A 142,949-nucleotide genomic window follows, 5' to 3' on the forward strand; every position below is an offset into this window, starting at 1 on the left:
GTCTGCCAATTCCACTAACTGCGTTAAAAACGTATAATTTGTTTTAATTAAAATTACTTTTAATATTTAAAAACAGACATTTTTAAATTCCAAAGCTCGTAGAAGGTCCCTGTAAGACTGACTTACAGGTAAAATTTGCATTTACTATCATTTGAATGAATGACTGGACGTTTATATTTTTTTGACTGTGAGTGGAATTTGCAGATGGTCTCTTTAGAAAATGCGGCGAATATCAAAACCTAAAACTTGCTTCACTGAGCTCTCGGACCGGTTGCTCTCCCATACACACACAAAGTTAAACGCAACTGCAGAATTTCATGTTAAGATTTTCTTTTTAACAGGCCCAGGAAGGGAAATGCCATTAACATGAAACGCCGCGCGTCGCGTTCATATAGGCTCTTGTCTGTAGGCTATATAGTTTTCCTCCCATAGCGCATATTATAAAGAAAAAGCTTAACGTCAATGCAGTAATGACGTGATATTTAAACTCAGTAGCCAATACAGCTTATTGAACATGCAACGCGCTATTACACGTTAAGCGTTTTATAATGTTTTTCTATGGGTGTTGTTCATAATCTGATTTAATCTGCTTGCCTCTATAAAGTATGCTTTATTAATAAGGTAGGCCAATATTGTGTATTAAATTTGGTGCTTCAATATCACTCACATTAAGCGTCTTAAATGAGGAAGAACGCTTGATTACGCTGCCGTTGTCTGTTTGAGCAGAATACTGCCATCTAGTGGTAGCAGGTTTTCTCAGACATCTGTGTGTGGATCGTGCAAGGTGAAACCGCGAAATGAAAGTCTCAAAATCCAAATGAATCAAATGAGATCGACTCAGAAACGAGTCAATGAATGCACGCGTGTCACCTGATCCACACATGCACATCTTCTGTGTTGCATGCGCAAATGATGATACACTAATACAAAGGAAAACATTTGTATTCACAAAAATGTCTCTATTTGTACAAATTGCTTCACATTCTTTCAATTTTGAATTTTGCACATGCAAGTTGAAAGGCATGGATAAAACATTTCTGCAACATGTATCAAGTTCATTGATAAGTGTGCTTGCACGTGTTAATCATTTTGATACTATAATCATCCCATAGTAATGGACAATTCCGCTTCCAACCTGTAGGGCGACCGAAGAGGAAAAGTTCCTTAGTGTTGCTTTAACAGTTTCGTAGTAGTTCAAATTTAAATGTAGAATCTACTAAGACAGTACATGTCAGACACTGTGGGTCTCATTCAATATTTAAGCGTAGATTATTTTGTAATAATTCCGATAAAGGCAGCATAATTCACAACACGTGCGTATGCACATGACTTTGTACTTAATCGCCTTATAATGTTAGTGAATTTTAAGTATCCTAATTTGTAAGGGGCCACGTCCAGAGGTTAGTCATTTGCATAAAACACGCCCAACAGAGCATCTCCATTGACGGTTTGTTGTGGATATGCTGTTGATTCACAGCAGCGCCGTCTTTTATTTTTAAAGGAAAGGAAAGCGAGGCTGTGAGGGATATACTCTTTCTTATACTGTCTATGGATATACTAAACCGTGTTTTCAATGGCATCCGCTGTAAAATAAATAAATAATAATAATAAAAAAAACAGCTGTATAAAGCTCCTAGATTACTTATTTTCCACAGCTCGTGTTTTTTTTTTTTTTTTTTGTCTACTTAAATTTCTCGAATATATGTTTTTGCAGCGTTTCAGCAGAACAATCCAAAAACATAAATGACAGTACAATCCACTTACGCAATCCAAAGATGGCGCTGCTGTGTACAAGGTCTATTCCTGCAATACCGGATCGAGGCTTCATATTCACGCCCGTATTTCTAATTCTAGGACCCTAGTTTTATGTTATTTTTTATGACAGCGCCACCTAACCAATTTTACTCCAACAGAGGAGACCAGCTGATAATATTAGCCCATTTGTGGCGACGGTAATGCAAACCCACCATGCTATCTCCGAGATCATTTTCACTTTCATCTTCTCTCATCCTGGCGAATGCGATGCATGACTGACCGCTGCCCTCTAGTGGCAGTTTATAGACTTGCAGTCACAACACAGCAAAACCATATGGCAATCAAATTCTCTTAACAAAGCTTAATTTAATACATTTGTTTAGAAATACATTAACACCTGGTTCACAAACCACATTCGTGCATAATCCATTGTTGATGCACCACACTGGAATGTCATAGTTTGAGAGTTGTAGATCATGATGTTTAAAGTCATCAAATGCAATGGCAGCAGTTATACCAGGCATAGCACAAAATAAGCTCTGAACCACTGAGAACAACAAAAACATTATAAGCAATGTTTTAATGCATAGTATGACTTTCATATCAATATATATCCAAATAAAAAAAAGTAGGTTGCTGTGAAAATCTGTGATGTGTGAGCTGGTTATGTGGGCAGTCAGTTTTGTTACTTCTTTATCATTACAAACAAAATTCATTTTCATTTTACAGTGATCAGTATTGTAATCAGTGAAGCATTATAAAGCCTGCGACTCAATAATGAGGAAAAAACATTAGAAGACTTAATATTTTTAAAATAAAATAAAACAGTCTCCAAAAATGGCCAATTCTGTTGAATCACAGATCCAAAATCCCCAGTGAACCAGCAGCCCGTGTCAGGGTAGAACAGGATAAATGGTGTCCTTTCAAAACTATTTGCTGTCTTGGTATCTACCTGCGATTGAAATAGAACTCTACTGAGTACTGATTAAGTTGAACAGTGCAATTTACCAAAGAGACACCAAGCCACTGATATTTCAGTGACCGCATCTATATATAGAGTTATTATTATAAAAGAGTCTGTGTGTCCAACATGGACGATTGCACACCAAACTGCATAATGAAAAAAAAAAGAAGCTTATGTACAAGTAACTAACATACAGTGTAATCCATATGATTATGAATTACATTTGGCACATTAAGGTGCGGTCACGTTGTTCTGCAAACTTTCACGGGGAAAAATCCAGCCATTTCAATAGGAATTTTATGAAGGCGAAAGATTTCTCCAAGCAGATTTTGTAACCATAACCTGCTTGGTTTTGAAAGTGTGTGAACTGTCCTTCATACATCCCTCAAGTATGTGATATTTTGCAGAAATGACGCTAATGTGACCGCACCTTGACCCTGTGAGATTTACATGGTTTCTGTTTAGCAGTTTAACGTCCTCAATACTATATGGCACGAAAGCAGCTGGTTAAAACAACTTATGGGCTTGTTCCCATATTACTTCTCATACAAACATAAAACATTAAGTAACCCTGTAACCAAAACAACAGAAGTCAGTGATATCCAGTCCTGATCCAGTTTAAAGGGTGTCATGAGCATTAGTGTTAGCCTGTAGAATCAGTGACATCTTATGCGAGTCTCATAGTTCAGAGTGTTGTAAGTCAGTAGTAAAGCAGGCAGAGAAGCCTCTATTGGCACATTCTTCACCTGCACATAGACTACAGCCAGATCCCCACTGCAGTCGAGTCCGCACCGGGGCGTATCCTGAGGTCGTCCCTTACACGCATATTCAGTCCTGGCGGATTCAGTCCAGTCAGGCCTGTATAAACGAGGTCTCGTTACCCACGGTATGGGGCGACCATGTGACCTCTCTGTTAATAACAGCTAAATGGCACTTTCTGGAGACTGGAAGTGTGTGTGTGTGTGTGTGTGTGTGTGTGAGGCAGTCAGGCTTTGAGAGCTTCAAGCACCTGTCAACATCTGGATTGTGCCTTAAATCACCGTCTGTCCGTCACAGCTCAGACCTCGGCCTGCCGCCCAGGACTTTTAGTCATAATGACTTGTCAATAACTGACACCCCTGAAACAGACAAGACAGCGGTTTAGTTTAGATTAGTTGTATATGGCGGTTGTGAGAGTGAAACAGACCTGCGTAGCTGCGGCCATTGCTCATGTTGGTGGGGATGAGACTCCATTTATCAGCAGCAGGGTCGTAGTATTCTACAGAGGAAAGGTTGCACGACCCGTCGTCTCCCCCGATCACGTACAGTAAACCGCTTATGGCACACACTCCTAGAGACAAACACACGCAACTCAGAACTGCAGGCCTTTCCTGCTCTTCCTTTTAAAAAAAACAATGATTTCGAAATGTTTTTTTAACATTCACAACAGGAAAAATATAAAACCATTTTTTTTTAAGTTGCTTCAGCCCTTATAAAACAATCGTTGACCCGAGATTTCTGAAAAATTTCTGGTATAGGAACCCAAATTTGAAAATGTGTCAAAATTTAAATTTAAATTTTCGACTAAAACTCCTCATCAAAAGTGCACTTTTTTTCAAAACATTTCAGCATATTTTTAGTTGTTAGTACAATACACAAAATCACAAAGTAACATTTTCACTAAACAAAATAAATGTTTCACCTAAACGTTTTATTCACCATAACTGACTTTCATAATGTTCTTACTATCAAACTTTTATTACTGTAATTATTTCAGTAACAAGGGTGATTTGAAACATGTTTCTAGTTTCATATTAAAAGTACTAAATTGAAAGATGATCATACAGTTGTTTATCGGGGGTTAAACCAAATGTTCTCATCACATATTACAATAATCTTGTGATTGGAGACAATGATAAAGTGGGCTGAAAATGTGTATAACTGTTATGAAAGCATGAGATCAGGTTTTGAAAGAATGACTAACTGTGTTATAAGTGGGGGAGACGATTTAGCCTTGTTCCCAAATCTCACAATTTAGAAGTAAATTTTGTTGATAAACATTAATATGAATGCACAAACTATACACACTATAAACAGACAAATGTAAGTGGCATAACAAAATACCAAATTAACTACAGCCTTGTTAGAGTTGTTAAAAAAAAAGTGCGTGTAGTGATAACTTTTGAAATGTTTGAATATCATGTCCATGTAGCGTGTCAATTTTTCCAACATTTCATATTTGTATATTCAAATAATTCTTTAAAACATCAATCTCATAACATTATTGTAATTTTGCTGTGTAAATGCATTTTAGTGAGCTTCTGTGTAAACACGAGCCCTGCTGTCTCTTTTCCGATTACTCACCTGCGTTTCTTCGGCACATGTTCATGTCACACACCTGGCTCCAGGTGTTAGTGGCAGGGTCATAAACCTCCACACTCTTCCTCACCAGAGGACCATCATGTCCACCTGCAGCATACAGCTGTCCATTGAGCACTCCAACACCTGTACACACAAGCACAGACACAATCACATCACACCCGGTGAATACATAGAGATGCCAACTGTAAGAATGAATAGAAGTGAGCCCAATGTTTTTAAAATCATGTCCAAAGAGGAACTAACCAGCTCCACTGCGTCTAGTGCTCATGTCCGCCACATAGCACCACTTATTACTGACTGGGTTAAACTCCTCTACAGTACTCAAACACTGCCGAGACGCTCCATCATAACCTCCAACAGCATAAAGCTTCCCTGTACAATCATCAGACACATTGTGTGAAATGAACTATCTCAGCCGCACAGTTTAAATATGTGACAACAACACCCTAAAGGTAAATCCTCTTACCTCAAATTCACTATTGCAAAATCATGCCACTTAAAACATGCCTCAATATGATGAGAAGATTGCTCAACACAAAATGCTCACCGTCAACTACGCCCACCCCAACACTGCTACGCCTGGTGTTCATGGGAGCCACAAACATCCATTCATTAGCCTTGGGGTTATACACCTCCACTGACGACAGACCTGCAGAGAGACAGAGATGCATTCATCAGCCATTCAAAGCGTCAGTGAAACAGGGATGCAAATGAGGCTGGTTGTACATGTGCTATGTCATGTTAACGACAACCGCCCAAAATGTAAAAGTAAAAATAATAAAAAAATACACTACCATTCAAAAGAAGTCTCTTATGCTCATCAAGGCTGCATTTATTTGATCAACAATACAGTAAAAATAGTCATATTGTAAAATAATACAATTTATTTAATTTCTATTTTAATATAATGTAATAAAGCTCCAGTTTTCAGTCTCCCATGATCATTCGGAAATTATTCTTATTTGCTGTTCAAACACCAAAAACATTTCTTTTTTTACTACTATCAATGTTGAAAACAGTTGTGCCGCTTAATATTTATATATGGATAATATTTGAAATAGAAATATTTTGTATGGTTATAAATGCCTTTTTCCTCCTTGCTGAATACAATTATTTCTTTCTTTAAAAAAAACTCATACTAATACTAGTAGTGTATGAATAATCCTGAGATAGATTTTTCAAAGATATACCTGTACTCCCATCAAAGCCCCCGACAGCATACAGCAGGTCCCCCAGTACAGCCGCTCCTAAAGTGCTGCGGCGCTCCTGCATGCTGGGGACGGAGCTCCACTGGTCCTTCAGCCCATCATACACATCCACCGTCCGGACACGCAGAGAGCCGTTAAACCCCCCCACAGCATACACCTTACCGGCCATATACACCACACCTAAATGAGACGCACAGACAGAGAGTGAGAACCCAGAGAAGAGCACACATCGAGAGATGAGGAGCAGAACAGAGAGCAACCTGCTCGACAGCGTCTGGAGGGTAAGTCAGCCACCTGGTACCAGCGGTCCTCTTGAAAGTCATAGCACTCCACACTGCGGATGGCTTTAGGTGCCTGACCCCCTACGACCATCATCACCTGCAAGATTCACAACAAAAATCAATCCGTCTACCTCACTATCTTCACAAGAAAGTCACATTCATCAAGGGCTTAAGACTTAGACTGAAATTGTCAAAAATAAAAACGTAAAATGTAGTCTTATCTCTTAATCAACACTTTCATTCTTAAAGTGAAATTTAGTGATGACTTTCATGATGACTTTATCGATTGGCTCTTTTATTTAGAAAGCGGGACCTATTCTGTCATATTGTGTGTTGCACTTTTTTCTCATTCATTGTAATTACGAGTGCAGCATCTTAGAATATATACAGTCTTTAACAGAACTGCCATTGACATTGCTTGTGGTTAGCAGAGATAATAAAGAACTAAGTACATCCAAACTTGCCTGGTACTATATGTTTGAAGTGAATCTGCAATATATTAATACCTTGGGCAGACTGACTGGTGTGCGCGGTCTGGTTCTGTCAGTCTTTATAAGGTGCCGCTGGTCTGCAGGTAAAAGGTGGTACTTCATCGCCTCAATGAGAAAGTCCTTACAAGTGTTGTTGTTTTTTATTAAGGGTTCCTCCTCTACAATCTGTACAAGTACACATTTAAATCCTAAAAATAATGCTTAAAGAAAACCAGAAATGCAGTAGCAACAAATACAGAGAGCTCGCTATGAAAAACTGTGAGCAGTCATACCTGAACCAGGTAATCTCTGGATAGCAAGGGCAGTCGAACATGTTCCATGAGCTTAGGCATGTGCTCCAAACGGGCCTCTTTATCGTGCTTTATCCAGGCGATCATGGCCTCAAAAACCTGGGGGTGTAACAGACCAGAATAAAGTGAACTATATGTTTCTCTGCATATTGTATGATTGCAACTCACAGCCACAGCGGTGACACTGAGGCATCTGACAGATGACAGCTGCCATCAAGTGGGTGTGTGTGAGCGCAGGCTGGAGACGCAAGTTACTCGTAAGCAGAGAGCAGCTAATGCAGTGTGAATGACAGATGGCTCGTCGTCCCTTTCAGCGTCACACACCAGCATACGTGTAAAAACCGACCATCAACTGTCTGCTGTCTACAAATCATGCACAGCTGAGCTAAAAACAGGCTCTGTGATGTGACGAGAAGCACAATATGCAGGTGACAACAGTTAGAAAAGACAACAACAAGGTAAATGAGATGGCTAATGCGTTACCTTCTCTTCAGTGGACACAGTCAGTTTGTCACTGGAGATCAGACTGCACACCTGCTGCAAGGAGAGGGCCATGAACTCCTCACCGACCATGACATCTGTGAAGTGCTGCTCTGTTTGAAACAAGCAAACATGTTTAAAAAATGGATCATATTGGTGGGTTGCTTAATCGACTAGCTGTTAGCCATCCCACGATGACTCAAGAAAGAAGAGAGCTCACCGGCATAAGCGTGGGCCTGGTTGAGCAGTCCTGTGCAGGCGTGAAGGTCAGCGAATGCTCGGATGCCCAGGCAGTTGGTGGGATGGAGCTGCGTCTGCAGGAAGTCACAGCAAAGCTGTCGAACATCCATCAACTGCAGCAGGCTGGCAGCTGGGAGTAACACCTGAACACAGCAGGAATAACACACAGAGATGAAAACACATCACACACACTATACATGAGGTGACCAGCCAGCCTGTGAACCAGATTCATGATGACTAACCAGTATAGGTATGGGAAGGTAATATCATCAACAAACAGTGTGTTTGCACTTATCCCCTCAGAGAGATGCTGCAGATCTCTGTGCACGAGAACATCCAGGCACAAGAACTATTTTTTTAACTACTATCTACCTGTTTTTATTCTTTGGTGTTCATACTACACATGCATTGGGCAATAATAACTCTGATGTATGTACATATATTTATACAGTTGTATATACAGTACATAAAACTGTGGGGGTAATAAATATAAATCGACACGTCAAAAAAAATTGTTGACCAGACATTGGTATTAACTCAAGAAATCTACACAGATAAAGTAAGAAACTTTAGAAATCATTCTAATATACTGATCTGCTGCTCAAGAAACATTTCTTATTCTTATCAACGTCGAAATCAGTTGTGCTGCTTAATAATTTTGTGGAAACTTTGATAAAAAATAATTTTGTGGAAACTTTGATTAAAAAAATCAGGATTCTTTGATTAATAAAAGGTTTTATTAAAAACAACATTTATTAAAATCTATTGTAACTTTATGTCTTTACTATCACCTTTGATCAATTTAATGCATCATTGCTGAAAAAATATATATTAGCTTTAAAAAATCAAATAAAATCTTACTGACCCAAACTTTTGGACAGTAGTGTACATACTACATACTAAATAGAGACACACTAATACCTATAGTTTGTATTTGAACCATTATCTCTCTCTCTCTCTCTCTTTCCAGTAACGATTCATTACGTAAACAACAGCTATTAAAATGGATTACAGTTTATATTGGTCAAAAATGTATTCTAACAGAGATTTAATTATTAGTAGTAATTGCAAAAGAGTTGAAGCTAGTGTCTCCACATCTAATTATATACTGAATGAATTATATGAATTAAAATGGTGGTGAACAATGAAAATAAATTTAACTAACAGAGCATCAGCTATTTAACAAAAGCAAAGGCCACAGGGAAGAACAATGTGCAGATGCTCTTTTCTAATTCAATGGCCACTTTCTTCCTAGAAATGGCTTATAGGGAAATTTAAAATAGGGTGAATCACTGCACTGAATGACATTGTTAAAATCTCAATGGACCAACTAAGCCATAAACAGCCGCTACCCCCACTGGAGCATCTGCCCATCCTCTCCAAAAACTAGGCCACTTCACACTGCTCCAGCACAACTGGCATCAAGCTTCTCAGATCATCTGTTCTCCTCTGCTGTACACTGTACATCTAAACAAAAGGCCCAGACACAAACAACAGAATATACTGGGACAATAGAGCTCCAAGACAAAGGGCAAAGTGCACACCACAGAAAACTTCCTCTCCCTCTCTGCTCATTTCCTCTGCTAATAATGAGAGGAAATGCCCTGCCTCTCACACCAGAGCCACAAGCACTAGAGAGCCAGAGGCAGAGAGTGAAATCAGCCTTTACACAAAGAGCTACAGTACAGTACATTCATGTGCCTTGACTTACCTGAACGTTATCCTCAGACACTTCGATCTCAGCGGTGTATATATAATCCACCAGCTTCAAGAGCGTCTGTCCATCAACATCCCTGATCTCGACATGGTGAGCCTTGCTTTCACTCATGTCACCTGGACACATCAATCACAATACAGAATCAGAGAGCATGAGCATTACACATACAGATCCAGCAAACTCTCCATCAAAGATCTAAAAAAAAAAAATAACTTGAAAATGAGACTTAAATAAGCAAAAATGTACATCATAATGTTTTTATGCAGAATGTTTTTATGTTTTTAAGCAGGGACACTTTATATCACCTAATGTCACTCATATAGCTTCAAATACCTTGTAAACAATGAAGTGTCAGTCTTCAATAAAGGGTTAGTTCACCCAAAAATTAAAATGATCTTTCTTTATTCATCCTCAATGTTATTCCAAACCTGTATGACTTTCTTTTGTCTGTGGAACATAAAAGACATCAAGTATCAAAGTATCTTTTGTGTTTTCCAGTTTTGAAATGACATGAGGGCGAGTAAACGATGACAGAACTTTCTTTTTTTTTTATTCCTAAATCATAATCATAGATCCTACATTGCTAAGTATTAGAGAACATCAGTGTGCAGCGTGGGACATGTTGCTCTCATCAATGTAAGAAAAGCATTAGGATGTGTATATGTAGAGTACCTGTGAACATGGCGCAGAAGTAAGGACTGCAGGACGCTAACACTACTCTGTGTGCTGGTACCTCCACTTCACCCGCCACCAGCAGAACGTCACAAAGCATCCTCCTACTGTGATTAAAAAGAAAAGAAAAGAAAACTGAGGATCTGGACCAGGGCTGTTTCTCGCAAATATATCATAAGCCTACATAGGTTGTAGAAACCATTGGCACCAATGGTCTTTATGATCTACTTAATCTCACGATAGAGATGTCTTGTGGACATGCAACATACGCAATCGATAATTAACTCTTAGTCAGATTTAGCACTTTTCACAATACAAAATGTTTTAAAGCAGTGTTACAGAGTATGTTAATGTAATAATATTTTAATATTGTCATGCCTAGCTGGTCGATAATATAGTTTACATTTTGCAACGATACAAGCAATGAAGCAGTTGAAATATTCCATATAGTAGGCATACGTGTGTATACTGTAAGCCTATGTATGAGGATAAAGTTGGGTATACTTGTAGCCTATATCAAACTTTATATAAAAAGGTGATTGATAATATAGGATAATATAGTTACATTTTGTGACAGTAAAAAAAAAAAAAAACTTCAAGACCATAACCAAATTTTGGATTTTGTGAGGAACCAAACTTGATGTTTAAGAATACATCCATAAAAGTTAAAGGGTTAGTTCACCTAAAAATTATCCCATAATATATTCACCATCAAGCCATCCTATGTCTGTGTGTATATGACTTTCTTCTTTCAGCCAAGCACAATCAGAGTTATATAAAAAAAATGTCCGGGCTCTTTCGAGCTTCATAATGGTACCCTAGATTTTTAAGCCCAAAAAAAGCACATCCATCCTTCATAAAAGTAATCCATACAGCTCCACTGTGTAAATAAAGGTGGTGCGTTTTTGTAAGAAAAATATCCATATTTCTAACTTTATAAACTAGAATCACTGTCTTCAGGTAACGAGTCTAGTTCCGGCAGAAAGCCGGGGTATTTTTTTATACAACTCCAATTGTGTTTGGCTGAAAGAATAAAGTCATATACACCTAGGATGGCTTGAGGGTGAGTAAAATATGGGATAATTGTATTTATTGGGTGGACTAACCCTTTAACCTCTGATTGAAAATCTCCCCATCAATGACTGTGGTGCTTAGCTGAATAACATGAGGGGCTGAGTAGGTTTACCAACCTTCTCAAGTCATTCATTAGACGAAAGGCTTTCCTCATGTGTGTGTGGCTGATGGTGTGCAACCCTGGGTCTTTGGCATCCTCCTGCGAATCCAAACTAGGCAGAGGACAAGGGACTCCATATCTAATAAATGAAACAAAAATATCTCTGCAACTAATATATTTAATTACACTAATGTTCTACCACCATTAAACTCTAAAATAACGGATCATTTGCTCTTAACACAAACTAACTTTTACTATTTTCGTATGACAGCTTCATTGCACCTACCATTTTGATGATACGGGATAAAAGATATTGACCACATCAGTGCATCGATAATCAAGTTACCGCACGAGACGATTAGCACGAGATTACTAGTTTGAATGTCTCGTCAACTGCTAGCACAGCAATAACGTTATTTCACTCGTTTACGAATATGTTTCATTCAATTCTCATATATTAAACTTAAACATGAAGTATCATGTTAAAATGTTCGCTCCTGAATTCGATGTTAAGTGAATGCACAACATAACGCTAGCAATTTAGCTGCTACAAATAGTGGTAAGAGCAAAATAAAACGCGTTCCCCAGTTCGTTTCACGGTACAAATAACAACTTTGTCGGTTACAAATCACGTCGGTTTCCTCTTTACCAAAAACATTTAATTAAATACATCTATTTTTGGCCGTTGCAACACACACTTACCCTTCACAGTCCATATCTGAGCAGTTTCGCGCTAGGCAGTTGGCTAAAGTTAGCTTGCTACATTATTTTCGTGCATGTTTTGTAAGTCTCAGGTATTTTTAATTTACGTTAACGGTAGCTTAAAGCCTCAAGTCGAGTGCTGAATGTCTTCAGTCTGTTTCGTGGTCAGTGCAGTCCCTCATGAGATGGCCGTGGTTGTTTATCTGACTGGATAGCAGCTCACAGCTAACGCTGGGCTCTTTGACTTTACACCCGAGAACGTCGTAATGGTCCTCCATCATCAGCGCGTTGCCTGGCAACAGTGATACAATCTCTCCAGTCTCCAGTCACTCTTCATGGCACTGCACTTACATGCATTTGTGCTTATCAGCTATTTAGAAGTTAATCATTCATACGCTAAGAGTTTAAAGCTAGGTAACGGTTTCTCATTGCTTAGCTGATTTCCAATCTAAATATATATATAGAGAGAGAGAGAGAGAGAGAGAGAGAGAGAGAGAGAGAGAGAGAGAGAGAGAGAGAGAGAGAGAGAGAGAGAGAGAGAGAGAGAGAGAGAGAGAGAGAGAGAGAGAGAGAGAGAGAGAGAGAGAGAGAGAGAGAGAGAGAGAGAGAGAGAGAGAGAGAGAGAGAGAGAGAGAGAGAGAGAGAGAGAGAGGGAGAAACCTTAATAACAGACTCAGAAATGATCCAGTTCATTTTGTTTATTGAATTAATATCAGACATTCAATGCCAGGTTCATTCCTGCTCATATGCACATGTACAATGATTCCAATCACTGTTTTCATTTGATTCAACAGCAGTCAAAGGATCAGACGAATCCACCCTCCAGGTACTATTATCATGGCATCATCTTGGCACCAGGCCTGTAAAGACAACAAGACAAGACATTTCTAAGTTAAGAGAGCATAACAGATTAAACACACAAGAGATAAGGGGGAAAATGCACTACATCAAAGTAGAAACTGTTTATCTGTTAACATCAAGTGCCCCATTATGCCTTTTTTTTTTAAGATGTTACCTTTCATGCAATAATAATAATTCGTTAAATTTGGCCTTAATTTCGGACCCTGATGTAGAATATTTTCCACCCTCCGCATTGCTGCTGCTCTTAAAAAAGAAAAGAAAAAAAAAGGCAGACAATCCGACAAAAAGTCGACACATGGGCCTCGACAGTCGATTTCCCAAATCCCGTGTCGTTCCCATCCCTAATAATTACAACGTAATTGGCTGTTATTTTATTGTAAATAAGCTACATGTAGGATAAAACTATGCGACTGATGTTATTTCTGCGACAGAATACACAAGCGATTTCAGACACAGCAATGGAGTCGAAACGGAAGACTCTCAGAAAGGAGGGGTTTTGAGAGTGAATTTATCGAACCGTTTCAGAACTGAACTGCATAACTGCATAACCAAAACTGCATAATAGGGACACTTTAAGAAAAAAAAAATCTCACTGAAAAGCCTCACAAAAAGATGTTTGACAAATCACAGAAAATTCAAAAGGAGTATGCAATCTGAATACATTTTGAAGTTTGATCTCAAAAGTAAAATCAATGAAACTTAAAAAGCAATATATTACAAAATCTTACCAAAGGCATCTTGCCTAGGCATAGGTATCTTCCACAGGAATCTAGCATATGCGTTCATAAGCAAACTCTGCTAGACTGCAAAAAGAAGAGGGGGATAACAGAATTGTAAACATAATTGGTATGACCATGTATATGTATATGTATATCAGGGTTTCGGTTGTCCAGTAATTGCCGGACATTGACCGAAAGAAAAAAAAAAATGTCAGACAAAATTAAATCTCTCCGGTCAAATTGTCCGATTAAAATTGCCTAATCCCGCCCCCCTAACACAATCTGAATTTGAGAATAAGCCTAAAATGTATGAAGCAAAAATACACCGACCTTTGGCTATGTTATAAAGGAACAGGCTCTACCGTTTGAAAGTTCTTAACCCCTTAAACCCTGAGCCATTTTTGGAGTTTTTTTGTCTGAGTGACACACAAAAAAGTAAAGAATCATAACTTCAAAACTATAACAAGGAGAGTCAAAAGGTAGGTATCGTTTGATAGAACTCTTTTCAAATTTTTTGAAAATATAAATTACATTACATTTGGATATTCTCCTGCCGAGAAACTGCTGATAAATACAAAAAAAAAAACATATTTTTTTTATGATTTTGCATATCTCTCTTATTTGACATGCAATAACTCGGGGAGGAAATATGGTAGCACAAATTTTCTTTTTTGGGGAAGTACCCCTAAATGTGAGCTGCATCTGAATCAAATTTTGTGGTGATCGCATAAAGTACTCAAAAGTTACAGCATTTGGAACAAAGGTAGCCTTTTTTTTTAGTCCTCACACATTAGGAAAGCAATAAAAAAAAAAGAGTTTTCTGAGTGACATACACAAAACTAAAGACTCATAACTTCAAAACTATAGCAAGGAGAGTCAAAAGGTAGGTATCGTTTGAAAGAACACTTTTCACATTTTTTGAAAATATAAATTAAATTACATTTGGACATTCTTCTGCCGAGAAACTGCTGATAAAAGACAAAAAATAAATATAATTTTTATAATGATAATGCATATCTTTCTTATTTGACATGGAATAACTCAGGAAGGAAATAAGGTAGGAGGAAAATTCTTTTTTGGGGAAGTCCCTCTACATATGAGCTGCATCTGGATAAAATTTTGTGGTGATTGGATAAAGTAATCAAACGTTACAGCCTTTGGAACCAAGATAGCATTTTTGTTGAGACCTTGACGCCCCCTCATGGGCATTTTTTATAGTGTTTCACCATGAAGAATATCTTGTCATAAAAGCAATAGATAAAGTTAATTTTGGGCTCATTTTAATTGTATGAATATGCTGTAAAAAATGAAGTGCCATTTTCAACGATTTTTGAATGTTTCGTGAGATGTATGATGTTTTTGGCACATTGCAGTACATAGTACAAAAAAGTATTTTATAGATTATGAATTTTTTTTTATATCTTTATCAGCAAATAACTCAGCAATACTTTGGAGTTTTTCAAATAGGCTACATTCACTGTAAAGTTCAGACTCTAAGGTTTCAAATGACACCAATTTTGTTTGAATCAAGGCAATATTTTTGAAAAATATGATAATGAATATTTTCGCAGCTAGGGGGCGCCATGGGTGGCGCACACGGGCGGTACACTCCGGTTTAGAGAGACTAGTCAGCACTCGTTCAGAGTTGATCGAAGTGGTTAGATTCTTTAAAAAGCTGAGATTCTAAGCTTTAAAATGATACATATTTTGTGTTATTCCACGTTTGAAAACGAGCGCGGACGGTTCCGGGAAAATTGGAAAACACTTTGCTCCCCAGAAGGATGAGAGACTTGTTTTTTAGCCAAGTATGCATTACTTCGTGAGGAATATCTCGTGATCAAAGCAATGGATTCTGTTGTGTGTGGGCTCTTTGTAATCGTGAGAATCTGTTGTCAATAAAGATGTTCGATTTTTCACAATCTATGCATGTTTCATTGAGTTATGAGCTGAAACGTCACATCAAAACAACATAGCATCACTGCTATTGCTACTTCATAGGTGCGCCTCTGGTATTTTTTTGTGTCAGAACGCTATAAGGAAAATCTTTAGACCTGAGTGATGGATTATGGTGTGTTTGGGCTCTTTTTAATCGTAACATTCTGCTGTAAATAATGATGTGCCATTTTCCACAATTGATGCATGCTTCATTGAGTTATGAGTTAGAACGCGACATAAGTGCTACATCTATAATAAAGATCTATGTGCGCATTTGTGTTACAACTCCACGAGGCATAACTTTAGATATGAGTGATGGATTATGCTGAGTTTGGGCTCTTTTTAATCGTGAGAGTCTGCTGAAAATAATGATGTGCATTTTTCTACGATATGTGCATGCTTCGTGAAGTTATAAGTAAAGACCAAACGCGAGTGCTTCATGAGTATATATTTGGCTAGGTACGTCTTTGGTATTTTCTGTGTTAGAACGCCATGAAGAATATCTTTAGATCTGACTGATGAGTTTGGGCTCGTCTTAATCATGAGCTCCTGCTGTAAATAACGATGTGTCATTTTTCATGATCGATGTATGTTTCATGAAGATACGAGTAAAAAGGCCAAGTCTAAGCTACCTCGCTTGGCTACGTGCGTTTGTGTATTTTTTGTGAATTAGAACTCCATGAGGAATATCTTTAGTTCTGAGTGATGGATTACGTTGAGTTTGGACTCATTTTAATTGTAAGCATCTGCTGTAAATAATGATGTGTCATTTTCCACAATCGGAGCATGTTTCATGAAGTTACAAGCGGAAATGTGTCTAAAATTCAGCATCCATATATGGTTTACCCATGGGTCTCTTGAGGGGCTTATTTTACAAAAACCTTGCTCAAGTTTAGTAAAACCCTGAAACAATTATGCTTGTTGTATTCTACTCATTGAGACCTTTCAAATGACATATGACACAAGACTATCTGAGCAGTATGATGTTTTTGACACATTGCAGTACATAATAATTTCCTCTTCCTCATAAATTATGTATTAAAAAAAAATCATTTTATCAGCAAATAACTCAGCACTACTTTGGAGATAATCATAATGGCTACATTCATTGTAAAGTTTAGACTCTAAGCTTTCAAATGATGCCTATTTTGTGTTGATCAATGCAGTAGTTTTGAAAAATATGACAATTAATTTTTTCCATAGCTAGGGGGCGCCCTCCGGCGGTATAATCCGTTCTAAAGGAATAACTCAGCACCTTTTAATAGTTGGATAAAATGTATAGGTGCATTGAAAAGCTGAGATTCTAAGCTTTAAAATGATACCTATTTTGTATCATATCATTCAGTGGTTGCTTAGTAATTTGATTATGAATTTTTTTCATGGGGTGCCGTCCCGCCGGCGGGACGCTTAGGGTTTAAGGGGTTAAACATTATTACATGGCTTGGTTGAATTCCAATGTGGAATGCGGTCTGTTATTTCTTGATATCAGACCGCTGCGAAGCACTAGCGGCACCAGGATTTTGATTGTAGGTGGGCCTCCAGAAAACTGGATAAGCCAAAAAATAAAAAATATATATAAACGGGTTCCCCTTAATCTCTGTTTCAGCGCTTTTCTGGACACCGAGGACTAAAATTATAGGCCTATTATTTTTAGTTTATTAACAGCAACAACAGCTGTAAAGATGAAATTGACGATCGCCATCTCCGTAGTGAACGCGCCTATAGAGAGAAATGCACATCATGGATTAGGCTACATAATCAGAGAGTAGCCTATTTCTTTTCATTTTAAATTGTTAAAAAGACATTTCAAGCTTTAAGATATATTTCATGTCTGTGAGGCCTACGCGCTGAGTTTCATTAAATTAGGATGAGATGCGCTCCCGTTCACGAGCAAGTGACCGCGCGGGCGCCGTCATGTAGGCCTATCGTCTGCTATATTAAAAATTATTATTATATTAAATGTAGGCAATTGGTTGATACATTTTTTTATTAAAATTAAGATACAATTTATACAAAACGAAATTCACTTCAAAAAAAGGCTTTCTACAAAACAGAAAAACTTAAGTGGTCAAGATCATGACTGACCCGCTCCATTTCTCTCGATATTGCGCATACTATCTTACACGTGCGGTTCACTTTTCATAATCCACATAAATTAAAAAATAACATTATAATATATTTAACAAATATTAAACTAAATGAGCTTATTTAATGGCTACAACACGTATAGTAGACATAGACTCTCTATTTGTACAAATTGCTGCACATTCATTTTATTCTGAATTTTGCACACATAGGCTAAGTTGAAAGGCATTTGTTTGTGCATGCATAGCAAAACATATCTGCAACATTTATCAAGTTCACTGATAATTATGCGTGCATTTATTAATTATTATCTTAATGAATAATGAAACAAGGACGAAGCATATAAACTGCGTTGTTTGTTTATAATGGAATTGATCGCAAATAGATCCGAATGAAGAAACGTACACAACCATAGTAGAAAATGGGTCTGGAGTGTTCCTGCAGAGAGGGGGTTCTCGCTGCAGAATCGGATCAAGACGAAGCAGCGAAGTCGCCTTGCGGAGAACAAGGTTACGCGGCTTGCGCATTGCAAGTTGTGGAGAGACACTGGGAAGTTCGCTTGAGTAAAAACAATAGGCTTCAGATAGTTTATGTGGGGAAGGGGGATGGTTTGTTAAACTATGAATGTGAAACCATAGTAAAAACAATTGGCGTTGATTGATGCCAATCGGACGTTCATGTTTTTTTCCGTCTATTTGAAAGTTAGGCTAATAAACATGTTGCATTCTATATGGCCTGATTATGTAATTTTTTTAAGTTACATAGCCTGCCTCCAGATTTCCTCAACTTGACTAATTAAGAGGCGATATTTGACCGGCATATTATCAAAATGTCCGGAAAACGGAACCTCTGCCGGTCACTTTGACGGCACCATTTTTTTCTAGCGGAAACTCTGATGTATATGTATGCATATATATGTATATGTATGCATATATATGTATATGTATGCATATATATGTATATGTATGCATGCATGTATATATATATATTAGTGAGGAAAATAAGTATTTGAACACCCTGTTATTTTGCAAGTTCTCCCACTTGGAAATCATGGAGGTCTGAAATTATCATCGTAGGTGCATGTCCACTGTGAGAAACATAATCTAAAAAAAAAAAAATCCATAAATCACAATATGATTTTTTTAACTATTTATTTGTATGATACAGCTGCAAATAAGTATTTGAACACCTGTCTATCAGCTAGAATTCTGACCCTCAAAGACCTGTTAGTCTGCCTTTTAAATGTCCACCTCCACTCCAACATGGCCAAGACCAAAGAGCTGTCCAAAGACACTAGAGAAAAAATTGTACACCTCCACAAGGCTGGAAAGGGCTACGGGGAAATTGCCAATCAGCTTGGTGAAAAAAGGTCCACTGTTGGAGCAATCATTAGAAAATGGAAGAGGCTAAACATGACGGTCAATCTCCCTCAGACTGGGGCTCCATCTCACCTCGTGGGGTCTCAATGATCCTAAGAAAGGTGAGAAATAAGCCCAGAACTAGACGGGAGGAGCTGGTTAATGACCTGAAAAGAGCTGGGACCACAGTTTCCAAGGTTACTGTTGGTAATACACTAAGACTTCATGGTTTGAAATCATGCATGGCACCGAAGGTTCCCCTGCTTAAACCAGCACATGTCAAGGCCCTTCTTAAGTTTGCCAATGACCATTTGGATGATCCAGAGGAGTCATGGGAGAAAGTCATGTGGTCAGATGAGACCAAAATAGAACTTTTTGGTCATAATTCCACTAAATGTGTTTGGAGGAAGAATGATGAGTACCATCCCAAGAACACCATCCCTACTGTAAAGCATGGGGTTGGAAGCATCATGCTTTGGGGGTGTTTTTCTGCACATGGGACAGGGCGACTGCACTGTATTAAGGAGAGGATGACCGCGGCTATGTATTGCGAGATTTTGGGGAACAACCTCCTTCCCTCAGTTAGAGCATTGAAGATGGGTCGAGGCTGGGTCTTCCAACATGACAATGACCCGAAGCACACAGCCAGGATATCCAAGGAGTGGCTCTGTAAGAAGCATATCAAGGTTCTGGCGTGGCCTAGCCAGTCTCCAGACCTAAACCCAATAGAGAATCTTTGGAGGGAGCTCAAACTCCGTGTTTCTCAGCGACAGCCCAGAAACCTGACTGACCTAGAGAAGATCTGTGTGGAGGAGTGGGCCAAAATTCCTCCTGCAGTGTGTGCAAATCTGGTGAAAAACTACAGGAAGCATTTGACCTCTGTAATTGCAAACAAAGGCTACTGTACCAAATATTAACATTGATTTTCAAATACTTATTATATTATACAAATAAATAGTTAAATCATACATTGTGATTTCTGGATTTTTTTTTTTTTAGATTATGTCTCTCACAGTGGACATGCACCTACCATGACAATTTCAGACACCCCCCCCCCCCCCCATGATTTCTAAGTGGGAGAACTTGCAAAATAGCAGGGTGTTCAAATACTTATTTTCCTCATATATATATATATATATATATATATAAAAGATACATTTTAAAACTTGCTCACCAAACTGACTGGAGTTCTTCCTTTTTTCCAAGCAACTGGATTCACAGCCACAGAAGAGGTTCATCAAGCGGCCGCACTTGGAAGTGAGATTTTATTTAAATCCTTCCATTGCATACCCTCTGTGGGAAAAAAAGACAGATGCAGATGCATGTAAGTGTCAAGTCAACAAAGAGTGTCCTGAAACACGTCTGTCTACTATCAATCTATGACACAACCCCATCAGATTTACACTGTCTTTAAGGAGGGTCTATGTAGGAGCTGTGCTTTAAGAATGAGAGTAGCAGATCTCACTTTTAAAAAAAAAAAAGCCAATGCCAAGAAGTTTTACTGTTGAATCGTCACTAGTCTCACTGAATTATCAATAATATCCACTGTCCTCTTTAAGAGTCCCAGAAATATAGGACAAAACACGAGCAAAACACCGAGATGAGGAGGGGAGGGGGATTGATAAGATGTAAAGTAAATAACTGAAAGCACAAACCTTGCTTAATAAATGCTGATCTCCTTTGCATTTGATGTCATTAATATCTGGAACTAATGCATCAAGTATACAGGAACTATAAGCTCCGTTCTCCGGTTTGACCTTAAACTGGAAATCGGCTAAAATATTGGATTAACACATAACTACATAGACCACAATCACCACAGCGTCACACACATTGAACTACAGAGTATGTTCTAATTGCCACTTTTCCTCTGTTACATGATCACCGCAAGTTAACGCTATTCACAGCTAGTATTTAGGAAATGCTGAAATTTTGCATGCACGCTTTACTTTAACGACTCACAAATACCTGATTTTCTTCCAGGTGGATCCGAAGTATGTTAAAGACACACCTGATGTAATGTCTTGTGTATAAAGTATTTCTACAAACCTGGAAACCTGGTGCGATTATCCTATGGATTTTCAGCTGGGTTTCTACATCTCTGGAGTACCCCTGGAGAATCCAATGACGTAGTAGTGGACACAGCTAAGGTATAGATCCATCTTATTTGATCACTAAAAGTATTGGAACAAAGCTCTAAACATATTTTAAGAATAAAGACAACATAAGGCTGGGAAAATATTAACATCCCCACATGTCTGATGCAAAGAAATGTAATTAATATTGAGCACTAGAGCCAATGGGTGCGCCTCCAATTTTAGTCTTACCTAGTTGGAAAGACAAATCACTAAACGGGCCTCATATACGTCAAAACCACCCAATAAATCTCAGCTCGTCAAGAACCATAATGGCTACGGAGTAATGGTTTTTATTAACAGAAGTACATACAGTTCAGTTGTATCTGAAATAAACAATATTCAATAGGTTATTCCGTTGAAGCAGTAATACAATGAGACAAGAACATTAAAGTCCTTTACTAAATGATTAAACTGTAGAAAAACAACTCAAATCGGTCTTCAGAGTCCGTCAGAAAGGTTCACTGTAACACCAATGACAATATTTTCAGTTGCTTGAACTATTTAACAAAAGACACTAATTGGGAGAGACACGTTAGTCACTATATTAACGAATATTGAGGGGTTTTTAGGTAAGCCTGAACATTTGACTTTTGACTTCCATTTAACTTTGTTTTTACTGAAACGCCACAGAAGTTTGTTTATTCCAACACGTTTCTTATGTTAGGACGAACAACTTCTAGTTGCCATCGAGCCTAATTAAATAAAATTAAATCTTTAATTGGTTGGCAACAGACTCCACAGCGAGTCCTTCAAGTGCATTAGTGAACGCCCACTTTTTCAGTGGCCATATTTCCAGAAATACCCCACCCCAATTTTAAGAAGTCTTCATTTAAATGTTATTAACCATGAGCCAAATCAACCAACTACAAGGTAAATCATATTTTTGAAACCTTTTAAGTAAAAAGGGTATTTGAAAATCAGACAAAAAAGGTACAAGACAGTGTATTTAACTGCTATGAGTGGAAAAAATTTCAATCCAACGAAACATTGCAAATGAAAAAAATTACCTAAAACTATTGATTTAAAGTTGAGTGTATACAGAAACAATATTTTTATATACACACAATATTTAAGTAGTTGGGAGCGACTATCAATCTGTGCTAGTGTTTTTACTATTATTTTACAAGCACAATTTGCTTGTTTCAAATCTTTGTTTTTTTACACAATCATGGTTAGTGTGGTTTATCACTGGGAATTCCAAAAAAAAAATAAAAAAAAATTGAGATTAGCATTTTACGTCGAGTTGCACTATAGATCACGTGATATGCAGAAAATGCCTGTTGCCAACCAATGAAATATTTAATCCTCTACAGGGGTTCACTGCGATTGACTCTACATTTAAACCAGATTTATATAAGTCTTGAATTGAAGAAAACAAAGACACAATAAAGATACAATACATATACTAAAAGGAGAAAAACATGCCAACACTAACAAGCAAAAATACTAATGTTAACTTAATCCCAATGCACCAAAAAAAAAAAACGTGTGAGAAACAGTTTCGCAAACAGGTAGCCTGCCACCACTGGCCAGTCTTATAATAAGTAGAGATCCAGAGTAGTAGTCCTATGTCTTGCTGAAAAAAACTCCCTAGTACTTCAGGGAAGAGAGCAAAAGGATGTGTAGTAGTAGTTGTAACAGCTGTAAGATGTTGAGCAAAGTCGGATAGGTGAGCCCTACCTATGATTTGCTAGGCTGGATAAGTTGTGACCTCCTGAATGGAGCTTGAGTGATTCAGTCAATGCCACGCCATATTAAGGTGGCTAAATCTGGCTACTTAGCTGAAGATAATGTGTGGTCAAAACTGTGATGTGGGCTGGGGAAGGAGCTGCTCTTAATATGAGACCTAATAAACGCTCCTAATACGAGCCTCCGTAACCCCCCCTGCCGTAACCACCACCACCACCACCACCTCGGGAGTAAGGAGCGTTGCTTCTGCCCGAGTAATTACCTTTCATTGGGCCATAGCCAGAGGACTGCTGGCCATAGCCGCTGCCAAAGTCACTGTAGCCGTTACCACCGCCGTAGCCCTCCATTTGGTCCCCGTAGCCTCCCCCATACCCGCCACCGTATCCGCCTCCATAGCCGTCATTGCCCCCGTAGCCGCCGCCGCCATAGTTGCCGTATCCTCCGCCGCGCCCGCCGTAGCCGTTCTGCGGTCTGCCCATCCCCCGTCCACCTCCTCGGCCTCCGCGGCCACCGCGACTACCAGCAGCCTGCATCTCCTGCTTGGTCAGGGCTTTCTTCACCTCCACTTTATGCCCGTTAATAATGTGATACTTGAGCACCACGGCTTTATCGGCCGAGTCGTTGTCCTCAAAATACACAAAGCCGAAGCCGCGCTTCTTGCCGGTCTCTTTGTCTGTGATCACCTCCGCCTTCTCCACCGCGCCGAACTGGGAGAAGCAGTCGCGGAGGTGATCCTCCTCGATATCGTCTTTAAGACCGCCGATGAATATCTTCTTCACTTTCGCGAGAGCCTCGGGCTTGCCCGCATCTTCCCGAGCTACGGCCCTCTTCAGCTCGACGTTGTTGCCGTCCAGAACATGAGGTCGGGCCGCCATGGCCGCGTCTGCCTCCTCCGGGCTCGAGTAGGTCACGAAACCGAAGCAACGCGAGCGCTTCAACTGCTGGTTCTGCACCACCACGCAGTCCGTGAGCTTCCCGTACTGCTCAAAATGCTCTCGCAGCCCATCGTCGGTGGTCTGGACGTTGAGACCGCCGACAAAGAGCTTGCAAAGTTGATTTTCCATTTGAGCCGTCATCTTCGTAATCTAATCTCTTCTGAGTTGATGTAAAATGGCGGTGAGATATAAATGGCGGCGGTGCGGGCGGAAGACGTCATTTAACCGTAACCACGCCCATCGCAGAATGAGATCAATGGTTTTGCGTTGTTTTGGCTTTCAAGTATTATCGTTTGTGTTTCGTTAAAATATTTTGTTAAAATTTCCGAAAAAAAAAATATTGTGGTCAGCTTCCATTTGCTATGACGGAAATCTTTTCATGTAAAGATAAGAACGTATCGTTAATTCAAAAAGGTTCCAATGCGCATGCGCAGTGAAGACAACAACAGCCCACTACAGCAAAACAATGGCGACTGCCGTGGAGAATATCGTTAAAGTGTGAGTACATGTAGTTTTTAAACTCTTTGAGTGAATCTCCATGTGATATTCTTGAATTATTGTTGAATTGGGATGGTTTATATACTAAAGTCAGGCTGAAGTATTGTGGTGGTGTTTGGTTATCTAACGTTAATCTGCTCCTCGTTCATTCATCGTTTTCTGTGACATCAAAGAGCGTTACAGCCATGTGTCTACTTTTTAAATCAGTTACACTAACCAGTCACTGGCTAGTTTGCTTTTTTATTACGTTCTGTTCTCCAACTTTTTAAGAAATGTCTATCAAATTGTCGTTGCTTTTTTTTTTAACACTGGCAAAAATGAATACATTACATTGGGGTCCATTGATGTCTATTGTTTGCATATCAGCACGTTGTGACGCACGAAATGTAAATTAAAATACTCTCCCGTTTACGAAAATTAACCATTGTTTTATTGTATTTATTAATAAGTGTAGTAACCATGTTTTTTTGGGTGGATTGATTGCCATTTTTATAACCACAGTTTTACTACAAATGCCATGGTTAAACTATGGTTAGTGTAGCACAACCATAGTTAATTTGTGGTTGCCATGTTTTTTGTAGTAAAACCATGGTACATTTTCTTAAGGGCCGTTATCTTCCCAAGACTAAGATTTAGCCTAACTAATGTAATGCATCTAAACAGTAAATCTAAATCACATGCTGTGTAGAAACTTATATATGCTCATATTCTCTCTTGCTTGTGTGTGGAATGAAGACTTGGAGAACAGTACTACAAAGATGCTTTGGAACAGTGTCATAGTTATAACGCCCGACTGTGTGCCGAGAGGAGCATCCTCATGCCCTTCCTGGACTCCCAGACTGGAGTTGCTCAAAGCAACTGCTACATTTGGATGGAGAAGAGACACAGGAGCGCAGGTTTGGCATCAGCCCATTTACGCTGATTCTATTCTCAGTCTGTCCTACTGTAACTGACATGCAGACTTTATGATTACTATTTAAGGTACAGCACCAGGACAGCTGTACACATATCCCGCCCGGCGCTGGAGGAAGAAAAGAAGAGCTCACCCACCAGAAGACCCTGCTCTAGTTTTTCCTCCACTCAAATCTGGTATTCTGTTACAACATTAGTAGTAGATTTCTTGTTGTATGCAAATTTCTACGGTCTCTAAACTTCTGATGAATAACTTTGATGGAAAACCTGTTACACACAATCTTCTGCATGTCATCTGAATGATAGTTTATATTTCTTTAGCCAGTGTAAAAGAGTTTTTAGTTGAATTGTAAAAATGCCCCCCTTCAGGTCATGGTACATGTCTTTTTGCTGTGAAATCTATTCTGATTTATATAAAGTAAATATGAGAATAACTTTTATATTGTTAGTAATATTTCAAGGTAAGCATTTATAGGCTGACGCAACTGAGGTTAACTTGATAAATCACACATCATTTTTAGAACAATCATATTAGGATATGAGTATCAATATTAATATCAATATATGAGTACCAGTGAATTGCAGTGCATTATATGTTTTGGCCCCCACAATTAAAACTACAGAGCTTTGGTCATAAAGCTGAGCATTTAAATATCATCTTTCTAAGACATATTTTTGGGAGATGTAGTGAGACAACTGATTATAAAAATCTCATTGATTTACATTACAAACTATCAGAATTTCATCTTACTTTTGGCCATATAAATGACAACAACTGCAGCAATATTTGCATATTTGAATAAAAATGGTGGTATTTTTTTCTCCTTGAGTATGGGCTTCATATTCTCCCATGTCATATGAGCCATAAAAGGCTGATGTATCAAATACCATACTCAACAGAAATGCATAAGCTTCTTCTTTTTTAGATTTTGTCTATAGTTTCAATAAATGATTAAATAAAAAAAAAAAAAAATAGCAGTGTTGTAGTATTCGTGACCGGTCTTGATCTTGAGACCATTTTTTAAAGGTCTTGGTCTTGTCTCGGCCTCGACCGCATTTGTATTTGGTCTTGTCAATTTTAGACAAAATTTAATCAGCTGCTTTAAACAAATCGGTTGAATAAATTATTCCTTGACTCACTCATTGATTTCAGTTTCATATTTAAAAGTAGACATATCATTTTATTTTTCCATCACATTTCTATATTCAAAATGTTATTTTTAAAACATTAATCTCAACATTATTTATGCAGATGTAATTGTACCAATTCAGATGCAACTTGAGCTTCAATTCAATTCAATGAATGTTATCTTTTAGTGATTTGATTGGTATCAGCTCTATAGTGTCAAATTCTAATTGTATTTATTGATTAAATATAAGACATTTCTCAGACATTTGAGGAGTGCTGGTCTTGACAAAATAGATATTTTGGACTAATATTTCATAGGTCAAGCTTTACATGGTTAAAACGTTTAGACAAACAAGATTGAGATATGCTAGTCAGAAAAAAATATTTTAAATTAGATTATAAATCATTACTAAATGATTAAAGAGAGGCATGTTTCCAAAGCTGAGCTGGAGCTGGGCCTGAAAAAAGATGTGTTGGGCCCGTTGGATGGGAGCAGTCTGGAAGCCTTGCTGAAAGGAGAGCCGCTGGATAAAAGAGTGCCCACAGAGCTCAGACCACCTGAGGAAGAAACCAGTCTGTCTGAGATCACTGGAACCAGCACGGCCAGCAGCCACAGTGGATCCACACGCATCAGGAAGGTATATAGCAGGGCTTTTCAATATGGCCTCTTAGGTCTCTGGGCTTTTCATGTATTTTCAGTATAAATGCATGGCCTGATTGTTTCCTGTCATTCTCAGAGGATCCTTGAACCCGAAGAATACTTGGATGATCTGGACGATGAAGATTTTGAGGAGGAAACTCCAAAAAGACGAGGAAAAGGGAAGTCTAAGGTACCGTGCCTATTCTGCTGTTGCTTAATTAATTGAATTTTGATACAGTATTAACCACTGATAATCTCCTCTTGTGATGGTGCCTACTGGTCATACGATGGCCTGAAGGAATAGAGTTAATAAAATATCATTTTAATCTGCCAGGGTCGAGGAGTTGGGAATGGAAAAAAGAAAATGGAAGCTGCTGCAGCTGCCCAGGAAGAACGAGACAAACCGTATGCTTGTGACAGTGAGTTTTGACATGTTATTTTGGACATATATATCTCAAAAGTTTGGGCTTAATAATAATAATAATAATAATGAGAATTATGTGACACTGAAGGAATGGCTGTTGGAAGTTCATGTTTTGGCATCACAGGAATAAGTTACATTTCAAAATAAACGTGATCATTTCTCAGTATTACTTTTTCCACGTTTTTTTAATCAAATAAATGCAGCCGTGGTAAGCATAAGAGATCTCTTACAAAAACTATTTCTTTCAAAAATATTAAAAGATTTTACTGACCCCAAACTTTTGAACAGTAGTCTATGCAAATATGTTTTTGGCTAACCTTGCGTACTGCTTTTGTTCATTAAATTGCTGAAACTTGATGTCAGCTGAATTCTGAGTGGTTCATGTCTGCAGCTTAGTTCCCATAAATCGTTTGGTCATCTGGAGAGGAAGCTTCGATTGTGAAAGTTACATAGTACATTGAAAGCCTTTATGCTAAAAGTTCAATGAAAATCCTGTTTTCCAGAATGCATAACGCTTTTTACATGATGACTGTTTTAATTTTAAACCTTTTCTTTTTAATAGTCTGTGGGAAACGCTATAAGAACAGACCAGGCTTGAGTTACCACTACACTCACTCTCACCTGGCTGATGAGGAGGGAGAAGACAAAGAAGAACCTGAGATTCACACCCCTGCACCACAAGAGGAACCCAAGAGTGAGCGTTCATTCATGATGACTGCATACTTGTGCATTATCACTTTAAAGCAGGGTTCCTCAAACTCGGTCCTGGAGGGCCGCTGTCCTGCAGAGTTTAGCTCCAACACTGATCAAACACACCTGGGCAAGCTAATCAGTGTCTTCAGGATCACTAGAAACTCACAGCTAGGTGTGTTTGATCAGGGTTGGAGCTAAACTGTGCAGGAGAGTGGCCCTCCAGGACCGAGTTTGAGGAACCCTGCTTTAAAGGATTTAACAAGTAGTACAAGATGTTCTGTTCTGTTCTATTCTATACGATTTGGATAGTCCTGCTTGTCAAAACATTAACGGAAGCAGGGAAACAGTTGATCTGATGCTCTGTTTTATTACAGCCCCTAAAAAAGGACCAAATGGCCTTGCATTACCCAATGACTATTGCGACTTCTGCCTGGGTGACTCCAACATGAACCAGAAAACAGGCCAGTCTGAAGAGCTGGTGTCCTGCTCTGACTGTGGACGTTCAGGTATGACACCTAGGCACAGAACGAACTCTAAACCTCTACGCTCAGATGCACGTAATTCATGCATGGCATTTTTCTCTCATCCATCATAAGGACATCCTTCGTGCCTGCAGTTCACTGCCGTGATGATGGCAGCCGTAAAGACTTACCGCTGGCAGTGCATTGAGTGCAAGTGCTGCAATGTTTGTGGCACATCTGAGAATGACGTGAGTCTCCGCACATTATCACTCAAACAAACCCCTTATACAGAAAACCACCTGTTAATGTGTTTAAATCCTCTTTCCCAGGACCAGCTTCTGTTCTGTGATGACTGTGACAGAGGATACCACATGTACTGCCTCAGCCCTCCCATGTCAGACCCTCCAGAAGGTACTAGCAATCATTTGCATGTGCACCAATAATTAAAAATTATAAAAAAAATTACAATAATTGGAGTAATGACTTAATCGCAGTAAGATGTGTTCATGACACAAGCAAACTCCCGTTCTTTACTCCCGTTTCCATGCAATTTTCATTAATCCCTAATAATTGTGGTTATTTTTACCGCCATTATTAATATAATTAATGTACTTACATACATTAAGTGCGTTACTGGCCACTGTTTTATTCTACTTGCGTCAAATGCAAAACTAATTTCTATGGACGTATTGGATTTTTTCCTCTTAAATGCCTAAAATGTCTCCATTTCGATGTATTCGACCATGAATATACTGTATTTTATTCATATCTCGATACGTTGTCAATATAAGCTTAGTTTCTTAAGCACCCCAAAAAATGTGAATCTGTGCTTGAAAACATAATCCATCCGTGTACAAGCACATACGCACTTTGGCTAGAGATGGAATAGAAGTTAGGCTTAAGCCACATATTTAACTATGATTATGTGCTTAATTCCCTCAATTTGATCCAAGTATTTCGTTTTCATGAGGTACATTTAAATTGCAAAATTGCTTAAACGTCATTATAATCGCATTACGAGGGTGCATGTAAATGTAGTCGTTATTTACTCAAACTCATGTCGTTCTAGACTCATTTGACTTTTTAGCTTTTGTGAAATGCAAAAAGTAGAAATTTTTAAGAATGTCTACACTGATTCTTTCAATAGAATGAGAGTGGGGCATCTCTATTCCTATGCTGCTACCAGTAAAGTAAATAAAGACTGCACTGAGATGCATCTGTATATAGCATTCTCGACAAACCCGTGCTGAATGAACGGAACTGCACTGGACAACTGGTTGTCTGCCACGTCATATAATCTGAGAGCCTTGACAGGTTTAGTTTACTCACAGAGATGGAGAAATGATTTGCGTTCATCTGCAGATCCACCGGAGCTGAATGTGGTTGTGAGAGTCTTAATGTGTAGGTTCGTATTAAGCGCCGCTGCCATACTAGCCATTAGCATCTGCTCTAGAGTTTTGTTTTGTGTGAAATATGACAGTGGATTAGGGATGAACACAAAGTGCGTAATCCATTACGCCGAAGCGTTGTTCCTGGCCTACTTCGCTGTATAGTGGATGTGCCTGTAGACAGAAAAGCATGTTAAGTTAAACATCATGGTGTGTTACTAATTTAGCTTCCACACTCTGCACAAACACTTGGATATGTTCCCAGTAATACTATCTAGGTTAACATTAATGTTTGAGGTAAAGTGGCCAACGTTAGACTACTACTTGCGTGTTTCAAATGATAATCCATGTTTGAGTTTGATGAATGATAGGTGAACGTTTGCCCGCTGAGTTTGCAAAATGATCCCACAAATGGACCAACATGTTAACGATCTGTCCGTCATGGAGTGCATGACTTTGCCACTTTTCTGCAACCAACCAACCAAGCCTCTTCTCATCGAGTAATATTTAGTTGACCTTTAGGCAGCAGCCCTAATATAGAGTACTATAGCTCTGAAATCCACAAAGTCCCAGTAAAACCTTCGAAATAATATGCATGAGATAAGAAAAAAGCGTTTTGTTTTTAACATCAAGATTTTAGAAAGAAAAGGCCAAAAAGTAAAGTCAGTATGCTTTGAAAAGTTCATATTCAAACTAGTCTTGTGAAGACACGTCTTTGACACCAAAACAGCAAGGTTATACGAGTTTATGCATTTATTGCTGTCTTAGTTAGTACTAGTTATAGTTACGCATTGCTGCTGCTGATCAGTATTTTGCTTTAATCATGTTTACAGGAAGCTGGAGTTGCCACCTGTGTCTGGCTCTTCTGAAGGACAAGGCCTCCATTTATCAGAGCCAGAACACCGCGATGGAGTGACGGAGGAACCGCGACAACAGTCTACCTTGAAGAACACGCAGAAACACACTTAAACTGTTGTGAGACTTTCCAGAGTGATGGAGAGGCTGGAAGAAAAATCATTGCCCCTAACATAGCCTTTGTTTTTGGTTTTTATTTTGCTATGACTGTTACTCACATCATGAGCAGTGTTTGAAATTACAGAGGGCGCATTTGAAATAGATTATATACACTTCATGCATTATGTGCAGTATTTCCACATTCCTTCATGTTGGGGCCAATGGTTCAGATGATTAAGCACCTGTTTATGCATTGCCAAATATTTTTTTTCTTTATTGCTCATTCAAGATACATTTGTTTACATAGAGCAAACATATGGCTTAATCCTTTGAAGGATGTTATGGATTTAAATATTCATTTGTATAAGTAGTGCATCCCTGTTTATCTTTGTCGTATATAATTATTTTCTTGCAAGTTATTCTTTCAGGAAGTATTTGTGCCAAGGTCCAGATTCAAAAACCAGAAGATGGTGCTGCATTTTTAATTTTTATTATCATATCATCATGTTTTGCTACATTTTCTGGATTCACTCATTGATCCATTTTATTCCCACAAAACACTCTCATAAGGCGGGTTATCTTTCGTAGTAGAATTTTGTATGTGATATAACCAATATCTATTATTGTTGACTAACCATATTGAATTATCGTGAGTACTGTATCGTTTTGTATTAGGTTTTTTTTTTTTTTTTGGTATATCATGTCAGTTTGTATTTGGTATTGAATGTAAATGCTGTATTTTTCTGTCTTTTTTTATTTACATTTTTCATATTGGCCTTTCCATAATAAACATACATGTAACAGAGAAATAATCTTAGAGTATTTTTTATACTACTAGCACAGTAAATAAAGACTGCAATGTATCAGTACATAGGCGTAATTTGCGGGTGGGACGGGTGGGACATGTCCCCACCACTTTTTGCTAAGGTCGATATTTTCCCCACCACTTTTGAAACATCTCGCGGCACGAATGTACCAATACAAATAAATAAAACATCTCCAGTTAACTAGCAGAGCATTCATTTAGTTCGTTTGTAAGAGGCGATCTATCGCTGAAATGTGTTGTTTTTGAAATCAAGTGGTCAAAGACAGTGCTCGTTGCCGCTGCGATCAGTGGCGCGGATACTGTGTTCTCTTGTGGCTCGCGCAGTCTTCACTCGGACGCGCGCTTCAATCCGTTGTGGAGATCTCTATTCGTTCCGGTGAAATTACCAAACAAAATGCATACAAACGTATGCTTGCCTGATATACAACCACTGATAAACATAATCGGTTTTAATGAGAAGAGAAAAAAAAAACCTATACGAGTGTGGATTAGAACCCACAACCTCTGACACGCTTGGCAAAAATTCTACCACTGGACCATTTCAATATACACATTTATATTATGGATTTACTCACACCAACATATCAAACCTCATTAAACGACAAATCAAACCCATGCACTATTTCAATCGATTGCTGGACATCGTAATGTTATTGTACATACATCGATTTATGATTCAGCATTCATAACCCCCCCCCCCCCCCCCCCCCCCCCCGTTAAAAAAAAAATAAACCGTCCCACCCACTTTTTAAAACAAAGTTACGCCACTGAGTGTATAGAGTCCTACAGCTCTGAGATCCACAAAGACCCAGTAAAACATCCACATGTGAAATAATATGCATGAAATAGCTTTTGTTTTTAACTGCAAGATTTTAGATGAAACATTTTATAATAATTTAAGATCTTATATAATGTCATGACAAATTTTTTCACATAATTAGAAAAAAACGTTTTGCATGTCACACTACTAATATAATGTCTATAGCTCTAGTGCAAATTTGTATGTTTAAGAGTTTATGCTTGATAATCATATACCCAGAATGCTACATTTGTATTTTAAATGTGTCAAAGATAGGCAATTCAACCCTGAAAACTGCTACATGCCCTGCCAAGACGTGATTACACAAACAGACAATCTGAACCTCATATATTTGATGCACAACCTTGATCTCTGGGATCTTTTCAAGCCCACATGCTCTCTGGCATCCTAATATAGATCAGTATTTGTCCCTGAACTCATGACTGGTCAACCAGTGCTGAATCACCAATATCATGAATAGAAAATCCAACTCTTAATAAATGTCGTAATGAAATCAGCCATTTCCTGTTGGGGTCCACCTGATCCCCTTCTTATGCTCCTTCCACCTACACAGCAGCAGTGCCTTGAACGTGACCCGGAAGTGCTTGTTACAGAGCGCGTAGCAGAGAGGGTTGACTGTGCTGTTGACGTAGCAGAGCCAGTATCCCAGCTGCCACAGCCCCTCAGGAACACAGTCGTCACAGAAAGTGGACACTAGAACCATGATGTTATAGGGTGTCCATGTCACAATGAAAGCCAGGAGAATGGCACTGAGGGTCCGGGCCGCTTTCTTCTCCCTGATCAGACACGAGGTCCGGGCTTTCCGGCCCTGCTGGCCTGTGGTCAGTGATAGAGCAGAAGGTTGAGCAGCACTTGTGGTTATAGGACGCACAGACGAATTAAGCGAAATCTGACTGCCTGACTGACAGCTCCGCATGGATTGATTATTGACTGCAGTCTTATCCATTCGAGCAAGTGGAATGTATTTGTTACTGTCGTCTGTTCTTGGAGAAATGTGGTCCGTGTCCATCTGTGGATGGCTGTATGTGGTATATGAGTTGGACGTCTCGTCCCTCTCCCTTCGTTTCTTCCACCACGCTGCTGTTTGATGGGTGATGGTGGGACAGATGGTCCTTTGTCCCTTCCTGTGCTGCTTCTGGTCTGTTTGTGGTCTCACATCCTCAACACTGCGAGAATTGCTTTGACAAGATCTCTGGGAGACAAAAAATATTGACAAATAAAAATTAACATCTTTGCTCTTTCATCTATATAAATGTCATTTATTAGTTCACTTAAATTGGAATGATTTTAACAAAGTTTATTTAAAACCTAATGAAATCCAAATGAGTATTTTTTGTGTCTTCAAGTCGACTTCAAGTCGATCTGTATGCTAATGTGCTTTCAAAAAACTGACAAATGACACATTTATCAGAAATAAAAATATGAAATTTATAACCTATTTTTTAAAAGGAAAATGGACCAAAAGGATTATTTTATACACACAGGGTTCAGTCATTTTCTGTCCAGTGAAAGCTCTCTAGAATGATAAATCTAAAAAACTTTTCGGGGGGAATCAATATTTGATGAAATACTTGAACTTAAAAAACTTAAACAAAAAATATATATGTTGCCCTGGGAGGTTAAGGTTTACTAAAATTACTGAAAATATACAAATTAAAATTAACTAAAAATATTAATAAATACTATAATAGCCTACTACATAAATATTACTAAAATAACACTGGCTCAGACTAGCAATAGCATGTAGCACATCATGACTGGTTGTTGTATTTTAAGTTACTCTAAAACTTGTACCTTATTTCTTTCATAATCAGAATTTTTCTCTGTATTATTGCTTGAATTGGTCATAAATGTATTGGTTTTCCCATTCTTTTGTACAAGTCTTTTGTATAATCTCTATAACTAACAAAAGCCTGTTCCTTACATCATCCTCCAGGAAGTGATGTCATTTTAGGTAGAAAAACAATGGCACAAACATTAGTAAGGCTGCATCTGAATTCTTCCTTACTATAGGCGAAAAATGCTGGTAGGTCACAATGATAATGACTTATTCATTTGTCTCCTTGTTTTAGGTAAATCACGACCATGTTTTAACAAATCATTCCCTCATTTTAGTTAAATCAAATAGTACACTCAAGGGAACAAATTAATCAAATGTGACCACAAATTAATAATTTGTCGTTAAGATTTTTTTTAATTAGTAGCCACAATATCTGTTTTTACTCTCGCATGTCATGTGCAGGGCTTCGTACCTACTCAAATTTTAAATAATGGACAACCCTTTTAATGTAAAACTCACCTGAGATGCGTTTCCAGTGCGTCCTCCCTGTGATGCTATCAGTCCAGCGAGCTGCTGAGAGCGTTTCTCTGTCTCACGATACACCCGCCAGTACAACGCAACCATAACACTTACTGGCAGGTAAAATGCAGCGATGGCTGTTCCAAATGTGATCACAGGCTGAGACAGGAACTGGATTGAGCACTGGAATTCTGGAACGGTCCGTTCACCCACTATATACTGCCAGAACAAAATGGCTGGAGCCCAAAGCACAAAGGAGACGGTCCATGCTAGAGTAATCAGCACTGCAGCTCTTCTGGGTGTTCTAGTGGCTCGATAGGTCAGAGGTCGCATGACAGAGAGGTAGCGGTCGAAACTAATGGCCAGGAGGTTCATAACAGAGGCATTGCTTGCCACATAATCCACAGCCAACCACACATCACAGGCTAGGTTTCCTAAAGTCCACTGGCCAATCAGGATGTAGGTAGTGTATAGGTTCATAGAGATGGCGCCCAAAATGAAGTCAGCCACGGCCAAGCTTAAGAGAAAGTAGTTGCTCACTGTCCTCAGGAGTGGGTTGACCCGAAAAGAGATCATGACCAGGACGTTGCCTATGATGGTGATGAGGGAGAGTGGAATGGTTATGAGAGTGATCATTGCTGTCCTCCAGTTGACTGGACCAGAGACCGATGCGTCTGTCCCATTGAGTAAACTGGAGAGATTCAGAGCGAATGTGGTCACGTTCATCATGAACTGAAGATGGCTGGAAAGATGAGATTATCTTTGTCCTTTAAAAGTCTGATGCCTGCTTTGTATTGCATCTTTTGGGGATTCCTGATGTTTGATTACTCTGTGAAGACAAATAGGACATTTCAAACTCTAAATTGTTAATATTGCAGGTTGAATGAAGGCATATATGTATTATAATACATGTTTAATTCATACAAACTCTGAATTAAAAAATTAGTTGAAAGTGTACATCAAAGAGGAAACCGTCTCAGGTTACATGTAACCCGGTTCCCTGAGAAGGGAACGAGATGCTGCGTCATGGCATTGACCCTATGGGAACGCTTTAACATGAGCCGGTGTCTGAAGCATGTGTCAAAACAAGTCAATTGGCCAAGCTTTATGGATGTCGTGACTTGACATAGTGCGTGACCGAGTTCATTAATAGACACCTGAATCATCATCATACGTACGTAACTAGGGAGGGGTATCTAGAACCGGATACATTTTAGAAACTAGCTCCAAATTTCCAAGAACTGGTGATTCGATAAGAAATGTGCATTTCGATTGCACTTATCGATTCCCTTGTGCGTAGTTTAATGTGATTTTAAACCATTCAAGCGCAAGAAGACTCATGCGCTGTTTTCTGTGCTGCGCACACATCCAAAACGTGCGCACAGAAAGCCACCTCTCATACCGAATAGTGTTGCTCGATACTGAACTGAGTTCTCTTCTGCATCTTTTTGCACTTGAACGGACAAATACACTCAAAAATGTCAACATATTCTCGTAAACACAGTCCGTTATGTCTTAAGCAAGGGGGTAATCCAGCACCCGGAAAGCGTACCTTCTATGGGGGCATCCATTGGTTAACAAGTCATCACCTGCTGTTAGCATTCCATTGAGTCCTATTCATTTTGGCGTCACTTTGACAGCGAATAACTTTACATCTGAGGCATTTAAAGACTCCATTTGTCCATTGTTTATTTCTAAAGAAACACGACAATGTATAAAAGGCTCCATTACCTTCTATCTTACACTATGGCCACAACGTAGAAGCAGTTTTTGTAAAAATAGGCTAACGATTGCGTCATAACCACGCGACTCTCTGTCGCACAGGAGAGAAATTACCGTATAGACAGGAGGAGAAGCTCAAGGGCAATCGGGGGGACGTGGAGGCATAAAGTCTGATAAAGTCAAGGGAGAAGCCCATAGAGAGTCAGAAAGTTGCTCCTGGTCCTAGCTCATGGACAGCTCCTACTCACGCTCTCCGTCTCTGCAAGTTTCGGAAGGGAATGATTCAGATTTCTCTTGGCACAGCTACTAAGAAGTCTTACAACTGTCAGACAGGTTTGCTCACGTCACATCTATGTCGTCAAGCTCAGTTTGAGTCTGCGCAGTACGCTCAGCCATCAGGAAGAGAGTGCTTCTAATTGACTTCACTTGTCTCTGTTGAAGTCTATGGGGTCGCTGTGTCCATTTCTTTTACTGTCTATGTTCTTAAGTGAACGTAAACAGTTGACAAAGAAAACGCATGTGTAACAGTAGGTTCGTGCAGCTCTTAAAGTTACAGCAGCAGAATATTCCCTAAAAATTTGTTGTAAATCAAACAACAAAAGACAAAAAGAAAATTCACTTGCTGTTCTAGACTGAATAACTTTTGTAACTATATTTGTAATGTAGCCTATATTTTATGCATAAAGTCCAGCATATTTTACATTTGATTACAGTTTCTTTACCCGAATACCTGAAAATCTTAAAACACTGTTCATTTAAATCATATCTTTGTTCAGTTTTATTTATTTGTGCGATTGCTAATTTGTTTATTTGTTCTTTTTTAATTACTGAGTGTACTTGTCTTTAATAATGCTTGAAATTTATATTAGGCTAGTTGTTTTTGCTATGGTATTTTTAAACCATAGGCAAAAGTTCCTTGGGTCTGTGTTCTTTAGCCTGTTGATTAATGTTGCATAATGTTGCATAATGAAATGTTTTGCAGTAAGACTTAGAATAAATGTGAATATCTACAGGTTTTTTACCTAAACTCTGTCACTATGTCATGGCTGTGTATAAGCACAGAACACTATTGAGCGCAACTCAACTTGGATCAGCCCTGAAGTACATGAGATTCTGCGGTTGAATCCGCATCTAAACTGTAAAACTCAATACTCCTAGTGTATTGAGCCCTGACCCCTATAGGTGAGGCAATACCATGCACCTCATAGTAAAGGGTGAGAGTATCCGTAATCCAGTGTGAAATTTGTTGCTTGGTGACCACATTACCTCTGTTTTACTAGACAAAAGCAAATGAACAGGTGAGAGCGGTGGCCTAAGCGGTGGACATAGATCCTCAAGGCAAGACCGGACATAATAGACGCAAGCTTTCCTGCAACGGCGTCTCAAGAAAGCCTGCAAAAAAACTGGCTGACCAGTTGAAGAAGGAACTTTTGGTGCAATATGGCTCTGACATCACCCTGAGCAAAATCCAAGCAGGATAATGCAACTGACAAGGCCTGATACCCTTTTAAGTGTCGTCAAGGCTAGTAATACAGCTACTTTTCTGGAACCGACTCTAAGGGCTCAAATGGGGCTTCTGTCAGGGCTCCTAGGACCAATGGCAAGTCCCAGAAGGGAACTCACGACCGGCAGATAGGCCTCAGCAGTCTGACACAGCTCAAGCACTGAGACACCAAAGGATGTCTCCCTACCGAGGCTCCATCAAAAGGTGAGTAGTTAGCAAAGATAATGGCCACATACACCTTATAGCCAGAGCCATCCCCACTGTGAAATCCCTTGTGCTTGAGATAGGTGATCCCTCCCATAGGAGTCCATCCAGGAGAGATACTGGGTCCGCACACATTTCAGTCCCCCCAAAAAATATCAAAATTAATTTTAATACAGAACTTAAAAACATGCTCATCAACCAAGTTTGATTGGTCATTATGACTGCAACAATAAAATACACATACACACACAAAAAAACATCCACCATGACCGTTAATAAGAATGGTAAACTCTGATTAGTTACAAAAGCAAAGGAGTATTTGTTCATGTTAGCCTGTTTATTGATGGCCGGCCTGAAACACACGCCAGTCAGCCCTGCAAAGTCAATATCATCATCCTGAAATCAACCCTCCATGTGTATTTAATTTACTTGTGCTGTAGCAACAGAAAGCATAACACAGTATGTAGCTGTATACTGCAAACACACAGTGTACTGTAAGTCACTGTATATATGCATCTGCTAAATGAGACTAAACTCTTTGTTATTTAACCCATCAATTAAAAAAAGTTACACATAGGTATTAGTGGACAAAAAACTGTCATAAAAATTTGAAGCTTGGGAGCACAGACTTAAGTTTGGTCTCATTTTAAAGAAGACCATTGGCAGATTATTGCTTAAGTAAAAGAATAAAAATAAGTAAAAAAAAAAAAAAAAAAAAGTTATATAGGTTTAAGTTTATGAAAATTATTTTATATAAAACATATATTTTATGAAACAAGCTGAACTCTAAAACGGCTAAAAAAAATCAAAGCCATAAATCTAAATAAGTTGTGTTCCAAATTTGAGGTTAAAAAAGGAGCTTTCGGTTAGATTTTGTTTGGGCACAATAACAGATTTTCCCCATTGGATGCCAGCAAAACTCTGGTGCACACAGTGATTGGATTTGTTATTTGCAGTTGAGTTTTTCTCTCTTAATATTACAGTACAAGCACACACATGCACACACACATATTTTATTTATAACACACATACCAACCACACTCTGACATCCATACCAACACACCCATACCCGTTGCATAATTTATCCAATTGGCTCTATATGCAGAAGCAGAAAACAGGAATAAAGTGAGTATTTGCTTTATAGGCCAAACCTGAAAAAATGGCACCATCTGGTAAAAAATAGTACTAATTATTTTTTTTAAGCCTTGCCAACAGAATGAAAGCCTCTTAACAAAGATTGCATCATTTTATCGTTAAATAGCCCAGGGATTAAAAATTTCAGTTTTAACGGGTTTCAATGGGGACGTTTTTGTCCAAAAGGAGCTGAGAGGAAGTATTTTGGGTACCTAGATAGATTTTTTTAAAGCAAATGGGGGTACAATAGTAAAATTCCAATAAAAATACACACCCATGCCAAATTTTATGCAGTTAGCATTAACACAGGCAAAGTGAAAAAACAAAAGTGAAAAAGACAAAAATGTTCATATGCACAAGGGTTTAACCTTAAATGTTTTTACAGGACCATAAGTTAAGTGAAGTTAGCAGTGAATTGAATGAATGTCAAAGCAATTGGCTTCTGGGGTTACTACAGAACACCATTAATATAGTTACTGTCACTTGCAATAATAAAAAAAAAGACTTTAAGTCCTTGACAAACATCACTTTCTAGTCCACGGATGCAGATCCTTCTTCTGAATGCAGTAGTTAACCCCGTTGGACAGGTTCCTCTGAATGAAAAATCATCACTCACAAAATGTGATGCTCACTCCACCCTCAGCAATGAAGAACATAGAGATCAATCAAACAAGTGTGGAAAATGGGTCAGCGTAGCCCACTATGTCTTGTTTTCATCAATTACAATTATTTTTACTAAAATGAACTTCCACATTTATTCCAAAATCTTTAAAAGTGTAATTGTAATAAGATAGCTAGTCATTCTAGTCTCTTCTTAATCCACATGTTTCCCAAAGCCATCGCCAGCCTTATTGGAACAACTAACTGCTAAATTGTACATGCTCATGGCTTTTTTTCGGTCCCATATGCAGTAGAAGTAAGTAGTAGCAGCAAACACACTGTGAGATTATCATGGTAAATTTCTGGGGTATCTCTAAATCAACTCCCTAGCTCCCGAGCTTGTGAATCATTATATCGTGTACATGAGTCCAGGCACTGGTAAGGACCCTGGTTCACAACACATTGGGGCAGTGATTACTCAATTTTAAACATATTGTTCTAGCCTAGAAATCTAGACGCACCCTAGCGGCAGCAAAATGTATTTCACAGCCATGGAGGGGGGTCTAGCAACTCTCAATAGACCTTCTAGCTGCAAAAACCTAAATTGGGTCAGGCCAATCACGTCGTGTATAGAGTAGGCGGGGGCGGGCTTAACATATGACGACAGAGTTGCGATGGCTGCCACTTGAAAACAAAGAATGGCGGCTGCTGATGGAGAACAACGGTCTTTCGAATCGGCTTTGGCCGCGACTCTGGAGGACTTGGAGTTAAGTTTTTCTTTGAGAAAAGAGCAAAGAACGGCACTTAAGTCATTCTTAAAAAAAGGAAGATGTGTTCGTCGTTTTGCCGGCCAGATATGGCAAAAGTTGAATCTATCAACTAAGCTCCGCTGTTGGGAAAACGCTCTGGTTGGGTGAAGCGCTGTCCTATTGCGTGCAGAGGGAATTTGAAAGACAGCCGTTTATCCCGCCCCTCGGATTAAACAGCGTATATGGTGAGTTTCCAGACCTAACATCTTGATGTAGGTCTGGCTTGCCAGGCTAATATTGTTCTGTTACATATCATTACAACATTACAGCCCTATATTAATCATAAATGATTACTAGATGTGTTAACAACCTGTCTAGTGTATCAGACGTAGGCCAGTAAGAGCTGTGTGTGTAAACCTCACTCCTCTGGCCTCAAGAGGCATGCTGATGCTAGCGATAGCAGTGATTAGCACCATGCTAGCAACCAAAGTTCTAATGCTGCTCGGAGCGGGTCAAGTAGAACCGGTTACATTTGGTGCCGTGACCCGGATGGGAGTGAGGTTTAGGGGTGTGAATGCATGTAAATCGAATCCCACGCTGAAGGGGTCGAGTAGGACTGGTTACACTAGCGATGTGTATTTATGCTGACTTAATAAAAAAAGAATTTAAGAAAAAACTGTTTTGTCTTTTTAAATCTTCTATCTCATATCATTGAATTTATTGAGATGGCTCAGTATGGGAGCGTAGTGGGCATTAATTCTCCCTGGTTTTTGCAGTGTATTGTGGGATTTTTTAGGGAGCGAACGTTCCAGTTCACTGGAAGGATTTTGCGATTGAGACAGCCCTTAAAATGGCTGAGTGATTGAGACGCATCCTAGGACAAGGGTTGGGAACCACTGCAGTAGTACTTTCAGATGCACTGTCTTACAGGGATTGCAGAAGAATAAGGCGCAACAAGAAAGTAACACTCTTACTTCAACATTAAAATCAACAACAAAAAATAAACATCATGTAATGTTAATCTAAAGTCATTTTTGCTTATTAGTATTGTCATTATGAATAGCCTACATAAAGTAGCCAATATTTGTAGTATTTCATGACCTGCCAGAACTGACGTATATCATTACCTAAAGGTTTTGAGGCAAAACTCATATGTTTGTTTAACAGTGGTTTTTCATGTTTTAAACTAGGTCCATTTTAAATGATTTGAATATTTTTTTTCCCCTCTGAACTGAAAATCCAATATTAATATGTTTTGCTGTAGCGGGTGAACACAGAAAAACCACACTGACATAAATTCAGACAAGGTTAAATTTTAACTGAAAGATCGAGATGTGTTCTCAGTATTTTTCAAAGATGTCAAGTTGGGGAAACATTAACTTTCACATTTTTTCTTCATAATTGGGTTTTAGTGTTGAAATTTCGCTGAAAAAAATGTTTGTTCAAGAACATGTGATTAACCTTAAAATAAATGATTAATTCTAATTAAATAAATGTAGCCTACACACACAGTCAAAAAGTAAAATTCACGTAATTTCGAGTACCTAAAAAAAACATACAATGCCTACAAAGACTTATACCTATAAGACTTTGTATTTTCAACTTGTAAAAATGCATCTTTTGATAAGCAATTTTAATCTAAAACAAAATATGGTAACAAATACTTATTTCTAAATTTCAGGGATTTTATATCACATGTTTCTGTAATGTAGCCTATTAATATACATTAAAATCCATCAAGCTCACCTGCAGTAGAGATGTTGAATCATCTGTTGTTCTCTATGTGTCTCTTGCTCTGAACTCTCCAGCACACAAATATTAACTGAGCTGAACAATCAGACGAACTCTGACGCTGGACATCTGCTGAGGAGGCTGAATCCAGTTAGCCTACCTATTCGTTTGTTGCTTACTGACACGTGGACCTTCCCTTTAAATGACGTGACGCTTCACACCCTGTGTGCAGAGACGAACCAGCACTGAGTGGGGGCCCCATGCAAAATTAATCAATGAGGCCCTTTTTATATATATATATGTATTTTATAAATGTTTTATATATAATTTTTTGTTAATATATATTCATTACCTAGAGATATTATTATGCTTATGTCTACTTTAACGTAGGCCTACACTCTGAGGCGGCTGAGAAACAGCACCGTGAATTCGGCTGAAGGCGCAATAAGCGGTTATTTGTGCATTGTGTTGTAGCCTAATGTCAACTTCAAAGCGCCATAACAAAATAATTCCACAGTAAAAACTGCTTAAAATTTGGATTTCGCTAGAGTAGTAGCTCTACTATAAAGGGATAATGTCCACATTAACTCACCATCTGAGGCTGACGAGAAACAGCGCCACGAAATGTGCAGAAAATGCAATAGGCGGCTCTTTGTGCATTGTGTAATGTGTCAAGTTCAAAGCTTCATAAAATAGTAATTCCACAGTAAAAACTGCCGAGAAACAGCGCTGCGAAATGGACAGAAATCCACTTATTTTGGTATAAAGGTAATTTTGCATCATTTTTATGATTTTTTATTATAAAAAATATTCAACAACTTCACTGTAATACACTGTATTATTGCCAAATTAAGTTCACACATCACTGTTGTCCTGATGTTATATGCTACTACAACACTTATATTGGGAATAAAATATTTTTGTATAATTGTTATTTTATGAAAAATAGGCCTATTCAATGACGTATAACTGTAATTCACTGCATTGTTGCCAAATTCAGTTCACACATCCCTACTGTCCAGATGGTTATATTACAACACTTATTTTTGGAAAAATATATTTTATTTATGATTCTCTCACGCCTTATTTATTATTGGATTTAATTAAAGGAGTAGCTTGACTATAATGTACATATGTCCACTTTAGCACAATTAAAAAACGGTAAATTAAAAAATATCGGTACAGTAAATTGTGCCAATATTTCGTTTTCCACTAGATCAATAGGCTATGTTCTATTAATCCCTTTAGTCGGATTTAACGCACTCATGATTTTATTTATTTTTTGTCATGCGAACCTCACATATTGTTCCGTTAATCGTCCTGAGAATTAAAATTGATGGAGCCACTTTACTGTCCCATGTGCAGATAACATTGTTTCTACACTCTACATTTGTTCTTTTCTCAATTGCCAACAGCAGGGGGCACTAAATAACAAGAAATGCCGTCTGGTCACGTTGGGTAGTCTATATTTCAGTTCACTGCCTAATCTTTTATCAACAGGAAAAAAAAACTGTTATTGTATTGACTAGACAACACAACTGCTTTTTGTTTTGTTTGTTTGTTTGTTTGTTTGTTTGTTTGTTTGTTTGTTTGTTTGTTTGTTTGTTTGTTCCGAGTAGGCCAGGGTAGGCTATGTGACAGTAAATTAATCTTGCTTTCTGGAATACTCCCGTTTTGTCTGTTTGTTTGATTTTTACGAAGGTCAGCTTAAAACTTGGACATTGCTTGCGATGAAAGTAATCGATGAAAGATGTAAGAAAAAAAAATATTAGCCTACTTCTCTGTGGGTAAATTTAAAAAAAAATTCGAGCTGTAACTCGAAAAAAAATCTCCTATTTTATGCATATTGTAGATCATTGGTTGTCACATGTCTACATGAAGAGGGACAAAGGAAATCATTTAAAGTGCAAACCGTGTGTTTTAGGTTAACATCCTTGTTTATTTTGTCCTCAGAAGATAACTAAACAAACTAGATTAAAGGTTTGTCAAGACAAACTTTATGTTGGCTTGAGAAAGTAGTTAAAAAAAGTTTGAAGCAGTTTTGAGTCAACTTTTGTAGTTGCTATGTGACTGTTATCCTGGGTGTTTTTTTTAAGTTTTGCTAGGTGGTTACCAGGGTGTTGCTATGCAGTTGCTAAGGCCTACATCAGACTAAGGCTACGTTCACACTGCGGGGCTTAATGCTCAATTCCGATTTTTTGAAAAAATTAGGTTTTTTTGCAAGGCCGTTCACATTTCCAATTAAATGCGACCTTTTGTGATCTCCTGTGTGAACGTGAAATGACCCAGAAGTGACCCGCATGCGCAGAAGAGTACTCAACGGTCAACGACGTCACTTGTTGTTTGCGGAAGTAGCTAAGCTTTAACCAGAGCCCGTCTCTGCTTTAACTAACTATGATTCTCTCACTCACTCACACACACACACACACGAGCGCACGCAGCGACCGTTACACAAGAGCCAGACAGCAGCCGCTGACCTATCTAATATCAGATTCAGCACAAATAAGTTAACATAATGTATATATAATGGCCGTGGGCTTTTTTTTATTTTTTTTTATTAACGGGCTCGTCGAGGTCGACCCGTTCGGCAGATTTACCTCAGCTCGACGAATATGCAGTCCGTTTTCAAACTGACGACTACTTCAATGCAGAATTATGACGTTTTTCGCGTATCAATGACGGGCGGGTCGGATACATGCGACCTGGCCGTTCACACTGAAGTCGCATTTCAAAAGATCGGATACGTATCGGATTTGGGACCACATACCCAAGTGGCCTGGGTCACATTTGAAAAGATCGGATCTGTGTCGTTCTGACTGTCATGAAAAGATCAGATACAGGTCGCATAGGGGCAAAAAAATCGGAATTGGGTCGTTTCAGCCTGCAGTGTGAACGTAGCCTAAGCATCACGCCCTTCTGGAACTCAGGATGGAGCAAGAGGTGTGTTTCAGCTTGCTGCTGAGAGTCCTGGAGGATGCAAGTATTGTGCACATTGCTTGGCCAGGAGGGCCACCAAATTCATGGGAATTTACATATAAGCTGTTTTTTCCTCACTCTCGTTCTCTTCTTGTAGCCTATATTTTGAAGAAGAAATGAATATAATAGATAAATGTAAACATTGTTCTAAAAAGGGAAATGCACTTACAAACCATAAAACCGGACATAAAATGTAATATATATTTTCATGAAACGAGTTCAAGTCAACAATGGACTTCCACAAAAGCATATGGTGTGTGTTACTGTTGACTGAGCAAACTTATAATAAATAATGTTAACCATAACACTTTTTGCCATTAACTATAACATATATATTAATAATAACATTATTAAGAGTATAATAATAAAGGGAAACAGTATAATAAATATATTAAGAATTGAAATGTATAACTGTTGCTGGAGTAGTTATTCAACAAAAATATTTAATAAAGTTAGTCCTGTTATGCCACATCTGTCTAGATTTTGTTCAAGCTTTTTGTCACATAAAGTCCACTGAAGGCAAATAGAATGAAACCACGTGCAGTTTTATTGTAAAACACAAAATAAACCAAACCAAACAATGACTCAAAAGTTTATTTTGAGTTATTATTTGATATTATCTTGGGTTGGCAATTTTTTCATAAACACTTTTTATTATTCTGGTTTAAACTCTGTTCTTATCCTGGTAGAAATCAATAGTAAAAGTACTAAGTAGTCTAAATGTCAATAAATTTACACATAGCCTATCTTATGTGGAAGTCTCAGGAATAAAAAAAATATATATATTCTTCCAAACATTGCATCCGGTCTGAAAGCAATGATACGATGTCCTAGCTGAATTAATACATGTGTATTTCCATACATCTACACACTCTGTTTGTGCATCACACGTCATCAGCACATTTCATGAGGCTATGCAGAGTTGTGGCAAAAATGTCTCGGGTTACCTGTGTAACCCATGTTCTCTGAATAAGTAATGAGACGCTGCGTGGCGACTCAATGGGAAACACCCTTGTGCGCTGCTGATTGTCTGAACCCATATAGAATCACGCCAATTCATTGGCTGATGGCGCGGGCGCCTCCCCAGCAGAGCTACGTCACTCACTCTTAATACAGTGAATGCGCCGTCTGCTCCTCAGATTTTCCACCGAAGAAGCCCTCCTCCGCAGTGCGAAGAGCTTGGCAGTGAACGCAGCATCTCGTTCCCTATTCAGAGAACACAGGTAACCAGAGACGTTCTCTTTCATAGGTTCACTCAATGCTGATGACGCAATAGGAGCGAAATATCATATACGCCAAGCTAAGCGCTGCCAGATCTCACACAATGAGAGATCCTGTGAGGCTGCAAGCCCTCTACAGCCGCCCCAAAGCATACAAACAACTGAGACGACTTGCGCCACTGGCCAGAGCGGTCCACATACACTTTTAAAGCCGAACAGGGCAAAGCAAATGGAGTTTCTCCTCCTCTGCGGAGGAAAAAGGAGGAGGACAGAAAGAATGAAGCACTAACACTTGAGAGCGAAAGGACGTGGAAAAAAATTTGGGGACATATCCAGGCCTGGGTTGCAGAAACACCTTTACAAGACCTGGGGAAAACTCAATGCAAGGCTCATTGACAGAGAGAGCCTGCAGATCCCCAACACGCTTGAAAGTCAGAATCTGGTCAGGAGCTGACTCCAAAGGTTCAAAAGAAGGCTCCAATAAGTAAGGGTTAATGCCTGACGAGGTGTCCATTATCAGGTTTTAATGGACGACGGCGAGGCGTGAACCGTCCGACACGCAGCGGAGGACGGTTGCCTCCGCCGAAGTCCATTAATACCTGACAATGGACACCTCGAAGGGCATTAACCCGCTTATACCATGGTCACTTACGAAAGAAAGAAACATTTAATCAATTAATAATACTTTAATGTGTTTTAGAGTAAAAATCGTGAGGGTTTTTATTTATTAAGTCGAGCGCGCTATTTAATATCTCCCGTATACAGGCGTTGCCAAGCAACGTGGCCACAGCGACCCGACCGCAGCAGTTGATCAGTGAGTTTGAGCCAGCACAATCATTTAGAACTGTCATCAGGCAAATTGACGGGACGCCTTTCCTAGGTGTACATTATCACTTTTTAATGGACACCCTGCAGCCAATCAGAATCGAGTATTCACCCAGACCATGGTATAATAATAAACAACCGATAACACCCATTTGAGCACACTAACAGGACGTGCAGGCCTCAAGCGTCTAACTCCATGCATAAATGAAGAGACCAGATGGTGTCTACCTAAGGGGACCTTTTCTGACTCTAAACCCTCAAAGTAGTCTCAGCTGCTCCGGCCACAAACTTATCCTGCAGGAATTCAAGCACTGAACCAACCAGGCAGCTGACTGGGTCCACTGTACAAGTTGTACACCAAGCCTCACAGACCATCTAGAAGAAGGCGCACAAGCGTTATCATTGGTCTCACGGACATTAGCGGACAGACCAGAAGCCATTAGCAACCACCCCTGATCAGCCACAACCACAGTCTTTATATCTCGGGTGGAGGATGCCAAATCCTGTCATGGAGCTGAGACAACAGATCTCTCCTGATTGGAGTTTCCTACGGGGACCCTTCCACAAGGGAGCTCAGCTCCAAAAACCACGGCTGGGATGGCCAGAACAGGGCTACCAATAGGAGGTGAATTCTGCACTCCCTCACCCTACAAAGGACTGCAGGGATCAACTTGACCTGAGGGAATGCATATATTCTCAAATCCGTCCATGGAGGAGCAAAGGCATCTATCCCCAGAGGTGTCGGATGAGACAGGGAGAACCACAGGGGGCACTGAGTTGAGTTTTGCGACTCAAAGAGCCACCGTTTAGAGGTTCAGCATCCATTCCCCCGACCTGAGTTTCTGTGTCGACAGGAAGTCCGCTGAGGTTCAAGGCTCCTGGAAGGTGAACTGCTCTTCAGGGTGCGTGACCGCGAACCTCCCTGGCGATTTATGTGGGACACCACTGCCATGTTGTCCATCCTGAAAATAACATGACAACTCATCTGAGCCTGAAGGAAATGATCCAGAAACAGATAGACGGCTCGCAACTCTTGGCAGTTTATGTGCCAAGAAAGAAGCTCGCCCATCCAAACACCACAGGCCGGTCTGCCCTTGAAGACCACACCACAACCAGTCAGGGAAACGTCCATTGTCATAACCTGATGGCGGCAAACCATGCCCAACTTGACCCCTTGTAGCAAAAAGGGAGTGTCTTGAAAATGGTCCACTGAGAAGGTTTTTAGATGCTCTTCTGACCATTCAGCCTGAGACCAAGAGACTGGAAGTGGTGGAGAAGGAGGACTAACTCTCTGGATTGAGCCAGAATGAGCCAGTTCCCTAGGTAATTTAGTACACGGATGCCCTGGAGCCTCAAAGGGGCCAGAGCTGCATCCATGCACTTGGAGAACGTCCGCGGAGCCAAAGCCAGACCAAATGGAAGGACCTAATATTGGCACACCTTTCCCCCAAAGGTGAACCTGAAGAACCTGTACTGTGGAATGACCTGGATGTGGAAATAGGCATCCTTCAGGTCTGCGGTAACAAACCAGTCCCTTGCTCTGATCTGCGCCAGGATAGTTTTTAATGTCAGCATCTTTCCTTTGTAGAGGGAAAAATACAGACGACTACTTCTTTGGAACAAAGAAGTAGCGACTGTAAAAGCCACGGTTCAAGTCTTTAGGAGAAACCTCCTCTATTACTACCTTCAGGAGGAATGACTTCACTTCCTGCCGTAGAATAGAAGCTTCTAGGGCGCTTTTTGTAACAGTGGAATGAACCTCATCGAAGCAAGGAGGATTGGAGAGTGTATCCGAATTGGATTGTGCGTAGAACCCAGCGCAACACACCTGGCAGAAGCCTCCACGTTGGCAGGTGGTAAGACAAATGTTGCAAAGGAAAGAGCTCCGGTAGGGGACCAGCCTCTGGAGCTTCTGTGCGGCTGCCCGCAAGAGGCGGTTGGTACAGCGCTAAAGTTGCTGGAGGAGGGCCTGAGGCATCCTCTGATAGTGAAGATTAGCTCATAAGGGCTACTGAGGAGGTTTCTCTCACTCTGGGGTCTAAAGGCTGGAGCATCGGATGCGGGGAGAAAGCCAGATGCGTCTGCCATCGCGGGTGAAGCAGCTCGAGCGAGAAGAGGTGTTGAGGGTAGATAGCGTTTCCATCCTTCAATACAGGAGGATGGTGTTGGTAACCTATTACTCTGTATCCCAAAGCGTGCATGGCAGCGGGTATTACAGATTTTGATTCGAAGAGCATCTCGAGAGGGAAGCAGATTGTGTTTTAAAAGTACAGAATTTATCGAACATTGAACTGACCAATTCTCCAAACAAACCTGACTGGGAGAAAGGGGCATCCAGTAGGAAGACTTTCTCCTTTTCACAAATCTCAGTGAGTTTCCAACAGCCAACAAACCTGCCATCATGCGCCCAACGCGTGCAGTGTGCTTGGTCGCACACAATGGCAGGTCAGTAGCTCTGCGGAGCTCCTTGACCGCTTCCGGTGTCAGGCCCCGGCCTTGTCCATTTCCTTAAGGACGTCTGCTAAGTAGGCCTAAAGAATGGCCATGGTATGAATCGCCATGAAGCCTCCATGTAGGATTTGCCCACAAGGGGCGAAAGTGATCCTACGGGGCTTAGATGGGAGAAGTGTTTGGGAGAAGACGAAGGAAAGAAGAGCAGAAGAAGGCGAAAGGTGAGTGGCCAGCATGTCCTCTAGAATGCTAGTATAGCCCTGCTCCACAGAACCAACTAGGTTGGTGAAGTCAGAGGCCACCGCATTAGTCAGACAGGCAGAAAAAGGCTGCTTCCAGGGTCTTAGATCTCATAATGAAGATTGCTTAAAAATGGCAGCTTCCTTCTAATGGGGAGTGAATTAGATTGGTCACTCAAAATAGCTTGGAGAGGAGGACAATCGCGAGGCTTGACAGGCCTCTCAATGTTGAGCTTCTCAGGAGCGTGAGTTAGCATGTCCACAAGCTCAGTGTAGGCCGCAGAAGGCCGCACTTCCTGGCCGCTAGGCGGGAGAGTGCCGGCCACGGGCCCAACATCCCAAATCAAAGCCCAATCAAAGTAACAACTAAGTAGCACCGAAGGAAGCCGTAGTTAAAATAGGAAGCACCAAGGTTGTCCAAGATGGGATATTATGTAAAGACAATAACACCAAAAAAGAGTGGCAGTCATGAGTCATGACAGGAGTTCCAACGGATGTATCAGTTGAGGATATAGAGAGAAATATGTCTGGGGGAATCATTAATGAATGTTAACAGCTGAAATATGTCCAAAATAATTATGAGAAAGTGGATAGTCTTTCAATGATGACACAGTTTAATGAGGACAAGCAAACCCCCTAATACAGTATTTAGGTTTGTTAGTTTCATTGTCCATCCGTACGTCCTTCCTGTTTTGGCCATATGGCTGCGGTTTGTAAAGTTAAACAAAGATGTGCAAAATGCAGAGGTGAATATAATTACAGAAAATGTAGAAACAGAGTGTGTTGCAGATGTGGAGGGGCCCATAAATAGTGCTTGGTATAGTGGTTGCCAGGAAAGAGGCATAAAAAGTTAAAAATGTAAAAGTCTCAGAGGGCTTGACCAATGTGGCAGCAATCAAAAGTGTCCGGAAAGCATTACAGGTGGGAGAAATGCCTTTGGTAATCACATGGCAACAACTGAAATTGGTTTATTGGATATTAGTGAAAGGATGCAAGAACAGTCACCCTGTAAAAAATGTTCTTAAGAACTGCTGAGAATATGAATATTCACAATTAGCCGGTTTTGGATGTATGCTAATAATGAGGCACAAATAATGATTTTTCTTTGTTATTATGAAACCGACAGTGGCAGTATCAGCTTTACTTCCATGGTTATTCTCAATGCCATTGGTCGATTTGCACTTGCTGAGAGAAATAAATGATCATTAGAGGAGGATCTCAAAATATTTGTTGGTGGAACAATATTTAGATCAAGAGTTATCATTACAGCTGCAGCAGCTGCACTATACAGATAAAAGAATATCTAATCATTTATCTGTTTATTTATCAGAATTGATAGCAATTCAATTGGCCCTTCAATAGGTGGAAGAGGTTCATTAAAGTATGATTGGTGCTAATTCTTCATAAGTTTAAAAATGAAAAAACTGACTCAAGACAGGATATTTTCATAGAAACCCTTCAGATCCTGTTCAGAATTCAACATCTAGGAATTAAAGTCTACTTTTTGGGAATGTGGAGATTAAGGAAAACAAAATAGCTGCAATTGTGTTCAATTATTTACATCATATATTCCCTTTCCTTTCTGTGTCCACATCTCTTGCCATCTATTCTTAATTATAGCTTTTTGATTAACTCCTTCAGTTCGGCTTTCCCCAGAGGGACACTAACATTTACAAGACATGTATACGACTTAAAGAAGTAGGTATTGTGAGAGAAGTTTGAGGCAAAAGAAGGGATGACACAATAATTTCTCGACTTCATATTGGACACACAGCTTTGAATCAATCAATCAAACACAATCACTCAGATTGTTCAGCAAAAGTGAATAACCAGAAAGAGTTGAACGAGTTTTTCTAAAATGTGTTGGTTATAATAAAGAAAGATCTCAGCTCATAAAAGAGGTTGTATAAAAAGGTTAGTATTAAATAATTTATTGAACAATAATTCAAAAGTGACTGCAACTTTATTAGAATACCTAAAGAAAGTTTGATTATAGAGGAATTTAGTTTTTTCCTCTCTCATCAATGCTCCATCCTCCAGTATGTGGCGGAAATGCACCAAAACCTCTATTAAATTCAAAAGAAGAAGAAAATAAGCATGAATTGAAAACATGAAACAAGAACCAAAATCTAGACAGAAGTGACAATAAAATCTCTTTCAAAGATCTCTGAAATTACAAAGTTTTATATATAATGAGTTTTTAATTTTGAAAACGAGTATCTCAAACATGATAGCTTCTACACAAGAATTGTCAATAGAATAGAAAGCCTGAAAGTAAAAAATATTTGTAAGCAAGCAGGTTGCAGCAGAAATGGCACGGCTCAACAAAAATGAATAAACTTTAATTAATAAACTCAACAGGAAATCTATAATACACAATGTTAAACACAAATGGCAAGGAAAAACAAACAGACAGAACTACGGGTTTAAATACACAGACAGAGTAATCAATGTAAAACAGAACAGGTGTAGATCTAATTAACAACCAAGGAGACTAACTAGGAACACAGACAGGCAGGCAGACAGGGATCAAACACAATGACAATAAAACCAAACATAACCATTCTAATAATTCATATTCGAAATGGTTTATGAGTTGAATATCCATCAATTTTGTAACAAATTTTCTATCTACACTACCTTTCAAAAGTTTGGAGAAAGAAGTCTATTATGCTCACTCATTCATTTGATCAAAAATACTCAAAAAAAAAAAAAAAACAACCATGTCAACATTTATTTTTGAAAATTAAAATGCAATTTATTCCTGTGATGCAAAGCTGAATTTTCAGCATCATTACTCCAGTCTTCGATGTCACGTGATTTTCTTTTTACAGTGTATAGCATAAACCTAATTTTTTTAATAACATGTTTCATTTGTTTTTAAATAAGGCTTCATTTAGGGTCTAACCATTGGTGTTGGCACTCAGTTTCTTAGTTTCATGCCTCCATCTGAACCCATGCTAGACGCTGGAGGCTGTCACATGGACACCTACGGTATGACAGGTAATTTAGTAGAGTTAAACTCACATCCTGGGCAGCGATGAACCAGCAGCTGTTATGCTGGGCAGGACAGAACTGGAGTATCGCAGGGGGGGAAAAGCTCAGAAAAGCTATGGCCATAATCAGAGCTCCGCTGATAAAGAGGCATGCAACCCTGTCTTTCCTCCGATAAGACCCGGAAAAGCTGATTATTCTATCCCTGGTCTCTTTCTCGCATGCTCTCTCTCCCTCTCTCTGTCATTCTCCTTCCATTGTGGCCGGAGGACAAGGTCTGTTATTTTTAGAGATGTGCGTCCATGCTATCTGACTTGTTCTTTTCAACGCCTCTGAAGAGTGGGCCACTATTGTAACTGTGTGACCTTTCTCTTTACCTCTCAGTGGCCCCATATTTGACTTGAATTGACAGTCATCACGTATATGCATTCTATTACATTTCATCTGTAAATGCTGGCTCAGGTGGATGTGGTCGAGAGGGGGAATTGTGTTTACTTATATGTGTGGAGAGGCCAGAGAGATGCCCAAGGACAATATTAATCATTTGAAGTGGCAGCAAATGTGGATCTCCCAAGTCTTTGCATGCACAGCCATGCACCCTTACCTCTCTATGTCAAGCAAATTGTGCCATTCTGCACACTAAGCAGAGCACTTTTGTGTTGTCAATCATGGGTGACACCAGCCTTTACAAAAATAGTACACACCCACATAAACAAAATAAAAAAGAATCTGCTTTAAATTAAGTACAATCAACTTGATTGTTTAAGTCATTTCAACTTAAATACAATAAACTGATTAAAAACTTGTTTTCGCCTTAAATTATTACATCGTTTAAATTAATACAATTTTAGCTAACTGTGTGATTTGTAGGCTATATGTACATTACATCACTTAGACAGTTACCTCTGATAACAGATCACTTTAAACTGTGGACTCATGCATTTTCTGTAAAGCTGCTTTGAAACGATGTGTATTGTGAAAACCGCTATAAATGTGAATTTAATTTAATTGAAAATTGATCAACTTTTGATGAGTTAAAGCAATGTTACACATGTTGTCATAACTTATTGATTCTATTTTTTTTTTAGGGTGTATGATAACAAAACCATTTTGTGGGTGCATGGATGTATTAAATAGGCTAAAGCTTAGGTTAGGGTTCTTGACTCAAATATATTTATGCCAAAAAGGTTTTGTTTTAAATGATTGCTACATTCTTGTGATAATGTATGTTTGCGAGCTGTTTAATTCATTCAAATGAATCAAAATAATCAACGAATTAAAACAAATATAATTAATTAAGACTACTCTAAAAAATAATCACATGATGGGAACCACTAAAAGGTTGTATATGCCTGCCAGAAATTTTAAGGTTCTGTATGTTGAAATTAATATTAACCAAGATTAATAAATGCTGTAGAAGTATTGTTCATTATTCATGTTAACTAAGGTATAGTTAACTAATGTTTACCAATGAACATTGTATTAGTGTTACTGATAAAAGTTATATATATTTTTGTATAAGAGTGATATAGTTTTAACATGAATCTCAGCTGGTGTCGAACTGGATTGATCATCGCAATGACCACCAACTTCTAATCGGGTCAAAGCGTTTTACTCTGAAGACCTGTCAAATCAAATCACGTGATACGCTAAACAGAAGAATGTCCTCTAAAGACGTTTACAGCGCAAAGTACTGGTTCATGTCCTCACCGAAACACATAAGAAACATTGGTCTTTAAATATTATTATTATTATTATTATTTAAAAATATTTAGGGGCAAATTCAGGTTGATAGCCTATGGACACTTATCTCAAATTGTCTCTGGAAAAAGTGTCTCAATCAACCTGAATCCACCATATTTTGATTTATATGGATCAACCTTGAGTTTTTTAAAGAAAGTTAAAACGGTTACAATGAAAATTGATTTTAAAGTGTCTAAACTTAATTTTGTTTACCAAATTATAAATGATAAAAACAAAGCTGTGCATTTTTTTAAATCTATAATATGAATAATAATTCGTATAATAATAATAACACTAAAGTGCTTGAACGTAATTCGTAAACACGAATTTATTAATTACACCAAATGTTAATTATTATTAGTATTGTTGTTTTGTTAATATTTTAATTGACACAAACCAAATAATAATTGCATATTGAAAAGCCTTTATTATGTTCTTTCGAAAAGGTTACATATCAAACTTACACAGACAATAATGACAAAACCTTAATTCGAGTCGTATTCGTGCGGTAGGCTATGGCTACTTTCTTTTCTAAAAAATGCTAATAATAGCCTAATAGGTTTGTTCCTTGATGTCCTTTTATAAATTGGTTGCAGTCTACCATTGATCTATCCACGTCAAATTTTTATTAAAAGAAAGAAAGAAAGAAAGAAAGAAAGAAAGAAAGAAAGAAAGAAAGAAAGAAAGAAAGAAAGAAAGAAAGAAAGAAAGAAAGAAAGAAAGAAAGAAAGCTTGGTAACTTCGCACGAGCTTTATAGGCTTTATGGGCCTTATAATAGGCTACAATCTGGTGAAAATTATAAATTATATATTCCACGTGCATAATCTCATCATTTAACTCAAGTGCAAGCAAATTATTCAGACAGTTTTTAATACGGGAAATATTAAAGCCAATAAACGTTTCTTGTATCTGACAGAGCAAAATCCATCTCGGCCAGGATTCTGTCTATTCAAATAATCTTCAATTATGAAAATGTCGTTTGAGTGTAAATGTCCATAGAAATGACATGCAGGTAATGTCGGGTTTTTCTTCACCACGCTCGGATGCCGTGTAGTGAGGGAACCCCGCTGCTGGACTGAAAAGAAGCCTGGACGTTATTCAGATCTCCAAAGTTCATGTAGCTGCTGTTTGACTGCGAGGGCGGGATGCTGGACATGCTCGATGGATAGTTACATGAGTAGTTCGTGTTGCCTGGACTCGGGAAATTACTAAACGCAGGGTAGGTGTTGTAGGTGAAATGATTGATCCCCACATTATACGAGGTGTTATACGTGGACGTGTCTCCCAGGCACGGTTTCCCATCCCGAACCAGCACCGGCACCGAGATGCGTCTCGGCGGGGCGATGCCCACCATCTCCAGGGTCTGATCCTGACGCTGCCTCTTGCACTTATAGCGTCTGTTCTGGAACCAGATCTTCACCTGTGTGGAGGTGAGCTTGAGCACGCTGGCTAGATGATCTCTCTCAGGTGCAGAGAGGTACTTCTGCTGTTTAAAGCGTCGCTCCAGCTCGTACACCTGCGCTTGAGAGAAGAGAACACGAGGCTTCCTCCTCTTCCTCTGTTTGGGTCGATCCGCATCATCCAGCTTCAGATCTTCACTCGGATCTTCCTGGGAGCAGCTGATGTCTGAAAATAGTCGATCATTAATCAGAGTTTAACTGATAGAATTTAGTGGGACACACTGTAAATTTATCATTAGCCTATATATATAGGCTAACATATTTTTTTCCACACTGTGAAAAATTATGCCAACATATATTTTTACATTGCTTTAACTCATCAAAATAAGTTAAGCAGTTTTCAACCTTTTTTTAAGTTAAACAAGATTCAACTAATTTTTAAAGTCAGTTTAATGTAATTTAAGTTGAAATGACGTAGCATCCGAGTTGATTGTACTTAAATATTTAAGGCAGCATTTTTTTTATTAATCATTTATTGGCTACTTTATTATTATTATTAATATTGACTAAACAGTGCAGTGCCCTTTTTACTTTAAGCTGTAGCTGTTGAACCTCCTGGATTTAAAAAATAAAACAAACTTTTTCAATTGTATAGTGAGTTAAATTGTGTGCACTTCATGGCAGGCCTATACTTTTATTTATTTAACAGTAGACGTAGTATAATCATGAACTTTATTTTCTGGTGAAAAACGATTATTAATTTATAAAGCTGAATTAGCCTATTAGGTTATAATTGATTGCGACACGTGGAAACACTTTGGGAAACACTCAAATGTTTAAACAATTCAATATTATAAATTGTTTTTCCATTTGAGATTTTAAATAAACAGGAAACACATAGTTTCCGATAAATGTTCGACTACTCACCTTTTTTCTCTTTGTCTTCAAACGTGTCATCCGTCTTTGCGTCTTTAACATAGTCCATTTCTAAGAAACTCTTCCCATAAAAGGCAGCAGTGCCGAAGTTCTTGTTGCCTTTGTCGTCCTGCAGGTCTTCGCTGAAGAGAGAGGCTCCGGATGGCATTTCCATGAACTGCTCTTGTTTGAAAGTGGACAGCATGCAGGATGATGTCGGAATGAGGGCACCGTCCAGCCGCTGAGACATGTCCAGAGAGACCATGTCCTCCTGATTCTGCTCCAGGTTCAATATGTCCCGCACTGAGAAAGGAGTGGAAGTCATTTGGCTGGAAAACATTGCCATGGAGTGATGGTCCTCTTGGGCAGTCCGGTTGGCATTTATCAGGGGTGCCTAGTCGTTTAATGAATAGGGTTAATCTGCTGTGTTTAGAGGTCTTAGCACGTTCATCTTTCTAACAGACCCCTCATAACACACTTTCGGGGTGTAAGGTAAGTCTAAATGACGGCATAGGCTACTGTGGTGAGGCAGAGGGCGGGGTCAGCTGCGCGTACGGCATTTCACAGCTTTTTATTGGTCGATGAGGCATAATATTAAAATGACTTGTGGGATCTCCATACAAGTATGTGCATAAGAAACAATTTCCACCCATTTTAACAACTTTACTTACACAAACAAATTGCATCGCTGTTGTCTAATTTAGTTTTTTAATGGTCTTAATACTGATCACTTGTGTAGCCTGTTTTTATTAGCTACATAATTCACGCCGATTCAAAGTAGAGTCTGTCAGTTCTAAAGATTAATTTAAGTCATCCGTTTTAATTATAGGCTTAGCAACATATGAGGTGGCAAATCTGGAACTGACAAAGCGCAAGATTGCACTCTTGGTTTGTTTGTTTTCTTCTTAATTGCTTGATCCAGAGGAAACAACAGGCCAACAGAGGAGTTTTCTCCAAGGGATCACACACTGCCATTGCTGGAACCTGAAACCTGAAATGACAAACCCAACTGTCTGCCACTGAAAGATTCTGGTGCCACTGGGTTTGTTATCAAGACGTGATAACAGATGACAACAAACCAGAAACCCACCCACGCCGAACAGCCGCATGCAGCAGAAGAGCAACACATGTCCATTCATTGAAAATATATAGACCTGTGTGGCGGAAATTGGTATGAAATTGGTCCAAAGCAGACCTTTAACATCTGTGATTGATAGTGTGCTAACACTTTACACCGTGCATTTTACACATAGCAGGTCTACTGGTTTGCACATAAAATTAATTTAATGTATTGAGTTAATGAATTAATTGGGATATTAATTATATTCCTTTTACTTAGGCCTCTTTTAGATGCCAAAAACAGGTTACACTTTATTTTAAGGTGTCCGTGTTACTGCGTAATAATGCATTTGTGTAATAATAATTAATTCGCCTACATGAATTGGGGTTTGGTTTATGTTTAATTGCATGTAATTATGCATCATTTATAGTTATTACTAGCAACTTGTAACTACGTCACCTTAAAATAAAGTGTTAGCCTACCTTTAATTTTAATGGGTAACGCTTTATTTTAGTGTTGTTGCCCGATCTCATGAAAGTGCGTATATAGCACGAATGATAATATCTCGTATGATTTATACGCCAAAACGAGTTTTAGCGTAAATATGGTAGCCTACGCAGTTTTCGCGTGCATATGATACGCACTTTATGGCGCGTAATATGCACGCCCTCCTCACCCCTAATCCTACCCAAGGGGTTTGCAGTGCGTATCATTTATAAATTATAAGAGAATTATCATTCGTGCTATAGATACGCACTTTCACGAGATTGTGTTGTTGCCTTATTACACATTATATTAACAATAAATTCTGCATAATTACATGCAACAACCCTCAACCAAATCCTAATCCTACCCAAGTACATGTTGTTAATTAATATAACTAAGTAGCCTACTTAAATATACAATTATAGCCTACACTTTAACAATGGCACCTTAAAATAAAGTGTTTTAATGTAGCTATATTTCTTGTACTTTTTTTATTTTGGACATCGTAACACGTTTCACTATCCTATCATGTTTCTGTAATTTGTAGCCTATGAGTTTGTGTAATTCTTCACACACCAAAAATGATTACAAGATCCTCTATACTAATAGGCAATGAATATAATTGCGCTGCGAAACGAACACTAATCCAGGTTTTTTGCAACATCAGAAAGGAAGGACTATGCCGTTCCTCTGGATATTAGCCATGAGTTGTGCTTGTGTGCAGAGGAGACAGACAGTATTATCGTTTATTTGATCTCTAACGGTTAAATGGTGCCCGTGTCTGCACTATAGAGCTTCATGTTTATAGTTTTGCAGAAAATCTTTGTCTGAGTCTCGGACAGGCGTTTCTGATAAATGGACGCAAGCACTTTTCTCTATGAGCGAATCAACACTCCCTGCAATAATTGGTGAAATAAAGTAAACTGACTCCGCAGCTTATGGAAACTGCTTTATATCACGATGATTTATTTGGCATCTCCTCTGCTGCAGTTAGCGACAGTCCTCATGACGGATGGAGCTGAAAACTTGCAGATGTTTGCGAAGGTTTTTTTTTTCTGAGACAGGGGTTGCTTGAATTATTCGTCTTGTTTGATGCATTTCTGTTAAATATTATGACAGACTACACGGTCGAGAGAAGAAGAGGCACAAACTCCCACAACGCGACTGCATCTGAAGGTTTGTCTTTCAACAGCGCATTTGGAGCAGATAAAGAGTTGGATAACGTTCTTGAAAACTTCCTGTAGGCCGACCTGTTTAGGAAACGATGGGGCAGAGGGGTGAGATGGGTGTTATCTAAATGAGTCTGCTGCAGTGATGAAACCACAGACCTCTTCATCCCTGTCAATCACTTCCAAATTTAACACCTCCTGGAGGAAGTTCATGCCATAAGACCTCTGGGGATTTTTAAATACTCTTTATTCAACACATGTTGACGAGGAGGCAGTTGCGTTCTTCAACTATAGGCGATTTGACCTGCACTCTTAAAAATAACGGTTTTTTATTTGCGTGGAGAACCTTTAAAATCCACAAAAGGTTCTTCATAATGCCCTTTAGATGATTAAAATGTTCTTCACACTATAAGAAAATCAAGAGAGTCAAGAACTTTTTTAATTCAAATAATTAAATATTCACAAATGTTTCAATTGTGATTGTGACGTTTGTTTGAAACAATGTCTTATTGTGTTAAATTATTTTTTTATTATGTAACATTTAACATTTCGTTATGTAGAAAATTATATATAACATTGCACAATGTATTTATTAAATTGTTTATTTTTGGTTTTATCAAAAACACGTTTTTATTTTAATTGCATTTTTTTTTTTTTTGCATGCTACATGTTTTCAAGTGCTTCACTTTTCCCCAGTTTCCATTGTTTGTTCGTGAGTTTATCCAGCAGTTTTGCGTCATCATATGGATCACGTGTCAGTTAGGCATGGACAGAGTTTTAACATAAATGAAAGAAAATTTAATGCGACATTTCATCTGTGGAGATTGCTGAAAATTATATTTTATTGTCATGCATTTTGTATTTGACCCCTAAATGTCAAGTGCACATTTATAATTCAGTCCAGTATTGAAATAAATTGAAATGATGCAAAGTTGTAAATTGCAAAACAAAACATTAAGGTTTCCAATGTTTTGGAAAGAAGTGTCTTAATTAAGGCTGCATTTATTTGATCAAAACTTCAATAAAACAGTAATACTGTGAAATATTATTATAATTTAAGTAAACTTGTTTCTGTTTAAATACATTTTAAAGTGTAATTTAACTTGTGATGCGAAAGCTGAATTTTCAGCATCATTACTCCAGTCTTCAGTCACATGATCCGTCAGAAATCATTCTAAGATCATTTCTTTATTATCAACCTTTAAAAATAGTTTTTTGTGGAAATCATGATACACTGCCAAGTTTGTTATTCAGCAAAGGCACATTAAATTGATTTAAAAAATGGCAGTAGCTAAACACATGCATTTATGAAATGAATAAAGATTTCAAAAAGTTATATTTCAAATAAATGCTGTTATTTTGAACTTTATTCATCAAAGAATCCTGAAAAAAATCACTGTTTCTAAAAACATCACCATTTGAATGATTTCTGAAGGATCACGTGACACTAAAGTCACTAAAATCTGGAGTAATAATGCTAAAAATGCAGCTTTGCATCACAAAAATAAATTACATTTTACAATATATTACAATAGAAACCAGTTAATTTAAATTGTAATAACACAGTATTACTCTATGCATTACAGTATTACAGTAAAATGTAAATTTTACTGTATTTAGATCAAATAAATGCAGCCTTGGTCAGATTAAGAGATTATATACTTTCAAAAACATTAGAAAACATTAGGCCTAATGTTTTCAAACTTTTGACCGGTACTTATAGGCTAAGTTTAGATTTAGAATATGAAATATGTCGAATGAAGAAGAGAAGAAGAAAATCATTACGGTGATTTTAAAGCTGCGCGTTTTGTCATCACATCATTTGTCTTCCATTTCTCGGGCAATAACAGTTTTCTTTATGAACTCATGTTCAGGGCTTTGGCAGAGGATTAGTCGGGGCAGACAGTAACATGATTGCTCCCTCAGGGAGTCAGATGACCTGCTCTGCTTTGGATGGCTCAGAATAGTTTTGACTACTCGCTCACAGTCACACTGAAACATGTTCATATGCTCACATTTCAAAAAGGCTTTGTAACTATATTAATCATAATTGAAAGGGGCTTTTGCAGCTGGTTCCTCCCGTATGATTTCACAGACCATCCGGCTGCTGAGACCATGGAATGCCACTGGATGTGAAATTTAGACTCCTGGACAAGTGACTTCCGGGCAAAATCCCCTGTAGATGGAGACCAAATACACATGTTTTTTATATTATTTATGAATAACATTTTATATTACAATATAATTTGTTAGATATTATTAAAAAATATGTTGCCTACATTGTGCTATACCTCATTTGCTAATCTAGACACTTTTCTGTCCTGTAGTTTTGCTTAATTCGCCTCCTGGTGGCAGATTTTAACATAGCAGTGTCAGTGTTTCATTCACGCAGGCCTACTTGCAGACAGTCAACAGTCAAAACGCTTCTCTATAAGACATATTTAAACAAATGTCCATTTTGCAGTTTAGCCTTTAGCAAATATTTTTATTAAAGATCACATATTAGGCAATACAACAACAAGTTAACAAGTTAAATGGGGGAAGATTCCCTCCTTAAGAACAATGTGGATTTATTTTTGAATTGTGACATTTAAATACAAGTTTATCATGAGCAGGATGATGATACATCATCCAATGTGTTATTATATCCAGAGACAGAAAATTAGATAAATTAACCTCAAAACTGTTTCAACTGACTAAATCTCACAAATGTTGATATTCAGATGAAATCAAAAGTGCTGAGATGACATTGCCCCGGATGCATCTTACCCCAACCTACCCTATTGTATGTGTGAACTGATGTTCAACTGTTCTTTTAAATAGTCAACTTATTTTCGTATAATCAGTCATCAAGCTCCGTAAACACTGGTCACAAACACGAAGACGTAGGCCTAACTTTCATTTCACCAAGCTGATTTGCTCACTAACACCCCCCCCCCCCCCACACCAACCCAATTTGATGTGACATAAATCACTGATATCCAAGGGTACGTTTACCCAACAACAATGTACTAAAAACAGAAAAGTTTTTCCATTTCGTTTTTCGTGATAACCATTCATATGGACCCGCAAAAACAACGAAAAAATGTGAAAAAGAAAGAACAAAAATGCTGTATTATTCATGCCAGGCCAGTAGGTGGCGATGTCATTTTGTAAAGAAACATTACGCGCATACAGACTGAGCACGTAATACACATGCGTCACCTTTTCCACAAATTCACGTTTCTGATAACGATAACGGTATCGTTTACAAAAACTTACACTTTGAATCCCGTTTTCAAAAGTTTGTGTTTTCAGGCTCCAAAACGCAATGTCATGTAAATGCCCCCTAGTGGGTGAGTTACTTTTTAATTAGTCTTCCTATTAACGGCAAAACAAGAGTCGGGATTTTTCGCACGTACCAATCATATCCAATCACAACGAATCATATCCAATCGTAGCACGATGGAGGAATTGCCTTCTTTCAATTGACTTTCCCCCATTCATTCTCAATTATTACCCCCACTAAACCCACAGCATTCGGGGGTCTGTTAAAAGTCAATGGGTTCAGGGGAGGCAAGCGAGACGCAGACTCCTGCTGTATACCTGCAGGTGTCGCTGCTGGACAGTGTTAGTTTAGAAAAACACGGAATTTAAACACTTTTTAATTTCACATTTTGTAATACTTGCATTGTCTTATTTTTGTAAGATGGATTATTTTCTCATCCAATTTTTTTGGAAGAGGCACTGCCTCTCTTGCCTCCTCGGAGGAAACACCCCTGCTGTGATCTCATGTGATTGACAGGTTGTCCCGCCCTCGCACCAGTAAACATGAGAAGATCGTGAGGGGAAGTTACTTTGATTAAAGATTACTATGGCAATTAATTTTTTTTTTTAAATGTGTGATGTGCACAAATAAACAATTTATATATATATATATATATATATATATAGGGTGATATCAGCTAAATTGGGCCACTTTTTGGTAAATGGTTTGGGACAATAATACAATACATATGCCTTTTCCATGTGTTTTTATGATTAATAATGACTGTTTTTGATCATTTTGTGTTGAAATTATGTAATAAAATATAATTATTTAGGCCCTACAGTTCTTGAAACATCAGCTGTGCTAACTTTTTTTGCATGAGCAGTTTCAGGTAAAATGGGCCAGTCAAACTGCAAAGGGAAATAGTAATTTATCATCAATTTTAATTTTAAAACACAATTGTGTTCATAGCCACAAAACATTTAAAATGCATTAAACAAACATATTCATATGTGCCATAAAAAAAATAAACATTTTGGGTGCAAACCCACATATTCAAATGTGCAATTAAAAAAGTCAATTTTGGAACAGCATAGATCAGTAAACTGATGTCAGTGGTGTGTGTGTGTGTGTGTGTGTGTGTGTGTGTGTGTGTGTGTGTGTGTGTGTGTGTGTGTGTGTGTGTGTGTGTGTGTGTGTGTAACTATATAACTATTTAATTAAAAATATGCATTTTTGGGTTGCTTGGGTTGGGTTGGAAACATATATCTATGTAAATATATACCTTAGATGCATTAAGCAGGGTAAGAAGATGTAGAAAGATGGCACTCTTGAAAACAGTGAGCATTAGCTGTTAAATTGTAACATATTTAAAACCCCTTAGCTGTCACCCCCCTTTTTGAGAATTTACATTAAAATGCACTATTCAAGCTTAAATGGTTGTAATTCAAGAATGCTTTGGAGTATAGACCTAAGTCTTGTTTTAAAGGTAAAAAATAGCAGATTATTGTTGAAGTGAAAGCACTTCAAAAAATTAAAGTATGAAAAAGTTATGGAAGTTTAAATTTACATTAAATCAAATATAATTTATTTAATATTTTTATTTTATATAAAATATATATTTTACAAAATATGTTTTACAAAAAAATTACTATAAAATCAAAGCCAAATATCTAACCAAGTTGTGTTCCAAATTTGAAGTTGATATCACAAAAAATGAAGTTCCCATGAGATTTTGTTTAGGCGTATTACCAAAAATAGCCACCGGGTGTCATTGAATTCCATTGAATTTTACTGTATGCATTCTACCATAACAAATTAATAAATTTCTGTACAAATATCACTTCTGTCATAAAATATGGAACCTTGAGACTCAGACCTTTCTGACAATATGTGTTTTGTCAAGATTAGAAAATATTTTGATCATAAATTATGAAACATAAGGATGCCCAAAAGGGGAGGAGCCTGATAAAATAATTTAGAGTACCGTTTCTATGGTAACACAATGTCCAATTTCAAAACAGTTTTCACAGGATGAATTCTGAGATCATAAGCTTTCAAATGATACCTAATTTATGATAACTAATAAAATATGTAATATAATAAAAAAAAGCGATAAAAAAATATAATACAATATTTTAGAGGATAATATATATATTATACTTTTTAGAAGATAATATTATTTTATTATTTTTTATTGACAAATACTAGATTATATATTTTCTAATGAAATTTTAGCATAAAAACCAACATATCAATTATTAAAAGTGGGTGCGTCAACTTTTTGTGACGAAGGTCAGAACTCCTGTTATTACGTAGATTTTTTGAGGTGCACTCTTGTCATAAATTCATCTATTTCTGTTCCTACATAATTTATAACAAAAAAACAGTCCTAAATATCTATTTAGGAGTCTTAGAACTTTCCAACGATATATAGTTTGTCATAATTAGATTAGGATTAAATAGTAATATAGGGAAGTAAAGTTAGGCGTCCCGTATACGGGACGGTGACAGTTAAGGGGTTAAAGATGAGTTTAGCAAAGGATGATGATGTATCAATATGTGTGTGTGTGTGTGTGTGTGTGTGTGTGTGGTGTGTGTATGTGTGGACATGTTTTGTGTATATATATATATATACTATATATATATAATATATATATATATACTATATATATATATATATATATATATATATATATATATATATATAATTATGGGGCATTAATGGGACATTAATTATGGGACATTAATACTTATTATTTAATTAAATATAGTTATTTAGTTACACAGACACACCCTCACACACACACTCACACACATGCACTCAATCACGTGTGTGTGTGTGTGTGTGTGTGTGTGTGTTTGTGAGTGACACAGATGATGGCCCATTTTAGCTGAGACCATGCGGCCCATTTTACCTCAGTGGGTTAAGGTAAATTGGGCCGCCAAGAAAAACATAATGTTTTCAAAAAATATGTTCATATACCAAACTAACAGCATTATTTCTGATTGATGCCATCAAGACAGATATTATGCATAGTTTTTTTATGTGCATGTTTGTTTTTTTTATAGATTTATCGTCCTTATAATAGTTTAGTTAGATTTGGTATGCCAGGCTACTTACCATGCAGCTTTCTGGTGCAGTCTTGATTTGAATAATTGCCCTGCCCACCACAGCAACCATAAACCAATTAAATCACCCTGTCAAATACAGTCATGACAACAGTTTGAAATCCTTTGCAGTCATTGGCTCTAAATTCCAGAGGGGCTGGGACCCCCAAACCTTAAATGGCCCATTTTACCTGATGGCCCATTTTACCTGATATCACCCTATATATATATATATATATATATATATATATATATATATATATATATATATATATATATATATATATATATATATATATATATATATATATATATATATATACTGCATTATTCCATAAAAAAAAATATAATTGTCTTCAAGGCGACTTTAAGGTAACTACCACAGACCTACACTCTAAAAAAAATCCGTAAAAATAGGGCACAATGTAGGCTACTGTATTAATTTAACGGAGTCTTCCGTTTTACCTGCATTTTGTATTTTGAACTCCATTGCGTTGTGTTTTAGGGTCAATGTAAAACTGATCGTAAAATTACTGGATAATGTCCGGGTAAACCAGTACTTTTTCTGTTATTTTAAGGATTTTGTTTTTGTTATTGTTGATCTTATTTAGGCTACAGTGTAGCTATATGAGGTTATATCCTGCCATATTGCTACGAATGTGCAGTAGGCAAATGTGATTTTCCTAAATCTATGTTGTTCAGTGTTCAGTAACAGTGATTGGCTATGTTGTCAATACTAAAAAGCTATTTTACACTAAATATAATCGTATTTAAAGCTTAAATGCTACCTGAAAGTGTAAAGCTGAAATGCTACCTGAAAAACTAACACATTTAACCAATTCTTTAATTGTAAATATTAGAAGGGGAATTAAAGTTTTAACTAAAGTGTTTTTTCAACGCTCCCAAAATCCAATTTTTTCTCACACTGCATTACCCTGCCAAATTTATTTACAACCTCCACAGGCATTGTATACAAATGACCGCTAGAGGGCAGAAACGCAATGCTTTACATCGAGGACAGCGGCCATCCAAGAGAAGAACTGACAGTGTCACATTGATGCAAAGACACAGAATAGAATTCTATCAAATTCTGAAAATACATTCATTTGTCTTGCTTTTTAGTCCCAGTTGTATATATGTACAAATATGGTGTCTAATGTGCTGTAGGCTAGTCTACTGCTCTATCTCTGCCTCCTTGCTGCACTGCAAGTCTGAGGCATCATGATTGCAATGTAGTTTTGATCGATTAGCAGATAATACACAATAAATGAAATATACAATGTATATCTTGGAAAACTTTTTTTTTTTTTTTAAACCAATAGCCGCCCTAGAGCAAATCTTGATGTGTGGCTATGCTTAACCAAGGCCTGGTGTTTTTTTTTTTTTTTTAAGAAACAGACTTTCTGACATGACTTTATGATGTCTCCCTCATACCGAGTCCGTTGGTAATATGATGCATGAGATTTACACTGCATCATCTCTGAAAACTGGGCTCCAGGGATCTTTGGGAGTCTGACTACACGTCTTTGACCGCTTGACCAGATCACCCGCACCTTCAGCTCAGTAAATTCATCAGCGTTCAGAATGGCCACTTTGTTGTGGTGTTGGCCTGCATATATTAGCTGCAGCGCCCCAGCCTGAGAACCAGTTCGCCTGCTGCTAGGCCGCAGCCACCAGAGCCTCATAAAGCCTGTTTATAGATCTTCAGCCCTATGACAGTAGAGCCCGAACCAGAGTGTAGGAGAGCTTGTTTACGGTGCGGTGGTCTGGTCTCATTCCAGCGTTCTGCTGCGATGAGCTGAGTGCTTCTGCAGGAGGCTGGTGGAGGTGCCCGCTACAGCTGCAGCTCAGCCTGGCGCCAACCCTGTGCCACACGCCCTGACAGCTTTATGTGCCAGTCAAGAGGAACGCTCTTCAGATCCGGGCTGGCTTCAGACAACATGGGCTTGACCAACATCAATGCGCCTTTTCCCCTTACAGAAACATTCTTAGAAACTCAGGGCTGTTTGGGTTGAGTTTTACTGTGATTAATGTCTGCGTGGACTGTGGAAGTCAAGAGACAGATTGTGCTTGACGAGACAGTTTGTTGACCGTTTCTTGTTTGTTACAGATGAAATGTGCATAAAACTATTTATCTATACATATAACTATATATTTCATTATGGTAAATAGAGCCTAATTAACTGAATGGTGCACAAAGCTGTCAAAAGAATTCTTACCTGTCCATCCATCCATCCATACGTCATGCATGATGCATATAACATGCAGAATTAATAATAACCACAAAGTATTATTAAAGGTGTAGCGGAGGATCTTTCCGAATTTTAGATAAGTCCCGCCCTCTCCACTTTTTGAAAAGTTTGATTGATTCACCAGAATGATTGACAATTAGGAGGACCAATAGTATAGGTGATCCACCCGGAAGTAAAAAATCCTCCGCTATACCTTTAATATATATGATGTCCATGTCTGACCAATATTTATATAATTTATATTGTAATGGCAATAAATATAATTGTATTTAAATCACACATAAAGTTGTATGGATGCATAATAATTTATGCATCCATGTTAGCTATGTATGATTAATGCATGTTATATACAATAATCATATGCATGGATAACGGATACATAAATTATTATGCATCCATATGTATATATATATAATTATATAATTATGCAATAAGCATGGACCTATATATATATACTGTATATATATATATATATATATATATATATGTAAGCAGGGCCGGTTCTAGACATTTGGAGGCCCTAGGCAAAATTCATGTTGGAGGCCCCCCACCCCCAATAAAAAACACTTGAAACAAATATGATTCCTAACTTTTTTATTTATACAACATTTCATTTTAAATTTAGTATATTTTTACTTACACAGTACATAAGTTTGGACAAATTACTATTTTTAATGTTTTTGAAAGAAGTCTCTTATGCTCATCAAGCCTGGATTTTATTTGATCAAAAATACAGAAAAATAATATAGTGAAATATTATTACAATTTAAAATAATGGTTTTCTATTTTACTATACTTTAAAATATATTTCTGTGATGCAAAGCTGAATTTAGTGTCACGTGATCCTTCAGAAAACTTTATAATATTCTGATTTATTATCAAATGTTAGAAATGGTGCTTAATATTTATTTTATAACATGTGATACTTTTTTTCAGGATTTTTTGATTATTAAAAAGTTGTTTTAAAAAAGTCTTCACTATCACTTTTATATATTTAACACATCCTCGCTGAATATTCCTGTTTTTTTTTTTCTGTATTTTTGATCAAATAAATGCAGGCTTGTAGAGCATAATAAGAAACTTCTTTCAAAAACAATAAAAATAGTAATGGGTCCAGACTTTTTACTGGTAGCCTACTACATCAAACTTTATCTAAAGTAATCTCTTTTTTGTTTAATGAAGATGTTATTGTTCTTGTTGTTATTTTGCTGGTGTATTCAGTTTATTCACAGTTCCAGAATACCACTTCAGTAGATGAACATAAACGTGCTTTTATAATTGTTTTCATAGCTGCGTTATGGGCAGATATTGCATTGCTACCTTAAATATGCTATACACAAATCAAGTGGAAGAGAAAGATACGATCGCTACTGAGCAGGGAAAAAAATCTAAACTAATATTCGTATAGGCTATGATGTCAGGGTATTATCTAATCATCAGCAGAATATAGAAGATAGACCCATAGATATGAGATCCTTTATTTGAAACATTTAAAAATGTTGCAGTGTGTTGGTTTTTTAACTTTGAATACAAACGTCTTATCTTTTACTTTTGTAGCTTTTTTACTAGTCAGCTCCCAACGCGATGTTATTCATTGTACGCGCAAATTCAAAGCGTCGCGTCTGGGCACGTTAATGACGCTCGCACTCTTTTAAACTCGTAGACTAACAAAGCGGTGAATGATTTTTCCAGAAATGACGCTGATCTACAGTAGCCCACACGTTTATATTTAAAATACATTGCAATCACTCCAAAATCGATGACCTGCATTACGAGCTGTGCTTCTTTGCGTGCCTATGTAGACTTTTGTACAGTCATGGGCTGGCGTTAATGTGACGTAATGTAACAGTCTATGGTTAAGATAAACATCGTCACTATTTTTAGTTAATTAATAAATTTTGAAATAAATTGTAGATAGGACATTTGTACATTTATTTATTTATTTTTTATTTTTTATTTTTTTGTCCCTCTGTCTGGGCCCCATCCCGCCAATCGGGCCCTAGGCACGTGCCTAGTTTGCCTTTGCGTTAATCCGGCTCTGTATGTAAGGGATAATGTATAGAGAGTAGGTCGTTATAGCGAATAACAAGCCCGACAGGCTGAACGAGAACCCGACGCGAAGCGGAGGGGTCTTGACAGCCTGAAGGGCTTGTTATTCGCTATAACGCCCGCCTCTCTATACATTATCCCGCTTATTACATGGCTACCTACAAAATAAATAATTAATTTGACACAAATTATTGATTTTAAAAGGAGTTTATTGATTTAAAAACGATTGTATTGCTTCCGCCAAAGAAAATAGTCCGTTCCACGTCCATAGCAACGCGCTGTTTTTCAAATATATTTATTACATGGCTCAGCTGAATTCCAATGTAGAATGCGGTCTGTTATTTCTTGATAACAGACCGCTGCGAAGTATAACAGACCGTTGCCATGAAAAACAGCGCGTTGCTATGGACGCGGAACGGACTATTTTCTTTGGCGGAATAAATAATAAATATATTGTATATATATTTGTAATATATTTACAAATATATATATATATATATATATAATATATATATATATATTTGTAATATATATATATTATATTTGTAATATATATTGTAATATATAATATATATTGTAATATATATTGTATATATATATATATATATATATATTTGTAATAAATATATTTATTACATGGCTCGGCTGAATTCCAATGTAGAATGCGGTCTGTTATTTCTTGATAACAGACCGCTGCGAAGTATAACAGACCGTTGCCATGAAAAACAGCGCGTTGCTATGGACGCGGAACGGACTTTTTTCTTTGGCGGAAGCAATACAATCGTTTTTAAATCAATAAACTCCTTTTTAAATCAATAATTCGTGTCAAATTATTTATTTATTTTGTAGGTAGCCATGTAATAAGCGGGATAATGTATAGAGAGGCGGTCGTTATAGCGAATAACAACCCCTTCAGGCTGATTCAAGACCCCTCCGCTTCGCGTCAGGGTCCTGTTCAGCCTGTCGGGGTTGTTATTCGCTATAACGACCGCCTCTCTATACATTATCCCTTACATATATAATTCATATAAGCATACATGCCAACCCTCCCGATTTTTCCGGGAGACTCCCGAATTTCAAAGCCCCTCCCGAAAATCTCCCGGACCGACCTTTCTCCCGAATTTCTCCCGATTTCCACCCGGACAAAAATATTGCTTCACCATCCGTCACTGGGCGCCGTTTCAGTCCAAACGCTTGCGCTCCCATGGCGTCTGTCGTTGCTATGCAACCAAACTGCGCTCTCCATGATGACGACGAAGAAGTATCAGCAAAGGATTAATTGATTTCTAGCCCTCGCATTAGCTTTACTACTAGATATATTTCTGGAGATGAGAAGGAAAAACCCGCCTGGAAAAACTAGCGCACCACGTTGATTCCATTATGAGCGTGCTCAACTACGGTTGAAATAACACCCTAGAAGCAGACGTCTGAAATGAAAGGCAAGAACAGCTATTTATTTAGCTTTAGACTGTTACATGAAAATTTAAAAATGAAATGTCATAATTATAATGTTTTGAGAGTTTACTTAAGTAATTGTTGCATTAGGCTATGAATGAATAAATATTTATTGATAAGATCTAGCTATTTCATGTCTTTTCATTTACAGTAGCATGAACCACGAGTAGTCGAGTAACTCGAGTATAGTTTTGATAAGAAATCAACTAGCAAAAATCAGTAGTCGTGCACCCCCCCCCCCCCCCCCCCGTCCTTTTGAATATCTCCCGAATTCTGAGGTCTCAAGGTTGGCAAGTATGCATATAAGACACATTATTCTTTTAAACGTAGACTAACATTAGCCACAATTATCTAATTTAATGCTAATAGAAAGCCTAAAAAATATATTAATATATAAAATAATATAAATGCATTTCCCATTCATGACCTCTTATACTATAATCAAATAAAATAATGCTGTACGTGAAAAATAATAATAATCCAGGACACATCTGAGTAAGAAATGAGCTTTAGTATTTATTTTTCTAAAACAATTAAAACACATGCTATCTGTAGTGATATGGCATCCACCATTCCATGTAACTGTTGTACATAGATTGCTTTCATTAACAATTTGAAAATGTTTTCCAGGGTTAAACCCAAAGTTGATCACATTTTGCCCTCATGTTCACTGAAATACCTGAGCGAATTAAAAATACGATTGGTCAAAGTAACTATTGTGATCTTTAGGCTGCATGATGAATAGCAGTTCTATACAAGCCTTTGCTTATTCTTAAACCAACAATCAGCTCCAAACATTGTATTAACCAATCACGTGGCAAGGGCCCAAAACAATTCTTTCGCTGCTATAGTAAACAATAATCCACCCATTTCAATATTATTGTCAGTAATACCCTGAGCTTCTTGTGTAGACTTAACCTAGTTCCTGGGTCTAAGGCCAGCCGAATACAGTTCCAGCTTCTGGCTCTTCTCAGTGGCTCTGGGAGAAAATTGCTATTTTTTACTTGGAAACACCAGTGGCTGGCTGTGGATTTGGCCAGAACACAGACAGGCCTGCTTTCCATGAGACACTGTACGCTGAAGTTGTTCTGTGTTAAACTAATCTGTTTGGGCAAAGCCTAGAAATGCAGAACACATATTAGACTTAAGTGATAGGATCAGGGCGCTTCTTAGAGACAGCTCATGTTTATATTTCTAGCACAAATCTGAATGTAATGCTAAATACAACTATATGAGGGGCATTGGGGCAGTTCACTGTAATGCATCTGCTTGGGTTCCACAGTTTATTTTGGGGTAATAATCTCAAGGCACAATAAGCTTTTTTGTAAAGTTGCAAAATGACTTTTCCTTCTAAAAAGCACAGAGCGTTGTATGTGCTAGACCTGGACTTCAATCCTGTACAGCTCGTATTTAATCAAGTATCTCAAATAACAATTACACATACATTTCGGAAACAAACAAACATATCTTACATATCTACAGTCAGATGCGTAATTGGTGCAATAATGTAACTAATACAACAGCAAGCATTATTTGCGCTATATTACATATAGTATACCATTACTGAATATGGAGGCTATATTTAGACATGTTTATATAAATATAGATATACATAGATTTATATGTACATGGTTTATATTCAAACACTGCATGAAGCATGAAATAAATAAATCAAAGTGATTGAATCTTAAGGAGGATACGATTTGCGAAATAGAGATGCTGTATTAGAACTAAAATAAAAGCACTGAGTTCTACAAAATGAACAATCTGCAATATAATCTGAAGTATCAAAAAAGCTGCACCACATTTACCCTTGCAAAATGTACAGTTTGGGAGTGCTGGAATGACTGTGGAGACGTGAGTGTGAATAGGTTGAATTAGGAGGTCTGCTGAGTCTGTTAAGTTGGGGATTGGGGTGTCATGGTCAATTTAGGTGATCCTGCTATTTCACCTCCGAATGTCACCGATTTTAGAGTCTTCCTGCTCGGCAACGCCGGCATCTAAACTGGCGCGCCGTGGGCCTTGGCTCCGACTTCTCGTGTTGGAATTGAACCCGACCTTGCCAGGTTTGTCCCGGTCTCCTTGTCGAGCGCCCTTGTGGTGTTCCCCCTCTGAATGAGAGGAAACCGCAGGACGTCGCTCAAGGACTCCCGGCGCTGGAGCGGCGGTGATAGACGAACAGAAGCTCAGGCTGTCGCACAGAGCGCCCCAGTTCTGCTCGCACTGCAGACGCACGCTCCGGGTAATGGCCTCCTTCACCTCCTCTCCACAGCTGAGCAAAATGTTCACCAGCTCAACGTACGGCCTAAGAAAGCAGGATGATAGCGGTCAGTCATGGTAAAAAAAAAAAAAAAGTGACTAGCCTCTACTTTAAAAAAAGCTGACGGAAAGGTCGAGTTTTTTTACGCCGTTCCCTGTTGTGTACATTATAGGCCAGTGCTGGAAAAAAGGTGCAAGACATTGCAATGACAGGTCATGTAACCATTCAGAGGACACACCGACTTTTCACGAGAATGCTCAAAGACGTTTAACAGCTGCTCCTCGAGGCCCTCAGGCCGAATAAATAAACGAACTTTATGCACGCTTTTTTAAATGGAAAAGTATATAAATTGCCTGGAAACACACCGCTAACCGAAAATAACACACTTGAATTTGATCTTATCAAACAGCATTTATTTAATAAACAAGCTCCCTGACTCACGATTATTGATTAGTTGTCTGATCGTGGTTATTCTATCTAATCACAATTACTTAACTGTAACAATATAAACACTCACATTTTTCCATCCAAACTTCGAAGAATGCTGGTAACCAACCGGTTTGGGCCACTTTCACACATACAGTCTTTACTGGTAAATTAGCTGTAAATTACCACAAAGAGATCATGTGTGAACAGGACCTTTTCAAAAACACCGGTAAATCGGTTCAGGCAATTTACTAGTAGCCTATGAGAAGTTGCAGCATTACTAGTAAATTACACATGATGAAGAATGAAGATTAGCGGTATGAACACATATGAGGTCTGAACACGCTGACGTAAGATGTCTGCTTGGGCCAATCATACATTTCTTACGGAGAAGACGCAATTACTTAGACGCGCTATTTTCTATTTAAGTTAACCGCACTTTTTCAACGTAAATATGCGCTAGATGGATATCTTCGACCGTTGGGCCGCGTCTCGCTCAAAGTGTCGCGCTCGAGACCCAGCCCTCTTTTTCATTCATCAGCGCTGCGGCTCTGCGGTTTGATACTGTAATTGAACAGATAGTGAAACTAAAGCTCTTCTCCTCATGCAGACGAATGAAGACAATGGCGCAGCGTTTAAAGATAATTTCCAATGACTGACATCACATAATTTACAGGTATTTTGTTGCTGATGTGTGAATGGTATCTTACTGTTAAAAAGCCGTTGCTTGTGTGAACAGCATATTTGTGTATTTATCGGTAAAGTCATTCTGGTAATTTCACTGTAATTTACTGGGATTGCTGAGTGAAAGTGGCTATTGAATTGAATCCAATTATATGGTAAAAAATATATAATGGAAGTCAATGTGAACCAAAACATTCTTTAAAATCCTTTCTTTTTGTGTCGCACAAAAGAAAATAAATCAAACAGTTTTGGAATGAAATGCCATCAAAAGTGATATGGCATCTGCTTTTCCTGGGTAGTAGGGAGAAATATATATATATATAAATAGAATAAAATAGTTAATCGTGACAGAGTTTCAAAACCTCAAACAGAAAAGCATATAGTATATGCAAACAAGAGCAGGGAGATACGGAAATCTGATAAACTGAGCGTGATACCTACCCTTTGGGAAATAGGTCTTGGAAATGTATCATCTCCACCATGACATTGACATTGTCTTTAGCAGCTGAGCAGAGGTTGTGTTTCATGTAGCATTCCCGTTGAAGCTGGAAGACCATCTCCTTTATGGCCAGGCATTTTCGGCTGATGCAGCTGAACTTGTGCCTTAAACCGTGAGCCATGCACCTTAAAGCATCCTTGATGAAGGACTTGCCCTGTGAGCATTTAAGACAAAGTCTTATCAGATCTGCAGTCATAAACAGCCTTTCTTTCTCTGTTCTAATAGGGCAAGTCTCTGTACAGACACACATCTTGAGACCGTATTACAAGCTTGAAACCCTCTGCTTCAAATCCACCTGCACCTTGTGAAACACGAGCCACATTAAAAGGCAGTGCCAGCTGGCCGGGCCGGCCGCAGGGTCATCGTCTGGATGCGTCTGAGGTAGAGGTCATCACGGGTCCACTTGGATCCGAAAACCCGAGGTGCGACCCGAGACCAGAGTGGTTTTGGGTCCAAAACTTCGATGAGTGCCTCAGACATAGGTGGGGTTTGGTATTAGTGGCCTCGGGTCTCGGGTAAATTTAGAATAAATGTGCTTTTTCCGAATGGAACCGAGAAGACTTGAATTCTTTTAAACTATCTCGGGCATTTAACAAAATTGTATTATTTAAAGTCCCCCGTGGTCAATAATTACAATAGCAATCATGAGAAACGCTTTGAACAACTCAGAACGTCAGTGGAGAAAGGCATATAGTTCACCATAACATCGTAATATACATAGCCTAATACACCAGCTATATTGCTAAATCTACCCGTTTTTTCATATCAACAAAAATATACTGGGATAACCTGGCATCTCTCGAGACTCCCCTGCTAGTACGCTGTTAATGATACGCTAAAGCCCGCCGGCACGTTGACGTTATTGGAAACAAGGTAGTTTGTGACGTCAGAAACACCAGCGATTTCAAACCGCGTTTTTAAGAAGAAAATACTCAACAATATGGTGTTGACTTAAGAATTTGCACATGGTTTGTCTTAAAGCATTTTAAAAACACCAACATAGACATATAAACAACATTAAAAACTTGATTTTCACCACAGGGGGACTTTAAAACAATTCTATGGCCCTGTTCACACCTGGTATTAAGCTAGCCAGACGGGATTCATACTTTGCCAGCATACGTCGCCCATAGACCATCTCCTTGAAGAAATCAGGACAGAAGTGGTTGAAAGTGGACAAAAGAGACAGATTAAAACACAAGGTGTAAACAGGAATGTGTCTCCCTCGTCTACTGTGATCCGATCGGCCAAAACGCATCTTAATACCAGGTGTTAGAAGGGCCCGTGACAATAGTATTATCTCAAGTTTTCTCTGAATCCACTCTTCTACGTGCAATGGACTTGAGGTTTTTCTTAAAATTAATTTATGCACGTTGGGTTCACGTGTCAGGTACAGATTTTAGGACCCGAGTCTGAGGGACATGAACTCCCTGAGGGACATTACCTGCGAGTCGAACTTTCCAGCATTGTGCAGGAAGGTCATGCAGATTTCCTGGAGGCCCCGAATTTCACAGGAGTTGTTCTCGAAACACTCGAACACACCGCAGCCAACGTCTCCTGCGCTCACAAGACAGTGCTGGATCTCAGCTGTAGAGATTAGAAAGAGAGAGCACGTCATTTAAAGCTAAATCAGAACTTATATAAGTGCAATGCAGATTTTAGCTCGATTTTGGTCATCATATTCCAAAGCAATCTCTACAACAGGTCTATATTTATATAACAAATAATAATTGCTTTAGAAATATACTTGACAACCTTTTACATCATGCACACACATGAACGCTGAGGCCTATTTTCGGGCTTTGTTTCTGCTGTGAAAATTTAAGAACTGTATTTAGGGGACAAATTTAGCAGAGAGAGCGCTGTGGTAATTAAGGTATGCTATTAAAGTCCATCAAACTGGGAGGCATTTCGCAGTAACTGCCTGAGATGTGGGAAAGCAAGGTTAACCGTATATAGGGCAGGACGATATTGCTTTTACCTTGCTGTGGAGATTAAAAATGACTACTGAGTTTTAGCAAAATAGAGACTAGCAAATAGCACATGGAAATATGAAAATGAATTAGTCACTCTCTCACCGATTCCACTTATATCTGCAACGCACATTTAAAGGGCAGCATTAAGCGTCTTTTGACTTTTAATCAGAACTGATAAAGGCAGTTCTGATTCACCAGTAACTGTACTAATATTAAGGAAAGTGTTTTCGGCACAACACTTTACTTGCTGATTTAGAGAGTGCGAATGCTATGTATTTGATACATTAGATCAACTCACAAAGACAGACATTCAGTCGTACTTTATAAAATTATAGTTTAAGATGTGTCTGTTAGTCGTGTCCTATTACAGAACAGCAGTAAGAGAAAGGCTGCCTGTTTGTCCTGCAATGAACTATATTCATTAAACATTTTAGTTGTACAACAGCAACCAGAGGGTAAATACAAACATTATGTATATTGGCAATTTAAGGACTTTTCATTTAAAATGAAGAAATAATGCTGTAATAAGAAACAAAATCATTTACTCTAATGCAAGGAAAATAGTTAATTCAACTTGTAAAACTGAAACCCCATTGTGTCAGCATAAAGCCGAAGCTGAAGGCAAAACAGTTCATGAAAAGTAAGAAAGCTCTGCAGCAATCACATTACAAATTGCACTATTTTAAAATGTCATTTCTGAGGATCTCACAATGGCTACTTCAACCCTCATGCTTTTGTGCAAAGAGACTTTGATGATAAAATTGAAATACAGACTGATTGTTTGTCTTTCTCTAACATCACATTATTTTGACTGCCAAAGAGAACATCATAGTCTGATTTTCTGATCTCCTCTTCATAACATAGGCCTACTATTTTGGTCATGTTACATATATGAGTGGGTATTATTTTCAGAGAAAGATTCAAAATCACAGAGTATTCTTATATATTCTAACTGAAATAGTATTTCTAATTCAAAGCGTATTCCAAAATATTTCACCTAAAGATTCATGTTCAGTATTCCTAAAGTATAGTTGGACAAAACAGTATATGAGTCTTGTATATGAATACTATCCAATATTGTCTGCTTTGCTTTTGCATAATGTATTGCAATGGATCTGCTTTTATGGAGGTGCACAGGTAAATTAAGCTGCAGTGTTTGCTTGTGTTGGGAATGGACATGGATCTTGCGTGGAATTACTCTGAATCGGTCAGTCCTAAGCGAAAGTTGTCAACCTCTGATCCCTGATTTGACAGCCTTATTTCATTGTCATGTATGGATCTGGATGGGATTGAATCGCCCTGCTGCCGTGGGAAAGGTTAAGTATGACCCACCTATAGTGCAACATGTAAAGCAATTGCATCACTCAGATCCACATTACAGGTTTAACTTGCTTGTCCGCGCAATGCAACAAAAGTTGCGCACGTCCATAGGCTATTTGATGCTCTATATAGAGATCACTTTGAATCGCCACTTAATAATAATACAAGCAGAGGATGTCGTAAGCGAACACTAATCCACTCTGCGCTCGAAAATAAGACACACACGCCACGCGAACCTGACAGTAATGTCACCGAATATCTTAGCATACCTTGTGCCATGCTATTAATAGTTTACGAAGATATTGGATTTCTCTACGTGTGCTACGGATTTACGAGATCTCGTCTTTCTGCGTAATCGGAAAACGTAGCGCAGCGCGTGACAAGATGTGCATTGGCCGGTTTTGCGCTTAAATCGCGCTCTGACCGCGCGCAGCTCGCACGTGCCCGCACACACAAGACTCACTTCGGGCTGTGACCACAGCTTCACAACACTTGCATTCTCTTACCTGTATTTTGTAAGGAGAGACGTCCCTTCTGACTGGCCGGTTTCTCGGGGTGACTCTCGTGAACATCAACATTATCCGTTCCTACCACTTCCCCCAAGACGGAGACAAGAAGCAAGGCTAGTGTAAATTTGATCAACATTTCTACGCTCAGTTTTCTCGATAAATAACGACAGGCTGCCAGCCTGGGATCTGGTGTGGTGGATACTGGTCGAGGTGACAGAGAGAGCGTGTGAGAGTGGAAACGGGATGGATGCTGGATATATTTCCTAGAGTCCGGGTGCCAATTTGGATGAAGGAGTTAAGCAGGTGTTGTCAGTCGTGCTTCCCGACCAATCAGAGACGCAGACCACCACGTCCAAGTTTTAGGGGTGTGTCTGGCGAAAGTTGTCTCTACTTGCCATAAACCAAGCTTGTAAAATGTGTAAGAGTGGGTTGGTATTTACTAGTGCTTATGAGGCATCAGACTGTTGTAAGGACAAGAACATGCGAGTCTTCAGACAATCATGATAGGTATATTAACACTGCAATTTATCGACAAGACAATGTATATTAAATGTTGCATTTACAATCCATGAATTTCAAATAAATACCGTGTCTAGGATAGGACATGCTATAAAATGGTATCTCTATGCACACTAATTACCATGAAATAAATATGATAAAACTGAAATAAAAATAGTGTTTATCATTGCTTTGGCTATTTAATATTTAAGCTTAAGAGTTTGGAGGCTAGGCTACTTCCATGCCACATATGAGCATTATTGCAACTATAATTTTGATCGATTCTTTATAAATTATTTGGATAGAGTTTCAGGTATTATATACATTTACATAACATAGGCTACACAGTATGTTACAATAAATTCATACATTTGAAATAAGCATTATAAGACAATGTGCAGAAAATGCCTAGTGATCTTAATGGAGATGTATAAAGGAGTGAGATTTCAGGACTCCCAAAACCCGGGGCATTGACAGGGAATGGGACATTCTGTTCTTACTGCTGGTATATTGGTGACCCAGCAGATGAACATGAAAAAAGGACATAATGATAATGTGACTTTTTACATTGCAGTTTTTGAAAACTCAGTCGACAGAGCTAATTATATAGTCCCGCTGTCACAATGTGCCAACTCCACACAGTGCAGAAAATGGGACAAATTTGCTAATGGATGGCAGGGATTGCATCATTCAAACCACCCCCTCTAGGCAGCTGCCATACTTAGACAAAGCAACACAAAAGGCATATAGACATGTGTGCATATCAGACTCTGACACAAACACGGCATGTAGACACACAATTGAATCAAGGCTTAGTTGTAATTGAGCCTCATTTTATAATGATTGCAATGACGTTCATGTAGCAATGAATGGTTTCGCTAGCAATAAATCACCTACTCTTCTCATTATAACATGTTGAGATTTTTTTTTATTTACTCTTTAGTGACTATTGGACTATGGACTACGGCAATATTATGGGATCCACTACAAGTCATGCAAATTTATTGCAAATGATGTCTCAAATCAGATGCAGGCCATCCTAATAGATGGGACTACTAAGGAACTGTGAATATGGCAATTTTATGTTACTAATACTGTAATACTAATACTAATAATGTTTTAATTAGAGTTACTTAATCCATCTATTTAAATTTCACTATAACTATTATGTCAAGCTGTTTTCCTTTTTTTTCATAATGTTATGTTGGTGTGTTGTGATTGTTTATATATATATAAGTTATGACATGTTTTTACATTGCTATAACTCATCAAAATAAGTTAAGCAACTTTAAACTTTCTTACAAGTTACATAAGATTCAACAAATTTTTGAGTCAGTTTAATGTAATTTAAGTTGAAATTACTTAAACATCCAAGTTGATTGTACTTAAAAATTTAAGGCAGCAACTTCTTTTTACAGTGTATTTATACAATATATATGTATATACAGTACCAGTCAAAAGTTTGGAAACATTACTATTTTTAATGTTTTTGAAAGAAGTCTCTTATGCTCATCAAGCCTGCAGTAAAAAAAAAAAAAAAAAGTAATATTATGAAATATTTTTACAATTTAAAATAATGGTTCTCTTTTTTTAATATATTTTAAAATATAATTTATTTTTGTGATGCAAAGCTGAATTTTCATCAGCAAGTACTCCAGTCTTTGGTGTCTTATGATCCTTCAGAAATCATTCTAATATGATGATTTGATACTCAGTTATTATCAATGATGGTAACAGTTGTGCTGTTTAATATATTTTTTGGAATACTTTTTTCAGGATTCATTGATGAGTAAAACATTAACAGCATTTATTCATAAAAACAGCATTTATTAAAAAAAAAAACATTTCTAACAATATAAATCGTTACCATCACCTTTTATCAATTTAACGCATCCTTGTTGAATTAAAGTACTAATTTCTTTAAAAAAAAATAGTTATTGTTCCCAAACTTTTGAACGGTAGTGTATATTGTTACAAAAGATTTATATTCTAAATAAATACAGTTCTTTTTAACTTTTTATTCATCAAATAATCCTGAAAAAAAGTATCTCAGGTTATAAAAAAAATATTAAGCAGCACAACTGTTTCCAACATTGATCATAAATCAGCATATTAGAATGATTTCTGAAGGATCATAAGACACCAAAGACTGGAGTACTTGCTGATGAAAATTCAGCTTTGCATCACAAAAATAAATTACATTTTAAAGTATATTAAAAAAGAAAACCATTATTTTAAATTGTAATAATATTTCATAATATTACTGTGTTTTTTTTGTTTGTTTGTTTGTTTGTTTTTTACTGCAGGCTTGATGAGCATAAGAGACTTCTTTCAAAAACATTAAAAATAGTAATGTTTCCAAACTTTTGACTGGTACTGTATATATATATATATATATATATATATATATATATATACAAGCAATAATAAACCAGCAAATGATTATGAGACACACGTTACTATTTCTTCTCAAGTTACAATTGCATTTCACTTCTCATATAGTTAGAATGGGTACTTTATAGGCCTATTTCAATTCAAATGAAATATTATGATTAAAGATCTCAGGCCAACAAATGCAATACACAGTTTCTAAATAGATACAATAATTACAGGTCCCTAGTGACTATAGCATATCAAAGGAATTCATTTCTGCAATAAATAAGTAATAACATAAAAAAAGATAATCGTTAGTTTAAGCATTAAATGTTTGAACGCTTTGCCATACTGAGAATTGAAACTGTTTCTTGTGCGGCCACCCGTAGGCGAAAAATAGATGAACAGCAGTGAAGCTGCAGACAAATATTTGGTCAACATACTCTCGAGCTGAGAGGAGAATAAAACATGGTTAGACTGTCGAAGTTTTTATAGCCTATTAAGCACTTCAAATACTGTTGGGCAAGATTATTCACAACAGAACGGCTGTAAATTAGAATCTGGTATTCAGTTCTCTAAGCTTTGCTTTCCAGGAAATGAAAGAGCGAATGATTTTGTGGCTTCAAGAGTTGCACAACATGCCCGTACTCCTCTATATGGGGGAAGTATGGCATTTAGGGGAGACTCGGCGTGCTTTACCTGTTTGGTGCGGTAGTTTAGCTTATGCCTACCTCGCAGCATGGACTGAATCTGGGATTCAGGGACTGTAAGAAAGCCAGCCCATGATGCGCGCACACCCTCAGTGTCCACCAATCAGCGCGCGCGCACAGACCGCAACCTCGTAATGACGCGTGTCACCACAGACGACTGGAGCGCCGAAAAGGTTTACCCGTATATTTTGTACTTTTGAGATGCCGAAAAGCGTGTCTCATAGAGAGAGAGAGAGAGCGAGCGCACCGCGGCAGCCTGAAATGTGCTATTACCGAACTAAAAGATAACCTATATTTATTTTAATGCCGTTTCAACGTGACGTCTACATCATAATTTAAAAGAGGTGCAGTCATCTGGCATTATCAGATGGCTCTCAATAATTAAAGGCAATCACATCCGCATAAATGGGGATGAAGCTGACCATAACCATGCATAAAATACATAAACATCTCTCAGGAGGGTCTTTAATCATGCTGTAATTTATGTCTTGCATTCGCTCACTGTGTTGCTGGAAAATGCCAGCCTTGCTCACAGATTGCATGAGGCTGTCAGCAAGAGTGCTTATTAATTCCCTCTTGGCAGTGACGGTCTGTTAAAATGTGAGCTATCATATTGAATTGCATCAATTTCTGTTTTGCTTAGCTTGCTAATCCCATCAGTCCATCATCATTTTGGACTAGTGCTACATCTACAAAATGAAAGGCTTCATCTTCTAATTCAGTGGTGACTTTTTTAATAAGCGATTTCTACAATCTACTTCCTAATGTGCTTCTGACCACTCACATCATGGTGATTGGGTGTTAATGATAGGAGAACGTGTTATCTCGGATATCTTAAACGTAGAGGGCCATTAATCCCACATTCCAGGGGGCTCAGAGTGATCCCAGGTGAAATGGAGAGGGCCCAGGATGCCTGGTGAGTTGGAAGCAGAGAAGGGTGCTCGGTGCGAAGGAGACCAGGAATGTCCGGGCTTCTTCCAGGAACCGTGATGGTGGAGAAAAAGATATGTGTGCATCAGCAGGTCATAAAGCTCTCCCTACTATGCTGGAAAGACTCACTATGTCTTTGCAACATGAAAGCGCACTCTGCTGCGTAAACTCACCTGATTCGTGAAAAGAGCGTTTTTACAAGCCCAGTACAATGCGCCAAAAATGCACTTTCATTCCAAACGTGAAAATAGTGCCTTGGACCCCAGCTTTTACTGGCCTCGAACAATGTGCTATTATAGAGTGTTTTTTATGCTGTGATTTATATTGCAGCAGTGTTGGCAGATTACAGCCAAGCCCTCCAGCTCATTACAGTCCGTGTGGCATTCCCACTGAAGCACAATAGACTCAGTGATGCTGCCATGTGACCCTTTACCTTGCTTGCACTGTCGATCAGGAGAGGGGTTGATGTCATCCGCTTTTGGAACGCTCCAGGACGGACACACTCTCGGCGTGGGAGGCGGGACAACGATGCGGCCGGAAACAATGGGAACCTGGAAAATGAGATGGGGCGATTCGGGTCAGTGTCATGAATTACGAAAAGGCTTTTGTTATGTAAGGCAAGACTTGGATTTCAGTGGGTTTTGTAGATTTGATCCCACAACACTGCCCCTAAAGGATGCTAAATATATCGTCGTGGAGGTCCAAAGACAACAAGCCAATGCACTGTGACACACTTACTCCTCATTAGAGATGAATAGCACATTGTGGTTGGTCTGAGATCTCGGAGGATCATTAAAACCTTTCCTCAATGCTGTATTTACTAGTTGTCAATCAAGAGAAGATTGTATGCCTCGTGACCCACATTCGCTGCTGTGTAGAGCCATCGGATGGGGAAATAATTGACAATGCTCAGGAAAGAGCATGTAAGGCTGAAGAGTCTCTCACTCAATCTCTTTGTCTTTGAGACCAGCTTTGTTCACATTTGCCTGCAGATATGAATCCAAATAGGATTGAATGTTTGAATACTTAACAGGTTAACATATGCTAAAAGTTTTTTTTTTTTTTCATTTTCTACCAAACATGGTTTACAAATCACTACAGCCTTCTTATCCACCTTATTTTTGGAAGCTACTTTCTGTGAGTGTTCGAGACTTCCGATTCCGATTAACCGCTACACTGTAAACAATGATTTTTTTTTCAAAGTTGTAGATAAAAACAGTACAGTTTGGAGTACGTTTTACCAAAAAATACTATTTCAGTTATTCTATTTCAGAATTTCATGTTAATTTCAATGTACTTGCTGTGTCTCTGTGTCCTTTACTAGGATTAGAAAGCATTAATTTTCTAAGTGAGAGATGAGATATAGATATCAACACATAGAGACTGTGTCTGTTCTGAAATACAAAAAACTCCCAAACCCATTTAAGGGTAAAAATTTGATTGATGTTCAAAAATATATATATATATATTTATATATAATGCAGATGAACAAATGACAAAGCTCGGGTTGCTGAATATTTGATCCCTTTCTTCAAAAGCACTTATTGTTAATGATATGATTATAGACCATAACCTGTTTGACAGAAACTTGGGTAAAACCGTACAATCACATTACTTTAAATGAGTCCACCCCGCAAGATTACTGCAATTGTTGGTGATTTTAATATCCATGTGGATAATAAAAAAGACGTGATGGGATTAGCATTTACAGACATTCTAAACTCTATTGGAGTTAGACAACAAGTGTCAGGACATACTCATTGTCGTAATCATATTCTAGATCTAATATTGTCACATGGAATCACTGTTGATGCCGTTGAAATTCTACAGTGGAGCGATGACATCTCAGATAATTATCTGGTCTTGTGTATACTCCATCTAGCCATCTAGCTGACTCTTATAAATATGGTAGAACTATCACTTCTGCCACTAAAGATTGCTTTATAAATAATCTTCCTGATCAGTTTCATCTTGTCAGCATCCCAGATAGCTTAGAAGAACTTGATGGTATCTGCGAGGATTTCCAGTCAGGATTTAAACCAAACCATAGTACTGAGACTGCTCTCATTAGAGTTACAAAGGATTTGCTCTTATCATCCGATCGTGGTTGTATCTCGCTATTAGTGTTACTCGATCTTAGTAATGCATTTCATACTATCGACCACAACATTCTTTTGAATAGACTCTATTGATAGAACATTATGTTGGCATTAGTGGAATTGCATTAGCATGTTTCAAATCATACTTATCTGACCGTTATCAGTTTGTAGCAGTAAATGAAGAGATGTCATATCGATCAAAAGTACCACAAGGCTCAGTACTACCGTTGCTGTTCACCCTGTACATGTTACCCTTGGGAGATATCATTAGGAAGCATGGCATTAGTTTTGCATCTGTTTGTTCTGAGGTTTGCTGAAGTCAGCCGGATCCGGGCCGTATCCAGATTAGGTGGTGGACCTGTGCCTGGACCCATTTACAACGCATCCCTGAAGTGCCAGCCTCATCAGCCTTGTGAAGGCCTCATCGACACGACAGGCTCGACAGCCATCGGCACTAATCCTCAACAAACTCAACAAACCATACCGGCGTGATGACTCCGACTTCCAACCTGATGGAACTGGATAAATATTCTGAATGTTCTGATCCAATCTGACTTCTGACCTGTAATGCTGCCTGAATCATAATCATACACTATTTGCTTGTTGGCCAGAGGAGAACTGGCCCCCGACTGATCCTGGTTTCTCCCAAGGTTTTTTTTCTCCATTCTGTCACCTGATGGAGTTTTGGTTCCTTGCCACAGTTGCCTTGGCTTTTGGCTTGCTTAGTTGGGGACATTTAATTTAATATTCAACAATATTATTGATCTGCCTTACTTAGGGTGGACGATGACGCAATGTTCTCCTAGAAACAAACTTTGTTGTATTATTTTCATGTTATCACTGTGAAGCGCTATATAAATAAAGGTGACTTGACTTGACTTGACTTGAGTGAAAATTGTTTCTACACCAATTTTTTAAATGTATAGGTACATAAACGAATAGTTCAGCCATGAAACTCTATTCACGTTCGGATTGGTTTATCAAACGTAATGTTCACAGACACCTGATTTCAAGTATTTATTATCATGTCCCTACATAACCTACACGCATCAAACGAATGCACAATCTCTGTGCGCAATGCAAGTTCTCTTTCTATCCCTCCACCTCCCCAGCACCACCTACCTAGATCTGCTTCAGCAGGTTTCCCTCTCTCTAGCAGCAGCAACATGTTTCCTTTAATTTATGTTACGAGCATTTTGCAGAAGCAAGTCATACTTGCTCTGCAGCAGCGAAGCAGATCTAGTCTGCCAAGAGCAAACTTATGTACATTTAATTTTATTAATAAAATGTTTTAAATTTTCTCGAGAGTTGTCAAGACTTAACTAGAAGAATAACTATGGAAGCTTGTTTCCGGCATGGAATAAACAATTTTAAAGATAAGTAGTCTTTTTATCTCACAATTCTAGATTAGTCTGTCAATACCAAATACATTAACATTGTCATATTAACATGTTAGAACAATTTTCGAGAGATGATTTGCAGTTTCACAAAACAGCTATAAAAAGATCATTCCAGAGGTGGTTTGAAGAAATAATTGCACCCTACAATTTCCTTGACTAGTGGCAATGTTGTAGGTCATACATTTGCTCATTTGAGTGTGTGTAAGCAAGCAGACACATGAATGCCTCATCTGCAGCCATTGCCTATGTGACAGTGAGCATGCGATCGCATGAAGCCTGAAGGAGGGGGTTTTTCTGACCCTGCCTGAGGCAGAGGAAGGGCAGCAGCGGACACCCACTTTACTTGACTTCCCGCCTGGATCCTTGGGGTGGAGGCTTAACGGGGGGCTCAATCAGCTTACAGGCCTTTTGTTGAGCAGCAGCGCTCTCACCCATACCTTCCCCCGCTCACAATTCTTCTGTAAACATCAATGATTGATCTGCCATCTCTGTTCTATTAGTTATATCTAATAGCACATTTTGAGTAAACATGGCTTAGTTGTACCGCACCAGCAGGTAGTTTTCTGTTAGATGAAGATTGGAAAATGTTAACAATAGAAGGATAAATGTGTCCTTTCTCTTTATAATTTTTTTTTTGAGAAATTAAAGGTACAGTTCTCCCAGAAATTAAAATTCCGTCATCATTTACTCACCCTCATGTTGTTCCAAATCTGTATGACTTTCTTTCTTCTGTGGAACACAAAAGAAGATATTTTCAAGCTGAGAAAATAATGTTTTTGACAAAGATTTCGCAGATCAAAACATAGATTTAGTAAATCGAGGCCATCAAGACCGCCAAAGCTTGCACATTCATATACCTCTTTGTGAGTTCAACATTTTTTTCTGTAACATTATACAGTTTTGATTTACATGCTGTTGAATGTTTGGTGATCACGTTAGCTTTACTTGTGCATAAGCAACTTCTATTCACGCCTTCTGGTTTATGCAGATCTTCTTCTTCGCTTGTTTTTGAATCCGGAGATGCTGAACTATTTCAGTAACAGCACCCCCTACCATATAACAGTGAAAACATAGATTGTAGGAAAAACTTGTCAATGGTGGGAAAAGAGCTAAGAAATATCTGAGTGTTTTTTGTGCATACAATAGAGATTAATGGCAACCAAAATGGTATATGAATATTGTTCAAAATATCTTTTTTTATCTTTCAAAGAAGAAATAAACTGTAAGTAGCAACAGACAATAGGAAGTGCATGTGAAAGTACATTGTCAGTTGCATACTTTGACCATACAGACAGACAATTAAAGATGAAAATACAGTCCCACTTTATATTAAGTGGATTTAAGTACTATTTACTTACATTGAAATTAATAATTTGATACAATGTACTTATTGTGTACATACATGTTTTTACATTGTACTTATATTTTAAAAATACCTGCATGTAATTACAGCTGTAATTAATGTATAAATTACATTTGTAATTACACGGTTGACCTTTCCCTTACACTTTAACCCACCCTTAAACCTACCCATACCACCAAACCTGTCCCTAACCGTACCCGCATCCCACCTCAATAGCAGCAAGTGGTTTACAATACAACATGAACACAATAAGTACATAGTACATATTTTTCAATGTAAGTATAATACTTAAAGCCACTTAATATAAAGTGGGAGCGAAAATACTTATCTTATAATTTCATTCTAATCACGGTAAGTGATATACAGTATCTGTATCTGTGTAGGTCTATTTTTGTCTCTGTGAAATAACATTTTATAATTCCAGCCCATAAATTCAAAACTTGACTTCAAGATTTTTTTCTTCACTCTCAGAACAAACATACCCTTGTATGCCTCCTTGTTAAAAAAAAAAAGTTTTTCATTTGCCTGGCTTTATCATTTGAATACTGTGTAAAAGCAGGCCAAAGAAAACTACTGAAACATTGACTATTGAAGTTTAGCAATAAATTCTGTGAAATCGTAAATCATGACTTATTTTAAGCCAATCCCAGTGACGTTTCCAATGAAATTGATCACATATTTAACACATTTAGATTTAATGAAGACATATTATTATACAAAAGTTTGAAAAAATACTTTGTGAAAAGTGCATATTACTTGTCCTGCTTCTCTCCTATTGTATGCTGGCACAATCCTTACATTTCACATCAGCTTTCAGACTCGAAGGTTTTCAAAAATGTTTTCCACACAGACTTGCAATTTCATAATGGATGGGAATGTATCAAATGTGCCAATTTGTGACGGATGAAATGTCCTGATAAGGGTTCAGACTGGTTCTGTAATGATAGGTCATTCATTTCCAACCTGATTCAGAAATGCATCGCAAGACACCCTAATAATATAACAGCTCTTTAAAACTATGGCATCTTCACTTCAGTGGTGGTGATATTGTTTACAGTGGCTTGAGGAAACTGACTCTATAATCTTGATCTCCCGGACCTTTGTTTTTCTTTTCTCCCATTGTCTGTTGGCACATTTTGAATTGTTCCGAAGGCAGAAAGCTTGGACTTTGTGACAGGTATAAAGATCCCAGAGTGGCGAGCCTCCAGAGGAATTCCAAAAGCTACCTCATAATTATGGCATCCAAGATGCTTCTGACACTTCTGTCTTCTTCCTTTCCCCCCTCATCGTACAGCCATGTCCAGTCTTCACTGATCACAGAATATGCCAGTAGGAGCAAAAGTTGTCCATGTGTGGAATCTTCTATGTGGTTTATTCATAGTAGTTATAATGAAAAATCAAGACGGACTCCTCTTTCACAGTAGTTACTAACAATTGTCCCACTACCATGAACATGACACATCTTTCTAAAAGAGAAGTCATGATGAAGGACAACTCTGATATCAGATGCCACATGAACCAAGCAGAGCAAGTACTGACATGCCAGAGTCACTTAGCTTCCTGACCTAGAGGTGAAAGTTCACCATCTATCATCGCTTCCTGGGGAAAGCTTACATTGGAGGTCTAAACCTGCCATGAGCGGATCACTGGACTACACATTCATTCTCACAACGACATGGCCTTGTGAAACGCTTATTGTCAGGATTCATTTAGCAATGGACATTGCAAAGCATTTAATGCCTCCAATTGCTCTTAACATTTTTGGTTGTAAACAATTTATTGATTCTTTTTGTACTTTTATACAATGAATATTTTGTGGGGAAATGCAATTTCATTGTCAAGTGATGAGATTTTCAATAATATTAATAAAGAACTACTAAACAACCAACGCATTCTCAATTGGGCGTCATATACTGACGCTTTTGACATTTCGTCTACATCGAACGCACATGGCACCCTTTAGCATCAATATGACACGCACAGAGCTTTGTTCGGTTATGGGTAGGTTTGGGTCTGGGGTAGGGTTAAGGTTTGACCGCTAGGAGGCGCCTTCTGGCCCATATCTATCTGCGTCTCATATTGACGCTAAAGGGTGCCATGTGCGTTCAATGTCGACAAAATGTCAAAAGCGTCGATATATGACACCCTACCCACTAAACATTGGACGTCGGATAGACGTGCAGATCATGTCTATATTGGGTCCGTCGGTCCATGACCAATTCTGGACATCTATTCGACGTCCAAACTAGGTCCACTATTTGGACGTCCAACCATGACCCAACTTGGACGTCATATAGACGTTCAACATTGGACCTTTGAACTGGGTAATTTTTTTCGACGTCCAAACTAGGTCCACTATTTGGACGTCCAACCATGACCCAACTTGGACGTCATATAGACGTTCAACATTGGACCTTTGAACTGGGTAATTTTTTTCGACGTCCAAACTAGGTCCACTATTTGGACGTCCAACCATGACCCAACTTGGACGTCATATAGACGTTCAACATTGGACCTTTGAACTGGGTAATTTTTTTCGACGTCCAAACTAGGTCCACTATTTGGACGTCCAACCATGACCCAACTTGGACGTCATATAGACGTTCAACATTGGACCTTTGAACTGGGTAATTTTTTTTGACGTCCAAACTAGGTCCACTATTTGGACGTCCAACCATGACCCAACTTGGACGTCATATTGACGTTCAACATTGGACCTTTGAACTGGGTGATTTTTTTCGACGTCCAAACTAGGTCCACTATTTGGACGTCCAACCATGACCCAACTTGGACGTCATTTTTACGTTCAACATTGGACCTGAACTGGGTAATTTTTTGGACGTCTATGACAGGTGCAGGAAATTTACATGATTATTATAATTTTTTTAATTTACAAATGAAGAGCTCTTTTCCAAAACGCGAGTTTGTCGTGTCATTTTGCTGTGTAATGAACCTATTCACTGCTCCATCCACGTTTCCAAATCGCTATATTTAAAATGTAATAAATTTTTAAAATATTTAAAATATTATATTTAAAATATTTTAAATGTACTGCAAGATGCTCGTGATCCAAGCGCCGAACCTATTTTTAGCCTAAACGCGATAATCATAAATTATATCACTCTCTCTGTAGCTCAAACAGTAGAGCGTTGGCACGTGGAGCACGAGTTCGAGTCCCAGGTAAAGCAAGGTGTGTGTGTGTGTGTGTGTGTGTGTGTGTGTGTGTGTGTGTGTGTGTGTGTGTGTGTGTGTGTGTGTGTGTGTGTGTGTAAGAAACCGCTGTTTTGTTTGAGAGCACTGAGCGCGATTTATTGTAAACAAACTTTTGTGGATGGACGTCGAAAAATGACGTGCGGAAGACGTCGAAAAATGACGTGCGGAAGACGTCGAAAAATGACGTGCGGAAGACGTCGAAAAAAGACGTCGCCTGGCGTTACAAAACAACCCCTTCAATGGACCAAATTTGGACGTCCAAAAATTACGTGAAAATGACGTCACTACGACGTCACATTGCGCAGTGGGTAGGATGAGAACGGGCTGAAACAACAGTAGTTAGTTAAACACTTTTTGTTATACTGGCTGATTCTCTCTTCACATCTTGATAGCAATCAATAATAGAAGTAGCCTAAATATTAAAACATGTACATACTGTATATCTTCTGTGGAAGTCTCGGGACAAAAAGATTTTCATCCAATCATTGCATTCGGTCCTATACGATGTCCTACCTGCCTATCAGTGCATGTATTTTCATACATCTGCCTACCCTGCTTGTGCAGACATCACACCTTTTCAATGCGTTTCACAAGGATATGCAGAGTTACAGACAGTCACAGAGTGCCAAAAACAAACAGCAGACACTTTTTATAGAACCTCCGGAGCTTTGGAGACACTCTTTCAAAGCTAAATTGCTATTGCTGCTAGCCTCTATGCAATTGCCTATAATCACAGATTTTTGTAAGCTGAATGAGTTTGATTCACTAAAAAGAACCGGCTCATTTGAGTAATTGGTTCTGTTATTGAGCTACACTGTTCACTCGCACTGTTGTTGTCTGTTGCAATTTTAAAAAATGGTTTCCCAAACCTATTTTATGCTTCAAAATGTTTTGCCATGTAACTTAAATGTGTTTCATGTTGTAGCATTACTTTTTATTTGAGTCAAAATTATTACTGATTCAACCTGACTGGACTATTGGTAACACTAAAGGCCCGTTCACACCCATAAAGATAACTATAACGATAACTATATTAGCTACGCATATTAACTATAAATGCTCAGCTCTCACTTCCTGCCAGTGTTGTTATTTTTAGATAATCTGCCGGAAAAAAATAGTTCTGAAAGTGATTCTTTATAGCTGTGGTGTGGATGCTGCTATTTTCAATAAATCTTTGTCATTATCATTATAGTTATCATCCTTAACTCAAGTAAAAACCTTATTATGTTTTTTGTTTTGTTGTCTCTTCCTGTGTACATCCATCTATCTCTCTCTATTTTCTCATTCGCTGTGGGTGTCCATTGTGCTGTGGAAGGGGACATGTCAGAGACATAGCAGTGAGAAATATGTGGTAATTATTATCTTCAGGATGGCCATCTGTCATCTCTTCCCCTCCAGCTATTTGCTGCTCCTACATTCTTGGTGCTGTAAAGCTGGCTGAGAGAAGACAGTTGTTGGGGTTCAAGTTGGCTGGAGAACGGTGGTGTGGGCAAAAGCATCTGACCGACGCTGGTGGTGTGTAAAATGAGGGGGCTGTGATGGCGTTGAGTGTGATAGTGAACAGACCTCAGCTTTGACCAAGATTGTCTTCTGACTTGCTTCTCATTTACTGTCAGTGTTTTTCCTCTCTTCCCTTTGTAGCTTGGATGATTTTCCATTGTTTCATTCACTTACAAGAGCTGCAACAAATTATCTCCTCACAACATGAATGACAGGATACCTTCAAAATCAGCACGCAACACTCAAGTGAGTCTTGGTGGCATTTAGTCCAAACAATGTGACTTGACTATCAAAAGCTTATGGTGAGTGACACAGTATCCACGCAGACTGATTCTGGAAGACATTGAAAGCTTAATGAACGCCTTTAAAGTTCAGATTGAGCACAGATTGAGCTCTTTTTTTATTTTTTATCTGCTATGTAGTTGTTGAGTGCTGTTGCAAAGTAATGCTTATCAGGGCGGTTCTAGGAACTAACTAATTACTTTTGTGTTTTGCTGGAAAGCAGTAAAACAAGATTTATAAGACACCAGATTTCAACCATAATATTTACACAACTAAAGTAGCCAAAAAAGTGTGATTCCTGGAAAGTTGAAGACACATTAAGTTGATCAAAGTGACAGTAAAGACTTTTACATTGATTTATATTTCAAATAAATGCTGTTCTTTTGTACTTTCTATTCACCAAAGAATTCTGGAAAAAATTAATCAGTTTCCACCAAGCACAACTGTTTTCAGCATTAATGATAAGAAATGTTTCTTGAGCAGCAAATAAGCATCATGTGAATCTGAAGACTGGAGTAATGATGCTGAAAATTCTGCAAATAAAAGTATAGAAGTCAGAGACTTCTTTCTACACCAAACCTTTGAACGGTAATATATGCAATTTTATTGATATTGCCTAAATAGACTCTTGAAAAATAGATTTTTCAATTTTTTTTTTTTTTTTTGGGGGGGGGGGGCTCAAATCAGTGCAGTTGAAAATGATCAACATCAGTGGCCATTTACAAGAGTACTGGTGTTGTGTGTCATTTTCCTTCTCCGAACACTAGACCCAGACGTTGAATTTTTTGCAGGGCTGCTTTCAAACCTCAGCTGTGTTTGAGTAACAGATGGTTTAATTAGAAAGGGCAGATTTCTCAGATGTAAGTTATGGGTGTCTGTGCAGCCTGTAGTATTTGAACCTATTCCCCACGGTCTCATATGAGAGATCAACGGTCCACAGATGTGGCTTTTCAAGTTATACAAGAGCCCAGTGATTCTGAATGATATTTTATTGACTTATGAAACAGTCATGTCAACAGAGTCCTCTCAGGCTGCAGAGAGGCTCTAGACCCATAAACCAAAGGCGCACAGATGCTATGTTGTGTTTGTATGTGTGCGTATATGAGAGAGTGAAAGCACTGAGTCACCAGAGTTAGCGTTGAGATCATGTCACCCTTCACTGTGTTAAATAGAGACGTGTGACACGTTCTTCTTTGAAGGTAGGCCTGCTTTTCCAGGAATGTTTGGGAGTAAGTCACTTGATTTAGGTGCACTGGCTGCCAGGTTCTTACATACCGAGGCATCAGTTCACCAAACATAGCTTCTCATCTCTGGTCCAAATAGGCCAACTCAGAATGACTTATGATATACTGTATCGTCATTCATGTAAAATTAGCCTTTAGCACTTATTCATGCCATCTCAGTGAGTGAAGTATTTTGATATGAAAAGTCAGCCAAGCCAGAGGCTGTGAAATGAAAGGCATTGGTCAACTTTGCATATGACACAGGAGAAAATCTCTCATTTTATCATTTCTGACTCTTTTGTAGAGTTTGACTCTTGGGACAGGAATCCATTGAGTCACCGTGAGTCGTTATTCAGACTATAAAGAAAGGCATTCAGTCGAGGACTGAACTTAGTGACACTTTAAACGTTTTCTTTGAATTCAAACTTAGGTTTTAATTAGTTTTACTGTAATTGAACAGAATGACACTGGAAAATGTGCACATTGTATTTTTTTAGGTCAGCCTTATGTATGTTTTTACAGAACTCTCATCTATATACCTGGGCCTTAACAGAAATTAACAATGTTAACCATACTTTTTCTGAATATAGTTTTAGTTGTCAGGCTGCAGGGTAGATGAAGTAGGAGGCAAACTCGCAGATGAAGTAATCCAAGGTTTTAATTCACAATCTCACAAAAACAAGGAACAGGGAGCATGTGCTCAGGCAAAGATCGCCTAACATAAAACATTGACCGACCAGTGAAGACTGAAACACTCAGGGCTTAAATACAGGGGAGAACAGATCAGGGAAACAAGACACAGCTGACAAGACTAACGAGGAACCAGGTGATACAAATGAACTAATGAGGGTAACCATGGAAACCAAGGAGTGGCGGGAAAACAGAACAAAGGAAGACATGTGACCAGTGACAAAAACACTCAAACAGAACAGAACTGTGACATAATTCCCCCCTCCCGGTAGGCGCGTCCTCGCGCCGTAGACAGACCAACAAATAGGGTGGGAGGGTGGGCGCCCTGGAGGCTGACAAGGGCGTGGCTTGACAGGACAGGGAGCCTCCAGGGCGGAGCTGGCAGTTCAGGTGACCAGGGCGAAGACAGCCTTTCAGGCGGCCATGGCGGAGAAAACCCCTTGGATGGCCATGGCGGTGCGGACCCTTCGGGCGGCCATGGCGGAGACAACCCCTCGGGCGGCCATGGCGCTGCGGACCCTTCGGGTGGCCATGGCGGAGACGACCCCTCAGGTGGCCATGGCGGAGACGACCCCTCGGGTGGCCACGGCGGTGAAGACCCCTCGGGTGGCCACGGCGGTGAAGACCCCTCGGGTGGCCACGGCGGAGAAGACCCCTCGGGTGGCCATGGCGGAGAAGACCCTTCAGGTGGCCACGGCGGTGAAGACCCCTCGGGTGGCCACGGCGGAGAAGACCCCTCGGGTGGCCATGGCGGAGAAGACCCTTCAGGTGGCCATGGCGGAGAAGACCCTTCGGGTGGCCATGGTGGTGAAGACCCTTCAGGTGGCCACGGCGGTGAAGACCCTTCAGGTGGCCATGGTGGTGAAGACCCTTCAGGTGGCCATGGTGGTGAAGACCCCTCAGGTGGCCATGGCCCCTCGAGTGGCCAGGACGGAGCCCTATGGCCCCCCCCAAAAAATACTTGGGAAAAGTCCCGGGTACCAGAGAGGGCTCGGTGCAGGGCAGCGACGAGGGCTCGGTGCTGGGTAGATCCAGCGACGAGGGCTCGGTGCTGGGCAGATCCAGCGACGAGGGCTCGGTGCTGGGCAGATCCAGTGACGAGGGCTCGGTGCTGGGCAGATCCAGCGACGAGGGCTTTGTGCTGGGCAGATCCAGCGGTGAGGGCCTTGTGCTGGGCAGATCCAACGATGAGGGCTTTGTGCTGGGCAGATCCAACGATGAGGGCTTTGTGCTGGGCAGATCCAGTGACGAGGGCTTTGTGCTGGGCAGATCCAGTGACGAGGGCTTTGTGCTGGGCAGATCCAGCGGTGAAGAGGGCTCTGAGCTGGGCGGAACCAGCGGCGAAGAGGGCTCTGAGCTGGGCGGAACCAGCGGCGAAGAGGGCTTTGTGCTGGGCGGAACCAGCGGCGAAGAGGGCTCTGAGCTGGGCGGAACCAGCGGCGAAGAGGGCTCTGAGCTGGGCGGAACCAGTGGCGAAGAGGGCTCTGAGCTGGGCGGAACCAGTGGCGAAGAGGGCTCTGAGCTGGGCGGAACCAGCGGCGAAGAGGGCTCTGAGCTGGGCAGGACCAGCGGCGAAGAGGGCTCTGAGCTGGGCGGGACCAGCGGCGAAGAGGGCTCTGAGCTGGGCGGAACCAGCGGCGAAGAGGGCTCTGAGCTGGGCGGAACCAGCGGCGAAGAGGGCTTTGTGCTGGGCGGGACCAGCGGCGAAGAGGGCTCTGAGCTGGGCGGGACCAGCGGCGAAGAGGGCTCTGAGCTGGGCAGGACCAGCGGCGAAGAGTGCTTTGAGCTGGACGGAACCAGCGGCGAAGGGAGCTTCAAGCTCGGCGGAATAAAAGAAAACAAAATCTCTGCGGGCATGACGCTGTCAGTCTTTAGCTCGGCGGGCATGAAGCTCACTGTCTCAGGCGCGGCGGGCATGACGCTCACTGTCTCAGGCGCGGCGGGCATGACGCATACTGCCTTGGCTTCGGCAGATCTGGCGTGAAGTGCAGGCTCGGCTGGACTGGCGTGACGTGCTGGCTCGGCTGGACTGGCGTGAAGTGCAGGCTCGGCTGGACTGATGAGAGGAGGGAGATCAGAGAAGTCATCATCTCTGGAGATGTGTTTGATTCTGCAGACGACTGGCTCAGGTTCTGGTTGGACGTGGGGATGTTGGTGCTGAAAAAAGTGTCTGGCCCCATATCGCCCATATCCTCCCCTGTGACCTCCACGGATCCCCCTGAACACAGCTTGGCGGGTTCCCACAAAGGCCTGCTTCCAGATCTCCATCTTCTTTTCTTTTTATTTAAGGTCGGTCAATCTGTCAGGCTGCAGGGTAGATGAAGTAGGAGGCAAACTCGCAGATGAAGTAATCCAAGATTTTAATTCACAATCTCACAAAAACAAGGAACAGGGAGCATGTGCTCAGGCAAAGATCGCCTAACATAAAACATTGACCGACCAGTGAAGACTGAAACACTCAGGGCTTAAATACAGGGGAGAACAGATCAGGGAAACAAGACACAGCTGACAAGACTAACGAGGAACCAGGTGATACAAATGAACTAATGAGGGTAACCATGGAAACCAAGGAGTGGCGGGAAAACAGAACAAAGGAAGACATGTGACCAGTGACAAAAACACTCAAACAGAACAGAACTGTGACATTAGTATGTAGTATAAACCATACTTTCTTGCTAATTTTTCCATAATTATTAATGGTTTGTATTATCCATCACCATTATTTGGTGGGATTAAAAGCTCATTTGCATGCAGTTTAAAGGGATAGTTCACCCATAAATGAAAATTCTGTCCAATTCCAAACCTGTAAAACTTTCGTTCATCTTCGGAGCACAAATGAAGATCTTTTTAATGAAATCTAATAGAGATTTTTGTCCCTTCATTGACAGCTGCGCAACTACCACTCTCAAGTCCCAGGATGGTAGTAAAGACAAAATTAAAATAATCCATGTGACTCCAGTGGTTTAACCTCAGTTTTATGAAGCTGCACGAGTGCTTTGTTTGGCCAAAAAAAACTAAAACACAATTTTCCATTTTATTTACAATCTCGAATGCATGTTCACCACGAAGCATGCGTGTTGTGTTAACGCGGGAGCAGACCTTGTTGCTTGAATGCGCATCAGAGATTAAAAGTTTGTAATTAAAGTGGTAAATTATGTTTTCTTCCCAAACAAAGCGCTCTCGTTGCTTCATAAAATTGAGGTTAAACCACTGGAGTCACATGGATTATTTTAATGATGTCTTTACTACCTTTCTGGTGCTTGAAAGTGGTAGTTGCGTAACTGTCAATGGAGGGACAGAAAACTCTCAAATGTCATTAAAAAGATCTTCATTTGTGCTCAAAAGATGAACGAAAGTCTTAATCCCGGGACACACCAAGTTAGTTTTTGTGCGTTGTGAGGGTGAGTAATTAATTAAAGACAGAATTTTCATTTTTGGGTGAACTAACCTTTAATAACTGACTAGAACATCCTACAATACAAGATTTTGTTAAGTGAACTCAATTGTACAAAAGACGCCATCCTCTGGTTGCAGCTCGTGTCACTTGCTGCTAAACCACCTGGAATGTAAGTGGTACAGCTCTCACGTCTCCACCTCTGCTCAGCGTTCCCATGCAAAACTGGACTGCAAAGTGGATGCAGAAAGAGAAGAGCCAGAACCACCACACATAAATGGAAGCAAATACATGGAGTGCCTGAGGTTTCTTAAGTGGCCAGATTTTATGAGTAAATGATTAATTCCTCACATTTGGACACTTTTGCCTTTCCACAGCAACATATTTGCAGGCTAGACAGCTGGTACCAATTTTTGTACCCTAGTCGCTTCAAGGTCCAAGTGCATGTGTCTGTGTCTAGTGGCTCATTGTTGCAGTAATTCACTCCTTTCTCTCACGGCTAAGTTATAAATAGTTCTATTTTCCTCTCGGTATTTTTAGTCACGCTTACATCTCTGGGTCATTGAAGTTTTGTGCGTGTCACAGCTGCTGATTGTTGGTCTCCAGTCTCTTGTGATAGCCTGCATCTTCTTGCCGATGCCATGTCCTGCTCCAACCATAGTTTGAGGCACTCCTGCTCTTCACCACTAAGCCATAATCACATATAATATAACCACACATAATATAATCACATAATCACCTTCTGAGTGTTGAGTTAGGATTTAACTTAATATTGAGAAGAAAAGTCTGGATTTTATTGAAATTGGCAAAATGAAAACACAAATAAAAATAAACTCTACAAAACAGCCAAATGGCCAATAAATCTTGATTTAAAGGGTTAGTTCACCCAAAAATGATAATTCTGTCAGTAATTACTCACCCTCATGTTGTTCCAACCCAGTAAGACCTTCGTTTATCTTCGGAACACAAATTCAGATAGTTTTGATGAAATCTGAGAGCTGTCTCACTCCTCCATAGGCTTCTATGGGATGGAAACTTGCCGGCCCAGAAAGTTAGGAAAGACAATGTTTAAATAGTCCAACTGACTGCAGTGGCTCAACCATAAGTTTATCAAGTGATGAGAATACTATGGAGGAGCACTATGGAGGAGTGAGACATCTCTCAGATTTAATTAGAAATATCTTAATTTGTGTTCTGAAGATTAACGAAAGTCTTACAGGGTTGGAACAACATGAGGGTGAGTAATCACTGACAGAATTTTCATTTTTGGGTGAACTAACCCTTTAACGTTCTCATCTCTCTGTCTCTTTATACCAAATACGTGTTTTTTTGCACATTGGATCAAGTATTTAGCTTTGATTTTAGTCCAGGTGACTGAGACACATGGCTGATCACATAAATTCTGGGTGTTCTACCATAACCTGTCAAACCAGTGATAAATCACATTTATTTCCATAAACACAGTAGCTCTGCTCCAAAACTTTCTCATTTTCGTGACAAAAACTCTTTTTCCATCTAAACAATGTTGCATCACACGTATCCTTCATGATAAAAGCAATCCCATAATGCAATGTGATGTGCTCAGTGAAGAGAAATCCAAGATGCTGAATGATGTGATAGAAATATAACCAGGTCTATTGTAATCAATTTGCATGAGTTGCTGCTTGTAGAGTGTCCAAATCACTAACTTATGAGGTTAAATGATGGTTAAAACGCTTCCTTAAGAGAGCTGTTAGAGTTTCAACAAGAGATTCTCCCCCACAGTTCTCAACAGACAACTAAACAAAAACAACAGGTTCTGACAAAATGTTCATTTCTGCAGTCTATTTAAAATGTTTAATTAATCTGAATGAAAAAAAAAAAAAAAAACGTCTGAATGAATGATTCAATGACTGACTCAGTCATTAATATTTGGCTGAATTCGGAACCACATTCTAGCATACTCTTTCTATTTTCCCCATATCTTTCTATGAAAAAAAAAAACAGTGATAGTGTGCTAGTATTGGGGTCCGAATTTAGCACTTCACTTGTTTCATTAATCAGCGTTTTTTAACGAATCTCTTAAATAAATAAATCAATGACAAATAAATTTTTTTAGGTCAGCCTTATGTATGTTTTTACAGAACTCTCATCTATATACCTGGGCCTTAACAGAAATTAACAATGTTAACCATACTTTTTCTGAATATGTTTTAGTATGTAGTAAACCATACTTTCTTGCTAATTTTTCCATAATTATTAATGGTTTGTATTATCCATCACCATTATTTGGTGGGATTAAAAGCTCATTTGCATGCAGTTTAAAGGGATAGTTCACCCATAAATGAAAATTCTGTCCAATTCCAAACCTGTAAAACTTTCGTTCATCTTCGGAGCACAAATGAAGATCTTTTTAATGAAATCTAATCTAAAAAAAAAAAAAAAAACGTCTGAATGAATGATTCAATGACTGACTCAGTCATTAATATTTGGCTGAATTCGGAACCACATTCTAGCATACTCTTTCTATTTTCCCCATATCTTTCTATGAAAAAAAAAAACAGTGATAGTGTGCTAGTATTGGGGTCCGAATTTAGCACTTCACTTGTTTCATTAATCAGCTTTTAACGAATCTCTTAAATAAATAAATCAATGACAAATAAATTTTTTTAACAGTCACTTGTCGCCACCTGGTGTAACGATGTAATTGACACAATCGTTATTTGAAGCACTTTCAAAAGATGATTTACTCTATTATTTGATTGCTTTGAACTTTTATTCCAGTACTTCTGTGATAATATGAATATTTGTAACAAAATAATAGTGATAAGCCTACTGTGTGGTTGAAAAGATTGTTTGAGAAGCTGTTTCATTGACCTATAGCCTACATGATGATAACTGCTATATCTGCAAATGCAGATTTGAATGTTCCACTGTGATTTTGTCAAAGATTTAATAGACAGGCTAATCGTTGTTATTTAGAAATGAGATTGCGTGGTTGTTTGAATCAAGATTGCGATCTTTTAATGATTAAAGGAGAACTCCGGTCAGTTTTAACATTGAGTTCATTTTTTTGTACATTTGGAGTGCTGTCAATACAGAGAACAACGGCAAAAATCGATGTTGCCTACACCGAGTTATTTTTATTTTTTTTTATTGCACCCTGTTGACTTCAATGGGGCAAGTACTAAACCTGTTTTTAGCCTCTTAACATCCTTGATGTGTCATTACAAGTGCAAAGAAAATGTGAGTGATTCCTTCTGAGTGAACACGAGTGAATCTGACTGCAGTAGATGTGAAAGATATGTATAAAAATGATGTTATTTAAGCCAGCGCAAATACCTGTGTTTACATCCTGTTTTTCGGTTGAAGTCCAAAGTAGTCGATTGCCGAGTTCACGTGCATAGGTTTAGTTACGATCACGCGCGTGAACTCAGCAATCGATTACTTTGGACTTAAACTGAAAACAGGATGTAAACACAGGTATTTGCGCTGGCTTAAATAACATAATTTTTATTCATATCTTTCACATCTACTGCAGTCAGATTCACTCATGTTCACTCAGAAGGAATCACTCACATTTTCTGTGCACTTGTAATGACACATCAAGGATGTTAAGAGGCTAAAAGCAGGTTTAGTACTTGCCCCATTGAAGTCAACAGGGTGCAAATTTTAAAAATATAATAACTCGGTGTAGGCAACATCGATTTTTGCCGTTGTTCTCTGTATTGACAGCACTCCAAATATACAAAAAAATGAGCTTAATGTTAAAATTGATCGGAGTTCTCCTTTATCCATGCAGCTCTATAGTCGCTGTAGGCAGTAAGACAGCAAGCCGACTCTATATGGTTTGGAACAGCACTAATTGTATTATCTCCATTGAAAAAAACGTTTAGAAAAGGAGCTGCTCTTTAAAATGAAAGATTTTTTACACTGTATAGGCCTACATAAGTTTTCATATTGTAGGCCTATTTACAGTAATAACAATAACTGTGGAAAATATAATATTGTGGTGGAGCCAGTTGGTTTAGAAAAGTAAAAAGGACAAGATACTTCCCGTACAGGCTGCACATAATGTATCAGAATATGATTAAGTTAATACATTGAAACACTTCATTGCTCTAGTTTTTCTGTCAACCGCCACTTCTACCGCTCTCCAGAGGCTCGGCTACAGGGCAGTGAAAGAGTGTTTAAAAACCTGGGAGTGACAATGGAGAGGAGTAGAAACCAAATCCTTGTGGAATTTGGTTTTTGCTGTCAAAATGTTTTTGCATGAATGGCATTTAAGGATGTTAGGCCAAGTGTAATCCTTTCGTGGTGAGTCTTTTCATTCCATCATGCTTTTGCATACATAGACAGGCTACATTTTTCACTTTACGTTGAGACCAAAGTTGATATTAATGGCTTACTTTTGCCAACCGCAGGACTGGCCCAAGGCTCCAGAAATCAGCTTATGTGCAGCAAATAAGGAGGCTTCGATGGCTCACGTTCAGTCACGATGGAATAAGTGCCAGAAGATAGTGGCAAAGAGGAGCTCAACTCCACATACTGTCTGCATATCCAGGCCAAGATGTAAGTGCTTGAATGAGTGGATAAGTGGAGGACAAAGCAGGCATTTTCTGGGTAGCATTCATTATACGAAATACCCCAAATCAAAGGATCAGAGGTAAGGAGAGCGTGAAACTAAAATTAAGGAATTACTGAGATTGTGGAGAATTCGCAGTTAAAATAAAGATGTTTGTAACCAGAGAGCAGAAACGTCGTTCCAGCACTAAACTTATCCAGTGACTCAGTTTTATGTGATGTAACTCAAAGCTCCTGGGTTGCTGATGTCTGGCAAACCTGGCTGTCACGGAAGAAACAATAATTCGTCAGTGGCCGTAAAGGTGCTCGTCGGCATATGGTTGCCAAGAACAGCTTCAAAATACTTAAAAGTTTTCGTTTTTGCAGCGTCTCGCCCACATTTAAGCCTCAAATTCTTGTACTGTGTTTCAGCTCACCACATTGGTCTGGTACCAGTGGCCATAGCCCTGTGACCACTAACAACAGCACAACCACAACAACCACTGCTGCTATTTATACTGCTACAACTACTACTTTTGATACTACTCCTTCTACTTCTGCTACCATTACTAATACTATTACTAAAGCCTCTATGTTTATTTTCAATAGTGCTAGTTTTTCTTGTCCTGTGTTAGAACTATGACAACTTCTAGAATTACTCTCCAACCATTGCAACCTTTAATACTACTGCCTTCAATGCCTTCGATTACATTCCATGAAACTGTGTTAAAGGGACAATTCACCCAAAAATGATAATTCTGTCATCGTGTACTTACATGTTGTTCCTCTATGAGTTTCTTTCTTCTGTTGAACACAAAAGGAAAAAATATTGGTAACCTTGGGGGTACCCGTTGAATTCAATAGTATTTTCAAGTAAGTCAATGGTTAACGTCAACTGTTTGATTACCAGCATTCTTCAAAATATTTTCTTTTGTGTTCAGCAGAGGAAAGAAAAAACTTGAGAGATTTTCATTTTTGGGTGAACTATCCCTTTAAATATACTGTAAAAACTACATGCACAATTGAAAAAGATGTGTGTAGAGATGATAATGTATGAAAATAGCACTGAGAGATAATAACACACCTGCTGCCAACAACATCTAACACTTAATCTATTACCGAAGTTATTATTACTAACTTTTCAATGTCAAGTGTTATGCACATTGGGTCTAATAGCGTTCTCACTGTTCATTCCCATGCCACAACAATCTCCTTATCTCATATTACGCAACCAACACAGCAAGTGCACTGCGCTACAAAGTTTCATTTTCATTAGAAATTTAAAAGAGCTGGGAGCACAGATGATTCGTTTAATATCTAATGATTCGCCTCAAGTGGAGATTGAGAAACAGTCGCTTGAACTCAGGAACCCTGCAGAGAGCCCGATCCCGCTGGCTTATGCAGATCAGTACGAACTCATTAAAATATCTCTCCTAAAATGAACTTTGTCCAGTGCTGAGGAGGAAATCTGAGTCTGACTTTTATGTCAGTCTCCAGTATAGCATTTGAATAGGGGAGGGTGAGGGGAAAGGGGTTACCTGAGGTAGCGCCAGAGATTAGGAAATGGATCCCTCACTTTCACGTTGGTGAAAATCTCACAAAAGTCTGGAATTAAATATTTGTTCATTTAAAAGCACATATTGTACTACTACTGAATATTATTCCCAAATGTATTTTATGTTAGATATAATAAGTGTTGGATTAATAATTATGAAGAGAGGATGTGTTTGGTGTGCTTTCTTTTATTTGATCCAGACTTAAAATCAGCCTTTTTACATTTCCTTTTTACATTTACACTCAGTCAACACTGTATCCTCACTGCATGAACACACAAAAAAATATTTTCTTATTCAGTTTTTTTGTCTTGATTTCCAATTCTAAACATTCTTAAAACCAAGATACATTTACTTGAAATAATCTTATTTTCCCTTTGAATTAAAGGGATGGTTCGGAGTAAAATCAACCTAGGGTCCTTTGTACCATGACCTCGAGCCAAACCCCCCCTCCGAAAGCCTTTTTCCCCCTGGTCGAACATTCTTAAAGTTAGAGCTTATTTAGAGAAATCAGCCGAATGGCTTAGTGCAGGCGCTAATGGATCCAAGGATGCATCTCATAAATTACCCCACTAATAATGCCCAGAATGGTACCAAACTTCTACAGTAGTACAAATAGGTTCTGTACTCATAAAAGGAGGCATTGGAAAGTTTGTAAGTACATCAGGAGTTGTACAAATGAACACTCCAAACCATCACGAATAATCACCTTCTGGGGGAGGAATCACCTTCTTTTGTTTTATTAAACAAAACCTAATATCTTAAGCTTCTCAAGTAGATATATCTAGATTTGAGGACATTTAGATATCTGAACTGGAAAACAAGACAAAAATAGAATTGAGAAAATCCCTTTTTGAAGTGGGAGACATTCTTCAAAATATCTTATAACTGTACAACAGCCATACAGGTTTGGAACGACATGAGGGTGGGTGAATGATGACAGAATTTCAACTTTTGGGTCCCTAAATGCTGTTCGTTTTATCATGTACCTCCCACAAATGGCCTGTGTATGGTAATCTACAGCGCTGTTCTGTTTCTGCGCTGGTCCGGAGAGAACGTGATGGTTTGGACTGGGAAGGTCGTTGGACGTTGGCTGCATGGTTAGGGGACCCTGCAGAAGTGGGAATGGTGGTTGCAAATGATCTATAAACATGGAGGAACAAATGAAGTACAGTGTAAAGTTAATTTGGGCCTCTAAATCATTACCCCTCTGTGTGACAACCCTGGCAGATGCTTGCCAGCACTCTTCAAAAAAGTGGGTGTTCTGCTAACCCAAGAGCATTCAATGCATCTGGCCAAACACAACAATGGCGGCGTGCCCACCCCGTTTGCTGTGCTGACACACATCCAGAGCAGCCTTGGCAATCGTGAAGGAACCTGGCCCTGCGGGTACACTGGGAAAGGTTGCAGGTACTTCAAACCCACGGGCGCTGTAAACCAATCACACAGACAGTATTATACGCAACCGTTTGCTGAAATTTTAGCAGGAACCAAGAGAGTAAGACATCTTGTGACGTATTTGTAAAATCGATCTCTCAAGATTGAAAAAAGGATTGTGACCTTTTGACAATACATGTCTGACTTAAAGGGATAATTGTCCCAAAAATGAATAATCTGTCATCATTTACTCACCCTTGTGATGTTGTTCCGAATATATTTTCTTCTGCAGAACACAAAATATGTTTGCAGCTGTTTTGTCCTTACATTGAAAGTCAATGCAGTCCAAATGTTTCAAGCTCCATAAAGGAGCATAAAATAAATCCACAAAACTCTGTGGTTTATCAAGTCTTCTTAAGCAATTCTTGGGTTGAATAATCCCCCTTGTATTCATCATTCAGTGTATAAAGAGCCAAAATCCAATATGGCGACATGAAAAAACATCATAACAATATTGCCGCATGACTTGCAAGAAAGTATGACAGTATTCTCATTTTTGTGTGAACTATTTCTATAATACAAGGTCAGACCTTTTTTAAATTTGAGGTTATTTACTAAGTGTAGTTGATGCTATTTGAGCTGCATGTAATAAATTGAAACCTTATCAACACAAATTTGCAATCTGTGACTTGTGACTTATGATGTATTGGTTTTAGAAGCTAATGTCAGTGTTGACACTAAATGAAGCAGACTACAAGTATGCCACTGAACTAGCGCCAATGTCGTGACAGCCTTGGAAAAATGCCTCTAATTTCATGTTTATTTTGCATGCAATTAGGCTGGGGCCTGTTTTCTTCAGTCTCTTGTGGTTGATATTTTTATCAGCCAGCTAGTATTATATTTAATGCAAAGTGCCAACACAATGTTTTACTTAGTGTGTGTGCATTTATACTGTATGCATATTCAAAGCACACCTTTCTCCCAGTGTCCTTTGCCACACTTGGACTAAGGAAACTTTCTTGAGAGAAGTCACTACTGGTCCCATTGCACACCGCATACAGTACGTTGACCAGCAGCTCTGCCAGGGTGACTGCCATTGGTGTTGTGTGTCAGCATTGCTGGCTCTGTTGGGATATTCCAGGGAAATGTATATAGGGATTTCAGCATGTGTCCTGAGATAACTTGATGAAGAAAATAAAGCACTTGCATCGTATTGCTTGGAAGTGAATGAATTCTGATAGCATGGGCCAGTTCATTTTAGGGATAATTCATCAGTGGTTGGACATCATTACATTTGGAACATTTTATTGAAGCAGGAATGAATTGTGGAGTCAAAATTCAATGCATATATCTCTGAACTGGCTGAGTGTTTTAAACTCATATTCATTAAGGGCTGTGTGCTGATGAGTGATTCAGGGAAGCTATGTTAGGCAGTAACTTGAGAAGAACATGAAAACAGACTTGGCAGAAGCTTCACAAATACCACATCAGGACTTTGAAAACCATAATTGTGGGTTACATTTTTCGGCATTGTTTATTTCAGAGTCTGGGGTTACAATTAAGGGAATTTGCCTTGCAATTAGTATGTTAAAAATAATAAAAACAGTTTACCTAAAATACCTGCATTTTGTGTAATGATTTAGACCAGCAAATTGAAATTACAATGTTTTGACATTGCAGAGTTCTGTTTAGATGTTTAAGTGAAGGTATTGCATCTTTTAAATCAGAGGCAAATTGAGAACGACAAGCCAATGCCATCCATTGGAATTTTATTCTGACCACGCAAGAATCTGGCGAACTGACTCTCGGGTGACGAGGCAAGGGTAAGTTGCCATTAGGCATTAAGTCAGTAGGCGGTCTTTTGTGGCTGTTCGAACACATTTGACCACATGAGCGTCTACACTACGAAAGCAATCCAGTTAAATGCCTCAAAACGTTGTAGACCCCATTTACACCTGTACTCAGGTAATCAAGATAATCTACTTAGCATTTATAACTTATTTACGGCTGTAATGTTGCACGCACGTATATGTAACAAGCAAAGTATTTATTATAATAAAATAATGTCAGAAAGATATCAGTTCTGCTGTTGTTCATAAATACCAATCGTGATGTGGTACAATGAGGATGTTGTCATGTCGCCAATACAATTTTTAAAAAGTACAGCTCTGGTTGTTGAACTTTGGGTTTTTGTCTTAAAATGCTTTAGTATGCAGCTGTGAATGAGGATGATTTCTGAAAATACCCAGAGGGTAAGACATTTTAATGATAGGCAGGTCCCTCTGCAACAAACTGTAATAGAGCTGAATAAACTTTTGATATCACCATTAAACCATTAAAGGCTGTTTACTTTTACAGCTCCGGTTTACCATGTTATGGGTGAAAGCTTATTAGGCTGTAGTTTGCTGCACATTTCATTGTCAAAACTAAATATTCCCTAGTGCTTTTGACTAATATGCTTAGGTGAAACTATTTAGATTTATGTTGGATAGATTTGTTTTAGTTTACGCCTTTAGTATCATAAACAATATCCACACAACTATATTCCAAGGCTTATGAATTCTTTCACTGCATGAAATAGAGAAGTCACGACTCCTTTGAGTTCCACTATCATATGTGACCCTGGACCACAAAACCAGTCACATGGGTCAATTTTTGGAAATTGAGATTCATACATCATCTGAAAGCTGAATAAATAAGCTTTCCATTGATGTATGGTTTGTTATGATATGACTATATTTGGTCGAGATACAACTATTGAAAATCTGGAATCTGAGGGTGCAAAAAAAAATCAAACCATTGAGAAAATCATCTTTAAAGTTGTCCATTTATGTTCGCGATTGTGCTGCATTCACTCACAAAAATAAATGTTTTATATATTTACGGTAGGAAATTTATAAAATATGTTCATTGGACATGATCTTTACTTCATGTCCTAATGATTTTTGGCATAATCATTTTGACCCATACAATGTATGTTGGCTATTGCCACAAATATACCCGTGCGACTCGTTTTGTGATCCAGGGTCACATATGGACTACATGAGGATGGACAAAATGTAAATGTAGGCTATTAATAATTTCCTTTAGATTGCTTTTGTGAATAGACAAACAAACATTTTAGATCATGGTCATGAAAACAACTGTGATGGGTAAATTGGTTGACTGGGTTAAGACAAACCCTGTGTCGCAAAGTTTACATCCTGCTTTATATCTTGTAGCCTATCTTTCCATGAGCTCTTAAGTTTATGCCTTTGGTCATTTTCTGTCAGTTGATTAGTTTAAAATGGCAAACACAGTTAAGACCCAAAATAGATAAACCCATTTTCTGTTCCATTAGCTACATGCCTTTGCTTTTTGAGGTTTGTAGCTATATTTGGCCAAAGCCAAGTGTCCAGTCATCTGTGTGTGTGTGTGTGTGTGTGTGTGTGTGTGTGTGTGTGTGTGTGTGTGTGTGTGTGTGTGTGTGTGTGTGTGTGTGTGTGTGTGTGTCTGTCTATAGAATCTGCTCTTTTTCCATTGAGCGTGACACATGTGCTTTGAGGAGAACCGAATAAACCATAAACAACTGCTGCTCGTCCCACGCAAGCCACTCGTGTTGGGGGACTGACTGAGGTCTGGACCTGTCGTGCAGGACTGGAGCTCTCTGCTCACGGAAAGCTCTGTCTCTCATCGGGGCTTCTTCTGCTTAATACTCGTCGGCCATAATTAGATGTGATGTTTCGAGTTCAAAACTACGTAATTAGACACAGGCTTCAAACTTTCAGCGGCTATGGAGGCAGATGTGCACAGGCGAGATGGTTTTGGATGGAGCTAACCGGGATTTTTGCCGTTTCCACAGTCACCCGTGCATAAACACCCGGCTCGGCCGGGAGCTTTAGAAATGACTGGCATTCAACAGGCATCGCGGCGGTGTGCCAACGGAGCCAGGCGATCCTTATCTCCCGTCGCGCGGGAATGTTTGTGCTGAATCCCCCGCGCGTGGAATGACAGCTCAAATGTCTGGTCTCTCTCTCAGCTTTGAATTGCTGCAGTAACGTTTGATTTCCCACCTGCATTTGGTTGGCTCGCTATTAGAAATGCGAAGGCAAATTCCAGCATATATTTAACCGGCCCTAAAAATAGCAGAGTAGAATTGAGATGACATCGGAAATTAAATCAATTGTCATCTATTACTTTGGGTATATTTAACACGTTTTAGGATGTTCTAATGTTACTTATTAAACTGATAGTTTAAACGGCCCCTTACGAAAAAGAAGTTTATTCAAGTGTGCTATTAGTAGCCTAGGCTATAGCCTACTTCTTTTAAACTAAAAATAAGAAAGTAGCCTATACTTTCAGTCTACTTCAGAAATATACTTTATAGTTCTCAGAAATATAGGCTACTTCAAATTGCACTTAAGTATACTTGACTTATACTGACAGAAAAGTCTAAGTATATTTAGCCTATAGCCTACTTGTTGATCGAGATACTTAAAAGTATAATTAAGTATTCTAAGTAGCCTATTCTTGGTGTTTACTATTTTGATTGAGTAGATTATTAAATACTTTTTTAAAAACACAATATTGCACACTGTCTTATAAACTAGCGTGTTCATATTTATATAGTAACAAGCTTTCGGGTGGAATAGCTTATAGAGTAAATCAAATGAGCATGGAACTGAACCTGATCTTGTACACAGCGATAATAATAATTAAAAGTTTATTCAAGTGTTCTATTAGCATACTTCTTTTCAACTAAAAATAAGAAAGCATTTCAGTTTATACACTTCTCAAAAATATACTTTATGTACTTCTCAGAAATATACTTAAATTACACTTAAGTGTACTTGACTTATACTGAGAGAAAAGTCCAAGTATATTTGGCCTGTACTTGTACTCAATCTTTTGATCGAGATATACTTAAAAGTATAATTAAGTATTCAAAGTATACTTGGCTTGTAGTTATGATAACTCTTTTGAATAGCCTATTAAATATACTTTTTTACATAGTTTTTCATATACAGTCTTATGAAACTTACATTGTTTGAAAATATTGATTAAAATATTGATATAAAACAGATAAGTTTCTAATTCTGTGTATCTGAATTTTTGTGTAGCTAGTCCACTGGTAGTGTAGATAGGAATTTACTTTAATTCTACTTTACTCATTGACTGAATTTTCCACTGTTATACGGTAGGGGACGCTATGACACATCTTACAGAATCTCCGGATCAAAACACAGGAGAAGAAGAAGCTGTAACAAGTGATAGAAGATTGCTCACTCAAATGTAAAATAACGTGATCATCAAACATTAAACAGCTTGTAAATCAAAACCATAGACAGTAAAAGAAATGGACACAGCGACCCCATTGGATTCAACGGAGACAAGTGAAGTCAATTAGAAGCTCTCACTTCATGGGGGTCGAGTGTACTGCGCAGACTCAAACTGAGCTTGACGACGTAGATGTGACGTGAGCAACCCGTCTGTCTTCTAGTAGCTGTGCCAAGAGAAATCTAAATCATTCCCTTCCGAAACTTGCAGAGACGGAGATCGTGAGTAGGAGGTGTCCATGAGCTTGGAGCAGGAGAAACTTTTGCTAAGTATTCTGATTATTTTGTCATTTTGCCTCCACGTCCCCCCGATTGCCCGCGAGCTTCTCCTCCTGTCCATATGGTAATCTCTCTACTGTGCGACAGAGAGTCGCGTGGTTATGACGCAATCGTTAGCCTATTTTTACAAAAACTGCTTCTACTGGGCCATAACGTAAGATAAGATAATGGAGCCTTTTATACATTTTTGTGTTTCTTTAGAAATAAATAATGGCCAAATGGAGTCTTTAAACGCCTCAGATGTAAAGTTATTCGCTGTCAAAGTGACGCTAAAATGAATAGGAGTCAATGGAATGCTAACAGTAGGTGATAGTCAGCTAATCAATGGCGGCGCCCGGGAAGCGATATTTTTTTTCCCCAGGATGGTAGGGGAAGACTTATGAATATTAATTAGGGAAGTCATCCCTGATTGGTCTGATGACCTACCCCTAACCCCACCCCTAAACCTACCCGCCACTGGAGGTCTGATGATCTACCCCTAACCCCGCCCTAAACCTACCCGTCACTGGGGTTAAGACCAATCAGGGATGACTTCCCTAATTAATATTCATGAGTCTTCCCCTACCATCCTGGGGAAAAAAATATCACGCCCTGGAAGCTTCAGTTTCGGCTGAAAGATTACCCCCCCCCCCACCCCCGATCAAAACTGCTTAATGTTAACAAATGAAGCGTAACCCATGAAGAGAAAACGACTGTGAAGCTTTGGGGGTGTTGGACTCGATCTACTCCATCCGTGTTTTGATCATCATTCTGAATCTGATCAAGGCGTAGTCTTTGACAAAAATTAGATTTTTTCAACTGTTTTGTTTAAAATGTTGCCTTTCTTTATGAAACTTACCAACATTCAAGTGTTGATAAAAAAGGATGCATGAAGCTAATAAAATGTTTTTAAAATTAAAGTACAGTTAAAGGTATAAGGTTATAAGTTTAAACGTTTTTATAAAGGTAATATATAAAAAATTTAATTTGAACATAGTTGTATAGATTAGGCCTACGACAAGTGTAAAAATTAATATATAAATAGTCAACTATAAGTATAATGTCAAGTTCACTTAAAGAAAACTTGTAGTATAAAACTACTAAACTAGTAGTTTCCTGAGAGTACACTAAAAGAAAACTTGCAAGTATACTTGCAGTATAAAACTACTATAGTACACTAAAAGAGCAAAAAGAATATATAATTAGTAAACTACAAGTATAATGTTAAGTTCACTTAAAGAAAACTTGTAGTATAAAACTACTAAACTAGTGGTTTACTGAAAGTATACTTCAAAGTGTACTTACATAAACTAAAAAGTTGCTACAAGTATTAAAATAGTAAACTACTAGTATACCCATAAGTTCACTTGCAGTACAAATGAGAATCGTAATTATGAACTAGTTGTGCACTTAAAGTTTACTACTGTTACACTTATAGTACACTTAAACATACTATACTAAAAGTGGGCCAATTTAGTCCCAAGCGGTATTAAAATAGTACACTTACAAGTTTACTACAAGTACATATTGACATTTGTATACTTAAAAATATACTTGAACATTACTTAAGTATACTTCATAAAATTAACTTGAAGTATATTTCTTTTTTGTAAGGTGCACTCAATACTATGCATGCTGTAGTAGGCTATTGCTGTAGGCCTAGTTATACAAATGGTAAATAGGTACATTAAACATTAGACGCAATGTAAAAAAACAAATTCTGCCTCATTTACTTACTCTAATTCCAAACCTGTATGTCTTCTGATGTGGGGCACAGAAGATAGCCTATTTTGAGGAACCAAAACTGTTTGGTTACCAACATCCTTCAAAATATATTCTTTTGTGTTTTGTAGAAGAAAGAAAGTCACACAGGTCTGAAACAACGTGAGAAAATGATAACAGAATTTTGAGTTTTGGGTGCCTATTGAAACAACTGTAGCCTATAGGCTAATTCTATGCAGCCTCTTTTTTCATTCGCAAAATTAAATATGGCATCTACCATAAGAAACCGTGCTTTTTGTTTTCTTTGTATTACTTTTGAATGACTTGAAATACCAAAGTCATAACATCTACACAGTGTCCTTTTCTGTCCGGTCATTATGTTAAAGTGCAGTTAGACATGAGGACATTGGTGGCAATTATAAGAAAAGAAAAATTGCATTTAAAATACAATAATAATATTCAAAAAAAAAAAAAAATCATTTTCAGCCCTTCAGTCAATAAAACTAAAATTTCTATGTGCCATGTGCTTGAAAGGTTTGGGTCATTTTTAATGCACATTTTGTAAAATCAATAACAATATAACAGCCTTTTTTGCATGTGTTTTAGGTTGATGTTAGTAAGTTTTATAGAAGAGAGAGGGAAAGCTGTACCTTTTCCAGAAAGTATTAATGATAGTGATGGCAGTGCGTCAAAAAATAGGGTCATAGTATGAAAGGAAGAAGTTGAAGATTAAGGAGGATAGAAGCAGTGAGGCTGAGGGTAGAGATGAAAAAATATAAGTCATAGATTGTTGTGGAAGTCAGGCATTTTGGTACATAATGCCAGTTTGGAAGATGTGATCCATACCAAAACCAGAGGTCAGGAAAGATGCCACGGCCTATTGGCCCTCACTGACATGCAAATGCTCCAAAAATGATAACTAAACCGAGTTACGTGTGGAAAGTGTGGGCACACTGAAAAAGTCTTGTTGATTTTCATGTGTGCTACAATCATTGATTGGGAATTCCAACAATGAAACAATGTTTTAAACACTATAAGACATGGTTTCACTACTTTCCAGACAGCGAAGTTGTGTCAAGTTTTTGACATTTTCACATGTTCCAAATGAAATATAGTTACACAAGATGACTTGGAATGTTAATAAAGCTTTTTAATGATTTCTTTAAAACACCTTTTCACTGCTTTGAATGTCTGTTAAGTTTCAGCCAAAAAAAGAAGTCAGTTATAAATGGCGGCACCCTAAAAAAGGTCAAAGGTCAGATGTAGAAAACTAATTTTGAGTGATTTTTGCCTTAAACATATGTAAGATTATTTTTCTAGCTGTGATTCTTAATTAGTCCCATAGAGGGTACAGTGTTTTAACCAACACAGATATTGAGTCGTGTAAAAACTACTTGATAATACAGTTCTGAGATATTTCAACCAGTTATTTTTGCTCTGGAATTTCCTAAAGGACAAGCACGCTTCGGCATGCATAATTTGTCAGATATTTTTAACATTTGGTTTTGTTCATTCGCTTCACATGCAAAGAATTTCTGTGTTTATTCTGTCTTTTTTTATTGCATTTAACTGAGGCTTGTTTATCAGGTGAGTTTATTGATTCAGATGCGATGCAGTGATGGTAGGGCTCATGACTGAGTGTCTAGGCATGTGCGTGTGTGTGATAACGAGGACATAAAATCTCAGCTTTAATATATGTCAATACCATGCATAAGAGACACTCATTTCATTTGAAGTCTGGGCACTTGAGTGCAAGGACTGGGATCAAAGCATTATTTAGAGCTTAATCAGATGGTCTGTTTTTTGCTACAGTCGTCAGATGTGCCAATGTGCCTGCCAGTGTTAATGATCACAGCTGTATATTAATTGTCAGTGGTATGTTACTCTTTCTGAATTGTCCAACACATTCTAAAGCTTTATAAAGACTTTTTGTTATAGATTTGATCAGTTTTGTATCATCATGTCAAATTTTTTGGAAAACAATCAAATAAACAATCCATATCAAACAGATGAAAAGAATCAAGCCTTACATGATCCATTACGGTCTTCACTGTATTTCACTAAATTTAAGTTGTCGTTTTTTACTCCACATCAACTTGACAGTCCATCCTAAAGCCAGACAAGATGCAATATTTCCATAAATATAATTTTATGTACACTCCTGGTTCTCCCGCATGTGAGTACGTGTGTCCAGCTGCACACACACAACACGAGGAACATTACCCCGATTTCTGCCACAAAACAGTCCCATGAGCCTGAAACACAGTAGCAGGCCTTGTGAAATCTGTCTCTCCTCACCAAAGACAGAGGCACTTTGCTCAAAGAGAGACAGAATTTCTGAGTAAAAGGAAAAAGGGAGAGCAAATAACAGCTTTGAGAATGTTTGGATTTTAAAACCAGAACATTAGTACAAACCATAATAGCTGGCTCAGAGAGCATCGGGTAACTCCAGAGTCTCTCTCGCACAGGCAGTGATGTAATGCCAAACATTTCTGATGAAGCATTCGGTTGTTGTGCTCTGAGAGATCTATTTATACTTTGTTCATCCACTCCAGAAAGCACTTCATGTTTTGTTAATGGCTTGCCATAACTCATTGCAACCAGTTTGATTCCTAATGGTTTGGCTTCACCACCACTAATCTTCAGTGTCATTATCACATAGGATAACAAAATACTTCAATGGGTGAGAAGAATTCGAAATAGCTACAGTCGATGGAGTAAATGAATGAAAAGTAATAGTCCAGTAGCTGAATTAATGAAACAAAAAAAGTCATGAGCGACAGCTTAACTCTTCTGTTTTGAGGCCTGACTAGCTGTGGTGACACTATAATGGTTTTTAATGTCAGTCCACTTTTTGTTGAGTGTTGAAATGTTCTAAACAGACATGTTTTGGGATGCATCTTGCTATTAGGTAGAACTTTTTGGTCATCCGTCATGGCATTTAAAATGTATTGTCCTTGTATTTTCAAAAGGCAGAGTACACTGCAAATGACAGAAAATTGACACTGGATGGATTGAGAAGGCACAAAATGTAGTAGTTAATTGTAACTGAAATAATTTTGCCCCCTGGTGGCTACATTTAAACCATTTCCCTCTTCACGTACTCTTCCTTAAAACCACCTTTTGGTCTAATTCCCATACAAGCTTTCATTCTTCTGTGGACTGGATAGTATAAATCATTCATTGATAATAATATATCATAGACATTTAGCGTTATCGTTACACTGGATCAATGTTTGAGCTATAATGAATTCATTTGGTCTCACTTAATTTTGATGGTCCCTTTAACACATTCTGTTGACTATAAGTAGCGTTGCACCTACATGTCTACTTACTCTCATTAGAGTGTTAGTGGAGTATTAGTAGACGGGTAGGGTTGGGGTTAGAATAAGTTAACATGTACTTGCAAAGTTACTTATAGTCAGTAGAGTGTCTGTTGGACGAGCATGATGATAAAGAGTTAGCAGACATTAAGCAGACAGTCTACTAATACTCTAATGAGAGTTAGTTGACATGTAGTTGCAAAGTTACTTTACAGAATGTTCAAAGGGACCATCAAAATTAAGTGTTACCATTCATTTAAATCAAGATCAATTTTTCCAGGTGTGTCAAACCTGTCAGCGCCTGTCTTGGTCCCTTTTAAAAAGAAAACGTTTATTCCTTCTGGCATTTCTTTAGACTGAACTTTGAACGTGCCATTGCCACCTTCAACATTAAATCTTAAAAATGACCTTGGTCAAGATTTGACTTGAGCTGTAAGCGGTCATTACAGCAGAGTGCTTCCTCTGCCAATGGGAAGACAGTTTATTGTCTATGGTGGTGGGTGGTGTGAGACTTTGGAGGGCGAGAATCAGATGGGACACAGCCATGCTCCATTTGAAACATTTTTGGGAAACATTAATGCCTATGAATTATGAGATGAAAGCCATAAATTTCAAGGCCTGTCTTTGCTTTGGGCTAGCGGAGTAGATGAGTGGCTGTTCAGGCCGATCAGAAAGCTCTGCTGGACTTTGGTTCCCATTCTGTGTCAGATTTGGATGAGCCCCAAAGTGACAGGCCAGAACCACTTACCATGACCGTGTTTGGTCCCACGCATTTCCCATGCTCTCTCACACCAAACAGTGAGGTTTACCACAACTCACTCTCTCTCCTCTCCAACTTCCTCCACCGGTCCATGTGCTTGCTTTGTGCCACTGCACAAAACCCCCATTCTCAAGCTCAAGGTTTTTACACATCATTATCAAATGAGGACACTGTGTCTAAGGGTCCTCTTTTTTGCTTGTTCATTTGTCTTTTGTCATCTTTTTGCTTCCTGTCTTTTTTCCAGTCTCTTCCGTACAATGGTTTTGTGCCGAATCCTAAGCGGAGAGTATGTGCATATACTGCTCTCTGCCCTATTGTCCCCTAATTATGCCTGTTGTCCGTGAACTGTGTTTTCACATATAATGCCATGATCTCACATACAGAGCAGAGAAGAACTGATTAGCGACTGCTCCTCACACACAATGACCTCTCTGTCAGTTTGGTCATGACCTCTGACCTTCTTAATTGCAGCATCACAGAATCATGGATAAGAACTCAATCAGCCAGAAAAACACACACCGCAGAGACCTCCCAAGAGTATAGCAAATACTGCGCAATGGCAAACTGAGTTTTTCTTAGCAGATTCATTATCAATTTTGTTTATAATCCTCTTTTTTAATTTTTTTCTATGTTTAAACAGGTTCTTTTGCAACACAATCAGTGAAATATCGTCCCCTTGGAATTATAAGGTTCTATCTGACATTTTTGTCAAAATTGAGTTATTCACATATTCTTATTCTGTGACAACTTATTTACATTATGTGATGTTTTTTTTAAAGTTGTGTACATTTTGGGACTTTTTATTGAAAAAACAAAAAGGTTCTATCTACAAAGTCGAACTCTAACTTGGCTCTATAAGGTTCTATCTGCGTGAGCCAATTAGCACTTCGAATGGACAGAAGAGGACCAATCAAAAAATGAGTCATAGAGAGTATAAGTCTGTGTTTTAAAAAATTATTCACAGAGAGTATTATAGTTCTGTGTTTTAAAAATTTATTTGAGACCTTGAAAAAATGAAAAAATGAGACCTTTTTTTGTGATTATATAGTCAGTGAATCATTTTTCAATGATTATTAAACTTTATGAATTAATTTGCTGATGCATGTCTGTTTTCTTGCAGTTTTTAAAGTCTTAAAATGTCTTAATTTTTACAATATTAAGCCTTAAAGGTGAAATAGTCAACAATTTAATTGATGGGGTCTTAATTACAACAATAAACGTTAGTATGTTATTTCAGCCATACTGATGTCTAGAGAGAAAGCCATTTTACCTGGCACACTTTAGGTGGAATAAAGTCCTGCTCAGATGTATTACAGTAGCTGCCCTTTGTCTAAACAAAAGAAAGATTAAAGTAACAATTTCTGCAATAATGTGTTTAATTACCCACCAAATTGGTACCAAAAATTAACCCCTTAACTGTCACCCCCCTTTTTGAAAATGGACATTAAAATGCACTATTCAAGCTTAAATGTTTGTAATTCAAGAATGCTTTGTAGTATATACCTAAGTTTGATCTTGTTGTAAAGGTAAAAAATAGCAGATTATTGCTGAAGTGAAAGCACTTAAAAAATTAAAGTATGAAAAAGTTATGGAAGTTTAAATTTACATTAAATCAAACATAATTTATTTAATATTTTTATTTTATATAAAATATATATTTTATAAAATATTTTTTACAAAAAAATTACTATAAAATCAAAGCCATATATCTAACCAAGTTGTGTTCCAAATTCAAAGTTGATATCACAAAAATTGAAGTTCCCATGAGATTTTGTTTAGGCGTATTACCAAAAATAGCCACCGGGTGCCATTGAATTCCTTTGAATTTTACTGTATGCATTCTACCATAACAAAATAATACATTTCTGTCCAAATATCACTTCTGTCACAAAATATGGAACCTTGAGACTCAGACCTTTCTGACAATATGTGTTTTGTCAAGATTAGAAAATATTTTGATCATAAATTATGAAACATAATGATGCCCAAAAGGGGAGGAGCCTGATAAAATAATTTAGAGTACCGTTTCTATGGTAACACAAGGTCCAATCTCAAAACAGTTTTCACAGGATGAATTCTGAGATCGTAAGCTTTCAAATGATACCTAATTTATGATAACTACTAAAATATGTAATGTAATAAAAAAAGGCGATTAAAAAAAGATAATATTATATTTTAGAGGATAATATATATATTATACTTTTTAGAAGATAATATTATTTTATATTTTTTTATTGACAAATACTAGTTTAAATGTTTTATTATAAACTTTTAGCATGAAAACCAAAGTTTCAATTATTAAAAGTGTGTGCGTTGACTTTTTGTTATAATGGTCAAAACTCCTGTTATGATGAAGATTTTTTGAGGTGCGCTCTTGTCATAAATTCATTTATTACTGTTCCTGCATAAATTGTAACAAAAAACAGTGCTGAAATATCTATTAAGGAGTCTTAGACCTTTCCAACAATATATAGTTTGTCATGATTAAATTAGGATTTAATAGTAATATAGTGAAGTAAACTTAGGCGTCCCGTATACGGGACGGTGACAGTTTATCTGCACTGGACAAAATATTTAGACCTACCTTGCTTAATTTGAAATGTCCTAAATACATGGAAGTGCTAAAAATATGAAATAAATGTCATAGAAAGGATCAAATTTTACTTTCTAACACATGTTGAGACATTGTTACAACATTAATAATTTTATATTTAGTGTTCAAATAATGTTTTGGCAGATAGAACCTTATAATTCTAAGCAAAAGGTGTTTTTTTAGAATTAGAAGGTTCTATCTGCATTTGACCCATTCCAAAAATCCTCATTTACAAATTTGAGAGGATTTTGATATTGTATATTTAGAATACATTTAGGGTCCCTGTTATTTTCATGTTTGAAAGAAACTTGTTCCTCATATACATTTTCCTATATGTAATGCAAAATCTTTGAAGCTCAATATCTCAAAACTGCTCTGAACGCAGATAGAACCTTATAATTCCAAGGGGACGATATATCAAAAACATTTTTTTTAAAAAATTTAGAAATCCAACTGAATTATATTTAATATGCCTCTACAGCATGATCAATACTTTGCTGAAAACTGTTGTACAGAATCTACTACATAGTTTATACATTTTAGCAAGCAAAATGGCCTTTTGGCATAATTGTAAAAACGTGGTCTTTTTTATGTGAAATATTTACTGCTTTTTATAAAGTAAACATAAGAATAACTTTTATATTGTAAGTAATATTTCAGGATGAACACTTTTACTGTACTAAAGTAACTTAGCTTTACTTGATTATCCATAAATAATTGTAGGTGCAGGAAAGGCTCGATGTCTTTGATTTTGAAATGGTCACTTCCAGTTTCTTGACCGGTTGCTTGGGCATAGGTGCGTATTTACCTGTTAATTTTCCTGTGCATGGCATGAAGGAAAGGGGGTGAGTAGTTGGGACGCTTACTTACCGTCTTCATTCAACATGTTGCTTTTCTTTTCAACATTCTAAATAAAACCTCCTGTGTTTGCGAAACGCATCATGGATTCATTCCTACTACTTAGCCTCTCAGCGGACACTGGCTGTCTCTAATATAATTATTTAGAAAAAGCATGTTAAAATGCAAGTATCAAATATGACACAACAGGCTTTTGAAGAACGTTTATTTGTTCATCTCTCAATCATCATTGTATTGCATTGCATTAAATGTTCACCCCTATAATGAAAACAGCAATTTCACATAATTGCATGTTTCTTCTCAGTTTAGGCCTCTGAATAAAACGGAGGTGTTTTTTCTCTGAGGCATATTCTCATATCATACTATGTGAGCCATAAAAACCTGATGTATCAAATATGATACTCCCAAAAAAAAAAAAAATTGTCTAAAGGTTCAATAAATTAAAATTTGACGTATCGTTCATGTCCGTAACATCAACATTTATTAGCTGGGGTTAGGGCTTTGTTCAGTTATTGGATTAGAAAACATCTTAAGACACGTTTCCACCGCAGGAACTTTCCCCAGGAACTAGGGACTTTGGGGTGGTACTCGGTATGTTTCGACCGCAGGGACTAGGGTCTAAATGAAGTTCAGGGTAAAAATTTCCCACTCAGAAAGTCCCTGCTCATGAGGTAGTACAGGGATGGGCAACTTCAGTCCTGGAGGGCCACTGTCCTACAGAGTTTAGCTCCAACCCTGAAAAAAATCACCTGCCTGTAACTTTCTAGTAATCCTGAGGACCTTGATTAGCTTGTTCAGGTGTGTTTGATTAAGGTTGGAGCTAAACTCTGTAGGACATTGGCCCTCCAGGACCGAAGCTGCCCATCCCTGAGGTAGTACTTTTTCAAAGTTCAGGAACTTTCTGGGGTGGGACTTGGCCACTAAACATGCTGATTGGTAGCCTGGGAAAACCCAGACAAACTTCTGGCAAATTTAGATTTGCCCTGCAAGTAGTCTGGCAAAGAGCTCATTCAAGCCCATTTCTAATCCCTTGAAATCGCGGCACCAATCAGAAACGTTGAGGCGGGCTTTACACAATGACGATCGCTCTGATTGGTTTTAGGTCTATCCAATTGCTCCCAGAGGCATTTGAGCGATGTCCGTTGGAAAAACGCACCAACTTTTAAATGCATTTTTATATTCAAATTGCAAACACATGAGGACAGTCTCCATGAAAGACCCACTGGCACATGAACGTGCTACTACATTTCTCTCCGAAACGGTAGGAAATTAAATTTGATTTAAAGGGTTAGTTCATCCAAAAATGAAAAATCCTCTCTGGACCTCTCCTTTTTACGTAGTGTTTAAGCGTAGCGCGTCTGTGTTGCACGTCACCACGTAGGCTCACTATTGGGCGACTCTGGTCATGTGTGATACGTGGTGACGTGAAACACAGACGCGCTACGCTATTACACTACGTAAAAAAAACTCGAGGTCCAGAGAGAAGGAAATGAAAAGTGGAATAAAGTTGTTATTTTTGTTTGTTTTTGTGCACAAAAAGTATTCTCGTCGCTTTATAAACTTAAGATTGAGCCACTGGAGTCACTTGGACTATCCAGCTCTCAGATTTCATCAAAAATATCTTCATTTATGTTCCGAAGATGAACGAAAGTCTTACGGGGTGAGTAATTACTGACAGAATTTTCATTTTTGGGTGAACTAACCCTTTAATAGAGGATTTTAACTGTAACAAGATGATTGACAGGGCAGTTCACGTGACAGGATGCACGCGACAGATCCATCCGATAAAGAAAGTAAGTATAAATAAAGATGAAGTAGTATGTCCCAAAGCTTGCCTACTTTTTTGCTACACATTCAAAAGTAAATACCTTTTCTTCACAAAAAGAGTACATACTTTTATGGCGTAGTGTAACTTAGGCGAATTGGGACGCAGCACATGGCTTTACACGATGACGATCGCTCTGATTGGTTTTAGGTCTATCCAATTGTGCCCAGAGACATTTGAGCGACGTCCGTTGGTGACGCTCCTTTGGAAATGAGTTATTAATGAAGCTTTGCCAGACCATAACTCAGTTACTACTGAGAATGGTCTGGATTTAACCAGGCTAGCTGATTGGTTAAGTTCATGCAGCATTTTGATTGGTTGACTCCACGCAGCATTTTATATAAACCACCATTTTCGGAGGACGAAATCCAGTAGGAATTGGAAAGTCGCACGCAGTCCTACGTCCCAGACTAATTTGCCTAATCTTCACGGTACTTTAGACCGCGATGGAAACACAGACAGCAACAGGTCTGGGGTAAAAAAGTTCCTGGGACAAATTGTTCCGGGTAATTTTGATGGAAACGCAGCTTTAGATGACTTTAAATGTAAGACAATTTCCATGCTGCGTTGTATGTTTTCTCTTTTTCTTTTTATCGAAATTGAATGGACAGTTTTCTCAAAGTGCTCTACTTATTGCCACCTCTACTGTACTTTATCTCTGTGCACATTTAGTGATGTAAATCATGTAAGTTTGGCTGTGTAATTTTCATTATTTGAGTGTGTATGACCTAGTTAGCGCATGAACAACTGGCCACTCTGAGGCCAGTACGGGATAAGCACTGTCAGGCTGGCATTTCACTCACTTGGCTGTGGAGAATGTTGTGTATGGCGGAAAGGTGAGGATCCAACACCCTTCAGCCTGCAGCAATCAATCCTTGTCCCTGCTGGGCATATTTCACATAGCCGAGCCTGGTTCTCCACTTGCTGCAGTGAAGTCTGCGCTCTGCCTCTGGAAGCGAAATGGCCCTTAAGTAGGTGTACGTGTTCAGCGGCCACTCAGAAATGAGGCATGTATGTGCAAAAACGCAAGCCTCTCCTCCAAACATTGGGGTGGCGCGCAGCTCAGGCCAGAGGAATGCGTTGTCCGTCTGTCGACAGGAGAGATTTTACACCCTGGCAGAAGCAGAGGATTTCATAACTTGGATGATTTGGAGGACACCTTTGGCCATGGGTCCAGCGCTCTGTTCCTTTCTGCCCTGGAACATAAAGATCACTATGAAACAAAAACACACATGTAGTGAGGTGCAGTGGTTCTCAATATTTTTCAGGTGGTGAACCACTTAACAGTAAAACAAAAATTACAGACGACCTAATGCCTCAAATCGGGGGAAACCACCAACTACATGGCTCAAAACAACTATTTTTACATAGTATTCAAATTACCCTTCATTCCCCAAACCGCTCGTCCTATGTAGGGTCACAGGGATGCGGGATGGCCAGTCTATCACAGCAGTTTGTACCTTATATTTTGAAATAGCCTTTACAAGACTTTTACCATTTTTAGCAGAGTATAGTAATACACCTAAACTGTTTGCTAACCAAGGCCACATTTACACATAGCCGGGTATTTAGAGAAACGAATATTTCTCCCCCTCCGTTTTCAAAAATAACATCGTGCACACAACATCGTTTTCAAAAAAAGTTGTCGTTTACATCAACCCGCATAAATACAATGGGCGGCAGTGTAGGGAGAAGGATAAAGCCATGCAAGCCAATCAGAATCCTCAAAATCGACAACAACGAATAGCACGAGCGACTTCCTGTTCCTTTCAAAACAACAGGCATGGAGAAGGATAAAGCCATGAGCAGACTGAGTACAGAAGCGAAATGAAATTGAGCGGAAGTAAGAAGTCTGACGTAGTCAGGCTAGTATTTTTTAGCAGCGCTTACACAACAGTGTTCATATTATTTATTCATATTGTGCATTCATCTAACTGTACTTACTTTTTATGTTGTACATCTTTTTAACTTGTGTGAGTATACGTATGTGAATATGTGTATATATGATTAAATGCATATGCATGGTTATATTCAGTCACATTTTTTGCACTACTTGAAATGATTACTACATTATTCTGCATCCTGGTTGGATGTTAACTGCATTTCATTGGCTTTGTTATTCATACTTTGCTCAGTGACAATAAATTTAACTGAATATAGACTTAAGTATTAAACAGTAACTGTCAGTAATGTTAATGAGTGTGTAAACCGAAATACTTTACCACAAATTAAAATGTTAACAGCTAAATGTTTCAAGTTGATTAATTATGAATCTTTTTTTTTTTTTTTGGACATTTCAGTCTATTTTTGAATAGGTCAATCAGTTCATGGACCACTTGGAGTCCTTCAAGTTTTTTTTTTTTTGTTGTTGTTGTTGCTTTTTTGTCCATGCATTTTGTTCACAAAAAAAGTATCTCTGTATTTATTTTATTTGAAAGGTTAATCATGGGATTTGTAGTGACATGAGGGAGAGAATACGATGACAATTTGAGTGACATGAGTGACAAATTTAGAAATGTGAACATGTGATTTCTGCCACAGAGTTTTAAATAAACACTTTTTACCTACAAATAATCATGCTTAATTGTCAAAGATTCAAACATTTGATTTGGAAGATGTATTTAAAAATCCACGTGGTCCAATCTGACGGGGCACGTGCCTCTGATGCCCTATCGCTCTCACAATCTGAGCACTGAAGAAAGTGGTAAACACACTTTCTTGACTGATTAAGAACACTGTGGTTGCATGTGCAACCTCAGGACACTCAAAAGTCTGTTTGGTGTTTTCTGGCTTTCGACGTACAGGCATTACATTGGGTCTCCTCCTCTTACTCCTCCTCCACAGAAGCCAAGAGTTGATGAATGCTGTGCTCTATGTGGGGCCGTTGAATGTGGCCTAGGCCTGGCCTGCACCACCTGAGTGATGATTCTGTCTTCGACAGAACGTCTCCAGCATGCCTGACCTGCTGGGAACACAGACGCACTCTGTGCTGCCCCTTCTGTTGCAGTGGCAATTAGAAAGTTCGGCACAGGGAGCACAAGCCCTGCTCTCATGCTGTCAGGCTGCATTAGGGAGAAGTGCTGGATCCAGGGACACTAGCTCCCCTGTGGATCCCTACGAGGTCAACACTTTACTGTACAGGACATGCTACCCCAAAACTGCCCGGTGACTCCACAGCACTCACACCTCACACAACGTTTACTGTCAGCCTCAGCGTTTATTATTAGCCAAACGAATTTAGCATGCTTAATACTGGTTGTTTTTGGCACAATCAGTCACCGCACATCATCACAATCTGTTCTCTCGCTTTAAAAAAAATGTATGTCTAAATTTCTTTATCTATCTATCTATCTATCTATCTATCTATCTATCTATCTATCTATCTATCTATCTATCTATCTATCTATCTATCTATCTATCTGATAGTTTTTAGTGCAAGTTCTACTATGAAGACTCTAATGTCATGTCATTCATTCATACTAATAGGTCTGGCCAATCACTGCTTGACACTTGGGTGTATAAGCACTGAACTCTCTGTTTTACGTTCGCAGTTGATGACGCTGACATTCTGTTTTGGAAACCAGGGCAGAGCTGACAGTTCAGGGACCCAGGGAAGAGTTGGCAGAGACCATTGTGGAGCCGGCGAAGCAGGAAATCTCCAAGGCAGAGCAGGCAGAGTTGAGGACCACCATGGCGGAGCAAACCACCATCATGGGGGCATAGGCGGAGCAGAAGACCCTCAAGGTGGAGATGAAGACCACCACAGCAGAGCAGATGGGACTGAAGATCCCCTTGGCAGAGCAGAAGACCACCACAGCAAGGCAGACGGGACTAAAGACCAACACTGTGGAGAAGAATACCACAGTGGTTCTGAAGACCACGTTGGAGCCTGGAACCATGATGGTACTGTCGGTGCTGGATACCACAGCAACACTGAAACAGAGCACAGAGAGGTTATTGACAGCCTCAATGGCCATAACAGGGAACTCAGAGAGTTTCAAATGGTTTCAAATGGTAGGAAGCTCAGAGTTCATAATCGACCTCTGTGGTCGTAACAGAGACAACAGGGAAAAAAAGAAGTTCATAACCAGCATCCGTGATCTTGACTGGACAGCAGGGTCATAGCTAGGGAATTCTGGGCCCCCTGAAAAACACTGATGTTGGCCCCCACTGCCCTCCACTCATATCATATACGGTATAAGACATGGGCATGGAGGCCCTTATCTTGTGCCATGTAACCTCAGATTTCTTACAAAATAACAAAACAGATTAAAAAATCAACAACAAAAAATGTGTAACGTCTTAGGTCTGAGGAAGAAGCAAAAAAGTAAAAGAATAAAAGTATTTTTTTAAGCAAAACAAACTCTGGTAATTCACAGGAAAGAAGGTAACATAACAGCGTGTAACATGCGACAATACCAGACAATGAACTGAAGGAAATGAGGAACTTAAATACACAATGATGATAAGTGATTGATAGGTGTGATTGTTAAATTAGTGTGCGGTAACAAAGGAACACAGCAAACAAGTAACTGAAAGTCCAATATAAAAAGAAAACAAACAAAAAATTAAAGCTGCAAGCAGCATTTATCAGGGTTCAAGCATTTAAGGCCTTTAAGCACATAAGGCAATTTACTAAGGAAACATAATGGGTTTTAAAACTTTTTGACAGTTATAGCGCTACCTATTGTCTGATCTCCATAAAATTCTGCATGCTTGTTTAGAATGTTATGTTCATGCTCATCAATTTTCGTTTAGGATTTATAGGCTTTTCCACAACCATTCTCTAAATGACCCTGTTATAGCCATCCAAATGTAAAAGTTTGCAAACTTTTTTTTGATAATTATTGATCTAGAGAGTCCAGAGAATTGTACTGCACTGGTTTGGTTCCGATCGATCGAAAAACCTAGGACTAGTTTGCAAAAGTAGGTTTTTAACATAATCACGAATATTTAATGAACGATTTGATTGACAGCAGTTGTTCTTGAGGCCAAGTTGTTTACTATGAGGAGATCTATCAAATAATATGCAGCACGTAATTACAGAGCCATAAAACTCGTTAGCGCCAACTAGTGGTCGATTTCTTTTAAAATTCTTACAAACCTCTAGGGCCATGAGTCGAACATGCCCACCAAGTTTCATTCTGATCGACCTCCATTAACCTTGTCTAATAGGTGCTCAAACTTCATTGGCAGCCATGGCAGCCAATGTCCTCATAGACATACATGGCACCTTGGACCAAGACACTGCATGCCAATTTTTGAGTCAATCGCACTAACGGTCGGGTTGTTATAGCCGTTTTCATGTTTTTTCCTGTTATAGCGCCACTAAGTGGCCAATTCTTGTAACACACATACATTCGCATTCTTTTCATGTGCTATCCTGGGGTGCGTTTCCCGAAAGCATCGTTGGCCAACTATGGTCGCAAGTTCATCGCAATGTCCATTGAACTCTATTGGTAACGACGGAACTTGCGACCATAGTTGGCCAACGATGCTTTCGGGAAACGCACCCCTGAATGTTTCTGTGCATGTGATGTGTGTGTGCTACTGTCTGTATGTGTGTTACAATGCTCCAGAGAACTAGTTTAGAACTGCAAATTGTGGTTCCTATGACAAGCATTCTGACAACAGCGATTAACTTATCTGTATATGCACTGTTGAAACATGCATTCCCCTGAACAATATTGAGAATTTATATGGTATAAACAATCCTAATTTGTGAAGAGCACTTGAAGCATGCATTTATTTATAAACTCAGACAAAATATGATTGTGTTATAATAGTGATTGCAATATAAGTGACTTTAGAATATGAATGCAAAAGCACCTGTGAAAAGACTTCATTAATAATTAGAATGCACAGCAGAGGGTAGTAGAAGACCACTTATTGGCTCACTTTCATTTGAGACATCTTGTTATCCACCAGTAAAACAAAGCTGTTTTTCCATTTTCTCTCCATTAAGCATGCTTACACAGAGACACACACACACAGACAAATATGTTTTCAATGTTTGTGGGATATGTTATTGTGAAATGGTCTATAAGCATTTCACATATTTCTTTGTGATCTAATAATATAAAACTATATTACCAGTCCATCATAATAAAAAAATAGCTTTAAGCATTTGATTGTTAGCCAATGCTGAAAGATGATAAAAAAAATTTAAAATATGTCTAATCCTGCTGCTCCCTCTAGTGGACAACAGTGGTATTACAGCCTCCACCCTTACAGTTGAAGTGAATGAATGAATGGGAATTTGGTTTTTCACTTATATCTCGGGAACGAGAAGGCGAAAAAATCAAACTCGGAGCATAGATAGTGCTCGAGTGGCCCTGTGGACCTGTCTAGGTAGTGGCTAATGGGGATCCAAATAAACAAATACACTTAAATATAGATAGATAATAGATGTCAGTTCCTATCATAATTTTGACATTTGGGCGTTATTGTTTAGCTATTGACCTATGTTTTCAAGGATTCAGGAGTCTAAGGACGGAGGTCACTTCCGTGAAATACACTGGCTTGAAACTTCTCAGGCTCCTTCAAGGCATTGTGCTGATGACGCATACAGAGTTTTTTGAGATACGCCAATGTTCTCATAGACTATCATGGCACCCTGGACAAAGACACTGCATGCCAATTTTCATCGGACTAACAGTTGGGTGTGGTTATAGCAATTATCATGATTTTTTTCCCTGTTATAGCGCCACCAAGTGGCCAATCGTTGCGATTATTTTCTATCCAGAGTAGGCGGAAGAGACCAAGGAGGAGAGAAGACGGAGGTAGCAGTCCTGGAGGAGATGATGGGAGGAGTTACCCTGGTAATCCAGAGTTCTCGCGAGAGCACAAGTTGAATTTGCTCAGCGAGTTACTCTGGTGTCGAATAATGATGCTCATTAAATATCTATCTATCTATCTATCTATCTATCTATCTATCTATCTATCTATCTATCTATCTATCTATCTATCTATCTATCTATCTATCTATCTATCTATCTATCTATCTATCTATCTATCTATCTATCTATCTATCTATCTATCTATCTATCTATCTATCTATCTATCTATCTATCTAGGTCTGTTTTTAATAAATATATAATATATATTATATTTACTTGTTTATATATTTATGTTTATATATGTATATTATCTGATGGTGATAAAAAAATTCTCTGAAAACAAAACACATTTTGTGAGCAGGAATTCATCTGAACAGATTAAACAGGTTAAAACAAAAGTATTCCTTGATATATTAACATTTATTTTTAAATTTGTCCCTTTTCAAGAATGAGTTTATAATGATTTTACCATGAAGGCTACACAACCCAACAAAGTCAAGCCTTGATGTTATGCACACAGTCCAGTATAATTTTTCACAAAGAGCGTAAATGAGCAACTCATGAACACCCATGTGACTGAGGCAAGTCTGGCGTCACCCACAGCACTAGAACTCTGGACAGGAACTCAAATAAAAGTGCCAAGGACTTGACGTCCACACACACAGAGTGGGTTGTGGTTAACAATGCCTTGTGTGGCACTGCAGGGCAGTTAGGGACCCAAAACAGAGACGTGCTCAAAGTCCAGTGCTCTCTCCAAGCCTTCTTTTGTCTCCTTATGAATAATCTATAGTCAAATGTGGTAATCAGACCTTCTAGACAAGCCTAGTTACAATGCTCATCATTTACCCCCATTAGCAATGCCGTTACCTCATTTCTTGGTTAACTCAAATTGCATGGAAACAAGTAAAGCATGGTAAATGGCCTGCCTGCAGTCTGGACTAGGTCTACAGCAGTACATTATAACGGGGGCAATTACTGTTGGATAGGTGGACTTTGCCATTGTACGCCTCCTGCGTGGTCTGTGTGGCATTGGGAACCGCAAACAGAAGATGATGAGGTCATTATTGTGCAAACCCACATTTATTGGATATGACATAAACGGCAACACAATCCTCTACATTCACACACAGTTGCTCCAGCTTGTGCAGTCGATGGCACAAAACCACACACACACACAGACACACACACATACAATCAATCAGTCTGCACAAGAGTGGTTTACTGCATGGTTTACTGGCAATTCATAAAACTTACACTGTGCCATGGACTGTGCCAGCTCATTTTTCCAACTGTCTTCATACTGGCTTATATAACAGAACACACACTAAAATGATTATAGTGTGGTTTTAGTATCACTATTGAGATAAACAAACAACAGGACTAAAATATACTTGCTTCTGGTTGCATGTCCATGTGAAAAACAAGTACACTTTAGCATATTTTGTGTGGAAATAATATGCAATTAAATTAATTGTACTTTGGTTTTAAATTTATAGTAATTGCAATTAGCTGAACTTGCAATTAGCTATAGTGCTTTTTGACCAACTGAAGAACATCTTTAATGAAAAAACATTGATGGTAAACTAAAATATACTTAAATGTAATTTCTTTCTGAACATATTACATGTCATGTATTTAATCAATTGCACATTTGTATTGATGAGTTTGCAATTTAGTACATTTAAAATATTTACTTAAATGTAATACCCTATCTGTCAGGGTCCTGCCCTGACAATCTTGTCTGTTTTGTCAATGTTTCTTTGTTTGTCTTGTTCTGCTCTCTTTATATTTTTGTGTTCCTGTTCGCTTGCCTGTGTCTGTAGTTTATCTATGTTCTTGTTAGTTGTGTGTTTCTTGTGTATCCTTTTTGCTATTTTGTGTTGTTGTTTTTTTTTCCTGTAGTCTTGTTCAAGTTCCCCCCTGCATCCCAGTCACAGTGCATTGGTGTTTTAAGCCCCCAATGGCGCCTTTCAGGCAGCGAGGGGATGGGTAGGTTTAAGGTTGAGGGTAGGGTTAGCTGCCTCTAAGGAGCCATTGGGGGCTTAAAACACCATCGAGCACTGTGCATCCCAGATTATGGCAGTCACTGCAGAAGTTCCCAAGCCCACTCCAGTCCTTCCAGAGCCTGTCAAGCCCGCTCCAGTCATTACTGAGACTGCCAGGTTTGCAGCAGTCACCCCAAGGGCAGTCAAGTTTAATGTAGTCACTACAGCTGCAGTGACCTTAGAAGCGGCCGATCGCGCATTGTTTGGCCTGAGTCAGGAGGAAGTCCAGTGGTCCAGTAGGACCTGAATCAGGAGGTCCTAAGTTATATGGTCTTAGTCACATCTTTAAAGAATGCGTTGAAAATGATACTTTAAAGTAAAACTAAATTTGACATTATTTTGCACATATTTTACATACTGTCTTACTTACATTGTTTGAAATATTTATTTTTAAATAAAACATATGTTCCCAATTCTAAGTATGTGAATTTGTATAGTCCACTGATAATAGGAATTTGCTTCAAATCTACTTTACTCTTTCCCCACCATTGACTGTTATGTGGTAGGGGGCGCTATAACGCATCTTCTGAATCGGATCAAAATACAGGCAAAAAAGCAGTAGAAACAAGTGATTGCTTATGCACAGCACATGTAAAATAACGTGATCATCAAACATTAAACAACATATAAGCTCAAAACTGCATAATGTTACCGAATGATATGTTGATCCAGGAAGAGGTATAGGACTGGGAAACTTTGGGGGAGTTGATGGACTCGATCTACTCCCGTCTGTTTTGATCGTTCTGAATCCGCTCCGGACGTAGACTTTCACAAAAATGCGATTTTCTCAGTTTTTGTTCAAAATCTAGCTTTTTTTTTAAACTTACCCAGATTCAAGTGTTGATAAAAGAAGAATGCATGAAGCTGTATAATATTTTTTTATTATGTTAATTTTTTATTATTATTATTATTATTATTATTATTGTTATTATTATTATTTTAAATGCAGGCTATTTAGTCTAGATGGAAATAGGGGTCCACGCGCACCCCCCGGCTTTTTTTATGCCACCTGATTTTTTTTAATCCTTAAAGTGTCTATTTTCAGAATCTGCCAGGTAGGCTATACCAAGCTGAAATAATGTCCCAAAGGCTTTGCTGCACCCGACCGGAACCCGTAAAATCAAAAAATATATAGAAAGTGGCATAACATTTTAAGTAAACAACATACAGAGAAAAATTAACACATTTTTCCATACAATTCTGACCCCAGGAATTTAATGGAATGGTTATTTTTGACATTTGACAACATATTGAACCTATTTCTGGACAAACATAGCAAAAAATGGCCAAATATGTGTAGAGGATCAACTATATTTTCGTTTTATCAAGCGCATAGGGTGATTTTTTTTTCACAACCTGTTATTTCTTTATCATTCAAGTGTCTATTTTAAGATTAAATTGGGTACCAAGCTGAAAATAATGTCCAAAATGCTTTATTTTTAACCCTTTGCACCAAACCCGAAAAATCTAATGTGATATAAAGTGCCATAGCCTAACTTTTGATGTAAACAACTCACAGAGACAAATGGTCACATTTTTCCATACAATTCTGACCCAGGGAAATTGTTATTTGTTCTATTTTACAACATCTTGACCATGGTCAAAAACAGCAAAAAAAAGCTCATTTGACAACGTTTTTATTATACTAATAGCAGCCTGAAATGGGGTTTATTTGAACCTTTTATTGCACTTATCCTTAACCTGAGGAAATTTAAAATAGCTTTACATTTCAAGTAAACAAAACAAAGCAAATTAACTTAAAAAAAAAACTACAGAAAAAATTCCAGTTTGGGAATGTTGGGGCTTTGCAGTTGGCAGTTGGTGGCCGTTGGTTGGTACTTGCAGATCGCCATCTCCCACTGCTCTCTCTTTTGGAACAATTTCACTAACTATTTGAAACTATAATTAAGATATACCTTTGTAGTCATAACTTAAAGTAATTTTTCAACAGTTTTTACTATAATCACAGTCTTTCGGAAAGCAAGAAGCTATCATATCTACACAGTATCTGAGATATGAGACTCTGTGAAGCAGCCAGTTCACCATACCGCATGATGGATATTTGTGAACAGATTCCATTAACCTTAGAGGACTTGCCTTTGGATACATTTGGCTATCACCAATACTGCTATAAAAGCTTGCAGGGAAAATAGATCGTTAACAAGTGTCAAAGGCTTCTACATCTGGTGAATCATCATCAAAAGGCGATTCTAAACGAGTCAAAAAGTCGAGACAGGACCCATCGTCAAAATTTCTGTGTCCACCACTCTAGTTCATCCAAAACAAACTATAAAATAGACTCAAAGTGCTAAATACCGGAATTATCCTTTAAGTACAGCTAAATGTATTTCAAGTATAAAAGTATAGCCTACCTAATAGGAACATAGCAGTAGGCTATACATAAAGTGCAAAAATAGTATATAAATTGCAAATTATAAGTAGGGTGTTAAGTTCACTTAGAGAAAACGTACAAGTAGGTCTATACTTGCTGTATAAAACTACTAAACTTGTAGTTTACTGAGAGTAGGCTATGCTTCAAAGTGTACTTTCATAAACTAAAAAATGTGTTAAAAATGTATACGTTTAACTAGCCTACTATCAGTATACCTATAAGCTCACTTGTATAGTTTCAGTACAAACGAAAAATGTAGTTGTGAATAGTTGTGTAGCAAAGTTTACTGTTACACTTTAAGTAAGTATAGGCTACTTTTATACATTAAAATTGGGACAATTTAGTCCCAAGTAGTATTGATGTACACTTACACGTAGGCTATACTACTACAAGTACATTGATATTAGTATACTTACTATAAAGTATAAGCTACTTTAAAATACTTAAAATGTACATAAGGATGCGTAATAAAATAAACTTTTTGGGCACTTCTTTCTCACAAGTGTGTAAATTGAGGGGGGAAAACATTTATTTTATAGTGGATATTAATCAACACAACTTGTGTGAAAAGAAGGGACAGCAAAAGATAATTAGCAAGATTATTTTAGAAAAATAAAAGAAATGCAATCCGAGAAAAAAAAAAAACACAGTTTCCTGTCCATTTAGTCAAACAAATATATCTTGTGGAGTATTTTGGAGCTACACTACAGATATATCTTTATTATTATTACTATTATTAAATTAATCTCCATCATAATTTGAGCAGTCAGTGTGAGCTCACTTTGCACAACCTTTGCAGCAAATATCCCTTAGTACATTTACTTGGTACAAATCAATTCCATCCCCTTGGATAAAACAGTTTATTGCACTTCAGGTATTCTGCATATCACAGTGCTTTTTTTTTTTGGTGCTTTTATTTGCCAACTATTTAAATTTTTTAGACCTAGTTGCCCCAACAATTGTTTGAAAATGACTAAATGGTGATGAAAATGATCAGTTTCTTTAATAGTTTTCTGTTTTTTTTTTTTTATCATAAAGATTGTCAAATTCTACACTGAAAATTTAGGGGAAACAAATTTATCAATCCCACAATGTAATAACATGTTGTACCACTAGAGGATGCTCTTTTACTTGAAATCGTAAAAGTATAAGGCAGTGTGCTATTGGGAATTTAGTAGAATAATGTCAGCCATCTAAGCATTTTGAGCTGCAGATTTATTATGAAATGACAGTTCATTGCGTGTTTGGACAAAATTGCGTTTCATAGATTATGCGGTGTCTTTTGTACCAACTACATTACCTAAAATAATCTCCGTCAGGAAAGCAGTGTATTTTTGTGCAGCTGAATCGTTCAAGGTTTAAGTTTTAATGATAATAGCCTGCAGCCTTCATGACTCTGCATGTCTATTGAGTATGTGCTTTCCTGCTTATATTCTGCTAAGAAAAAATTGCAACAGGGGCAATTTAACTTCAGCACACATTATTTAATTTCGCAATTGCCCAAGACCTGCAAGAAGTCTCTCTTTTTCTTCTTCTTCTTCTTCTTCTTCTTTTTTTTTTTACAGTTACGAAGGTTAACTTCCCCTGAGATTATCTCTAAACGAGTGTGTCAGAGAGAGACAATGAAAATGAGCTGCATATATTAGAAATGCAATATTGAACATCATTACTCAATACAGAGTGAAATAGCCTTTTGTGTTGCAGTTTTAACAGAGTGATTCAAAGATGACTCATTGTTTCATATCGTAGCCTGATCATGAATTTACATACGAACAAATATAACGAGGGAAAACGACAAAAACATTTATTTAGCATCTGTGAGCCTCTTTTAAACCATATTTTTATATTACTTTTATGCAAAAAATGCTGCAATGTTATGATTTAATATTTATATATTATATCATATGTAATATTTATAATTATTTAACATTAATATACACTGCCCGGACAAATAATAATAAAAAAGTCACAGTTTGGATTTAAACAGGCAAATGCTTAAGAGTCTATGATTAGATCATTATTGCAGTGATTATTATGTTTCTAGCATGTTATATGTTTGGCAACAGTTCTTCTAATCCTAATTGATGGACTGTGTGTAGCTTTTCATTTTTAAAACAACCATTTAGGAAGACACATCATGGCCATATTCCAGGATGACAATGTCAAGATTCATCAGGCTCAAATTGTGAAAGAATGGTTGGGAGGACCATGAAGAATCATTTTCACACATGAATTGGCACCTCTGAGTCCCTGACCTTAAATTCAGTGAAAGTCTGTGGGATGTGCTGGAGGAGACTTTACACAGTGATGGACTCTTGCATTGTCAATACAAGATCTTGACCAAAAACTGAAGCACCTCTTGATGGAAATAAATGTTGATGTTATTTCTGAGAGCTGAGCTCGTTAGCAGCTACTTGTACGAGAGTATTTCTCAGGTGTGTGTAAGGTGAACAGGAATAATGTCAGCGACAGTGACAGATGCTGAGGCTGCAGGGAGGGCTTGTGTGCTGCATGGCTGTTTATCAGTCTTGGTCTCCAGTTGCCATTCTGGATACGATGGGACACTGTTGCTATGGCAGCCACAGTCCCATCAGGTATGACAGATTCACAGTTCTGATACAGGTTGTGTGATCGTATACATTTTCAAATGAATGTGGCTGTGATTTGTCTGAAAATGTCTCACTCTTTTACCTGAATTATATTCCTAGTTGATGTGTTTTAGAGAGATATGTATAGGTATTAACTGTCTTATTTTTTTGTTAGTGTTTTCAACCCAAATAAATGAAGTGATACTGGTCCATCTTAAACTGTTAAATTCATTTCTCCACAACTGTGCTTTCAGAAGTTGTGAAATAAAACATGATTTCCAAAGCACCGCTCTCCCTTGTGTACGTCTGTGTAAAGCTGTTCACAGGGGATAGCCTTCTATTTTAGAGTACAGCTGTTCCCGGCAAGAGAGCTGGCAGCTTATGGTTGCCCTGGTTTGCTCAAAATATATCTTAATTTATGCTTCAGATTGAACATCTGTGTCATTCTAAACACAATATAATGCATTATTATACACGTATGTGACTGAGCTTGAAGGTTGCGGAGGTTAACGATAATAAACATGACCGGGTTTCCAAGCAATAAGTTGCATCTTGCCATAGACAAGTTTCTATTTGGTTCTTTCTCTCTATCATTCACTGCAAAAAAAAAAATGGTTACACTTTATATTTATAGTCCACTTTACACATTATACAACTATAAGTAACTTTGCAACTTCATGTCAACTAACTCTCATTAGAGTATTAGTTGACTGTAGTAGACTGTAGGAGCATTTTGAATCATGTCTGCATATTTCAAGCTGAAATAAAAGTAAAATCAAGATAAGATCGCCAGTCTATTTTGGTAATAATATGACGACTGAATGCGAGCGAGTCACAAGCCATCCCGCTACATAGCCTCTATGTGGCTATTGGATGCCGTGAACATAGACTGTTAGGTTAGGGTTAGGGATAGTAGAATAAGGGGTTCGGGGTTTTAGAATAAGGCCCAGCCAGCAATGACATGTGGGGCCCAGATGAGGGCTTCATGGGCGGCAAATGTGGGCCCCATTATGGGCTTGCACCCGGGATCCACATTGGGGCCAGCCGTGGAAGCCCAGACGTACTAAAAGTGGGACCTGTAAGGGTACTGCATGGGTCTTAATTGGGCAATTCATGTCAGACCCATTTGGGCCCACGTGTCATTGCTGGCTGGGGGGTTAGGGTATAAAATAATATATAATATAAAACTCTCCTGGTAATAGATCAACACTTACAGAAGAATAAAATAAAGCATATTTTGTTACGTTTTGTAGCGTTGAAGGGATCAGTTTGAGCAGATGTTTTATACCAGCATCACTGTCCTCGTCAGAGCTCATTTCCCAATGCATTCAGCATCTGGCTTATATTCGCCAGCTCAAACATATTCTCAAAACAATAATTTCCAACATCTTCGAGATCAATATTTTGATCGCTGACAGCTTCTTCATCAGATCCACCATCAAGTGACAGTGACATTGTATTCAGTTAATTGTATTCAGTACTTGCTCTGCAGTAAATCGCTGAGCCATTTCAAGTTTTGCTGATGATACTTCCTATTATTTTGTTTTCTGCCTGCTGTAACACTGAGTGAAATGTCACTTCATCATTGTGTATCAGACATTGCCACCTTGTGAAATAAAGGTGAATTGCATCAAAGATTAAATTGTTGTGCAGAAAAAAAATATACGTGCACTTTTACCCACCTCAGGTCGTAAGCAACCCTATACCATTTTTACAAAAAAAAAGTGAATGGAAAAGCCTTCTTTTATAATTTTTTCTCTTGTTGTATGGTTTATAATGAATTGATTGAGTAATACTTGGAAAGTTGATGTTAAACTAAAAAAAAATGAATGAGGAGGTGTAACGAGGAGAACCACCTAAAACAACAAAGTTTAGGAGGGTGGTGAAGTGGAGACAGTCAAGGGGGCAGGAAGGAGGGCCAGGCCTGTGAAGGAGAACTTGAACAGGATCATGGAGCAGTGGCGGGCCTGGACGGTGGAGCAGTGGCGGGCCTGGACGGTGGAGCAGTGGTGGGCCTGGACGGTGGAGCAGTGGCGGGCCTGGACGGTGGAGCAGTGGCGGGCCTGGACGGTGGAGCAGTGGCGGGCCTGGACGGTGGAGCAGTGGTGGGCCTGGACCGTGGAGCAGTGGCGGGCCTGGATGGTGGAGCAGTGGTGGGCCTGGACCGTGGAGCAGTGGCGGGCCTGGACGGTGGAGCAGTGGTGGGCCTGGACCGTGGAGCAGTGGCGGGCCTGGATGGTGGAGCAGTGGTGGGCCTGGACCGTGGAGCAGTGGTGGTCCTGGATGGTGGAGCAGTGACGGGCCTGAACAGTGGAGCAGTGGCGGGCCTGGACCGTGGAGCAGTGGTGGGCATGGACCGTGGAGCAGTGGTGGGCATGGACCGTGGAGCAGTGGTGGGCCTGGACCGTGGAGCAGTGGTGGGCCTGGACCGTGGAGCAGTGGTGGGCATGGACCGTGGAGCAGTGGTGGGCCTGGACCGTGGAGCAGTGACGGGCCTGGACCGTGGAGCAGTGGTGGGCCTGGACCGTGGAGCAGTGACGGGCCTGGATGGTGGAGCAGTGGTGGGCCTGGACCGTGGAGCAGTGGTGGTCCTGGATGGTGGAGCAGTGACGGGCCTGAACGGTGGAGCAGTGACGGGCCTGAACGGTGGAGCAGTGGTGGGCCTGGACCGTGGAGCAGTGGTGGTCCTGGATGGTGGAGCAGTGACGGGCCTGAACGGTGGAGCAGTGGCGGGCCTGGACCGTGGAGCAGTGGTGGGCATGGACCGTGGAGCAGTGGTGGGCCTGGACCGTGGAGCAGTGACGGGCCTGGATGGTGGAGCAGTGGTGGGCCTGGACCGTGGAGCAGTGGCGGGCCTGGATGGTGGAGCAGTGGCGGACCTGGACGGTGGAGCAGTGGTGGGCATGGACCGTGGAGCAGTGGTGGGCATGGACCATGGAGCAGAGGCGGGCCTGGACCGTGGAGCAGTGACGGGCCTGAACGGTGGAGCAGTGGTGGGCCTGGACCGTGGAGCAGCGGCGGGCCTGGACCGTGGAGCAGTGACGGGCCTGAACGGTGGAGCAGTGAGTAATGATGCATTGGTGGACCTGGAACGTGTGGTAATGGCAGACCTTGACGGTGGAGCAATGATGGGCCTGAGCCGTGGTGCAGTGGCAGACTGTGGAGCATTGGTAGACCCTGGCCATGGAGCAATGGTGGATTAGGGCAGGCAGAGTTTTCACCAGCGGTCACTGCTGCCTCGGGAGGAGCTGTAGCTGTCGCCGCCATCTTGGGAAGAGTGTATGTGGCCCACACACACCAGATGGCGACTACCATTAGCCTGGCAAGCCAGACCTACATCAAGATGTTAGGTCTGGCAACTCACCATAGACACGGCTCAACCCGAGGGGCGGGATAAACGGCTGTCTTTCAAATTCCCTCGGCATGCAATAGGACTGCTTCAACCAACCAGAGCGTTTTCCCAACAGCGGAGCTAACGTTAGTTGATAGATTCAACTTTTGCCATATCTGGCCGGCAAAACTACGAACACATCTCCCTTTTTTAAGAATGACTTAAGTGCCGTTCTTTGTTCTTTTCTCAAAGAAAAGCTAAACTCCAATTCCTCCAGAGTCACGGCCAAAGCTGATTCGAAAGATCGTGGCCAGGAGTATTATACCCCCTAAAAAATTACTTTTTGGAAATTTTGCCGTAGCGGCCATGATGTGTCCAGGCTCTGGAGAGGCGGCCATTTTTGCTGGCAAATTCAAATTTTTCATTGAATTTGCCAATTAAACGTATAATATTTAAAGCCACTTAAATGAAAATCAATAAAATTATCCAAACTTTCCATCTCTAGTGAAAATAAACATGAACTTGACCTGACAAGACTAGATGCATGAGACTCTCCAACAGAGGTTACAGGGAATAATATTTGACAAGAATCAATGGAAACATGAGGTCTGTTTGTACACAAAAACTAAATAATGAACAAGATACACCTGTGAATAATCAACAAGGAACTATTGAGAACATGACACATAGACAAGGGAACCAATCAGAACATGACACATGAGACTAGGGAAGCACATGACAAGAACACAAGGGCAAAGAAATCCCATGACAAACCAGGCGACCATGACTAAGCTAAATTACAAAATAAAAGACATGAAACATGAACAAACCAAAACCCAAACCAACGTGACAGGCGGGTAGTGAATGACGTCCCGGGACACTAAAGACCCGAGGTACACGTTTAAGGGTTAATATGTTCAAATATGTTGTTATTATTATTATTACTCCTAATTCGTTATTTGTTATATTTATATTTTTACATATTCTAATGTTGTCGTGACAGTATTTTTATGAAAAAAGATTTGACATTGTCATCAGCACTCCACTATTTACTGTTTTAACTTCAAAACAGAAGATCCCACATACACTCCTTTAAAAACACAAACATCCTGACGCAGCGAAAAGTTTTTGCTAAGTAAAAAACACAGAGGTAAGGACACACGTTATAAATCAAAGACCTTTCAGAGAGAGAAACTAAAGCTCCCAGGATGTACGTGGGCCATGAATAAGTGATTACGAAGGTCTGATGAATAATGAAGGTGGTTTAGAGATAGAGCTGACAGCAGCTGAAATCCCATTGTTCTCACATCTGAGGGTCAAAGGTTCAGAAATACCCAAGCTAATTGTTTGTGTTTACATACTATTTATTTTAATTGTTTGCATGCATAATCCCCACCCCTTCACTATTAAGTATCCCAGCCCAGACCTTGGTAGGTCAAAACCAGTTTTTGACAAGATCAATTCAAGACCTTTGACCAAGCCAACCACTTAAACACAGTAGATTATGCACAAACACTCATGCAAAATAGGAGACATTTCTTGGGCCATAGACTCAAATCTGAGTTTGAAGTCCAGGTTTATAGGATCTTGATTTTCAGTTTATTTTTTTTGCAGTCATAAATCTACATGGCCCTACATGTGCCATAATTCTGCACTATATGCAGTCCATTAGCATGTGTGAGAGTGTGTGTAATCAGTTCTCGCACCGCACGAGTGCTCCTGCAGGTGTAATCTGTAGACTAAAGCAGACAGCAGTGCTTCCGTTGAGCTATTTCTGTTCTGTTCACACACTCAACTCTGATAATACAGCACACACTGTCTGGCTTATGCTCCTTTCGTCTGCATGTAGTCAGCCAAGAAAACCACGTGCATTGGTGTTGGTTATCAATGAATTAAGAATAACAAACATTATAATATAAAAAAAAATAATAAAAAATTCTACA

The 142,949-nt window shown here is 38.6% G+C and overlaps 6 protein-coding genes across 11 annotated transcripts; 1 reads left to right on the forward strand and 5 right to left on the reverse strand.

Moving 5' to 3' along the window:
- Positions 1-1,679: 1,679 nt before the first annotated feature.
- Positions 1,680-12,617, reverse strand: klhl3 (kelch-like family member 3). Of its 2 annotated transcripts, XM_081383504.1 has the most exons (15): positions 12,336-12,617; positions 11,650-11,772; positions 10,460-10,566; positions 9,782-9,903; positions 8,051-8,213; positions 7,834-7,943; positions 7,333-7,449; positions 7,076-7,225; positions 6,549-6,666; positions 6,271-6,468; positions 5,628-5,729; positions 5,324-5,452; positions 5,063-5,203; positions 3,906-4,049; positions 1,680-3,837 (listed from the first exon to the last, which is right to left on the reverse strand). In XM_081383504.1, the coding sequence occupies exons 1-15, from the start codon at positions 12,347-12,349 to the stop codon at positions 3,809-3,811; spliced, it is 1,767 nt and encodes a 588-aa protein (XP_081239630.1). In that variant the 5' UTR covers positions 12,350-12,617; the 3' UTR covers positions 1,680-3,808. The 2 variants fall into 2 exon arrangements, with proteins under 2 accessions (XP_081239630.1, XP_081239631.1); XM_081383505.1 differs by lacking the exon at positions 11,650-11,772 and having other exon boundaries at positions 12,336-12,499.
- Positions 12,618-13,007: 390 nt separating this feature from the next.
- Positions 13,008-24,279, reverse strand: hnrnpa0a (heterogeneous nuclear ribonucleoprotein A0a). Of its 4 annotated transcripts, XM_081383510.1 has the most exons (5): positions 23,383-24,274; positions 20,468-20,586; positions 18,952-19,038; positions 13,925-13,999; positions 13,017-13,195 (listed from the first exon to the last, which is right to left on the reverse strand). In XM_081383510.1, exons 1-2 carry the CDS (start codon positions 24,194-24,196, stop codon positions 20,531-20,533), a joined length of 870 nt encoding a protein of 289 aa, XP_081239636.1. In that variant the 5' UTR covers positions 24,197-24,274; the 3' UTR covers positions 13,017-13,195; positions 13,925-13,999; positions 18,952-19,038; positions 20,468-20,530. The 4 variants fall into 4 exon arrangements, with proteins under 4 accessions (XP_081239635.1, XP_081239636.1, XP_081239634.1 ...); XM_081383509.1 differs by lacking the exon at positions 18,952-19,038 and having other exon boundaries at positions 13,008-13,195; positions 23,383-24,279; XM_081383508.1 differs by lacking the exon at positions 18,952-19,038 and having other exon boundaries at positions 20,949-24,279.
- On the forward strand, positions 23,522-31,960 carry dpf2l (D4, zinc and double PHD fingers family 2, like). 2 transcript variants are annotated; one of them, XM_081383507.1, is made up of 11 exons: positions 23,522-24,553; positions 25,289-25,449; positions 25,535-25,642; positions 27,036-27,232; positions 27,332-27,424; positions 27,569-27,653; positions 28,221-28,352; positions 28,726-28,857; positions 28,948-29,060; positions 29,142-29,223; positions 31,034-31,960. In XM_081383507.1, the coding sequence occupies exons 1-11, from the start codon at positions 24,522-24,524 to the stop codon at positions 31,114-31,116; spliced, it is 1,218 nt and encodes a 405-aa protein (XP_081239633.1). In that variant the 5' UTR covers positions 23,522-24,521; the 3' UTR covers positions 31,117-31,960. The 2 variants fall into 2 exon arrangements, with proteins under 2 accessions (XP_081239633.1, XP_081239632.1); XM_081383506.1 differs by having other exon boundaries at positions 24,272-24,553; positions 28,948-29,223.
- A 1,055-nt stretch (positions 31,961-33,015) lies between these two features.
- On the reverse strand, positions 33,016-42,930 carry chrm1a (cholinergic receptor, muscarinic 1a). The gene is made up of 3 exons (XM_081383609.1): positions 42,759-42,930; positions 35,100-35,928; positions 33,016-33,992 (listed from the first exon to the last, which is right to left on the reverse strand). Exons 2-3 carry the CDS (start codon positions 35,826-35,828, stop codon positions 33,294-33,296), a joined length of 1,428 nt encoding a protein of 475 aa, XP_081239735.1. The 5' UTR covers positions 35,829-35,928; positions 42,759-42,930; the 3' UTR covers positions 33,016-33,293.
- A 12,662-nt stretch (positions 42,931-55,592) lies between these two features.
- On the reverse strand, positions 55,593-58,528 carry nkx2.5 (NK2 homeobox 5). The gene is made up of 2 exons (XM_081382331.1): positions 57,520-58,528; positions 55,593-56,818 (listed from the first exon to the last, which is right to left on the reverse strand). Exons 1-2 carry the CDS (start codon positions 57,851-57,853, stop codon positions 56,223-56,225), a joined length of 930 nt encoding a protein of 309 aa, XP_081238457.1. The 5' UTR covers positions 57,854-58,528; the 3' UTR covers positions 55,593-56,222.
- Positions 58,529-72,833: 14,305 nt separating this feature from the next.
- stc2a (stanniocalcin 2a) lies at positions 72,834-80,146 on the reverse strand (the record flags this gene model as incomplete). Its single annotated transcript, XM_081382070.1, has 4 exons — positions 72,834-74,641; positions 76,148-76,359; positions 77,650-77,792; positions 80,008-80,146. The coding sequence occupies 4 exons, from the start codon at positions 80,144-80,146 to the stop codon at positions 74,284-74,286; spliced, it is 852 nt and encodes a 283-aa protein (XP_081238196.1). The 3' UTR covers positions 72,834-74,283.
- Between the last annotated feature and the right edge of the window lie 62,803 nt (positions 80,147-142,949).

This window comes from Scardinius erythrophthalmus, assembly GCF_964197995.2.
Source record: "Scardinius erythrophthalmus genome assembly, chromosome: 13".
Taxonomy (NCBI): domain Eukaryota; kingdom Metazoa; phylum Chordata; class Actinopteri; order Cypriniformes; family Leuciscidae; genus Scardinius; species Scardinius erythrophthalmus.

Bases quoted from the DNA above. Each gene is read 5' to 3' on its own strand.
- klhl3 (XM_081383504.1), bottom strand. The intron at 4,050-5,062 runs GTGAGTAATCGG...GTTTGTCTCTAG, and splicing joins CATGTGCCGAAGAAACGCAG to GAGTGTGTGCCATAAGCGGT. The intron at 3,838-3,905 runs GTCTGTTTCACT...TGTCTGTTTCAG, and splicing joins CAATGGCCGCAGCTACGCAG to GGGTGTCAGTTATTGACAAG.
- hnrnpa0a (XM_081383508.1), bottom strand. From the start codon at position 24,196: ATGACGGCTCAAATGGAAAATCAACTTTGCAAGCTCTTTGTCGGCGGT.
- dpf2l (XM_081383506.1), top strand. From the start codon at position 24,522: ATGGCGACTGCCGTGGAGAATATCGTTAAAGT. The intron at 28,858-28,947 runs GTATGACACCTA...ATCCATCATAAG, and splicing joins CTCTGACTGTGGACGTTCAG to GACATCCTTCGTGCCTGCAG. The intron at 29,224-31,033 runs GTACTAGCAATC...TCATGTTTACAG, and splicing joins CATGTCAGACCCTCCAGAAG to GAAGCTGGAGTTGCCACCTG.
- chrm1a (XM_081383609.1), bottom strand. From the start codon at position 35,828: ATGATGAACGTGACCACATTCGCTCTGAATCTCTCCAGTTTACTCAAT. The intron at 33,993-35,099 runs GTGAGTTTTACA...TTTGTCTCCCAG, and splicing joins GCACTGGAAACGCATCTCAG to AGATCTTGTCAAAGCAATTC.
- nkx2.5 (XM_081382331.1), bottom strand. From the start codon at position 57,853: ATGGCAATGTTTTCCAGCCAAATGACTTCCACTCCTTTCTCAGTGCGG. The intron at 56,819-57,519 runs GTGAGTAGTCGA...GACTATTTTCAG, and splicing joins TGAAGACAAAGAGAAAAAAG to ACATCAGCTGCTCCCAGGAA.